Source organism: Pipistrellus kuhlii, unplaced genomic scaffold (assembly GCF_014108245.1).
Source record: "Pipistrellus kuhlii isolate mPipKuh1 unplaced genomic scaffold, mPipKuh1.p scaffold_m20_p_3, whole genome shotgun sequence".
In the NCBI taxonomy this organism is placed as follows: Eukaryota; Metazoa; Chordata; class Mammalia; order Chiroptera; family Vespertilionidae; genus Pipistrellus; species Pipistrellus kuhlii.
This window is the reverse complement of record NW_023425529.1, coordinates 7,324,040-7,468,218: the sequence shown is the minus strand read 5'-3', so window position 1 is coordinate 7,468,218 and position 144,179 is coordinate 7,324,040. Positions and strand designations below refer to the sequence as shown.

The 144,179-nt window shown below is 46.6% G+C and overlaps 1 protein-coding gene and 1 long non-coding RNA gene across 3 annotated transcripts; one reads left to right on the top strand and one right to left on the bottom strand.

The window, feature by feature from the left end:
- Positions 1–71,604: 71,604 nt before the first annotated feature.
- Positions 71,605–139,146, bottom strand: NUAK1 (NUAK family kinase 1). 2 transcript variants are annotated; one of them, XM_036456107.2, is made up of 7 exons: positions 138,376–139,142; positions 106,699–106,819; positions 92,199–92,350; positions 90,755–90,820; positions 81,764–81,883; positions 79,199–79,331; positions 71,605–76,225 (listed from the first exon to the last, which is right to left on the bottom strand). In XM_036456107.2, exons 1-7 carry the CDS (start codon positions 138,655–138,657, stop codon positions 75,072–75,074), a joined length of 2,028 nt encoding a protein of 675 aa, XP_036312000.1. In that variant the 5' UTR covers positions 138,658–139,142; the 3' UTR covers positions 71,605–75,071. The 2 variants fall into 2 exon arrangements, with proteins under 2 accessions (XP_036312000.1, XP_036312001.1); XM_036456108.2 differs by lacking the exon at positions 81,764–81,883 and having other exon boundaries at positions 138,376–139,146.
- Positions 139,147–139,524: 378 nt separating this feature from the next.
- LOC118728962 lies at positions 139,525–143,511 on the top strand. Its single transcript, XR_004991068.2, has 2 exons — positions 139,525–142,264; positions 142,300–143,511. It is a non-coding gene; the product is annotated as an uncharacterized LOC118728962 (long non-coding RNA).
- Positions 143,512–144,179: the final 668 nt, after the last annotated feature.

Here is a 144,179-nt window from a genome sequence, read left to right as displayed (position 1 = left end):
TGGAGGATGGGGCCTGAAACAGTGTGGGAAGCCCACACAAGACTGCCTCTACATGTTTCATAACTCAGAGATGCTCCATTATGAAGATACCCATTTAACTTTAGCTCAAGATTTTCCAAACTTATTCGACCAGGATATTCATTTATCATGGAGCACATAGTAATCTCCTATAGTACTAGTGTTCCATGGAACACTCTTTAGGAACCACTACTCAGCCCTTCTCAGGACTGGTTTGGGAGCTAGGGAAGCCTAGTGCCTGCAGTGGATTCAGCAGTGGATCTGACTAAAAGTGTACAATTTGCCCAGTGTGGGAGCTGCCATTGTCGGGGAGAGCTTTGGGGTGGAAGTGGACCTCAAAAAGCAGTGACATTAGTCCTGGCAGAAGGATGGGGGCAGGGAAGCATTCTCCACTTACCCCAAGAATCTTCCTGGCTTATTTCAAATGGCTCAGATGCAGAGTCAGTAAGGAGCAGGGTAAATAGGGCCATGCGAATGCATCTTTCTTGTGTGTCCTTGGCTGGGCAATCTCCAGCTGTGCCCTGATCCTAAGACAATTGACCATTCCCAGCCACCTCTAGCCAAGTGGCAGCCATTGTGTTAGGACCTGATCTCCTCCTCCACGGAGGCCAGCCTGGACAGTGCTGCCTTCACTCTCTGTCACAGGAACCCAGGTGACCCTGCATCTGACCCAGCTCCTCTGCATCTGATCCACGGACAGTAAGAATCACTGCTCCTTCTTCACTGAGCAGCCAGCACTGACCTCCAGGCTCAGGGAAGGCCCAGCCCTTTCATCCCAGTCCCAATCCTCTTCTGATCGCCTGCCCAGGGACTTTGTACTCAGATATGAGTCCAGGGAACAATGGTGAGCATGTTGCTCAAGATCCTTTGCTCTGTAGTTTTCTAATTGAAATCTGCAGTTCCAGGTGTTGTGCTCAGATTCTAATTGAAATCTGGGAGTTTATCAGGGATGCCTGGTGAAACTGACTCTTACAACACAGGGTAGCTTTTACATTTTTCATATTGGACTCATTTAAAAGAACTCATTTATATTTCTTACAAACACTTTTTTTTTAATTTTGGACCATATTCTCTAGGTCAAGATCTTCATATCACACCTGGGAAAGCGTGACCAGAAAAAGAAAGTGCTCATAACAGCAAAGCAAACTAAAGGAATCTTTGGAAGGAAACTCCAGTTCCCTTGGCTCCTAATATGTATTGTTCCCCCCATCACACCATGCACTTCCCAGCATGGGTGGCACCAGACCAGAATAGAGCATTTGATGCAAAATCCTTATGAGGCTTTATTTGAAAACGAATATCTAATAGTTACTAGAACCACTGTAGAAGAAAAGAGACTTTAAAAAATTAATATGGATGACAATAAACAGCTTACTTCTTAAAGGACATCCTTTGGGGATTCCCTTTGGTAAGTTTACTCTATCATTCATCTCTTCTGAAAGTTCCACTGGTTAAAATGGATTTGCATTTAGGGATCTCCTTCCCTTCCTCAATGTTCCCAAACCCTACCTACTCTCTCCTTTCATTAGCTTCTTGGTCATTTTTAGCAATATCGCTCTAGCCAAAGAAAGAAAAGTATTCTTAATCCTGAATAGGCTTAGAACAGCCATGTACATAAACATTGCAAAATAATTAAGCACTACCCCCACCCCAAACAGATCGCAGCTCAATTTACTTTCTCACCCAATCTCCATTCCCTCACACACACACCCCTTCCCTGCCCCTCCCACTCCTCTACCCCCCTCCCGACACACACACACACACACACACACCCACCCACCCACACCCCCCCCCCATCCCAGGCCTGGACAAATCAACAACAAAAACCCTCCTTAGTTTTCAGAAGACATGTTAAAGAGAATAAGCATCTACAGGAAGTTTTAAGCACAGAAATCCTCAACTTCCCAGTTTGAAAGAACTTGTATCGGAAAAAAACTGCCTGGCAGGACCCACCCATTGAGTTCAATGGAGTATGAGCTTTCTCCTGTTCTTTCCCTACAACCTGTCTCCCCTTGACGATTTCTATTTGGGGTAAAATTAACCACTTACTTTCAGGGAAATATCCTCTCTGACACTGGAATTAGTGTCATAATGCAAAGTGAAGAGCATTTTGACATTATGGTCACGAAAGAGCTAAAGCTCAGAATGACTAAGCAACTTGCCCAAGGTCACACAGCAAGAGCCTGTAGACCTAGGAATTAGACTTCAGCGCTCATGTTTTCTCCACCGGGGCCTTCGCTTCCGTGACAAGTAATATTAACAACATGAGCTGCATTTACTGAGGTCTTGCTATGTGCTGGGACTGCAGAAAACTGCTACCTTTGAAGAAGTACTGAAATAGATGCAAACCAGCAAGGAACAAGAGTGGCGTTTGGATTTTTAATCTACCTCCATCATCCATTTGAAACAGGAGAAAGAGAATTGTCCACCTTTGGAACTAATCATGGACTTGTGCAAGACCCATGGGCCCAGAGAACTAATTGAGTGATCATCTTTGCAATCTGACTCCTTTATTTGGAGAAGAAAAATATGATCCTCTTAACTTTTCAGATGCCTCTCAGCATTGGGATCTCCTGTGCTCCTTCCAAGGTCACAGAAATAGATGTCAATGTCACTATGATATTACCTGCATGAGTATTAGATGTAGACTGCATCCTAGATCTTATCTATGGCAGTCAGGCATGCTAGATGTTTTAGGAAGGTTCCAGACCTGGCATCTGTCCTATTATCCATATCAGGGACTTGCCAAACCATGTGGTTGCCATATATAAACCCCCCATATCTGTCCAAATAGTTAACATGAACATCGTGCCACCAAAGCCCAGAGTTTCAGTATGAGCTTGAGCTTGCCCCTGGAATAGCTTCGATTTATGACTATTTCAGAGAGGCTGGTTTCCAAGTTGCAGGGCATGATCTCAGAGATAGGCATGAGCCCTTTCACTGTTTAACAGATTGGCTTTGAGAATCCAAGATCCCAAAGATTGAAGTGTCTGTCACCTGTGTTTTTGGAAACAAATATCTGCTTCATCACTACTCCATCGCCCGAGGAGAGAATCATAAGCTATGCATGTGTTCCAAAGGAATTCGGATTCCCAGTTGGCGATAGATATCTTAAGTTTCTAAACTGGGCATGTTTAGGCACTTAACATCGTATCACTCTGCAGATCTAGGAGCAAGACAAAAGGTGGTTTTATGCCAAAGCAGAATGGTGGAGAAGCTGAGAACACCCCAAATTCTCTCATAAAAATATTCTGCCATCACTACTCCCATTACACTACCTTAATCACAAAAAATACCAGCCACCGTTACCATCCAGGCCCTTACCCAGGGTGTGCCCACTAGTGATGAGGACTCCTCAGGCTTCAGGACCCAGGGGAGCTAGCTGGAGGGCAAAGTGCTGTATAGAGAGGCTGAGGCATAGCTCATCAGAAGAAAAAGAGATAATTATAGGGGCCAGAAGAGGAGAAGCAACTTGGTTTTCTGTGTTACTCAGGCTCTAATCCTACCAGAGAAATTGCTAGAACTCTGCTCCCCTACACAGTCCTTCAAGCATGTTTGGAGTCACTAGAGGATCTCAGTGAGCTCATGAACAAGTCCTCCATTACCCTTTGACTTCTGGTCCATCAGGAGCATTTGCTGTCCCAACCTCTGCTGCTCACCAAGCCACCTCTAGATACCTTGGCATTATCACTGCTAGGCTAGGTCTCCTAGCATTTCCAGAGTTTCTTGAAATAACCCCTTCTACTTATTCTCAGCACTCATTTCCTGATGACACAGTCAAAGACACCTCAGTGATGGGTGAGACAACAAGTCATGCTGAGGCAGCATACACTCATGCTGTCCTAATACCAGCCACTGTCATGACAGTTCTGTGCCCCTACAAACCTCTGTACTTCTACTTTTCTCTTAAATTGAATTCTAATTCATAAGGTTTCTTAGTTCCCTATACAACCCATCCCTCATCCGATTACACCCATCGATTAATGTGTTCATTGTCTAATGTAATCACCATAGCAACCCCACATGATAACTTATCCTGATATTAAGCCAACCTTTACATCCCCAGTGTTTATCCAAGACATATCATCCTGGGGATAAAATGGGACCAAGTTAATAGGAATACACTATATCCCTCTGATTCTGGCCCTGTCTCTGTTGCAAGATCTCAGATGTTCTTGAGAGTTTCCTCTTCCTCTAATTTCCAGTTTTCTACTGCACTTAAACCCAACTTCAAGGACCAGCTTTATTAAATATAATATCAGGGAGGATATTAGTTATCACTTCCACCTCCAATGATATCTTTCACTCATGCTTTCTGTATCCACTTAAGCTATTAACGCTCTCAAAGTCATCAAAGTCAACAACAAGCCAACATCAGCCTTGAAGAAATCATGACCAGACTAGCCAGGATCCTTAGGGTTGCCAGTGATGGATACCTAAGTCAATGTGAATAAGCCCAGGAAGGATATTATTGGGTCACATACTTGGAAAAAATCACAGTAGCACAGTATTCAAGAATTCCAGCCTCCCTTTCTCCCCCTCTCTTTCTTTGCTCCCCTTTGTGCTAGGTAATTCCCAAACAGACTCCCTCCTTATAGTGGTCACTGATGGGCTCCAAATTTATGGCAATGCATAGCAGGATGATTGAGAATACAAGCTTATTCATTGTATAGCACAAGAGTAAAAGTTCTGGCAAGATCTCTGACTGCCCCAGCTTGAGTGACATACTTCCCCTGAACTAATACTATGACCGGACAAATATAAACTTAATTTGACCAGGCCAAGGTCATATGCCCACCCATATGTGGGAGAATATTGGCTTCAACTGAACTAAATGAAATAGTGTCCCCAGGGGAAAAAAGAATCTGTCACCAAAATAAGGAGAAGAATTCCAGGAAGGCTAAAGCAACAGAAACCCAAATAGACTGTATTCCGAGATCTTACATCTCTTAGTTATTTTTTAGGTTTGCTCAGGAACCGTGATAAGGCCAGATCTGCAAACATGGGAGTGAGGACATCAATGAACTTCATTGTGAAGATCAGGAGAAACAAAGTAAGGACAGCTGTTGATTCCAAGTCAAAGTGGTCTTAAACAAATTTCTTTCTCTGTCTGAGCTTCATAAACATATTGGCCTAAATTATTGTCCTTACCTCAGGACCCTGAGCCCACTGAAGCTTTATTATTGACCCATGATCTAATGTCAACATAAAATATTAGAACCTTGGAATCAGGCTATTCATCACTTGAGCCCTGCTTCCTGCCATGCCTGCAGCCAGCACCTTCCTGTGGACTGCTCCATTATAGAAGCCATAGAGTTCATTCCACACACACCATTAGGAGTTGGCTTTTCTGTCACAACCAAAAGAATCCTCAGCGTGCTAAACAGGGAGTGGCTCTCCCAAGCACTTATCTTGAGATATGTCACAATACAGTTGTTTAGTGACAACATTCAAATGCCTAGAAATGTCTGTCCAGCTGGGACAGGCAATGTTGGCACCTATGCTACACACTTGAGGAATTTAGTAAATGCAAATGTGTGTGACAGAAAATATCCTGTCTTTAGTGCCACATATTATTGGCCATTGATCAGACCCCAACCTCCATTCCCCAAAGAGAAAATGAACTTTGAAACATATCCAACACCCATTGCCCAGCAAGATAGAGTGGGCCAATTTTTTTCCCAGGATATCAGGGAAGCCAGTGCCCTGAGATTCCATCTGATTTGCAAAGTAGCAGGTCTTGTGAACATTAATATGCTGATCAGCTTTCAGAAAGCCAACCAAGTGCCAAGCCAAAATAAGGAGACTTATATGGGCTTCTATGAATCAGTTATCTTACTGATTAGTATTTGGTTTCTCTTTAAGGATTAATTCTCTCAGTACAAGGTGAGTACCGATAATGTGCATGAATTTGCTCACCTTATGAGGAGCTTTGTATGAAGCTAAATACCTGGGGCTTTCATGATATTGTGAAACCCTAATCCCCCAAATGAACAATTGAGATCTTACATGGAGTTTAGAAGATAAAGCACATCAAAGACTTTCTTGAAGGTATGAGGGCCTTGGACCTGTTCACCTTTAGGTTTGGGGTTTGACTCACATTTGGGGCTTGAAGGATCTGAATCCAATTTGTTTAACTATAGAACCACAGCATCTTCACCACAATTCTTTCCTGCTTAATATAGTTCCTAGAACAAACAAAAAGCCAACATAATATTTTTAGTTTATTTCCTTGCCCTATAGAAGAAACCCTAAGGTTAAAAGATCTACTCCAGACACCCAGACCAATTCTATATATTAGCATTTAGAAAACCAAATTCAAATGGATAAAAGGAATTCATTAGTTAATGTAACTGAATGACTTGGGGATGGGTGACGCTTCAGGCAAAGCTTGAAACAGCACTCATATTTTGAGATCAGGACTTGATTCTTTTGTGTCCATTTTTAAAGCTTAATATTAGTCTATTTTCTTTTATGTTGGCTCCATTCTTAAGCAGTTTCTCCCTCAGCACGTCAAGATGACTGGCAATAGCTCTCAGAGCTACAGGATTTTTAGTCACATCCCACAGAACGAGAGTCTGTGTCTCAGCATTTCCTGCAAAAGTTTTTAGGTTCTTTCTGATTGGTTCCTTCTGAACCAATCATGATGGTAAAAGAGAATGCAATTCTGATTGGTCAAGCCAGATTCCATCTTTGGATAGGAAATGTCAGTTTTACTAAGACCACAGGCTAGAAAAATTGGGGTACAAACGGTAAGGGGTTGGTGATGATGGGTGGCAATCCCCAAAAGTCCATTGCAGCTCTTATTTTATACATAAAGCAACAGAAAACCGGAGGTGTTACATTACTCATTCAGAATCACACAGTGTGCTAAGTGGGAGAAAAAATTAGACTTTAAGCCACTGCCCTACAGAGCCTTGTTCTCGCTTTACTACATTAAGCTTACTCCCAACCAAAACTGTGCAAAAGCCATCGTGTCTTTTGATACTTCTAAAGTTTCTGGGAGAAAAGGCCGAAACACTCTATAGACATGTTGGGGAAAGTAAATTACTTATAGAGGCACTCCATTCCTCAGAGTAAGCTCAATGATTTTTGAAAACCAGCAACAACATAAAAGTCCCCAGAACCCAATGCATAGACACACTCTGTCATCCCAGCCAGACTGAGGAACACAGGAAACCGGTCAGGGAAAGCAAAGGAGAAAGTCCTGCTTGGGCCCAAGGACTGAGTCACATTTTCTGCCTTTCCCTGCTCCCAGTCTTCCTGTAGGCTATTTGCATTTCACTGTGGAGCACATTGAAACCCCATGGATGTGGTCAAGACATTCACACTCCAGGGATAATGTGACAAATGTGTATGGCCAAGAGTCACTGCATTATCAAAGGGGCTCCTTGGAAACTTGGGAAAGACATGTCTCCTCCCAACCCCACTTCTGCTGTTTTATTTATTTATTTATTTATCCACTTGATGAATTGATCTCTCAACCATTTCAAGTGTTTAATGCCCTTCTAGGAACTATCATTCTTCCTGTCTTTGGGACCAGATCTCAATTCTGCAGTTCTCCTTGAGTTTTGATTGGCAGTCAGAGTTGAAAGAAAAGGGTGAAGGACACCAGGCTCTGGCCTAGCCTTTTCCCTCTGCTATCCCCTCCAAACACATTTTGTTTTTCCTCAAAGAAATCTGATTGTCTTGAAAGGCAGCTTTATTTCCAGAGGAGATAATATTGATGGGAAGTGGGGGAGGGAGGGCAGAGCTGGGAGTTGGCAATGCCTATAAGCCCAGAGGTGGGAAGAAGGTGTGGGATCTCTGGACAGGGACTGATAAGGGACAGATGGGACCTTGGCCCACTATCTGACTATGAAGCAGGCCCTGGCCCCAGGGAACTGGGTCCTTCATTGGAGAAGAGAAGTGACAGTAAGAACGCAGAAGTCTGGGCTTGTCTTTGCTGGCAGAGAAGTCAGGTTTGGACAGGTCAGAAGGGAATGGCTAGGATTATTTCTATATAGTTCTGTGATCAGAGAGAAGGTTACTAGTACCCAGGACACAAAGATTGTCATCTTACAATGGCTGGGGTCCAATAAGATAACATGTGTAGACAATGCAAGGCATAGGGTGCCTACTCGAGAAATGGTAGCTATAGTAGCATTTCGAGAGCATTATCTTTGCTTCATTTACATTGTTAGGTGCCACCAGAACTACCTCTTTTCAAGTTGGAAAAATCAGAACCCAGAAAAGATCAGAAGCCCCGCCACACTCCATTTTTTCTGGTGGCTTTTGGGGCACTGAAGCTGATAATGTTTTCTTTTCCACTGTCCCATCATCATAGAACTTGGCTTTCTGACATCATAAAAGCCCTCTTGCCAGGTCAACCAATTAGGCAGCAGTGGATGGAGGAGGTTGCAACTCAAGGCTTCATTTTTTCCATTTGTCTTCCAAGAACAGTGGTGGTTGCTTTCCAGAGCCACAGAGGCTCCATCTGTGTATGACTCTCCAACAGAATGATTTACAAACATCTCTTTAGGGGTACCTTGTTCACTTTGTGGGTTCAGTAGTGTCTAATTACCCTCTGGGTTCTTCCTTCCATTTGTAACACACCTGGATCCTTTGTGTCCTTTCTCTAAGTTGTCATCCTGTGGTTACTCAGAAATTGCCAACTGATTTTTCATATTAGCCCAAGAAAAACATCATTAGGAAGGGTGAGCCTGTGGCCAAATCCATTGCTTAATGGTCTGCAAAGCTAAACAGAAATAAGTTGGAAGTATCTGAGTTGAAGGCCTCTCTACCAACAAGGAAGGTGAAACTTGACCCTTTCAACAGGAAAAGTGGCAGGGTTGCCATTATTACATTGCAGGAAGTTTTTCCTAAATAATATCACTCAAAAAGGAAGACCATTTTCTCTGTAAGGTAGAGTGAACATATTATCAGTTTTTATTAAACTTCTTGTTCCCCTTAGAAAGGCTACTTTGGTAACTGGCTCTATTTCTTAACAGAACTGCAAAATTAAGAAGAAGGCAGTTTAATGTCACCCAATTCTTCACCTTTACCTCTAAGCACTCACCCATCTTCCCACCACCACCCCACCCTTACCTCCACCCACCTCCACACACCTAGTTTCACTGTCTTACAATCCCATGGATATACAAACAGAAAAACCAAATTACTCACAAGGGTAAAATTCATACTAGCACCAAATATCTCAACAGCATAAGACAGAGGATCATAAATTTTGAAGAAACAAATGGTGACCCAAGAATTTTACACATGAAGTTGTCCAAATAAAAAGGTATCAGCCAAGATAAAACATACCATAAAGAAATAAAAGAAAAAAATAGAGATAGCTTAGGAGCTCTTTAAAAAATAGTTTTCTATCAAATCTAGCCAACCAAAAGATGAATCAAAATAAAGAATTCAGGAAAAGAAAAATCAGATGTTTTTAAAAGAATATATGGTGAACATTAATATATCAAAATATAACAAAAGCTATTTAGCTACAATAATTTTTTAATATATTTTATTGATTTTTTTACTGAGAGAAAGGGAAAGGGATAGAAAGCTAGAAACAATGATGAGAGAAAAACATCGATCAGCTGCCCCTTGCACACCCCCTACTGGGGATGTGCCTGCAACCAATGTACATGCCCTTGACCGGAATCGAACCTGTGACCTTGCAATCCACAGACCAACGCTCTATCCACTGAGTCAAACCAATTTCGGCAAGCTACAATAATTTTTACTTAAACTGTAGCAATAATAAATAAATAAATAAATACAATAAATACAATAAAAAACAATGCAAGCCTTAGCATTCTTTGGCTTATAGAACTCTAATCTCTGCCTCCATCATCTTTTCTCTGTGTATCTCCCTGTGTCCTCTCCTTTTTTTATAAGGACACCAGTCATTGCATCTAATATGCATCCTAAATCTTAGATCTTCAACAAATTATGTTTATAAATATGTTACTTCCAAATAATATCAGATTCGGAGGCTCTGGGTAGACATGAATTGGGGGAAGGGGAGTATAAGCCTTGAATAACTCAACAGAGGACTCAAACCCATGACCTCAGGTTCATTAGCTACCACAGGGCTCGTCCCCTCTAGCTGAGCCAGTACAGTCACTACTCATATTGTTCTTGACAACCCAGACCCTTCAGCTCCTCCACACCCTGTCAATGGTCCCCGCAGGATGGTGGTCTACACTTCTTGTGCCTATAGAGATGATCCAGAAAGGAAAGCCTAGTGCTGCCAGATAATATAGGAGATTTTTCTTGGAAGAAACTGGCCTGTGACATTTTGCAGTGAACTTGGGAAGGCACTCTTCTAAGCTTTTCCTAACAGCAATTCAAAAGTTGACAGTGCCTATAAGCCCAGAGATAGGGAACTTCTTGGTGACTTTCCAAATCTTGGAATCTTTCTAAGCTTTGAAAACTGGAAGTGGAGGCCAAAATTGATAGTGTCCTGGAACTACTTCAGTTTATGTCCAGTTCATTTAAAGAACATGAAAAAGTCACTTTCTCTAAAGGGAAACCTACTGATGGTTGGAAGAATATTATTGCTAGGTGATTCAATAGGAATTCAAGAAGGCCGCAAAAGAGGCCTACACACACACACACACACACACACACACACACACACACTGCCTCTTTATCCTACCACAAGAGGAACCTAGAACTTGTGAACTTGTGGTTCTTTACCTACTTTGCAAACCTGGATAAGATTCACACACCGCTGAATACAGATGTCTAGACTTTGGAAACCTGATTTTGCCTGCAGGTCTCATCAAGCTCAATTAGTAATAAAGCAAATTAATTCATGCCTACCACTCAGTTAGTTTCAACTGAGGAGAAAAGGTTTTGGCACTTCAGAAATCTCAGGAGTATCCCCCCAACAATAACTTGCCCAAAGTCAAACAGCCAGGAAGTGTATAGATGCGAGATCTGAGCTTTAATTGCTACTCTACATTGACAACAAGGAGGAAACTGAGGCCCAAGAAGGTGAGGCAGAAGACGCATCATTTAATAGCATGCTGTTTAGTCTCCATGTGTTTGATTTCTTTGGATTATTTTTATTGTAGTTAATTTCCAGTTTTATGCCATTATGGTCTGAGAAGATGCTTGATATGATTTCTATCTTCTTGAATTTGAAGAGACTTTGCCTATGTCCCAAAATGTGGTCTATCTTTGAGAATGTCCCATGTGCATTTGAGAAGAATGTATATTCTGTGGCTTTGGGGTGGAATGTTCTGAAGATGTCAATTAATTCCATCTGGTCTAGTGAGTCATTTAGGATTGATATTTCTTTACTGATTTTTTGTTTAGATGATTTGTCGAAGGGTGACAGTGGGGTATTAAAATCTCCTACTATGATTGTATTGCTGTTAATCTCTCCCTTAATGTCTTCCAGCAGTTTTTTTTTTATGTATTTGGGTGCTCCCGTATTGGGTGCATATATATTTACAAAGGTTATTTCTTCTTGTTTGATTGCTCCCTTTAGTATTATGAAGTGGCCTTCATTGTCTCTTATTATGTCCTTCACTCTAAGATCTAATTTGTCAGATATAAGTATTGCTACCCCAGCTTTCTTTTCATTTCCATTTGCCTGGAAGCATCATAATAGGGGGATGTTTGGATTTTATCATAGGGCTGTAGGGAGCCACCTATGTGGTTCAAGCAAGAAGAGGAAACACTCCCACCTGTGATAAATATATACTAGACCCCCATGGGTAAGAGTTGGTGTTGGAATTTTCCTCCCAATGAAAAAGTGTCTGAGAAAACAATATCGTTACTGTCTTTGAAAGCTATTTGTGACATGTGAGGCTAAAGAATGGCAGTGTTCATTGTTGCTTGTTATTGTTGCTTGCTCTTAAAGGAGAAACATATCTAAGTGAGTGGGTTGTTTTGTTTTTGTTTGACTTCCCCATTCTTGAGAAGTCAGGCAGGTCAGGGCAGCAGCCCAGGAATGTGTGTGGTCCACCTTGGCCTCGCCAATGCATCCAGCCGACCCAGACTTCACCGGTACTTGCTGGTCTTCTGCCTCACTAAGCTCAGGTTCAAGCCCTAGTGCACAACTTGATTATCATCATCCACTTGTTACCGTAATAATCATTAACAATTTCCTCTGCTACCTACCTATCTACCTACCTATGTCAACCAGCCACCTGGCGTGGTCAACCTCAAATAATTTCATAACAAGCCTGTGAGGTAGGTACTGTTATGATTTCCATTTTACAGTTGAAGAAATTGAGGTGTGGAAAGTTTGAGCAATTCAGTCAAGGTTAAACAAATAGGATTTGGCAGAGCAGGAATTTGAACCTTGATCTGTTTGATGCCAGACCTCAAGGCTACACTTTCTACGTAGGAGGTGTTTATGATTGGTGTCAAGAGTACCAGAAGCATCTTTTGTACAATGTTTGGGGTGTGGTTAGAAATGGGGATAGCTTTGATAGGCATAAGGGTTAAACTCTCTGGTGCAGAGGCATGTGGAGAACCCCTCCCCTCCCAATCCACTGCACCCCTTCTACATAATGATACCTTAAAGACAGAAAATGTTCTCATGGAGCTTCAAGTCTCAGCTCATTCAGAATATTGTCAAAACACCAACTTAGTCATTTGCTATGCCAAAGAGATAAACAAAAATATTTGCATTTTTATATTTAAGCATAGTTTACACAACAGAAGGGCAAATGGCTGTTGATTCAAAGCAATTCATTGTTTATGGAATGTATATTATGCACTAGACACTGAACACAGAAATGAATCAGGCACAACTATTGCCCTAACAAGGCCTACTGAGCATGGTAAGGACAGGAATTAGAACTCACTAGACTACCACATCCAGATTTAATATATGTCATTGGAGCACAGAAGCCTGAGCAGTCACTTCTATTCAGAACTTAAAGAATGCTTCACAGAGTTGTACATATTAGAAGTTAGCCTTGAAGGATGAGAAGAGTTGGATTAAAGGGAAGGATATTCTAGAGAGGGGTACAGCTTGAAGAGCAAAAGTATGAGCAGATACACACACAAAAAAGTGTAAGGTATATATGAGACCTGTGAGAAATGTATTTCTGGGATGTAGAGGACACATGGAGACTTTGCTAGGGAAATAGGCAGGGCCTAGATCATGGAGTGCCTTGCATGCCAAAATAATGACCTTAGACATGATCCTGTGGGTTATGCTTAACCACTAGAGAGTTTTAGAAGCAATGATAATAATCATTTGATGAGTACTTTTGGAAGCACACACTGATATCAGGGTGGAGAGTATACTGGAGGGCAGAGACTAGAGATGAGGGTAAGAGAATACTTAGGAGGCTACATAATAGTTCCAAGTTACAGATAACAAAGGCCTAAATCCTAGTAATGGCAGAGGAATAGAGAAGAGGGGTGGTAGTGCACAGATGTCTCTGGGGTTGAAGTTTGATGACTAATTGGACATGGAGATATGAGAGTGGGAAGAGAAGACCCTAAGGTTTCTCATGTTGTGAAGGGTGGAGGGCTATTGATGTCATGGGTCAAGATAGGAAGCCAGAAAGAGAAGTAGGGTGGAATGAGGAAGATAAGGAGTTCTGTGAGGGATGTGCTGCATTTGAAGCATTGCAGGACAGAGAGAAATTTGGAAAGCAGTTAGAAGCCTCAGTCTCTAAAAAGAAAGAAAGAAATGTGAGTCATCAGCATTTCATGGTAGTTGAAGGTCTGGGAGAAAGGAGTTCCCAGCACATACAGAAATTGCCACAAGAGCAGAGAGGGAAGGACCCTAGGGAAAATTTGTATTTATTGTACTATTAGAGAAAAAGGAGAAAGAGATAGAGATTAAGAAGTAATGAAGAGGGAGTAAGAGGAAAAGAGGAAGAGGTAGGATGGAAGGCATAAAGGTGTTCTAAGACTTGTGTCAAATGGTGCAGAGAGATTGAGCATCAGTGTTCTGAGTCACCTGGAGATATTGTCAAAATGCTGACTGTGAATCAGTAGGCCAAAGATAAGGCCCAAGATCTGCATTTCTAACAAACTTCCAGGTGCTGCCCTTGATCCTGAGTCCATGGATCACACTTTTTGAATTAGCAGAAGAGTAGAATGAAGACTGAGAGAAGCATAAAATTTAGCAATTAGGAGATCACTGGGGACTTTTTTTGTGGTTTCTAACAAAGTGATGGAGGTTAAAGCCAAATAATAAATTTGGGTGAAGAATGATTGAGACACTGGGGAACTCAAGGCAAGAATGGAACCAAGCTCATCCAGAGGTTCATCAATGAAAAGAAAATATGAGGCAGTGACTGAAGAGCAAGGCAAAGGCAAGGGGAGATTTTAGGAGAATGGGGGGCATTTGAGCCTGTTTGTTGGGTGGTGAGGGAGGCAGTGAAGAGGAGGTGATGATCATTCTAGAGAAAGTGACTGGTCATGTTATTCTAAGTGGTTGAGCTTTGTCTTCATACCTCCTCCAAAGACACCTCTTCTCAGACAAAAGGGAAAGAGGGGAGGCGGGGCAAAGAAATAGATAGATTGTTGAGAAAGCAAGGTAATGAATTTCAAAACCAATGTCCTTTATTTTCTCAAAGAAGTGAGCATTAAAGTTATCTGCTGAGAACAAAGAAGAGCTGAATTGGTTTTGCAGGATAGGAGAGAATAGTAATGATTTATAATGCCCTAGAAAGAATGGGAAATGATAAGATGCTGCTTGAAAACATAAGATAAGATAGTGACCATAAAAATGAAGTATGAGAAAAATGGCAATTCATAATAATCCTATTTATATAATAACCCATTATATATGTAATATTCTATTACATGCAAGAATTGGTTGTAGGACTTCAATGTCCAGGAAATGTTAACATTGTTAAACTTCTTATTCTTGGAACAGAACTGCCAAATTTTGCACAAAAAATATAACATATTCACCTTTATTTCAGAGAAATCTTCAGTGGCCATTGCTCCCAGCTGTGGGTGTAGGCCTCCTAGATCCAACAGACAAGAATTTCCCTATACCTCCTCATCTTTTCAAATTTAATTCAGGTACCAGCGACACCAATTTCAGCCCATTCTCCTATTTTATAAGAAGCAAATCTTTTTTCACAAGCTTCTCTTTCTCAAAGGTGTATAAGTAACAGGGGCCTAGGAGATGAAATTTTATAAGTGATTCCATCCTCTTCTCTCAGGGTGAAAAAGCAAGTCACTTTGGAAGGGTTTCTTATGGGGTTTAGGAATATATTATTTGAGGGGCCTCCCTTTTCCCCTGTGACACCCAAAGGCTGTCTCCCTGGCCCCAGAAAAAAGAAGTGTGAGACCCAAAGGCTGTCTCCCTGGCCTCAGAAAAAAGGAGAAAAATAAGTGTTTGTGGCTATTCTTCTCTGTGGTTTTCTGAAGCTTTGCAGCACTTTTGCTTCTCTTGGCACCAGAGCTCTGGAGAAGGGGTTGATTGAATTGCACAAAGAGCCCATGAGTCTCCTGGGAAGAAAGGGCCTGAGACTGACACTTTCAACTCCTTTTCCATGAAATTCAAAATTGGGAATCTGCCAGGCATGGATCTCATGAAGGGATATCGAAAAGGAAAAGTCACCAAGAATTTGCAAAGTCTCAGAATCTCTCAGGAATCTGACCACTTCTCACCTCCAGCATGACCACCCTGGTCTGGCATCAGTCTGTCTCTTCTGGATTATTGCAGTCGCCTTTTAATTGTTCTCCCTACTCAACCCCTGGACACCAACACTCTATGTTCAAGGCTGCAGCAGAGTAATGCTTTGACAACTTGAAAACTCAAGTCACCTCTGGTCACTCTCCTGCTCACATCTCTCCAATGCTTTCCCTCTTACTTAGAAAAAAAAAAAAAGGCTTCTTCTAATAATCTACAAGGTCCTAGGTGAGTAGGATCTCATCAGTTGTTTTACTTCATCTCCAGCTACTCCCTTTGCTAAGAGTCACACTATCTCCTTGCTCAAGCAGCCCATCTCACCAGACTCAGGGCCTTAGCCCTCTCTGTTCCCTCTGCCTGGAATGTTCTTCCCTCCTATATACAAATGGTTCTTCTACTCAATTTCAGTTTTGTTTTGTTTTTCCAAATGTCATCTTCCTCCTAAAGCCTTTACTTAGAACCTGTTACACTTACAACCCCACATTGCCCTTCATTTCCAATCTACCATCCCTGCTTTTTGGCCTATTATGTGGCTTATTGGCTATGTCCCTCCACTGAATGGAAGCTCGTGGAAGTCGGGATTGTTGTCTGCTTTGCCCACTTTTGTATTCTCAGTGGAAAGTGCCTGGTGCATATTAGCCACTTGATAAATATTACTTTAATGACTATACCCAGGACCCAAGCCCAGTGTAAGAACCTAAAGCACACATTGCAAGCCCCAATGCATGTAGAGGTTAGGCAGGCGGTGACCAAGAAAATTGCAAATGATGGGAAATAGGATACACAGTGAGTCCCTGCCAGTCAGATGCTTAGCCTCAGCTGATTGTTGCTGCGTAGGCCAGATCTTCACATCTTTTTTTCCGAGAAACCAGAAATATGATTTATTATATGAAATACCAAGCTTTTGTATTGATGACTAGGAGTCTGGTCTAAGACCTAAAGGAAAATGGCCTAGCCCTATAGGGCATGTGGCTTGGGCCAGAAGTCCCTCCGGATCTGGCCATCCTGTCTAAGTGAGAGAAGGGGATTAGAGATGTCATTCAGAGTCACCCACCCTCTGGGCTTCAGTCTCCTCATCTGTAAATCAAGACATCTAAAAAGATAGTCTCACATGGTCAGCATGGCTCAGTAGATGAGTGTCAACCTATGAACTAGGAGGACATGGTTTGATTCCTTAGTTGCAAGCTCAATCCCCAGTGTGGGGTGTGCAGGAGGGAGCCAGTCAATGATTTTCTCTCATCATTAATGTTTTTATATCTCTTTCTCCCTCTCCTTTCCACTTTGAAACCAATTAAAAATATATGAATTGCATTAATAAAAAAAAAAAGAAGAGATAGCCTCTACAACCCTTTCCTATTCTTGGGGTACTGATAGGGCACTCTCCACTCACCCACATCAGAGGAACAGATTTACCCACCATGACCTACATCCTCAAGGAGCTCATAATCTGATGGGGAAAACTGGAAACACATTGTGAGATTAAGCCACAAAACAAGATATATATTCTTAGTGTAAAGTGGAGGGGGTGGAGCTTGAAAATTAGCTGTCACCTTTGAGTTCAGAGAAATCACTGTGTGATGGGATGGCCTAGAAGGATGTCTAGCAAGAAGTGGACTCAAGACTCTATTTTGATGTAAGTAGAGGACCCAGGATCAGGACAGTAGGAAATTAGGCAAATTCCAAACCATTTTCGTTAATTTAACAAATGTATGCTGAGCCTCTGCTTAGTCTCCCCTTCTTGGAAAAGTGAACAAGTCCACGTTGTCCCTCAGCCTTCTGGACAAATAACCAGTTTCTTTTCAAAGGAATCTCAATTTCAGTCCTGTTGTTTTTCATATTAGCTTCAGTAACTTAGCTTCACTTTCTTCACAAAGTCTTCCAATGTGCCCTCATGCCTACTCCTAGTATGATATTAATGTCATGTCTGTCTATTTGTTGGTCTCTCGAGCTAACTGAGCATCTCTTTGAAGGAAAAGATACTCAAGTCTTATCCCCATCCTCTAGCAATATGCTTGGAAGTCAACACGTTTGTGATGGAAAGAAAAGCAAAGAAAATGCTCACTTTCTACCTCACCCTACAAGCTCTCTTTCATCAAGAAAATTCTAACTTAGCTCATTCATTATCTTCCCCTTATTTTATAAGAGTTATTTTCAGTCTTTAAGTTACTGGACATTATTACACAGGTCAGGATAACCAGTGGGGTATGAAGATAAGAAACAGGAGCAAATAAATGTTTACACTAGAGAAAGAGCTATTAGTAAGACCAAGAAAGACCCCGAAGATGGGAAGGAGGAGGAAAGAGCCAAGACTTATCACATGGCTTGGCTTTTAGCAGAGATTTTGACAGAAAGGTCAGAACAAGTATTGAAGAGAAAAGGGGCCTGGGGCCAGCTGTGAAGTTTAGGAGACATTGAAAGTGATAGAAGTGATAAAAGAGGATTTTAAGAAATGTTGCTGAGATCTAAAAATTGGATCTCCTATAATATTATTCATGAGATTGAAACCAAGGGTCCTACGACTTGGATTAAATTTAATTTTAAACCCTGATTGTAGAAATTATTCTCTCTCTCTCTCTCTCTCTCTCTCTCTCCCTCTCTCTCTCTCTCTCTCTCTCTCTCTCTCTCTCTCTCTCTCTCTCTCTCTCTCTCTCTCTCCTCTCTCTCTTCCTCCCTCCCTCCCTCTCTCCTTTCCTCCTTCCTTCCCTCAGAGACCAGATAACCAACAATCCCCAAGGCAGCAGAAGAAAATAGCCCACATAGTCAGGAGCTCTGTCAGGCTATAGATAACATCTTGACCTAAATTAAGTTTCAGCTCCTGAGCCCTAAGGTGGAACAGATTCCCTGGCTACTTTCCCATGAAACCAGACAGAGGGGCCATAGAACAGATCTCAGAACTGTCCTTAAAATCTGAAGAAATGATGTATTACTCTTACCTCATTTCCAACCAATCAGCTCCCAGCAAGACTGAATCTCCTAACCCACAATGTCTTGTGATTTTTGCCCTATATAGTCTGTAACCTACACACCATGGGGGAGTTGGCACTTTTGAACACTAGTTTTTTGGGTGGCACCATTCATCAATGAAATAGCCAACATTTCTCCACTGCAATTCTCGGTGTCTAGTGTGTGGCTCTGCCAGTGTCAGGTGGATGAACTCTTTCTGTTTAAAACAAGATGCCCAAGGAGATTGAAATAGCTCTTAAGAAACGTTGTTTATTAAACTGTTTTTTATCAATTGTGATACCATGCAAAAACTAAGCAATGGTTGCTTCCAGCTTATCTCTGGGTAACAAACATATGTTCAGAGAATTAGTACATGAATGGGAAATTTCCAGGTTGTCTAGTATACAGCAAGATGTAGTTTATGTGAACCACTGAAGCTTATCCCACACTGTCAGGTAGTGTTAAAGAAGTTAGGCTCTGGAGACCAATTTCCTGGGTTCATGTGCTTACTAGCTGGGTAATTCATGTAAGTTGATTTACTTCATTGAGGCTCCATGCCATCATTTATTAAGGGAATAATGGTATTGACTTGTTAGGATCAACATGTATCGATAGACTATATGAGTTAATCTATGTAAAGCTCTTAGGACAGGCACTGATATATAGTAAGCATTTCATTAATATTAGTTTTTATTATTTGTGGTTGTGTAACTGGATAATCAATGGGTCCACGCTGCCTGTCACTACTTGAGCCAATTAAGCAGAGACAGAGTTGAAATATATATGTGTTTATTCTAATACTGCTGGCAGTATGGGAGAGCAGCAGGTAATTCATAAAAATCTGCTCTGCACTCCATCATAAGCCAGCTGCTTATCCTATATACCCTGTTTCCCTGAAAATAAGACAGTGTCTTATATTAATTTTTGCTCCCAAAGATGCGCTAGGTCTTATTTTCAGGGGATGTGTTATTTTTCCATGAAGAAGAATACGGTGTACATTTATTGTTAAATGAAAATAAAGGAAATTTATTACCTGTACAGTAGTACGGTAGTTGTCAACACAAACCAGACAAACTGTGAATCCTACAGTATCGAGAATTTACTCATTTATTCAATGACAATCATGTCATCATCTTCTGGAACATCATCATAACAATCCAATTCCTGAATTTCCTGGTGAATTTCTTGTGACTCCATTTCTTTCAGAATCAGTGGACCAAATCTCTCATGTTTAGCTTAGGGGGGACCTTATTTTTGGGGGGTTGCCTTATATTTCACTCAGAAGGAAACCTGTAAGTAGGTCTTATTTTCGGAGGATGTCTTATTTTCGGGGAAACACGGTAATAAAAAGCTACTATGCAAATCGACCAAACAGTGGAATGACTGGTCGCTATGATACACACTGACCACCAGGGGGCAGATGCTCGACACAGGAGCTTCCCCCTGGTGGTCAGTGCGCTCCCACAAGGGGAGCACCACCAGTCAGAAGCCAGGCTCACAGCTAGCGAGCACAGCCTCTCCCCACTCCACAGCAAGACTAAGGACCCCTTGAGGGAAGCCAGCAGGTGGCTATCCCCTGAGGGGTCCCAGACTGCGAGAGAGCAGAGGTCGGGCTGAGGGACCCCCTCAGTGCATGAATGTCGTGCACCAGGCTTCTAGTATTGGATAGAAGGACAAAGATTACATAGGAAGTGTGCAAAAGGGTATGTTAAATGGGCAGTTTACAGGTAATGCAGGTTGGAGATTTGCAAAAACCCAAGGGTATGCAAAGTCTGTGCGTCTTCTAAGGGCTGGCAAATATGCAAAGGGCTAGTTTTATGCGAAGGGCTAGAGGCTTTGGTTTCTGCAACAAGGTAGCTAATTTTTTTCATGATAATAGGCAGCTCCCAGTTGGAGAGGATGGGCCTCATGTCCAGGTGAGCTCCCAGGTCCCACATGCAATTTCCAGCCAGGTTAGAATGTGCCTTCTTAATCAGAATGAAACAATCACAGTTAATAAAGCGTGATTAATATTTCTTACAATTATAGCTGGTCCCCAATATTCCATTTCTGCCCCTTTCATTAGAAAGTAGAAAATGCGGCCGAAACCGGTTTGGCTCAGCGGTAGAGCGTCGGTCTGTGGACTGAAGGGTCCCAGGTTCGATTCTGGTCAAGGGCATGTACATTGGTTGCGGGCACATCCTCGGTAGGAGGTGTGCAAGAGGCAGCTGGTCGATGTTCCTCTCTCATCGATGTTTCTAGCTTTCTATCTCTCTCCCTTCCTCTCTGTAAGAAAATCAATAAAAATAAAAATAAATTTAAAAAGAAAGTAGAAAATGTGTCCTTGAGTCCTCCTCTACTATTTCCTAGTTGTGAAGATGGGCAGATCACGTACCATCTCTGAGTCTTACTTTTCTCAACCATCAAATGCAAATAATAAAATTCCCCCACATGGTCCTGTTGGCCAGAATAAAAGAATATAACATCTGGGAAAGTTCTTTGAAGCGGTAAGTATACCAACTTAGTTATTGTTCCTATTATCACATTTAAGAACCCACCCAAGAGAGGGTGCCTCATGGAAGAGCCAAAGGCCATTGACCTTCCAGCTTGTGTTCAGCCTCATTAACATTCACCCAGAGAGATGCTGAGAGTGACTGGCATGAAAGAGACAGGGGACGTGGGGGGTGAGGGTGGGAGAGGAACAGTTGATGATGAAGAAAGAAAAATCTAATCTTTTGCTAATACCAAAGCCCCTGGCTTAAGAACACACAGGCAAACAGTGAAGCCTGGTGACCTGGGGCCAGCTGGGAGACCTCCTGAAAAGCAGTAAACAATACTGCTTTCAGCTCTGTGACTCCCCCTGGCAGCTCGGGCCTGGGCTGCTAGAGAAAGGAGCTGGGGTCCTGCCTGGAGACCCAGCCTCCCCGTCAAATGTCATCCCTTCAATACCAAGTGAGCAGAAAGGAGCCTAATGCTTGGGGGCCTTTGTTTCTTTGTTTTTAATTAGTTCGTCTTTTGTCCACCCAGCAGTCCTAAAGAAACCTCTTCTGCAATCTTTTCAAAATCCAACTCCCCCACATGTACCCACATTAGTAAAAACAGAATAAAATCTGTGGTTTTGGCTCATTGCCTTGGCCACATGGTCAAATAGGACTTTGAAGGGCTCCTCTTTTTTGTTTTTGAACAAGTGTTTATTGAGTGACTGCTATTCACTCAACAAACACGTAAGGAGTGCCTACTACACCTGTGATTGGTGTTAGGGACACAAAGATGAATAAAAATCCGAACTCGGAACTCAACAAGCTCAGTAAGGGAGGTCAGGAGATGACACCAGTTAACACGGTGCCTGGGAGAAAGCTGGTTGTCATAAGAGACAAGCAGATGGAATGCTCCATGAGCTCGAGGAGGACAAGGACATTGTCTTAGGCAGGAGCTGGGAAGACTGTATTTCATGGTGACATCTGAGTGCTAACGGATGCAGACGTGCATTCCTCCACATGTTTACCACATTAAAATAATAGAAAACGTGTGGAACATCCACTGGGTGTGTCAGGCCCTGCTCCCAGCACTTTCCTCCTGTAACTCACACGGTGATCTTTCATGTAGGCCCTCTCATTTTATCCCAGCTTCAGAGCCCGTGCTCTTGACCTTGATGCCCTGCAAAGTCTGTCTACCAGACCCATCATCCCCGAAACCTGCCTGCCTCTCCCACCTGGGCCCTTCAAAGCTGGGGACTTTGCTTCGCGTCCTCAGCACCCATCACGATTACTGACACAACGTGAGCCTTTGAAAGAACTTCTTTAAACAGTTGAACTGAGTCCTCTGCAGCCAGATGCTAAGGTCCCAGCAGGCCTTGTGGTAGGAGTTGGCAGGTTGGAACAGCAGGGGGGGTCAGCGCAGGGGTTGGGCTGAGGTGGGGTGGGGAGAAGGGAAGACACAATGGGCTTGTTTCACAAAGCCCTGCTTGTGGCTTTTCCGAGGCCAGGAATGAGGGCAGCGCTGGAATTTGGAAAGTAGAGGCCCCAGTTCTTCGTGACCCTGTGTACATGCTGCTTCTCCGCCAGGCACAGACCTGCCCTCGGGTGCACTTTTGTGGCTCTGAGGGCAGGCTCTGGGCTTTTGATAATAATTGCATAGGTTTGCTTAGTAAACACAGGGCAACCATAGCATAATTACACGTTCTTCCAGAGATGGGGGCTCCGTAATTTCTTTCAGTGGCCCCAGAGTATTATTTAACACATATTCTGGTTTATAAGGCAGAAATAACGATGAATTTGCTTGGTAATTACACAGCACTTACCCACTACAGATCCTGCCAGTAGCTGATACTTAGCCCATCATTAAGGAGCTAGCAGTTGCTTTGGTAAATAATAAGTTCTTCTTATTATTGGTCTCTAGGTACATACAGCATTATTAAAACATCATTAGTGACATTTCTCAAAGGGTAAATACCCAGGTCTACATGAGAAGCCAGCTTTCCTTGGGCTAAACGCTTTATTTTTATCTTTTTTGACAGAAGCAATAAAAAAGGAATCAATTCTAACCTGAGTGTCTGCTCACTTCAAACGCCTCCTTCATAAAATGAAGCCGGATCCACCCTGGCTTAGGGAGCAGAAGGGAGTCGCCACTGTTTTCAATATGAAGATTATTCTTCAATGTACCCAAATGATTGTGCCCAGTTTAGGAGGAGTCCCAGGTCTGGCGCCACCACCCCTGTGGTGGGCTGGGTCAGCACATTGAGTGCCAGGGCCAACCACAGCCTTTTGATGGGTCTTGTTGGCGGCATCCTCAAGGCTCCTCCTGGGATGGGGCCTGAGAGGCTCCTGGACAGCCTGGGACTCTGGGAGACGGGGCACCCAGTTTGTTAGGCCCTGTGGAGCAGACACAGGGAAGGAACATATACACATCAGATATCAAAGAAGGGAGATGCAAGCCCAGGACCAGCCTCTTTGTCCTTGAAAGGGGCTCCTGGGAAAGCTGCCTGACATATTTCATCGGGAAGGCAGTAATTTGGGGGGGGCCATGGCACAGCTCTAACTGCCCTTGGCTCAGCCACTTGCATCAGAAGAAGAAAGCAACCCTTTGTAATCAATAAGGGGCTTAAAGAGGGTGGTCAGCCATTACGGCTGGTGGGCAGGAGAGGGAGTGGGCCCTCTGGAAAAACAGAGCCCTCATTACCATTCCATTCCAACCTATCCCATTTCTGGAGGGAACGAGTCAACATCAAATACGAACTCTGTTCCAGATCCCAACTGCCAAGGCAAGTGGCCAGTTCCAGAGGCCTGTTTCTTCTGTAATGAACTCCAGGATTCTGACTTTGGCTTTAGAAGTGACTTCGGTTACTTGGAAAGTGGAGAGTAACAGGGAAAAGCTTAAGGTTAAACCCAAAAGACCCAGGTTCAAATCCCAGCCCTGCTCCTCACTGGCTGAGCCATCTTTGGCAGTCACCTATCTGAGCTTCAGTGTCTTTGTCTGTGAAACAATCTGTAAAGACTCTAAATACCCGTGGGCTAGAAATCACATCTATTTTATTGTGCACTGAATTCCCTGCCCCCAGCCCGATTCCTGACACTTTCTAAATCTATAATCAACACAGTTAATGGAATAAGACTGGGGGAATGTCTCACACACTTAACGGACATGAATCCACCCATTTGTACTTAGTGACAAGAGAGAAATAAAAACAACAATTTAAATAGTCCAGATTCTTCTTGATAATCCACTCAGTGCACATGTGCCCCAGAATGATCCCAAAACCAGAAATATGGAATTGCTCTTCCCCCCTTCCTGGTTGTGAAAATCTTGCTGCCTTAAATGGCTGTATTTAATTATGGCTCTTTGGAATATGTACTCTCACTAAATATGTTACCATCTCCATCTCACATACTTCATAAATATTACTAACTTTTGTTGTAATCACGAAGCTTCTTTATAGATTATTTATAGGCATGTCCAGGGAAATTTTTATTATACCTAGATTTTGCCCTAAATTTAACCTTTAGAAAGAAGCTTACCCTTTCCTTTTGTTTGGTTTGGTGCTTTTTGGTTTTTGGTTTTTTTATTTGTTACATATTTTTATTGATTTCAGACAGACACAGAGAGAGAAACATCAATTATGAGAGGGAATCATTGATGGGCTGCCTCCTGTATACCCCACACCGGAGATTGAGCCCACAACCTGAGCATGTGCCCTGACCAGGAATCAAACCATAACTCCTGGTCCATAAGTTGACACCCAACCTCTGAGACACACAGGTTGGGCTACCCTTTCCTTTTGGATTATCTTTCAGAGTCACCGTAAGTCAGGTGGCAATGTAAGTACCGCAAACTAGAAGCACTAGACAGAAATAGCTGTTATCCTGCGCAGTGCTCTCTTGGTGTGTCTATTTAGCTTGCTCAAGGTCATGAGACTTGATTACAACCTAGACCTCTTGACTCTCAGATGTGAGCACTGGTCTACATCACCATTTAACCCAATTTAACCCATCACAATTTAACCCAACCAAGACCTGTTCAGTGAGTATTAGGTATTCAGGAATGTTAGCCACATATGGTAGGATAAGAGAAATATAAGGGATAGAGTCCTGACCACTAAGAGGTCAATGATTCACACAGACTCAACAAGTGCTCAGCTAGCCCCAAAGTATCGCACATCTTGCCATCCTACCTGATCTTGGAGGCAGCTCCTAGGGACCAGGCGATGGAGGAGCACTCACACACACAAGTAGAACTGGCCCCCAGTCTTTGTCAGTAAAGCCCATTTGCACCCTGTTTCAAAGTGACTGTTAACTATTGTGATTATTTTCCCTCGATTGGAAACTGCCTGTTTTCATGTTATTTCACTGGATTTCAAATGAGGAAATACAATGTTATTTCTACCCACATCTCACCCCATGTCCTGTATTTCCACTAGAGGACCAGTCCCAGTGGAAGAAACCTAGGAGGTGTGCAAAACCCCATATTCAACTGTAAAGTGTTACAGTGATGGGGGGGGGGGGGGGCATACCTGAATGAATTTGAGCTTGAGACTCAGGCTATGGATCTTATCTGTTGAGTTGCCTTGTCCTATATCCATTCAACCCTGTTCTCATTATAGAATCCTGGTGTCCTTTGGGGAAAGATCCTAACCCCTAAAGGCCTAAGGGTAAGCAAGGGACATAGGCCTGGACAAATATGGGAATCTCCTCTGCTCATTATAGTGATTAGTTCACAGGTGAACATGTGCATGTCCCAAGGTGGTCTATTCAGGCCTATCCCAGGGTTATTGGGAAAGAGGCCATCTCTAGCTATAGACCAGATAACCTGGTACAATATAAGCCTGGAGCTGCCAGAGAAGCCCAGCCAGTGCCTTCCTGAAGGTGGAGCCAATGTAGAAGGAAATCATCTAGACATGGAGAAATGGTTTAAGACCAGGTCCTAGAAAAATCATTTGTGCCGAAACTGGTTTGGCTCAGTGGTAGAGCGTCAGTCTTTGGACTGAAAGGTCCAGGGTTCGATACCGGTCAAGGTCAGGTTGCTGGCGCATCCCCTGTGGGGGGTGTGCAGGAGGCGGCTGGTCGATGTTTCTCTCTCATTGACGTTTCTGGCTCTCTATCTCTCTCCCTTCCTCTCTGTAAAAAATCAATAAAATATTTTTTTTTTAAAAGAAAGAAAAGAAAAATAATTTGTATTCCTGAATCCAGCTCTATCTGATTTTGAAGGCAAATGGTCCTGGATTTTAAGTTACATCATTCAATAAGTATAGCTTTTGTTTAAAGCAAGTTGGATTGGGTTTTCCTTAATTGCCCAATTGGAAAGAAACCTAATAAATTAGTCATTAAAAAAAAAAAAAAGGATGGCAGTATAGGCATGGATGGTATAGGGATTTAGGCTTTGGGGTACCTCAGTCATATTCATCAAGAACCATAGAAAATAAAAAGGATAGGAGGGGCATTTTATAAGAAATACCAAAGGAGCCCAGCCAGTGGTTGAGCATCTATCTATGAACTAGGAGGACACAGTTTGATTCCTGGTCAGGGTGTATGCCAGGGTTGCAGGCACGATCCCCAGTAGGAGACGTGCAGGAGGCAATCAGTCAATGATTCTCTCTCATCATCGATGTTTCTATTTCTCCCTTTGCCTTCCTCTGTGAAATGAATAAAAATATATATTTAAAAAGAAATGCCAAGTGATAGAAAGAGGCATTTGCCCTCCTGAGAACCAAATTCCAGAGCTGAAAGTAGGAAAATACAAAGACCCAAAGGCATTTCATGAACTGGCTGGTCCAGTTACAGATCTCCTCACTCAGGGAAATCCCTACCATGCCAGATGCTACACATCTGTGGCTGGTATTGTTCCTTTAAGGAATAACACAGATTTTTCCCTGGGCACGCCACACATTTTCATTAGTTGTGGTCAGGAGGGAGACCAGGCTCCTTCAGATGAGTTGCAGCTGACAGACTGCTCTGGGGCATGGCTTTCAGGGAAGCTGATTCATCTTCTCTGTAGGCTGGTGATGGGGAATGCACACCTGTGTCCTAGGAGGGTTTCAGAGAGAGGAGAGAGAAAAGACCATGCTGGGATCCAGCTGCCTCTGCAGACACTCCTACCATGGAGGGGATGCAAGTGCAGCCATGCCTGGTGGGCAGTCAGCAGTGGGAGTGTTTATGTTCAGCTCCAGAGAACCTCCACTGGAGACTCTTCCTCTGAGTCCTGCCCAGACCCATGGCTTGGATAGGGGAGACTGACTGACATCTGGGCTTGATTTTGATCCTCCACTTATCCAATACTCAGCCATGCACATGCTACATTCTCCAACTATTGCAGAATGCAAGCTGCTCAAAGTTGCCTTGAGGGTGGAGCCTCCAACAGGATGGAGGTGTAGTCACCTCATGCCCACCTTTAACTTATAAGAACTCTGCTACAGGTATACCTCAGAGGTACTGCAGGTTCCCATCCAGACCACCACAATAAAGTGAGTCATAATATTTTTGTTGATGGAGGGCCTTGCCTTCAATTTGTCCAAAATAAATAAATAAATAAATAAATAAATAAATAAATAAATAAATAAAAAATACAACATCTGTGAGGCACAATAAAGTGAAGCTCAATAAAATGAGGTCTGCCTACATATGTGCTTGGTAAGAAAGAGAGGGGAAAAAAAGAGACTTAAAGAGAACCATATAATGGGTGTGAGTGACTTGGCCTCCTATCCCACTCACAGGAAAGATGCTCTATAGTGACCAGGAGAAGATACATATAATCTTTGGTCCCCCAGTATGTCTCAATTCCTGTAGACTTCACATGCCGTAAACATCTTGCTTTGCTGAGTGTGTCTGCCTAAATAAATAGAGCTTTCTGCTGTGACAAGCAATTCCAAATCTAAGAGCATAACACAGAGGAGATAGGTTGTCTGCCCATCATCATTAGGTAAAGCATGTCTGGAGGCGCTCCAGAGTGACTGTCCTCTTGGTAGCGTTGCAGGAACTCAGCACCCTCCACTGAGACACTGAAATATTAAGCCCCCTGGAAGGGGAGAAAAGCTGATGCAAATTGGATTCCCCAAGATCAGACTCTGAGACGGAGATCAGAGTGTGGGACATTTATTAGGGAGTGTTCTGGGATTGACACAAGTGGAAGTGAGGCAAGGATGCAAGATTGGGCAGAGGAAGAAGGTGAGCTACAATACAGACCACCCCTCCACAAGGTCTCTAACAGCCCAATGGAGATTTCTGAAGCTAGGTGGCCTCTCAGAGGTGTCCTGAGTTATAACAGGTGGTCATGCTGTCAAATCTGTATTTACTGGTCATTGGATGCAGACAAGGACCATCTTCCGGCAGCATTCCAGGCAGGTAAGGAATTAAGATTTTCAATGCTAGCCGAAACTGGTTTGGCTCAGTGGTAGAGCGTCGGTCTGCGGACTGAAGGGTCCCGGGTTCAATTCCGGTCAAGGGCATGAGGAGGGTCTAGTAATGACAAGGGTCTAGTAATAATTAATGTTGTTTTTAAACATTTGTTTAAAATCTTGCTTGGCGTTGACTTGTATTGACATAACCTTCAAACACGTGGTATCTACAGAACGTGTGAAGTGCAATTAACAAGTTTTGCTTGAAAAAGTTTGTGTTTGGTTTGGTTTTTGTTGCAAAACTAGGGCTAAGAAGATGGCGAATGAAGAGCATATTCGGCACTGCATGCTTTACGAGTTCCAATTAGGAAGAAAAGCAAGTGAGGCTGCAAAAAACATCTGTAGTGCTCTTGGTCAAGATGCAGTTAGCGCCAGAAAATGCCAGCATTGGTTTGAGAAATTTGGCGAGGGAAATTTTTCGTTAGATGACAAGAGTGGTCGAGGCCGTGTGTCCAATTTTGATCAAGAAGCTCTTCAAGCTCTTTTGGTGCAAAATCCTCAAATTACCCAACAAGAGCTTGCGACAACTTTAAATTGTTCACAAAAAACAATTTCCAATCAATTGCGTGCACTTGGCAAAGTCCAAAAGTTTGGAAAATGGGTTCCTCATGAGTTGACCGACAACAACCGTAATCAAAGAGTCACGATTTGCAGTTCGCTCCTCTCTCGTCAAAACCGTTTGCCGTTTTTAGAGCAAATTGTTACCGGAGATGAAAAATGGGTGCTGTATGTTAATTTGAAAAGGCGGCCTCAATGGTTGGACAAAAATGAGGCTCCGCAGCCCACGCCAAAACCTGACTTGCATGCGGAAAAAAGTGATGTTGTGTGTTTGGTGGAATTTTAAAGGAATTCTTCATTATGAACTTTTACCATCTACCCAAACCATTACAAGTGCAGTGTATAGTGCCCAATTGGAAAGGTTAGCCCAAGCTTTAAGAGAAAAAGAACCCGCGCTGATTAATCGGAAGGGCGTAATTCTTCACCACGATAACGCACGACCGCATACTGCAAGAATCACTGCTGAAAAGCTGCGCCAGTTGGGATGGGAAGTTCTCCCTCAACCTGCATATTCTCCTGATATTGCCCCTTCCGATTACCATTTGTTTCGTTCTTTGCAAAACTTTCTTCTTGGAAAAAAATTTAATAATGAAGAATGCCTCAAAAATGCATTGACCGAATTTTTTGCATCAAAATCACAAGAATTTTACAACAGAGGGATTAAAATGCTTCCTGAGCATTGGGCACAAGTAGTAGAAAACAACGGCAACTATATTGTTGATTAAATTTTGTTGTATTGTTTAAATAAATTCGATTTAAAAAAGTATTAGAAAACGACATTAATTATTACTAGACCTAATACCTTGGTTGTGGGCACATCCCCGGTGGGGGGTGTGCAAGAGGCAGCTGGTCGATGTTACTCTCTCATCGACATTTCTAGCTCTCTATCTCTCTCCCTTCCTCTCTGTAAAAAATCAATAAAATATATTTTTTTTAAAAAAGATTTTCAATGCTAAAGGACCATCAGAAGTGGGTGGTACATCACAGCATCCCCACAAGAAGACTACACAGGGGTCAGCAAACTTTCGGTAAATATTTTAGGATTTGCAGGCCTTGGAGTCTCTCTCAGGATTACTCATCTCTGCTGTTGCAGGGTGAAAGCAGCCAGAGGCAATGTGTAAACAAATGCGTGTGGCATGTTCCAATAAAACTTTATTGACAAAAGCAGACGGTGAGCCAGAATGGCTCACAAACCATATTTCACTGAATCCTTGACTAAGTATTTCAAAGCCAACCTCAGAATTGATAAGAGACCACTCTTGTCCATATTCCATTGGCCAGGATGCATTCACATGGCCCCACTTCAACTGCAAACAGCTAGAAATGGAGTCTTTCTCTGAGTCCCAGAAGAAAATAAATGGAATTTGTGAGCATCCAGTGAAACTGCCACATTGTGATTCTTGTGTTGAAAGACATATTTTAAAACATGATACAGCCCTGAAATATACAAAACATTTCTACATGTCTATTACTGCATTTAGTCAACACATTGACTCCTACATCTCCCTGGGCTATGATTATACCTTCAACCAGATCTTCAGATGGTCCCCAATGGAGTCGCCCTTCCTATGGTCCCCTATTTTTCATGCCTGTTGTTGACCCTACAGTCCTCTCTCTTCCCTGTGTATTATCTCTGCTCTGCCTTTTTCTAGACATGCCAACCCACCCTAAAGAATGATGGGGGCAGGAAGGGAGCATCTCATAGAGTGGTCGAATTGAAGCATATGAAGGAAGGCAAAATCTTGAAGACACCACCAGGCTAATAAGACTCATGGAACAGACAAAAAAGAAATGTATCAATAATTGGTAGAACCAACAAAACAATACCAAACCACTTGTGTCGATCCCAGAACACTCCCATCCATTTCCTGATGGACCACCCAAGGCCAGCTTTGTAATTTACAGGACTCCATGTGAAACAAAAATGTGGGACTCCTGTAGGAGGAGAAGGGCCATTAAAAGTATTCAAGTGGGAAGTTTTTCCTTTCTTCCACAGTCTCTCTTGCAACTTTTCATGGTGCCTTTAATTTGCTATTTAATGCCATTCTAAGTAAAAGAAAATTAAAAATTTGAATTATTGGCATGAATTTTACCATTCATCTCTCCTATATTGTGTAATGTCCATTTTTTGTCTGTTTGTTTTTATTGACTTCAAAGAAGGGAGAGGGATATAGAAGCATCAATGATGAGAGAAAATCACTGATTGGCTGCCTCCTGCACGTCCCACACTGGGGATCAAGCCCATAACCCAAGCATGGGCCCTGACAGAGAATCGAATGATGATCTCCTAGTTCACAGGTCAACAATCAACCATTGAGCCACGCTGGCTGTGGGTGTCTATTTTTAATGCAAATACAAAAGCATTTAACTTATATCAGAATCACCAAAAACACAATTCTTGTTTCATAGGCCTTATGTGCATATGTATTTCTCTTTCTTTTCTTTCTTTCTTTTTTTTTTTTCCAGAAACACTGCACAAAACTAACTTGTTTTTCATTTCTTATACACACACATTCTACCAAGAATGATAAGGAAGAAATGAAAGAAACTACAGGCTGCCCTATCTTTTCCTTTTGTTCTATACCTTCCTTTTCAGCCTGTCCACTTTTATGATCTCTACTTCTCCTAGTGTATGCCACCGTCAACTGTAGTAGACTCTTACTTGGTCTTGTTGCTTCCATTTTTTCCCCTTACAACCCAGTCTCCACATAGTTTTCAAGTGTTCAGCCTAAAACATAAAGACTCTATTCAACCCTTGTTACTGCAATTGCTTCATTAACTGGCTCCTTCTGACTCCATCAGAACTTAAATGTTACTTCCTCAGAGAGGAAAATGGGCCTGCCCCATTCCCACCCCATTTTTCTTACTCAAAGTGCCTGTTTATTCCTTCATCACAACTTGAAACTATGTACTAGTATTTGTGGGTGTTTCTTGAGCTAAGATATAAATTCAGAGAAGACAACGATGATCTGTTTCATTTGCCACACTACACTAGTACACCCAGCAATTAGCACAGTTCTTGGTCCTTAGTGGGCTCTTGGTTTTCTTTTAAGGAATAAATGGATTCTTGAGGTCAAGGAGAAGAAAGAGTCTAACTCCCCTTAGATGACAGGGAGCTAGTGGCATCACACAAAGGAGGAGCAGTTCTAAGGGGGAAATGATTGATCTGAAAAGAGAATGAGCTAATATAGGTGAAATTGCTTCATAAGCTATAGACTATATAAATGTGCAATCGCTCATATACGCTGAGGTGACCATACTATCAAAACAAGTGCATTTTAAGAGTACTAAATGGGGCACTAGAAATAATTATGTTTGGAGAACAGACATAAACCAGGACTAGCCAGTCAACAGGACATATAGTCACCCTAGGAACAGATTATAAAGACAAAGATACAGGGCTATGTCACAGGGCCCCAGAGCAAGAGTGTAAGGGGACTTCACATCATTCTGTGGGTGTTTCTTGATAATAAGAAACTGATAATAAGAAAGCTCTCTTTCTCTTTCTCTTCCTCTTTCTCTTTCTCTTTCTCTTTCTCTTTCTCGCTTCCTCTCTCCCTCACTCCCACCCGCTTCTATCATTTTCCAGTTTCAAATTCTCAGGGAAAGGTTTTAATTGGCCCAGCTTTGGTCAACTGTCAACTCCCTAGTTCACTATATTAGGACCACTGCCTCACAAACATGGCTTCTAGGTAGTATATGAAGCTGAGCAGACTCTCTAAAAAAAAATCAACCACAAAATATATACATAGCATTAAGGTATTCTGACTCTACTGACAAGACATGATGATGTGTCAGATAAGGGGGAGGGTCTAATGTTTTTCAAGAGCTCCAAGCAGGAAAAGATAGTCAGGGAAGACTTCCTGGAAGAGATTGGAAGACTTCATGGAGGCAGAGAAACCGAAAAATGTTTCAAGAGAAGAAAAGAGTATGAATAAAGTCCAAAAAGCAGGATAAATGAAGTTAAATTGATCACTCCCATTTTTTCTACATTCCCCTACTTCTCTTCATGCTACTTCGCTTCATGGTTTCTTACTGTGAAGTCCTTTTTTTTTTTTTTTTTTTTGTAATAACTTTTTTGAGAATCTGAAACCTTACTCCCATCATCCTCCTGCTCCATGTGGGTGGGCAGCAGTGAGCACCTAGCCATAACTGGCATCATCTACAGCAGCGTTTTTCAACCGCTGTTCCGCGGCACACTAGTGTGCCGCGAGATGTTGCCTGGTGTGCCGTAGGTGCAGACAAGACAAGAATTTTATAATTTTTCACTATTTTGTTTACTTAATATTTCATAATAAAGTAATTATAAAATACTTTCTTTGTGTTTATTTGATTCCTATTCAAGAGAATTACTTTATATATAGTCAATATAGGCACAGAGTTAAATTTTTTAACATTTTCTAATGGTGGTGTGCCTCGTGATTTTTTTCATGAAACAAGTGTGCCTTTGCCCAAAAAAGGTTGAAAAACACTGATCTACAGGGTCCCCAGCTGTGGGACTGACTGCTAAGGGCAGCCATTTTATGAGAGGCTGTTGAGTCTATTTATAAAGATTTCTACAAGATTTTTTCCAATTATGCATTAATGGGTCAGCCAGAAATTTTCTTAGTGACATAAAATGCAGAGAAGAGCACATATCAGACTCCACTGTAGGGTGTAAAGGTAGAGTCCCACTTTGTGAAATCTTTGTTTCAGTCCTCTTTTCCTGATGTGTGGGCAATGGTCAAGATACTTGAGGACATTGCCTGAGTCAGACTCCCCTTTTATTAACTTTTACCCCCGGGGACATCACATTATGGAAGAGAGAGAGCTGGAGGACAGTGGTGTTAACTGGATGCTTTCCTAAGATCAGAAATGAGAGCGGAAGAGAATCCTCTAGCTTTTGGTTTTTGTGTTTTAAAGAGGTGCCAGAACTGTGTGTCATACTAAATTACAAAGTACTTCTCTTACTTTCCTTCATACCTCTTCTCCTTCCATCCATGAGTATGTCCCTCAGTACGGAAAGAACAAAACAGAAATAGCATAAGCCAGGGACAGGAATCGAGGAACGGAGAGAGATAGAGAGCTAGAAACATCGATGAGAGAGAGACATTGACCAGCTGCCTCCTACCCATCCCCTACCGGGGATGTGCCTGCAACCAATGTACATACCCTTGACTAGAATCGAACTCAGGACCCTTTAGTCCACTGAGCCAAACCGGTTTTGGCCCGTGGGCTCTTCTGATGGGCTGTTCTTGGAAATGCCTTAACAGTGACCCTTGAACTAGCTCCCTAAGATACAAAATGACCAGCCCTCCCTCCCACCAATGCATCATCAACCCATTCCTTCACCAGGTTGCTCAGGGTATAACCAGTCCCTGTTCTGCAAGCTAAGCAAACTCCCAGGTTCTAGCTACGAGGTCAAGATTCTGAGAGCCAACAGATCCTCCCCGCCCACGGAAAACTGCAGATTTGGGTCACTGCAGGGGCCACTGAACAAATGCCCAGTTGGCCCAGGCACCAGGCCTTGATCAGCTCACGGTGGGAGGTCAGTTTCTTTTTTTCCTTAAGAATCCAACCCTGAGTTCCTAAGTCCCTCTTTCCTCATTACACAGCCCAGCTGTTTCCTGCAGCCTCCGGCCGGGCTGGGAGCACTGGGCTGGGAGGCCTGGCTCTAAGACCGTGTTCAGCTCTCTCTGGCCATCGCGCAGCTGTAAGCCTCTCTCCCTGCAAAACAGGAGCACCCTTCCTCATCTTCCCACGGGGCTGTGGAGAGGACAGGTGGCATGACTGCCTCTTCTCCTTCTGGAAGCTCAAGGTGGGGGTCCTATTGTGATCTGCTCTGAGGGGTGAGGCTCAGGGAGCGGCCGGGTTGATGCTCAGACAGAATGCTGACCCAGGGATACCTTCGCTGTACTTGGCCCTTGGTCCACCCACAACTTTCCCAGCAATCCTGCTGCTGCTGCCACACCTTAAAACCACCCAGCGAGAAAGGGGGGAGACGACTTCTCTCAGTAAAGCCCTGGGGTCCTCCCTCTGAAACTGGAGCTTGGGGAGAGCAAGGAGTGAGCCGTGACTCAGTGTTTAGTCTGTGGCCTTGTGTGCACACACGGCGACTCAGGAGGTTCTAGCTAAGCTTCCAATCCTGCCTCCAGAGAGTCTGCCTGGGAATGAAGTGCATCAGAGAGCAGCCGAGCCCGGGATGCTGAGGCCCAGGTGGGATGCTGGACCCCAAGGCATGAGGATGCAAAGATGGGAAAGGTTGCCCTGAGCATGCACGTTGGGTCAGGCCTGGGCTGGGGTCAACCAGGTGGGCCATCCAGGAGGAGGCTTCTGGGCCAACGTGAGGCAGTTGGCAGTCAGAGAGCTTCTCCCCCACAAATCCCTGGCAGGGAATGCACACAGAGCGTGGTCTCCTCGGCCCCAAGCGTGACTAACGCTCAGAGGAAGAACCGCTGGCCCACCTCACACTTCTGCTCAGACCCCCCAGTTTGAGCCCTGGGAGCAGCCAGGGGTGATACCCCCACATCTCAGCCACTGCCGAAGTGGAAACCATAACAGGAGAAACATCTGCTTCTCTTCAGGGGAGTCCGGCGGCCTTGCTGTGTGCTCCTCTGTTTCCTCCTCGTGCCTCCCTTCTTCACTCTCTCGCTTCCCGGTTTTTATAAACATGACGTTGGATGCCAGGGCTCAAAGAGCAAACCCCAGAGGTACCTGGACCCATCCGATACGCGGTTCATTTGCTACCACGGAGGCCTGCCTGCCAGCAGGGAGACCTGTCCCCAAAGAGCAGAGGGAAGGAACAGGAAGTCAGGGGTGTGAAAGGAATCCAGGGAATGAGGGTCCAGCTCGGCTCACACCTCAGAGATGTCACCACCTTCTCAACCCACGTGCTGAGGAGAGCTGGGGAAGCTTGATTTGTCCCTTCCTTACAGGAAAGCCTCCCCAGCCGCAGGCCATGCCTTCCATCTGCACCTTAGTTCATCCCAAGCTCACCACCAGGACTCAGCAAGTCATAAATAACAGCTGAATGAAGAATATTTGGTAGAGGTTAAATAGTTCAATAAATCTTCCTAGCTAGACCTCTTCCCCTTTAACTGAAGGGACTGGTCACAGCAACAGGAGCTGCTCCCTGCAGGCTGCTCAAGCAGATCTGCTCAATCAGATCACTATTCAGATGTGATCTGAGCATCCCTCACTATTTTCTTCTAACGTTGTTGCAAAGTCGAGTTTTGCCTTTTCCCTCCTGGCCTCTCATTTCCCAGAGATGCCAGTACTGATGACTGGAATCTTCAGAGGAGTGTCCTGTTGATTCAGAGATTAAGATGTGAGAGGAAAGTGATGATGAACAAAGAACTCTAGAAAGCTTTGGAGGTCAGGGGGCACAGACTATGTCCAGAAATAAAAGTGTCCCAAAGATGCTCAATCCTCTCTCTTCATAACACAAAGTGTTATCACTGCCTGACATTATAATATATCTTATATGTGCCTTCTCGCTCCTCCACTAGATATTAAACTTTGCGAGGGCATAAACCTTGACTTTTAAGGTCAACTGCTCCCCACTGCTTCCACGGTGCCCAGGGAGTGCCTGGCACATAGTGGGCTGTTTATTCAATGGATGGATGGTGGAATGAATCTCTCTGATCAGTGTGGATCATGAATGACAAGTGAAATGTCTAGCCAAACACATTGGACACAGACATGCACACACACACCCACACTCAGGGGGTTTTGAGTAAATATGATGATAATATCAATGCTGAGAATAATCCCTAAAAGTCATGCCTTTCTGTGCCAAAGATTGTGCTGGTAGCTAGCTCAGTTTGGAAAATGAAATGTATTTTCATAAGCACTGCCTTTATAATGATTAAAAGTGTGTATAGCCTTTTTGAGGGGAGACATCCTGTTATCAAAGAGATTTGCAAAAGGCCCTATAAGGATATAAACTAATTCTGTTCAGAATTTTACTTTCAATACTATTGGTGAGGTTTGAGAGAGCCCAACAAGTGTGCCCTTTTTGCTGCCTCTGAACCAAATGAGAGAGAATTTAGAAAGAAGTTTCTATGAGAGAATGTGACTTTAGGTCGATGGGCAAGTCGGCTTCTTCTTACCAACCCCTAGGATCAGACCAATTGGCTAGCTGGTCAGTTGTAGGCTGAATTGGACATTGCCTGCACACAATGCACTGGGACCCAAATGGGAACTGACCATGTCAAACTCACTTTCCAAGAAGCAAAGAGCATGTGTGCATCGTGCAAAGTGGATTATATACCAGAGAAAGAGAGAAGGATACAGACGCTCATTCCCAATCCCTTATCCCAAATTCACCAGTCAAAATGCAAAAGGTCAGAGTTCTCCCACAAGAAAAGAAATGGAGAAGAATTTCCACTCTACTCCATCCTAATTTAGCATATAATGGGATGCTCTCCATTTCTATTCCCAGCACTAGACCACAAGTAGGATCAGGTCTTATTGCTCTCCACTTTATGCCCTAGCTCCCATCTCAGTACTTGACACATAGGAGGCACCTAATAAATATTTGTTGAAAAAATGGTTAAATGTTGACTTAAAAGATCACAAAAGGCTTCCAGAAAGGAAGTGATATTTGATTTAAGCCTTAAAAAATCAGTAGCCAAGAAACCACAGGCCGAAGGCACACCCAGAATGAGACCCCAGAAGTGCAAAGGGTTCCCCTGGAGAAGCAGAGGTCAACTAGCTACACAGCTCGCTTCACTTTCGGGGTTCCTGTCAGGGGACATGAATCATTTGTGAGATTTGTAAATCAGAAGAGAAGGAGACACCCCCAAGCACCCATTGGAGAAATAAAGACAGGTGGTGTCACCTCGTGGCCACCATCATTGCCATCCGGGATCATAATCTTAGGGCATCAGTGGAGGGCGGGCTGCAGGAAGCTCTGTGCTCCTTCTAAGGACAGGAAGAAGCCCACATTCCCATTCTCTGCATTCCCCAGAGAGCCCTGCCCCACCGCTCCCCCTTCCTCCCCTTCTCCCACATCCCTACCCCATCCTACACACACACACACACACACACACACACACACACACACACACACAAAACATCCCAGTCCACTCCTTCCCAACACACAAGCAGCTGTGTTCTCATGATTGGAATGCTGATATGAGGTCTGTTTATTTTGGGTTAAGAAGAAAATGTTTATACTTCATAAAGTCGATGAATGTTAGTAATTTTGTGTATATTTATTGTGAAATAATTTCTCTCTTCCCCTTCCTCCCTCTCTCTCTCTCTCTCTCTCTCTCTCTCTCTCTCTCTCTCTCTCTCTCTCTCTCTCTCTCCCCTTTCCCCCCCCCCCATGTTCTCTCCCTAACCACCAATGATCCTTTTTTCTGTTTCAAGTAACAAAATACATTGAGGATTTGATAAAAAACTAAGAATCTCTCTCCAGGAAAATATCTATAAACAAACAGGTTCACTCACAACTCAATGTATACAACTCAAGGAGTTTTTAGAGCCCTGAAACCTTCCCATGGGACCCAGTCATAACCCTGTCCTACACACAGGTAACGTACTATTAGTTTGATCTTTCTCTTATCAAGTCAAGAAAACAAATGGCCATGGGAGATTTGCTGAACTCAGCTAACTAAAAACTATCACCTCCGCCCCTCTCAACATCACACATTCTAATCCCAGAGCATCAGAACCTCTGCCCAGCAGGATGTGATCTGGCTGCCTCCCTCAGCATCCCTCTAGCTGCCAGCACTCAGGGTATGCAAACACACTCAGACAGCCTGAGAAAAATGCCATTAAGATAAGGCACCTTGAAAGCCTTCCAAAGCCCAGTGCAAATGGCATTGGTGGTCTCTCTCCTCCCCAGGCCTCTTTCCCCGGGCCCAGCCACCACTGGGCGTTGACCATCTGTGAATGACCCAGAGCCATGGCCAAGGGCAGATGCTGAGCTGTCCTCCTCTCCAGAGTCCCTAACAGGGCCCACAGCTGACTTCATTGCTGCATGAAGCCCACAGGCCTCATAAATGTTAACTGGACTCAGGGTAACCTTATGTCCCTGATCACTTCAATGTCATCAAGTTGGAACCTCTCCTCGATCCAGGCCCTTATAGAATAAGACACACAGAATAAAGGAAGATACTAACAATTGTCATGTAATGCTTACTAAGTGCCAAGGCACTAGGTCAGGTGCTTGCCCTACATGTCCTTCTATTGGCCTCATAAACAACCTTCTAAAATATCATTTCAAGGAGTCTCTTTGGTGGAGGGAATAAACAAGCAGCCCAGCCAGGATAACCTGGTTAAAGTCCCATTTCTACTATGTCTCGTCTGTGTGGCTTTGGACAAGTTATTTAACTTCTCTGAGCATGGTTTCTTCATCTATAAAAGGAGGATAATAACATTTTCAAATATGTCTGTGACAAGGTTGTCATGAGGATTAAATGAGCCACAACATGTAAGACATTTACAACTACTTCTGGCCATAGTTAGCACGCAATCAATGCAAGCTGCTATCACTCTTTCTATTGTACAGATTAGGAAACTGAAACTCAGAGGTAAAGTGACTGCCTCAAAGGACACACTCCTGACGTGTGTCTCTAGCGAGTAAGACTAAGGCCTGGGATCATAAGCCTTCTGATGCTTCCCATTGTTCTGGAACACCAAGCCCTTTGATACCATCGCCTTTTTTCAATCAGTCTTAAAGACAATATATCATTCTTGTCCTATTCCTGCCAAAAGGGCACACCTCCACCTTACTAGAAAGGAAATATCAGAAAAATACAAATTGATGGTCATTCTAAAAAAATAAAATAAAAAATCACTGGCCCATATCCTTGAAGAATGTCAAGGTCATGAAAGATAAAGCCTAAAGACTGTTTCATACAGAGGGAAATAAAGAGACTTAATTAAATTCAGCACATGATCCTGGATTGAATCCAGACCCAGAAAAATGTTTTTTCCTTTTGCTATAAAAGACATTATTGGGTCAACTGGCAAAATATGAATAAGATCTGTGGATTAGACATACAATTACATCAATGTAAATTGCCTGCTTTTGATCATGGTAGGAGAATGTCCTTATTTCTTGGGGAAATACACATTGAAGTGTTTAGAGGTAAAGGGACATTGTGTCTGCAACTTCCTCTCAAGGAGTTAAAAAAAAAAAATCATGATACTGTGTCTACAGAGAGAAAATGATCAAATAAATATGGTAGAATGTTACCTTTGGGGAAATCTATATGAAGAATGCTCAGGAATTCTTTGGACTATTTTTGCAACTTCTCTATGGATCTGGCATGACTTCAAATAAAAATGTTTTCACAAAAGAAACAGGAAGAATCAGCCTCTTCAGTTTCAATGATCACCTCTGAGTAAAAGAGGTCTAGAGCAGAACGTCTTACCATCTCGCCTAGAGGCAAAGCCTCATTCCAGCGAGGCCTTCTTCTCGAGGTTAACCCAGTAGATTTGCTTTTCCGAGAGGGAAAATGCTCCTAAACCACCCATTGGGCCCTTTAAATGAAAAGAGAGACATTTTTAAATTAGAAGACATCTTTCTTTTTTGTCCAAAAGGATATAGCAACTCCTCACCCCAGCCTCCGCTCCTAAAAATTGTCCATGGTTGCACTCATCCTTTGACACCCACTCACAAGACCCTTTTTTGTCTGCCAGATTTTCACAGGCTTCTAAAGAATGCGGGGAATATGCTGTTGCTGAATGTGGTTCATTTGCGCAAATTCCTCAACCCCCTTTTCCGTCCACACTTTCATCATCCATGCCCTTTTCTCTAATAGGCCGCTTAAAAACAGAAGCAGAGAGTGGAGGGAGGAATGGCAAGGGCTACTGGGAAGGCTACAGTTCATTCGGTCAGCCAGCATTCATTTAGTGAGCACCTACCATGTGCTGCCTACCAGGCCAGAGGCCCAGCGGGGAAGGGGGCAAGCCTGATCTGCCCTTACAGAGCTTGCTCTGGGGCAGACAAGTGGAGCTTCTGACCAAAGCTTGGAGAGTATTACAAAAAGAGAGGTTCAGGGTGCTGGGAGGCAGGGGAGAGGGGGCATGTAGAAGGGGAGCCAACTTATTCTGCCCAGATCAAGGAAAATCTTACATCTGAAGGATGATCAGATGTAATATGATAACTAATATTAGATCAGAGGGAGTTGGGTTGGGAGGAAAGAGAGAGAGAAAAAATCTTTTCAATCGTATAACTAAGCTCCCATATTTTCCTTAAAGCAAAACAAATAGCCCTGCTGGTGGGGTGGTCAAATGGAGGAACCACTACGGAAAACAGTGAAGAGGCTCCCAAACCCTCGCCAATGCCTCCTGCCTACCTGCCAGCATTGCAGCACCTGACCACACCCTAACCTGGGAGGCAAGTGGAAGGAGAGTGACTCCACTGGCTTTCAGCAATCATGATTCATCCCTGGGGTTTCCAGCACAGCACAGTCACCCAGACCCAGCACCGAACTGTCCTGGTAGCAAGTACAAAGGGGAAAGGATGTGTGCTGGGTCAGAGGCCATTGCTGTCTGCCACACCCTGGTCTGATGTCTCTAGCCCTCTCCTCTCACAACTCAGACAACCTGATTTCACACAGAGCCCAGGGCAGTGGCTCTAACTTAAACAGGTGTCCCTGTCAACTGGGCATAGAAGCTTCTGAACTTGAAACCCTTGCAGATTTTTCCGTGTACCATTTCTTCTGGCTGCTCATTTGTATCTTTTATAAGGAAACTAGGGGCCTAGTGCACAAATTCATGCACCTTGAAACGAACTGTGGGCCTTGAGGCTGCACTAGGCACAGGGGCAGGTCTTGGCCCATCCTCCACACCCTGGCCCAGCCTTCCAGCTGTGGCCCACGGTCCCATGTCTGCTGGCAGTCCTGTTCCTGCCACTGCTGCTCCCATGTGCTGGCGGTGCAGGCCCCATTCTCACCCACTGCTGGCACAGAGCAGTTGGGGCTGGTGCCAGCAGTGGGTACAAGTGCCAGCAATGGGTGCAAGTGGTGCAGACATCATCAGCAGATGCGAGTGGTGGCTGCTGCCCTGAATGCCCCTCAGGAGCAGGGGGAGGTGGAGAAGCGCTGGCACCAAGTGATCAGGACCAGTGCCAGGCACCAGCAGCGGGTGCAAGCAGCAGCTCCAGAGCCACACTGGCCGCAGGTGCAAGCATTGGGCAGGACCGCAGCACTCAGGAGCAAAATATTTTCAGTGACCACCAGAGGCTCACCCTGATGACAGTGGCCAGCACCCCACCTTGGTCTGGCGCCCCCTCTCATCTGCTCCACTATCCTGCCATGGCCAATGCCTGCCATGTTCTGCACACACCCCCTGGTGGTCAGCACATGTTCATAGCAACTGGTTGTTTGGTTGCTCCAGTTGTTCCCCCGTTTGGTCTGTTTGTATATTAGCCTTTTATTATATAGGACGGTAATGCCAGTACAGTGTTAGATCATTCTAATGAAGTACAACACATGGTGGGTAGGGGTCATGGAAACGCTGAATATAAAGCCAAGTCAGACAGAATGTGGATGGCCCAGGGACCCTCACTGGCATCTGGCATGAGAAGTGAGGGCTTGTTGGAGACTCACCTCTTAACTTGTGGGACCTGATGCTAACTCCAGGTGGTATCACAACTGACATGAATTTGTAGGACGTCCCATTGTCGGCAGAGAACTGGTGTGGGAATGCACTCAGATAATCATGACGACAGCTATGGTAGGAAGCCAGAGAGCCCCACCCGATGCTCAAACTTGTTGATCTTCAGAGCGTGAGCTCTGAATCCGGGGTGACAGCTTGGCACAGTCCAGGGGTACCATTTCCATTGTGTATGTGAAGTCACTCCTGCCTGCTCCTGCCGCTGTGCAATAGGCAGCCCTACGATCACAGCCCCAGCACTGGCCAAATTCGCCTAATCATCAGAGTCACCTGGGGCATTTATTAAAAATGGGGACTCCTGGGCCCCTCCCTTGAAGATTCTGATCTAGTAAGTTTGGGGTGGGGCCTGGGAATTTTTATTTTTAACAAGCTCTCCAGGGAATTTCGACAATCAGTCTAGTTTGGCACATAATGCACTGCACTGCCTTTACCAACATTCTTACTAGGTCTACCATCTGCCAGAGTCCCACCCAGCAACAGCCCCACTCCCGGGTTCTGCTCTTCCTCCTGCATCCTCAAGCTCGACAATGACCCACCAGCCCCCAACAGCAGAGCCTGGAATCTGGGGCATAGTCTTGCTGCCCTTTCTCCTTCACTCACCATGTCCTAGTAATTTCTACCTCCTGCCAAACACAAATCAGCCCTCCTCTCCTTTCTTACTGCCCAGATGACACCCTTGCCATGCCAGCTTACTAACAAGGCTTTCTGCCTTCATTTTTTGCCCCCACCCCATGTCTATCACCCCATAGAAGGCAGATTGCATATTCCAAAGGTGGTTACAATACTATCTCCTATCTCATATGTTCTTCTGGAATCTCACCACTATTCTACCAAGAGGTGGGGTCTAATTCCCCTTTTCTTGAATATGGGTGCATTTTGGTGACTATTTCAATCCACTACATGACTTCTAAGGCTAGTTCCTAAAAGGTGATTCATGTACCACTTTTCCCACTATGATACTCACTCTTCACACTTTTAGTCTCCCACTATGCCTCCAGGTCAACAGTCAACTGTCTGAGCCTGCCATGTTGGGAGGAAGCCCATGCAAGCCCACGCAGAGAGAGCACGTGGAATGGCCGTGAAGCAATCAGCTGAAGAGATATGTCTGACCATCTCCAGCTGCCCCACCCCTGACTATTCCGTTTATCGCCACCATCTGGATGCAACGACACGAGAGACCCCAAATCAGAATTGACCCACCTGGCCCTTCCCAAATTTCTGACCCAAAGAAATGAGGAGAGATAATAAAGTAATTGTTGCTTTCAGCAAGGAGGTTTTATGCAGCAATAGCTTGCAGGAGCCCCATTTAATGGCCAGAACTGTATGGAGCCATGCTATTCAAAGTGTGGCCCTGGCCTAGGGCTAGAGAGCAACCCGTTACTAGTCAGTGAAGATATTGAGAATAAGTGTTGAGAAGCTTTGATAGGATGTTTTTTTGTTTGTTTGTTTGTTTTTTGCTCATTGAATCTAACCATTTTTTGAAAACCGACTTGTGTTGTGTCTGTATTTGGGCAAACTCAAAGAGCGGATGGGGAAATCACTTTGAATGGGTTGGTCAGAGAGCCTGATCTCAGGAACTGCACTGCATTGAAAGAATGAAGAGAGAATCATAAGAGGGGCAAGTGGGCCAGGCAGAGGCAGTATATGAAGGGGTCTTTCTAATGCAGGAAAAAGTGTGATGTGTTCACCAGCCTGAAAGAAGGCATGGTGCTCTTAAAGAATGGCTTACTATGCCCTAACCGGTTTGGCTCAGTGGATAGAGCGTCAGCCTGCAGACTGAAGGGTCCCAGGTTCGATTCCAGTCAAGGGCACATGCCCAGGTTTCGGGCTTGATCCCTAGTAGAGGGCATGCAGGAGGCAGCCCATCAGAGATTCTCATCATTGATGTTTCTATCTCTCTCTTCCTCTCCCTTCCTCTCTGACATCAATATATATATATGTGTGTGTGTGTGTGTGTGTGTGTGTGTGTGTGTGTGTATACACACACATACATATAGAATGGCTTACTTTGGGAATCCCTTCAATTGCAAATAACAGAAAACCCTACTCCAGTGGCTTAAACAAACCTTGCTTTATTTTTCTCAATATTTCAGAATCTTGTCCATGACACTTGGCTCTGGACACTGTGTACCACTGTGAGTCTCCCAACTGTCTGAACTGGCACCTCTTGGAGGGTTTTCTCCAAAGTCACAGAAGGTCACTCTGCCCGTGACTGTGATAACTGACGTGTGTGTTCTCCACTGGCTCCACAATCCCCAGCAGGATGAAGCCCCAGATGCCCAAAAGATATCACACGTAATCACTCACCTGTTATTGCCTTCCTTCCCATTCTTATCTCATGTGCCCTCTCCCTTATCAGCGTTTCCTGGAATCCCTTACCAAATAAACAGTTTGCATTCTGTGAAGTTAAAGCAGCATACTCAAAATGGAGAATGTTAAGTGATAACACTGGAGAGGTTGGAGAGGTAGGCAGAGATGGGAGGAGGGGAGATGGGGGAGGATTTGCCTAAGAATACACAGGAGTTAGGGGCTCAGCTGGAATTGGACACTACTCCTGGGATTAGCCCTTCCCATTAGGCTGCACAGCACTCACTGAGAAGTCAAGAAACAAAGTCGCAAACCCTCAGTTGCCTCCAAACTATCTTGGTGATTCTTCTTACAAATGGCCTCACCTAAATTTTTACTTTTCCCAGCTTCCTCCCACCAAGCAGCACCTGACATCAGTCAGCTTGAAGGGGAAGAAACGGAGCTCTTAAGGTCAGACTCTGCTTAGCGTGCACCTCCTCCATTGGCTAGCTGTGTGGCTGAAGGCAACTTTCTTAACTTCTCTGGGCCTCCTCTGTAAGTACAGCTTTGCTTCTAAAGCTAACTTGCCGGATCATTGCAAAGTAAAATGGATAACATGAAAAAACATCCAGAGCATGGCTGGCACCTAGTAGGTGCTCAGTAACGGCTGGCCCCCTCTTCTGTCTTTCCACACACTCTCTATTTCACAACAGAATGAAAGACCAAGTAAAGATGCATTGGCCAAATACTCAACTCCATTTGTCTGGCATTTCTCAACCCACTTGCTTCCCGTGATTATTTCTAGGAGGCTAATACCTCATTACAATAACACTTCATTCTAATACCGGTGGGCCCATAAACAGAGGCCCAGCTAAAATAAAACCATTATAATCATGGCCCAGATTTAATCTCTGACTAGTGGGCTCCCCGGTGGTTTGATCAAGAGCCAGGCAATAGTCAAATAATCAAACTGCAGATGCTGGGATAGCAAATCGCCTTAAATTTAAACAGTGGCAAAGGCCCAGACTACAGCGGAGAGAAAAGAGGAGGGGGAGATAGAGCCTTGTACAAGGCTGGAATTTCCCTTCCCCAGCCTCCCACATTAATTGGCCCATAAAATGACCAGGCTTGTTAATGAATAATGGGCTCATTGCTGAGAGGTACCTAGGTAGGTCTGGTGATCGCTGGGGGCCTCTTAGAGCTGAAAGGGATCCCAAGGGTAACATGAAGGCAGAGGCGATGATCTCTGTCCTGCTGGCCACTCACAGGCGCGCAGCTCCTTACAAAGTGGATCCTGGGTCGCAGGCCCAGTAACGATAAGGAAGGAGAGGCAGATCAGTTTTGGGGGTCCTGATGCTTATACTATTTGGGGCCCTCTTTGAGAAAAGAAGACATAGCTGTGGGTCTAAAATATGCTCGGTCACCCAATACCACCTTGCACAAAAAAGTGGTCACCCCAATACCACCCAACCCAAGGAGAAGGGTGAGGGAGAGAAAGTGAGGTGTAAAGAGACAGCTGCTTCTGAAACCGATTTGGCTCAGTGGTAGAGCGTTGGTCTGCGGACTGAAAGGTCCCAGGTTCGATTCTGGTCAGGGACATGTACGTTGGTTGCGGGCACATCCCCGGTAGGGCGTGTGCAAGAGGCAGCTGGTCGGTGTTTCTCTCCCATTGACGTTTCTAGCTCTCTATCTCTCTCCTTTCCTCTCAGTCAAAAATCAATAAAAATATATTTTAAATAAATAAATAAATGAATAAATAAAGAGACAGCTGCTTAGCCACTGCAGTTAAACATGGTACAAAACCATGCAGCCTGGTGAACACGAAGCTGGAGATGCTCCAGGCCAGAGAGAGGCCCCAAAGCTTCCTTAGCTTCATGGTAAGCCCACCTCTAATGAGGAACTAAGATCCTGATCTTCTGGGTTTTCCACATTTTGCTTCCCTATGTCATCCCATCACACTAGAAGCCCTCATGCGACCTAACTTTGGAGCTGGGCTGCCACTGAGAGCACAGCCTACCAGGCATGGTGAGCAGAGTCCATCCAGGGGCGAAGGTCTGAGGGCACATCAGACTGTTCCCAAAACCAAAACACCCAGGACTTTCTGATTGCCCAGGTGTCAGTTGTCTCTGTGATTCATAAGAAACGGTGCATTTAAAAATGACGTGCTTTGTGAATCAGGCAGAACTTAAAATGCAAATTCTTCCAAGGAGCCTGAATATTCAAAGAGAATTGTGGTTTAGACCCTCATGGGCGCAGGCAGTCTACTGCTGAAAGCATTATAGGTGTATTGGTTTTGTGATTTTTTTAAATTATATCTTTATTGTTGGAAGTATTACATATGTCCCTTTTTTCCCAAAATGACCCCTTCTAGCCTGCCCCTGCCCCCACCCCCAGCCCAGGCCTTCACCATCCTATTGACAAGTTCTTTGGTTGATCTCTTCCCACCCACCTACCCTCCCCCACCTTCCCTCATAGAAGCATGAACAGATTCTGCAAACTGTTCCATGCTTCTATGTCTCTGGATCCATTTTGTTCATCAGTTTATTTTATTCATTAGATGCCACATATGAGTGAGATCATGCGATACTTGTTCTCTGACCGGCTTATTTTGCTAAGCATATACAAAGACCCATGCGGATCCATAACAGAGACACACATACATTCACCTGTGTGGAGTTTGGTTCCCAGAACCCTCCTTAGACAAGTTCACAATCCTGCGGTGCCTGTCTTCCTCCACTGAGCCAAGTCATCCAACCTGTAAATTCAGTCCCCACCCCTCCCTATGCCAGTGATTTCATCCAGAATTGAGATCTGAATCTACTTTCCTTACAGCCTCTCACTGATGCTCCGGGGGCTGTTTGTTGCAACAGCCGGGATAAAATCTGTCACGAGCATATGTGGAGATGCAGCCGAGAGGAGGCGGGAGCCAGTGGAGAAAGTTCACTTGTGCCAAAACAGGAGAAGCAGATTATACAGATAAAAAGCCAGAGCCGTTAGTCGCTGAGATTGAGAATAAATTCCAAATAATACTCACAGACCTGACTTAGCACTATAATAAAAGAAATAACAAAAATGATGAAGTAAGACACCTATGATTGTAATGTATTTACTTGAACTCATTCAAAAATATTTATTGTATTATTTGAACACTTACTCTTTACCAGTGTAGTATTGGTTCAAGGACAGAGCAATAGAGCAAAATAAATGGATAATCCCACCTACAAACGTATTAATGGGATAGGTTTCAGAGCTAGACCCATATATCTAGGACATACTCTAATGATAAGTGACAATATTTGGGGCCCCACTTCTAGCATCATGCTGGGGTTATACCAGAAGGGAGCATAGGAGAGTATTTTTACAACCTTGAGATGGGGTCAAGGCCTTTCTATGCAAGACACAAAACTCAGAAGTAAAAAAAAAAAAAAAAAAAAAAAAAAAAAAAAAAAAAAAAAAAAAAAAAAAAAAAAGCTGATTGATGTGAACATCAGAATTCCAAGCCCTGTCTAGTTAACACCAATATCAAGGGAAGTTCAAAGACAAAACACTCCAAACAACTCAAACCATGTTCCACAGAGAAATCATTTATAAATTCGGTAACATAATTTATCATACAGCCATTTTATGGAAACTTAAGCAGTAGTTACATAAAATGTTGCAAAGTTATATATACACGGGTGTGAAAATATTTCCAAGACATAGAGCTAAGTGTCAAAAACGAGTCATAGAACCAGCTAGATGGGTAGCTACCATTCCTGCTTAAAAAGTGTGTGTGAACATTGTAATAGAGCTTCGTAAAAAATGGACTGCACTCATCCACAATGAACTGTTAATGGTGGTTATCTCTGAGGAGGCCAATGAGGTCAAGAGGTGAATTTCACTTTTCACTGCATAAGCTTCTGCATTGTTGGGTTTTTTAAGAAAAATAATGCATTTGTGCTTTTCATTCATATGATATATGAGGCAAAGGAAGTTGTAACATTTGGAATCAGATAGGCTGTCCTCTTGGTTCCAATGTATATTACCTTGGTGACCTGTGGCCATTTGCTCAGTCAAAATGAGGCAACAACCCCTACATAGTATGAGTACCAATGTGATGAGCACTAAATAATGTTAACTTATAACTACTGTTTATTGAACATCTATATTATACCAGGCTTTTCCAATGCACTACTGCCTCTTAAATACACTCTCATACTGAGCTGTAGTAGCAGCCTCACAACATACCTAATATTGTATTTTGCTTATAAAGAAATTGAGGCCCAGAGAGGTGAAGTAACTTGCCCAAGGTCACAGAGCAAGTAAGTATCAGAGTTGAGGGAAAACCTGGGTCTTTTCACTCTAAGATCTACACTGGTCCTTCCCATGCTTGCCACCCACTCGAGGTGGTTCGCTTTTCTCCCTCAGAGGGGTGGTGCTTACAACTCGGCTATAGGCGATCCCCCCAGAATAAACCTTAGACCAGCACTAGTATTGCTCCCCAGGCCTAGACCCTGCAGTAATCAGACCAGGAATTATTGACTCATAGTCACAGCCTATTGCTCACAGACAGTGTCTGGAAGCACCGTCTCCCACTTCCTCTGAAAGAGATAAGGACAGCTATTTTAGCCTGCAATGTCATTGGTATAAACACACAGAGTAATAAATCTGAACTAGGCTGCGGGGGGGGGGGGGGGGGGGGGGGGGGGGGGGGGCGGGGCGGGGAGAACCCCTAAAGAGCAATCAGAAACTTGTGTTATAAACCCCCCACCCTGCAGCAGCCAGCTAGGATCCCCCATGTGGCGACCCCAGCCAAGGAGAAGAGAAGAGAGAGCTGGGAGCAGGTACCACATACAATAGGGGCCTCATTAGAGTCTTCAGTGGCAGAAGCTGAACAGACATTTAAGACCAGGAATGGCTCACCGGATCACTGAAGTGTTTACAGGAGGGCACACAATCTAATTTCTCTCTGTGAGCCCCAACTGTTCACTGAAGTCTAAACGCCTACAAATATTAGCTAATTGCTTTTGAGGAATTATTATATGCTAAGAACTATTCTGGTGATCTCCACTAAATTAAGTAGATTAAAGCAACCCATTTAATCCCACAACTCCAGTATTGTTCCCATTTTCCAGGTAAGAAAATTAAGGCACAGAGAAGTTATCTAAGTTGTCCAAGTTCCCAGAGCTAGTAGGGGCCAGGCCCTGGGCAGTCCGACTTCAGAGTCAATGCTCTTTTTTTTTTTATATATATATATTTTATTGATTTTTTACAGAGAATAAGGGAGAGGGATAGAGAGCTAGAAACATCAATGAGAGAGAAACATCAACCAGCTGCTTCCTGCACACCCCCTACTGGGAATGTGCCCTCAACCAAGGTACATTCCCCTGACCGGAATCAAACCTGGGACCCTTCAGTCCGTAGGCTGATGCTCTATCCACTGAGCCACACCGGTTTCGGTGAGAGTCTATGCTCTTAACCATCTCTTTACACTGCCTCTCGAACACTTGGCATGGCAGAGGTTTTGCATTGAGATTCATGAAGGAGCTGGTCAGGACTGGAGAAAGACTTCTCCCCACACCACAACACATACCCAAGGCCTCCCCACCCCAATGGCTCCTGGACTGACGCAGCCAGGAGAATGATAAGATCTAAAGTCCCTCTCCAATTACCATCATCCCTGACAACTGGCCCACAAGAATGTCCTGTGGGGCCGGCCTTTCCCCCACTGTGGAGAACTGAGCGAAATCAGCTCTCCTTGCCTTAGTCCAGTGAACCTTATTCCACCTCCCTTAACGAAGAGGATTTGTCATGTTAGCCACAATTTTCCCCTCTTCCCAGTGCCGGTAAAGAGCAGAATTCATCTGGCCCCATCTCCGCACTGTCAGGAAGCTCCAACCACCATCAGATTCCCCAGTGTGTTCTGAGGGTCCCCAGGCTTGGTTGTGGTGAAGATTAGAAATAACATCGCTAAAATGTCTGAGATTTCACAGATGCTCAAATAAAAATGGTAGTGGCCCTGCAATGGTAAACACAGAGAGAAATCCATTGCTATTTCTTCTTTTTTTTTTTTTGTATTTTTATTGATTTCAGAGAGGAAGGAAAAGGGAGAGAGAGATAGAAACATCAATGATGAGAGAGAATCATTGATTGGCTGCCTCCTGTATGTCTCACACTGGGGATCAAACCCACAACTTGGGCATGTGCCCTGACCAGGAAATGAACCATGACTTCCTGGTTCATAGGTCAATGTTCAGCCACCAAGCCACACCAGCTGGGCCATTACAATTTTAATTAACTCTTGGAGAGAGCCTACTCCATGCCACACACTGGACTAGTGGCACCTGTCATGCGTGGTCATGGTGATCATTTTATGATCAGGACAGAGGACTGTTTATTCCCACTTGGCAAATGGATAGGGTTGTCCAATTTAGCAAATAAGAACATGGGGTGCTTGGTTAAATTTGAATTTCAGACAAACATTGAGTCATTTTTCAGTATACGTGTGTCTCATGCAATATTTGAGACATACTCCTGCTTTAAAAAAAAATGAAGCACAATGAAGTAACTGTGTTTTACATTGAAATGTGTAGTGTGCATTAATAGATGCCAGGCATGGCCCAGTAAACAAAAGTAATAAAACAGAATTGCAGCCCGTGAGAACATTCTGGGTCAGGGGTCAGTCCTTCAGGAGAAAATTTGGTAATGAACATCAAAGGCCTTAGAAATATTCTAATTCTTTGACCTAGAAATTCATATGACTTTTGGCTATATTCGCTAATTTTCTAAGTCTTTAATATATTTCATAATTTTTTGCACAGCAGGTTACAATTGCAAAACATCAGCACTTCTATCAGGACAAATAAAAATGAAATTACATGAACTAATGTCTTTATGGTGATGACTAGGAATTATTATGGAATGAATTGTGCCACCCCACCCCACCCCAAAAAAATTATGTTGGAGGCCAAACATCTAGTACCTCAGAATCCTATATAATAAAAGGGCAATATGCAAATTGACCCTAATGGCAAACCAACCTACCTGGAACGACCAGTCGCTATGACACACACTGACCACCAGAGGGCAGATGCTCAATGCAGGAGCTGCCCCCTGGTGGTCAGTGCACTTCCACCAGGGAGCTCACTCTGCTAGAAGTCAGCTCATGGCTGGCCAGTGCAGCAACGGTGCCTGGAGCCTCTCCAGCGGCCTCAGCAGCACTAAGGATGTTCAACTAATGGCTTACGGAGCAGGGAGTGGGGAGCAGGCCTAACACCTTGGTCAGACACCCCATGAGGGGTCTCCGACTGTGAGAGGGTGTAAGCCAGGCTGAGAGACACCCCCCCAGTGCACAAATTTTTGTGCACCGGGCCTGTAGTGTGATGTTATTTGGAGACAGTCTTTATAGAGCTAGGTACTCACATTAAAATGAAGTTGTCAGGGTAGGCCCTAATTCAGCATGACTAGTGACTTTATAAAACAGGGATGTTTGCTGATACCGGTTTGGCTCAATGGATACAACGACAGTCTGCGGACTGAAAGGTCCCAGGTTCAATTCCAGTTAAGGGCATGTACATTGCTTGCGGGCACAGCCCCAGTAGGGGGTGTGCAAGAGACAGCTGGTTGATGTTTCTCTCTCATCGATGTTTCTAGCTCTCTATCCCTCTCTCTTCCTCTCTGTAAAAAAATCAATAAAATATATATTTAAAAAAAAACAGGGAAATTTGGATACACAGACAAATATAAAGAGAGAAGATAATGTGAGGCGACAGAGAAGATGGCCATCTACAAGCCAAGGAGAGAGGTCTGGGGAAGATCCTTTGTTCACAGCCCTCAGAAGAAACCACCCCACTCAGCCCGGTGTGGCTCAGTAGTTGAGCATCGACCTGTGAATCGGGAGGTCACAGTTCAATTTCCTGGTCAGGGCACATGCCCTGGTTGCTGGCTTGATCCCTAGTAGAGGGCGTCCTGGAGGTAGCTAATTATTGATTCTCTCTCATCATTGATGTTTCTATCTCTCTCTTTCCCTTCCTCTTTCTGAAATCAATAAAAACATATTTTAAAAGAAGTTGGAGGAAGAGGAGGAGGAGAAGGAGGAGGAGGAGGAGGGGGAGGAGGAGGGGGAGGAGGAGGAAGAGAAGGAGGAGGAGAAGGAGAAGGAGAAGGAGGAGGAAGAGAAGGAGGAGGAGGAGGAGGAGGAGCAGGAGGAGGAGGAGGAAGAGGAGGAGGAGGAGGGGGAGGAGGAGGAGGAGGAGGAGAAGGAGGAGAAGGAGAAGGAGAAGGAGAAGGAGAAGGAGAAGGAGAAGGAGGAGGAGAAGGAGGAGGAGGAGGAGGAGAAGGAGAAGGAGAAGGAGAAGGAGAAGGAGAAGGAGAAGGAGAAGGAGAAGGAGAAGGAGAAGGAGAAGGAGAAGGAGAAGGAGAAGGAGAAGGAGAAGGAGAAGGAGAAGGAGAAGGAGAAGGAGAAGGAGAAGGAGAAGGAGAAGGAGAAGGAGAAGGAGAAGGAGAAGGAGAAGGAGAAGGAGAAGGAGAAGGAGAAAGAACCAACCCTGATGACACCTCAGTTTTGGGCTTCTGGCCTCCAGATCTGTGAGGCAATAAACTCTGCATGTAGCCACTCGGTTTGTGCTGTCCTGTTAGAGCAGCCCTAGTAATCTAATCCAGGAACATTTTAGCTTGCTTTCGGAGTTTGGAATGAAACTGGCCATGAGTTTCTGTTTTTTTTCTTTCTTTTTTTAAATTTGGCACATGGTTTGAAATCTGTCTACCAGCCTGAATTGTGGTGCAATAGAAAACTTTGCAGCGAAATCTATAGAAAAATATTAGAATGGCAAGCTATTCCCATCTATTGCTAAATGAAAAATAGTTTGGAATCAAACTGCCTCGTTCAAATACTGGCTTCAGCACTCACTGCTGGACCACCTTCTGTAACCTCCATGGGACTCAGTTTTCTCATCTCTAAATTAGGCATGACCATGTTAATACCTATCTCATAGTGTTATTATGAGGCTTAAATTAGAATGTTTAAGACATTGGAATAACTCCTGCACATAGAAGTTCCTCTATAAAAATTAGCAATTAACAATTTGTAGTGTAATTTGATTCTATGTTTGTAAAAATCACTTATAGGCTTATATGTAATTTATTTCTATATCTATAAATATTTTCAAATCCTAGGTAAGTAATGGTGACTAATTCAGCTTGGTGATTTCCATTTACTTCCATTTGTTCATATTTATTAACTATTCTACAAGAAATATATATTACACACATAACACATCTTTACAGTTTCTATTATTTCAGAAATGTGTTTTTTGACATTCCTAAAATTATATTGCAGCACTGTAACATATAAGGAGCTGACTGACAGCCAGTTAACAACAGAACATCTTTATCCCTGTGACCTGGGCTGGGGGTTTTGGTGTCAGGAAGAGATCCACAAGTTTGCCTTTGGTAGATTGAGCTCTTGTTCCTGTTGATGGCCAGGCTGGCATGGGGAAGGGGGTGTGGATAAAAAGAAGAAGGACCCAAGTAGATCACAGCCCATGAACAGAAGGAAGACTCAATCTCTGTCAATAGGTGATCTGGCTTATGATGTGAGTCTACACTAGGAAGATCTCAAGTATTCACTTATTCTCATTCTATTTGCACTCAAGAAACATTGATTACGCACTTACACACAGCAGTGCCTGCAATAAGGACAAAAAGATGACTCAGAGGTAGTCTCTGACCTCAGAAAGCTCAGAGTCCAATGCTGAAGACAAATGGCAGCTGCCAGGACAAGACGTAGAGCTAACACAATGACACGCAGGAACACCAAGACCCTGAGGAAGGCCAACCGAGCCTCAGAAGCTGTGGGTAGAATTCTCTCGAGAGCTCCTCTAGAGCCTGCTGGTTGGATTCTGAGACTTCACCCTCACATCTAACCTCCAGTACCCCCAGTCCAGGGAAGAGTCGAACACTGCCCTGGAAATGTTGTTCTTTGACATTTATACAACCAGCAGAGGAGATAAACCCAGACATCTGAGAATGAAAGCATTCCAGTTCCACAGAACGTAACTGTTCCATTTTTCATACAGGTGCACCCCTGCCAGGTCCATAATAGCTAATAAAAAACAATTTGAAAAGTTCTTTGCAAATTCGATAAGAGGCATTGCAACAGATCCTGTCCAACGTTGAGGGATAACGTAAATGTGCAATAGCAAGCAGTCATACCTGGATAGCTTTCTATAAACTCACTCCAGCGCCTCAGGCCTCAGGCCAAGAAAACTGTGCTGCTTCATATCATTCTCTCCCAAGGGCCCTGCCTTCCTGAACTGTATCCATCCTCAAGCCCTGCACACCCTACTGTCCTCAAGACACAGCAAGACACAGGGAGGGGCACTGAAGCTGAGGCGGGTCCGAAAAGAAGTCCAGAAGGAGTAGATTAATGAGTCCCAATCACCAACACTGTCATTACCGTGGTCATTCTCTCTTTCAGGAGATTTTCTTGAGCACCAACTACTCTAAGTTACTCATGTTGTAGCTCAGTGCTACCGCAGCTACAACATGAGTAACTTAGACAGAAGACATATCAGCCCTCGTGGAATTTTCATCCTCTTGGAAAAGAGGCAATGAAGTTTTCTCAGAAAATTCCAGGTAATGATAAATATTATAACACAATGTGAGGTGGTAGAGAGGAGTTTGGACGAGGGAGAAAAAGGTAAGCCGATGAAAGGTAGCATCCTTGGAAGTGAGAATTTAGTGATCAGGAGAAGCCAGAGTTCTCCACACAGAGGGAAGGGCACACGCAAAGACTCTGAGCTGGGAATGAGCTTGGCATGTTTGAGGAGCCTGAAGAAGATTGGCATGTTTGCACAATAAACCACAGGAACAGGATAGGAGGCGGTGAGAAACATGAGGGCCCCAATAGTTATTGGTGGGGAGCTCTCTGTGTTCCCACCTGTTGCTGGGGGAAGTAGGCTTCTTGCGATGTCAAGAGAAAAGAAATTTTGTGAGGCCCACATGGAGGAATAAGTGGCATTTATTTGTGCGGCTTTAAATCCCTGAGTTTCCAGTCCCGCATGGGAGAAGTGTAGCTGTGTCCTTAGCAGAGCCAGGATGAAAGCCAATGCCCAGAGGTTCCATTCCATATTTGCACAGTCCAGTCCAGCATCAGGCTAGCTTAGCTTGTGTTCCAGCTCCAGTCTATCAGTCATTGTGTGTGAGATCTGAAGGGCTGTGGGTCATATGACTTCTAGGACCACATGGGTATGGAGGGAACACAGCGAATGCAAGGAAGCAGGAGCGAAGCAGAAGGAACAAGAGAGGAACCAGAGAGAGAATTCCTTTGTCTGGGGATTTTAATTTTCTAACATTCCATGGGCTTGCGGTGGCTCTACCCTCTCTGGCTAATGATCCAAGTTCCAGGTGTGACTGAAAGGCATCTTCCCTCCATCACCCGACTTTCCTGTGTGTGCACTCATCTCTCCTTTGTTGGATCTGTTCCTCCGGTAATATGCAGGGAATTGACTAGTGGTTCCCAAAATGTCTCTAGACCTTGACAAATGTCCCCTAGGTGTGGGGGAGAGGATCATCTCAATTGTAAACCACTGGTTTAGACCAACACCATAAATGTCCAACCCACTGAATAATCTCGGTGGTAAAATGTGAAACTCAAATACCCCAAAATTTTCAAGGTCACAAGCAGTATGAAGTTTGGAGAACCAAATGGACAGCTTGGAAATGCAAATTACATGACTGTGGTGAGAGCAGCAACAAAGGTAAAAATTAAAGCAGCTTCTAGAGGCATTTTCATCATCATCATCATCATCATCATCATCATCACAAGGTAGCATGTATATTGTGTGCTACCAGGCACTTTTCACTTATGATCTCTCTTAAATCTCACAACAGCCCCAGAAGAGGAACCTGCATTGGGGATAAACCCCGGGTAGATAAACAGAGGTCTAAGGAAGTTAAGTAACCTGCCCAAGGTCACAGACAGCAAGGGGCAAGGAGAATGTCTGGGAATCAAACATAGGTAGCTTGACTTCACAGCCCAGACTTTTAGCCATGATCATATGCTGCGTTTGTATGAGATTCCATCAACTGAGTGCTGAATTTATTTGATAATAAATCATAGGTGATATCAAAGGAATTCCTGAAATAGACAGATAGGTGACAGATGATAGATAGATAGATAGATAGATAGATAGATAGATAGATAGGCAGAATCAGAAATATGGAACCAGAAAAGGTCTAAGATATTATTGAGGCCTGTGGGTCCCATTCTGAAGACCAAGTCTGCCAACTCTGTTTCCCAGATGCTGATCAGAATCTGTGATAGGCCATCCATAGAATTCCTAAAGGCAATTTTATTACATAAGCAGACATATATGTCTGAATCATAAGTAGCAGGAAAAGAATATCCGTTATTATTTAAGAAATAGTTTGTTGAGAAGAAAATATCTTTCAAAACATGAGAAGAAGAGAAATAAGAAAAATGGTCCCAGCACAACCTCGTTGCTTTTGATAAAAGTAGGATAATGAAAGCCAACCTGGACAAGACTCTAAAAGAAAACACTCAGTTTTCCTAACATCACAGTCCTGAGGATGCCATCAGAGGAAGATGTGCCCGCACAAACAGTTTTTTCTATGTGTCCTGGTGGAACTTGCTAAAGACTTTCTTACTGTGGCTGACTAGTTGGCCAACCTTTCTAGATAGAGAAACATTCACATAGAGTCTCTTAAAATGAGCGTGTGACCAGCAGGGAGATTAGAGAAAGCAGAACAAAACCACCAGACTCGTTCATATGCTCAGACTTGGGCAAGAGGAAGAAGGCTGGCTCGGCCAGATCACATAGACCATCCTCATGACTCATGGGCACGGGAGATGGATGGATGTAAATTCGGACCACCGCCATGTGCTCATCTGCTGATCTCCCCTCCAAGACTATATAATCTTTTCTGTGTATCTGCTGTGCCCAGTACCTTTCTTGCCATGCAATAAGCACTCCATAAGTGGTTGTTGAATTCATTCATTTGTATGGGCTAAGGCATTAGTCAATAATGATCAATATGGATTTAAAGGACGAGAGTTCAAATCCTGACTCTTCCTGGCAAACTTTGTGACCCCATCCAGGCTTCCTTGCCTTATCTGTAAAATGAGTCAGTTCAAAAGTGAATACTCTATGCCATGTTGGTGGAAAGGTGAATGGTTACAGACATTTCAGAAAGCAACCTGTCAGCCCTGAGTGAAATTAAACGTGTGTGTGTGTGTGTGTGTGTCCTGCTAGATACATATAGCCCATGTTTATGGTAATGGGCATAGCCAGGGGAAGTAACACAGTTAACTATAATGAATGAAGCCTCTAGGATACAATGCAGCAGAAGCAACAAACTACACATCGTGGGTAAATTCCAGTGTTAACACACAAAATGAGCAAACAGCCAGAAACACATGAAAAGATCTAAAACCTAACTCATAAAAAGAAACAATGCAAAGTAAGTCTATACTGATAAGCTGTTTCACATCTATTAGATTGTTAAAAATATAAAAATTTGCCCAGTGGTTCAGTGGTTGAGTGTCGACCCATGAACCCAGGACATCGTGGTTCAATTCCCATAAGGGCATATACCCAGATTGTGGCTTGATTCCCAGTGGGGAGCATGCGGGAGAATCAATCAATAATTCTCTCTCATCATTATGTTCTCTCCCTCTCCCTCTCTCTCTCTCTCTCTCTCTCTCTCTCGCTCTCTCGCTCTCTCGCTCTCTCGCTCTCTCGCTCTCTCGCTCTCTCTCCCACTCTCTCTCCCTCTCCCTCTCCCTCATCTCTGAAATCAATAAAAACATATTGATTTTTTTTTCATGCTTGGCAGGACTGTGATTAACTGGCATCTCATATTTTACATCCCATCAATGCTCCACTCTTGGCAGAAGAAATTTGAAAATTTAGCATAAAGGAATGTAGCATTTGTCCTTTGATCCTATAAGTCTATGTCTAGGAATCCACATTGGAAATGAACCCCTTAAAAAGAGCACATGTGCAGGGTGGTTGACTGTGGCATTGTCTGTAATAATAAAAGAACAGAAGCACCCTAAATTTCCAGCGGTAGGAAGGGGGTTGAGGATATGATTGTGCACTGTCACAATGGAATACTGTGCAACTGAGGGACATTGAAGAAGAGCTCTGTATACTGATTGGAGGTAACTCCAGGATATATTATTAAATGAAAGGAAAACAAGGTGTAGTATGCTTATTTATATAGGTACTACATTTTGCATAATAAGAAAAAGAAAGAAGAATATATGTACATATATGTATATGTTTATTTTTGTACCTCCCAGAAACAACAAGTACAAAGACCAATCAGAAATAAATAATAATGGTTACTCTTATGAACAAGGGGACCAAAAATGGGTTGGAGGAATAGGGATGGAAGGGCAATATCTCTGAGTGGAGTTTTTAATTTAGTTTCATCTTTTGAACGACGTGTGTTACATACTCAAAAAATAAATTAAACCAAAAAGAGGGCAGAAAAGGCAAACCTCAAAATTGAAAACAAACTTTTGAACACAATATCCTAACTGTTTATCTTTAGTGGGATAGAGTCTGAGAACCACAATAAGAACACCAGAATTTTGCAGAGAAATCTCAAACTTCACTCAGTAGCTTTACTGTTAATAATATTTGTGTGTGTGGTGTGTGCGTGTGTGTGTGTGTGTGTGTGTGTTTAATACAACAAAACAAAACATAGTATTGAGTGAGAAAATGAGGAAAGAATAAGATTTATGGCACAATACCATTTGTGAAAATTAAAAACACACATTGTGAATATTCACAAAGCCACACCTATACTGAAGGACATCTATCTCATGTTAGGATGAGGACCTACCTATTGTAGGGAGAGAGAATGGTCACAGGTTTAGGAAACAGGGGGGAGGGGAATAAAACGGAGAGAGTCTTTGCAGGGACGAATGATGACAATGTGCAACCACACATTTAGAAGCTTAAGAAACAACACCCGCTTGTTATCTCACAGCTCTGTAGTTCAGACGTCTGGCTTGACCTGGTTGAACTCTGCTTCGGGGGCTCACGAGGCCGAAACCAAGGTGCCAACAGAGCTTCTTTCCTTTCTGGAAGCTCTGGGGAAGAACTCACCTCCGAGCTCACTCAGAGTGTTGGCGGAATTCAGTTCCTTGCAGCTGTAGGACTGAGGTTCCCATTTCCTTCACTTGTGGCCCCTCCGCCTTTAAGCCAGCAATGGCCATTATTCCAGGTGCTAAGAAGTCTCTGACGTTCCTTTCTGCCTTATGCTGCTGCTTTAAGGGCCCCTGTGATTATACTGAACCTCCCTGGTAATTTACCAGAGTAATTTCTTGCCCTTGAGGTGAACGGATTCTAACCTAAATGTCACCTGCAAAGTCCTTTTTGCCAATAGGGCTGGAATCATGTTGGGCTATAAGTGTGCCCACCCTCCTCCCCAAAGCCACCCTGCAAAGCCTCAGATTTTTCTCCCAGCTAAGATTGTTGCTCTCACCTAGAAAATGTTTTGCAGGAAGGTTTGATCTGCGTTTTAGAAAGACTCGGGTGTCACTGAGAGGAAGGAGTGAAGAATCAGGGAGATCAGCTTGTGAAAGATGATGAGGGTGAAAACCAGGGCCGTGGCTGTGAACGCAGGCCTGACAAAGAGTGGCTGAGACACCAGCTGGGGCAGAAGGAGGGCCAGGGGGAGGCGAGGCAGAAAGCAAGGCCTCTCGCCCTGGGTTTCCATCCTGCCCATCTAGTGCCCTTAAGCAACATGGGCAATGGGTTTTGCTGGGTCAGAAGAAAGTGATTTTGATTTAAAGGCCTGGCATTCGAGAGGCCTAAAGATCATCAAAGTGAAAATGCATCCCCAGCCCTGGGAGGAGGCGGAGGGAACTAGAGAAAGCTAAAGCCAAAGCAAGAAGCAATGAAAGCAAAGGAGGGAGAGGGAGGAGGAGGCCAGAGGGAGTGGGAAGTACAGGCAGGCGAGTGAGAAGCTTCGTAGACATCCTGACAGCTCTGTTAGGGGACAGCATGTGCTGGCTGCGCCCACGGCCACATGTGCTTTTACCTTCCCATCTGCTGCACAGTCAGACGTGTGGGCCTTGCTTCCAAAGCTCCAGGCTGTCATGCTTCCCAAGAGGCTCCAGCCCAGCACAGGCCTGCTCTCCTGATTTCACGGCGATAAAGCTGCTTTGGGACTTTATGGAACTCCAGATGGCACTCTGGGATCCCTGCCCACGGGCCTTATGCTTCCCAGAGGGTCCCTGCACCTGAATTCTCATCCATTCCTGCCTGCCATCGCCAAATAACCCACCCAGCAGCCTCTTCCTCATTTCCCTCACACACCCCCACCTCCTCCAATCTCGCCTTCCTCACGCCTGAGCTCCGTGATCCAGTGGAAGAAATCATGGCCCTGGAGTCCAACAGACCTGCATTAATACCTTAACCAGCTGTGTGGCCTCAAGCAAGTTACATAATCTCACCGAGCCTCAGATTATTCACACGTGGAATAGAGTAAGTCTGTTGTGAGTCAATTGCCTAGTACCGTGGTAGGCAAACTGCAGCTCACGAGCCACATGAGGCTCATTGGCCCCTTGAGCATGGCTCTCCCACAAAATACCATGGCCTGGACAAGTCTATTTTGAAGAAGTGGCGTTAGAAGAATTTAAGTTTAAAAAATGTGGCTCTCAAAAGAAATTTCAATCATTGTATTGTTGATATTTGGCTCTGTTGACTCATGAGTTTGCCGATCACTGGCCTAGTATAGTGCCTGGCATTGTAAAGTAGAAACTCCATCCTCCAGCCTGGCGCACTTCTCAGAGGCAGGAAGGTGCAGCCAAAGACCCCTAGCAATAAGGGGGAGCGTGGTGGCAGATATCCCCAATTATCACATGCCGTTCCAACCCAAAAATTACATCTGTGACCACTAGGGCTGGCCTGATTATGTCTCTGTCTGGTAAGTTCTACAGCACAATTCTGTTTCTGCACCTGTAATCTCACCGTCTGACCCTCCTAAAGGTTTGGTGCTCACCAAATAGCCTTCCATCATTTCTATTTCTGCATAGAAGAGCCAGAACTTGTATCTTGTGTTGGAAGCTAAGAACTCTAAACTGATGTAGCCATTGAAATGGCATGAACCATGTGTCTTGATCTTCACTGTAACCACTGAGTTTTGGTTGGCGTTTTATCCCTTGTTATTCTCAGAAACTGTCAGTCAAGAATCCCTCCATTGCGCCAAAACCAGTTTAGCTCAGTGGATAGAGCATCGGCCTACAGACTGAAAGGTCCCGAATTCGATTCCGGTCAAGGGTATGTACCTTGGTTGCGGGCACATCCCCAGAAGGGGTGATGCAAGAGGCAGCTGATCAATGTTTCTCTCTCATCGATGTTTCTGCCTCTCTATCCCTCTCTCTATCTCTCTGTGGAGAATCAATAAGATATATTTAAAAAAATAAAAAATAAAAAAAAAGAATCCCTCCGTTACAAGTGACAGACACCAAAATCCAACTACTTAAACCCCCACAGAAGGTACTAACTCATAAATGGCGATGTCTCGGGTTAGCATTTACTTTAGGGACAGCTGGACCCCAAGGTTCAAATGATGCCACAGTACCCATTTCATTTCCTTCCCTAGTTCTGCTTTTCTCTCTCATGGATTCCTTCTCAGGCCACCTTTCTTATCACTTGGTGCTGAAACAGGCCACCATCAGTATTTCTAGGTTTGCATCCTTCTCCTAGTAATTCCACAAAGAAGAGAAAGAGGAAGGGCACAAACCCCTTGCCACCAACATCCACAGCGGCCACCCATGTGGGACTGATGGGCCCTGTTTGGGTTTTGGAGGGACCCCGGGGCCAATCTTTGGGTCCAGAAGAAAGAGAAATGCAACTAGTTAGAGTGGGTGGAGATCTCGCCCCTGCAGTGCAGAAGGTAATTACAGCGAGGAGATGCCCACTGGGTCCCATTGCATGGGGAGGGGCAGTTCCCCAAATCAAGTGATGCAAGCAGACAAAAAGAATAGAATTCTAGGTGGCAAGGAGTATATATTTTTTTAAAAAAGCTACTAGGCTTGTCCAGTGTGGCTCAGTAGTTGAGCACTGACCTCTGAACCAGGAGGACATGGTTTGATTCCCGATCGGGGCTCATGCTGGGTTGTGGGCTTGATGCTCAGGGTGGGGTATGCAGGAGGCAGCCAATCAATGATTCTCTCTTACTCTCTGAAATCATATAGCAGTTAAAAAAAAAAAAAAAAAAAAAAAAAAAAAAAAAAAAAAAAAAGCTAATAAAATTAAAACTAAAATAAGGAATAAGCAGTTCTCCTACAAATATTAATACATTTATTTGTCTCCCTCCCTCTCTTCCTCCGTCTTCTTCCTCTCTGTCTCACATACACACACAAGAAAAAGGTTGCAAACAGTCCCTAGGGCCCTAACAGAGGAAAATGGCTATAAGGATATACCTCAAGATTACTAGGGGATGGTCTCTTATTACATTGAGTGAAAAAAGCAAAAAACGGTGAACTGAAGCATAAACTTCCTAATTGTGAGAACCATAATTGATGGGCAATAAACACCTCATTGTTCTCGAATAGACTGCAGCTTTAGGCAGCCTTCGTTAAGTCACCTATTATAAAGACATGAATAAAGTTAAGGAGGAGTGGGATGTACTGAGGCAGAACAGACTAAATGGGGATGGGGGAGAGGAGGCAGGGGAGATTGTTTCTGATGCCCCTTTGTAGCTCACTTACCCGGATACTAACAATGAACTACCACAGTGAGCCAAGTATCATATTCCCAAAAAATCTGCCAGACATTCCTGCCATTTCAGCTTTATTGAATTACTATGTAGTGCAGGCTTAGAAATATAAATCATGGAGAAGCAGGAAATGGGTTTATTTCATTAACCCGTTCTAGCCTTCATGCAAGGCCGGCTGCTGCCTCTCTTAGCGACAGCCCTGCTCCCTCACCCTGCAAATCCGCCGCCTGTTGCTTCCCAGAGCAGACTTAGCAATGAGATATCATTTTAACTCCTGCTTCTCCTGCAGAGGCATTTCTTTCTAATGCAGTTGCCCCAGATGTAGTGCAGAAGGTTCAGATGAGAACATCTGTGTGTTCATTTGTCATTTCTTGGTCTTCCAGGCGGTAGTTGGCCAGACTTGCATTTCACTTTCATTCCAATCAACCCACCACGAAGAAGAACCCGTCTCCGGGACTGGCAGCAAACATCTGGATGACATGCAAGGACCCAGATGACCTTTGGCACAAAAGCTTGGTGCTCAGGGGAGGGGCTGCACGTGCGAATGCTTAATGGACGGCATGAGGGATGAAGACAGAGATTATTCGGTCACAGCAATCCACTTCCCATGCTTAGATGACAGAGCTGAATTAGAATCGGAAGCCCTGGAGTCAGGTGGCCTGAGTTCAGATTCAGGCCACGCACTTCTCAGCTGGAGGACGGGAGCCCGTGACTTCCTCTCTCCAAGCGGCCATTTCCTCAGCAGTATTGAGCGGCAGCTTCTAGGAAAAGTGAGTTGGAGGAGGGACTGTAACCTACAGAACCTCACTCAATTTTGTTATTATTATGACATTTCACCAAAGAAGGAAAGAGACATATGTAAGTGGCTTAGCTTGAGACCAAAGTTCAGAGTCTGTCCTTTCTGCCTTTCCTGTGAGAATGATCCTGCTTTCTCATCCTGGCCCATTTTCCAAGGGGCCTATGTTGTTCTCCTTTCTTACTCTCAGCTCACACTTAATAAATCTCTTCTGGCCCTAGCCGGTTTGGCTCAGAGGATAGAGCTTTGGCCTGTGGACTGAAGGGTCCTAGGTTTGATTCTGATCAAGGTTATATGCCTGGATAGTGGGCTCAATTCCTAGTAGCAGCCATGCAGAAGGCAGCTGATCAATGACTTTCTCTCATCAATGATATTTCTATCTCTCTACCTCTCTCTCTCTCTCTCTCTCTAATCAATAAAACTATATTTTTTAAAAATAAATCTCTTCTGAAACATTAATGGCTGGCTAAGACTGACCTGATAATGGTTTAATGTGTGATTGCTCCCAGGAGTATTGGCATTTGTTTTAATAAGGAAGAGGGTCCTAACTTCTCTCCTAACCATTCAAATGCTCCACTAGGGTGAAAGGAGACATCCTGAAGATGTCACTATCTGGGCCTTTCCCATATGATCATGAACATGAAGGTTTGGAGAAAGAGCAAGAGGAGGATGAAGAAAACCTGTTGGGAGTTAGTTATTCTCCCTCCCTGACATGAAGAAAAGGCTGGAACATGCTAGGGGTTCCACAAGTAATCTTGAGTGAATGAATAAATGATAGGATTAAATGAATGAGTGAATAGATGAATGTTCCCACACATTCTCCTTGAGTCAGATGAGTACACTTTAACATGATTCTAAGAACACAATATGAAAATGCCTCCCTTTGCAGATGAGAAAAACGAAGTCCAAAATGAGAATACAACTGGATCAAGATCACAAGCACCAAGACTAAGGTCTCTGAACTCGGTATAGACGTCTATGTTAGACTAAGACCCCTGACTTTTCTTGGCTTAAAAGGATGATTCCCAATTATTTATTAGGCTCTGGGTCAGACAGCAAGGTCACCTACTGCAGGTAAAGGGTGAAGGCTGATCCAGCGGTCCATGCTAGGATGTCACAGCAGTGCTCTCACTTAAGGAATGAGTGTGAGGATAAAAACAAAGGTAAGCAAGATTCTAAGGGCAGGAGAAGGCAAACATAGTTCAGCAGGAAAGAACAAAGCACTGAGGGTCAGAACATTGGCCAGGAGCAGTGTGGTTGACATTGGCTATAGTGGCAGAATCATGAGTAGATTGGCCAGAATGGAAGATGCAAGGGCAGGAAAGACTTCAGGTATAACACCAGTCAAAGCATCAATGTGCAGCTGCACTGGAGCCTTAGAGGATGACTGGTCTCTTTTAATCTGTTCCTCCACTTTGGAATCCTTTTCTCAACAAGAGCAACATTATCTCACTATTTTGGATCCCCAATGGACCTGAGCATGCAATTAGGAGGCGTTTCTCTAAAAGGGAGACAATTTTTCCAAAGCCCCCCTCCCCTCTCGCCAATGTCTCTTTACCTCATCATGATGCCCAGATATATGTGTTCATGAGAAGCCAGTCTAAGCATCAACTGCTGCCAGGGACCATGTGTACTTCCTAGGGACTAACCCACAACCATGGCCTCTTTGGTGCTGACCAGTGGGCCTAGTTCTGAGGTCTGCATCTGGCTTTTTGCTTTGCACACTTCCTTTTTCTGGGCTCCAAAGCCTGATGCCTGAAACTTCTGGAATGCCCTAGGCACTGCTAAATCTGATGTTTTTCAGCGTCAGTGATTCAAAAATTCCAATTTGCAGAACTTTCTCAGAAGAGCTATATTTTTGGAGCCGCTTTTCTCCAGCTGCCTCCAGAATGAACTGTTCCCCAGCCTCAGTCTTTCTTGACTGTGAGATGTTCCTATGAAGTTTAGTTTGGGACCATGCCCATGCCATCACCCTGCTCTGGGCTTTGAAGACGTGGCAATACTTTCCTTTTTTTCTGTTCGAAGTTGCTGTTGCAATGCCTGTCCCCAGGCAGGTCATGCAGCCGGGCCTGGCATCCTGTATTTCCATATGGCTCCAAGCAGTGGCTTTGAGCAATTAGCCCTCTAGAAGCAGAGTCCTCTGAGACCCAACAGCACAGGAAATAGCATGTGGAGCCCTATTGGGGGATGAATGTAAATACCCAGCTTTGGACAGAAGGAACCCAGACACTCAAGGTCTACTAGCCTTCTGCAGTGGTTCTCAATCTTTCTAATCCGCAGCCCTTTAATACAGTTCCTCATGGTGTGGTGAACCCCAACCATAAAATTATTTTCGTTGCTACTTCATAACTATAATTTTGCTACTGTTATGAATCGTAATGTAAATATCTGTATTTTCCGATGGTCTTATACGATACTCTTAGGCGACCCTGCTAGTTGAGAACCACTGCTATAGAGCCTAAGGCCAAGAGAAAACACAGATATTTACATTATGGCTCATAACAGTAGCAAAATTACAGTTATGAAGTAGCATCGAAAATAATTTTATGGTTGGGGGTCACTACAACATGAGGAACTGTATTAAAGGGTCACAGCATTAGAAAGGTTGAGAACCACTGCCTGAGTTCTGAACCATAGCAGGTGCTCAGAATGAAGACTCACTTCTCCTTCCCTTTCCAGGAACTACGAACCCTGAATCAACTCCATTAATTCCATCTGCGAAGCCTGAATCTTAGAACATAAAACCACTGAGGTTCTGGGGGCCAGATGCTCTTTCCATATTTGTTTAGAGAGAGCATTGACTTGGGCCGGTGTCTTCATTCCTGATGGTGTCTGCTTAGCTCCTGCAGGAAAATGTCATTTCCATGAACAGGGATGGTAACAGGATGGAGCTTATGATCAAGGAGCCCAATTTGAAGAAGGACCATCTCAGGAGCACAACAGAGCAATTAAAAACTTAGGCTCAAAAGCCAGTCAGCCAGGCCTGTACTTGAATCAAACTCTACATTTAACAGTTGGGCAACTTGGGCAAGTTGCTGTACATTCCCAACCCTCAGTTTCCTCATCTGTAGAAAAGGGCACATGAGGAGCATGAAAAGAGATAGACACACTGCCTGCAGTTCAATAAGAACTCAGTTAAAATTAGCAATAATTATATTTAGGTATGCTGGGACCTTCCCATGGGAAGCAAACATCAGTTGTGCCAGAGACACTGTTATGTGTCCATCTTATTCTATTTTACTTTCCACTTTTTAAGTACTATAGACTTGAAGACTATCCACGAAGTTAGCTTGGGGTCAGGTGACTGAGTTCTGACTGATGGGATCTGGGCACAAGTGAGGTACATCTCCCCCAGGCCTGATTCTTCAAAGCCCTTGTGCTTTCTCTCTCTGCTGCACAACTGGAAGTGAAGGACCCTCTGATGGCAGAACCACTAGACGGAAGAAGCTCAGATCACCAAGTGTCTGCATGGAAACCACACAACAGAGCTGCCCAAACTACATTAAACTTGGTGAGAGTAAGAAATACCATTTATCATCTAGAGCCATTTCAGGGCTTATTGGTTACTTTGGCATAACATGGCTTATGTAGACAAAGTCACAAATGAAAACTAGCACGGGGAGCAGGTGAGGAACTGGTGATCAAAAAACAGTGGCTATTCCCAGCCAGGTAGAAATGGATAGTGTCAATTCTTCATCAGTAGAAAAAGATTGTCACAATTTAAAAACAAAATTGATGCCCTAACCGGTTTGGCTCAATGGATAGAGCATCGGCCTGTGGACTGAAAGGTCCCAGGTTCGATTCCAATCAAGAGCATGTACCTTGGTTGCGGGCATATCCCCAGTAGGAGGTGTGCAGGAGGCAGCTGATTGGTGTTTTCTTTCTCATCAATGTTTCTAACTCTCTATCCTCCTCCCTTCCTCTCTGTAAAAAAAATCAATGAGATATATATATATTTTAAATTGATTGCTAATTTTGCACACAGCTCCCTACCAGAACCAGACAGTTGTGACAGCATGGGGCAAGTATTATGATTTGGAAGCCTTAGTCTACACTTCCTACCGCTCCACGTCCATGTCCCAAACTTTGCAAGATTCTGTGGCTTAAAAACATCCTCGCCATAAATTTCAATAACTTGGCAGTGGATTTCGGCAGTGGAAACATATTCTCATTTAATATGCACGTCATGGCATGTCTCTCGTCTGGGGACCACCTGTCAAAGGAAGCAGCCATTGGTAATTAAGGGTACACCAAGTATTAAATGATTACAGCCAGTCCACATGAGAACATGGCCACATCTGGTTAGCAAAACAATCCCAATCCCTGGACCATGGTAGTCCTATGCCACTGGACCAGAAATTAACCCTGTAAATCTCTGTTTTGAAGACCCAAGGGCCTTTAGACATACTGTTCCTGCTGCCTGGAATGTTCATTCTTCATATAGCTGGTTCTTTATCTTCAGACCTCTGCCCAAAAGTCACCTCTCCAGAGATGCCTTCCCAGAATACTCTTTCTACAAGAGGTAACACTCCCTGGTTAATCCTTTGTCTCTGCACCCTATCCATTTCCTTCATAGCACTTATTACAATTCATAATTTGAAGGAGGAAGGGGGCTATTAACTTGATTATTATGTTTCTTCCACCAGATCCAAGTAGTCTTGAAATCCACCCTCTTGCCGGAAATCAATCATTGTCTCACTAATAGAAAGATGTAAAAGGCTGGTCAACCTTGAAGCTCTGAAAGGTCAGAGCCAACCACTCCCTATCTGAGACAATGGTAACTGAGGCAACTTCCCCATCTTATAATCATGTAAATCCTTACTGATATGATAATCTGCTTATTACCTGCCTAAAGGGCTATGGGTGTCTCCCAAACCTGCTTAAGGGTAATGGATGTATCCCATAGCCTCAATAAAAGGGATACAAGGCCAGAGTCTAGTGGTAGTCTTCCCACTATAGGTTGACTCCCGCCTGGCCCCCCATTTTCCCAAATTAACTCTTTTCCAGTCTCTCTCTTCATTTTAGTGTGCAGCCTCCTCCAGAAACCGGACCCTGAGTGGGCCCTGAACCACGCAAGTCCAGTTAAGGGATCCCACACCCTCTCTCTAGAATTCCAAATAGATGAGCTAATAAAGCCCTTATAGTGTGTAAAAAAAGTTTCAGCTGGGTTTTCTCATATTATAGCTGCTTTTACTAATATATTTCCTCTCTATAGCATTATGTTGTGTCTTCCTGATGCTAGCTGTATAAATTTTAAATCTTCTATGTGTCCGGCCCTGTATTAGGTACTTTATTACATTTAATTTCCACAACAACTCTGAAAGTTAGAGCTGATTTAATGTTATTTTGTAAATGCTGCCCAAAAGATGTAACTTTTTTGTTGTTGTTGGCTCTGATCCCTTCTACTGAGAGCTGCCCTCACTCACTGTGCAATTCTGAAGGAGCTGTCATTCAAGTATACCACAGGGGTGGGCACAGGATTCAGTCTAGCCAATCAGGGCATCTCTTCACCTGGACTCTGTGACTGGGCCAGAGGGAAATATAATACATGATCCCAGCAAAGCCAATCACAATCTTCCTTGGCACATAAATACTGGGATATTAAGATTCTCTCTCCGACTCCAGGATCACACACTAACAGGATCTTTAATCCTATTACTTCCAGGAGCTACCCTGTTTCCCCGAAAATAAGACAGTGTCTTATATTAATTTTTTCTCCAGAGCGTTGCGCTAAGTCTTATTTTCGGAGGATGTCTTATTTTCAGGGAAACACAGGTATCTTGCTGCCATGCAGAGAAAGCCTGCCTAAGAACAAAATCCACATTTAGTGAGAGTGGAAAAGAGGCCAATGATATCACTTGAACCCCTGGATCCAGCTGTGCCTGAGACATAACAAGAAGCGGTAAATTTTTCTTATTACTTCACATGGTCTGAGTTGAGTTTCTGCCACCTCCCTTGACTGATATGAGCACCATGTAGAAGCCCAATGAATATTAAATCTCAATTTCCCCCCTTAAAGTGACCACTCCCGGTAACCTCACCAACTTATCCATTCATTGATAGCAAGTCATCTGTGCTACTCCAGTCACCCCTCTATTCCTCACTACCCTTTATATGTCACATTGGGTCCAGCTCCAAGGCCATGCACATGCTAGTCTCTCTACGTGACTGCAGACCTATGTCTTTCCAAAGGGACTCATTTTTAAGCAGACTTCCTCTTAGTCCCTTGCCCTGGAAATGACTGACAGGCCCATTTGCTAAAAAGGGCATGGACCATAGCAAGAATGAAGAGCTTCCAAGCCAGGCAGATAGCCTTTAAACGTCAGTGAATATTGCCCTGTAAAGAAAGGACTATGGTTTTCCATCCATGTTGAGTTTTACATTCAAGGAAACTTGAATCTAAAGTGAAAGTTGCCATTTCTTTGGAAAGTCAAGACTTTCCTTGCATGGATCCCCGGCCTAACACGTCTCTTCCGTACAGAGCAGGACTCTCAAGGTTTGATTCCACGTCAGGGCATGATGTCATTTGGTCTTGTGACTAGGTTCCAGGAATGCCCCAATCTCCCTCATTCTTCATCCCTCTTCCCGAGCTTCCTGAAGGGTCTGTGAGCAGAAGGAACAATGAATGGCACAAAGGGACTTTTTTCCAGGCAGAGCAGTGGCCTGCACCACTGGGAAGCATGGCCCATGGATCTGGACTCTGAGCAATCAGAGTAGGAATGTATCTGCCCTTAGAATAGAAGGAGGTGCCAAGGAGGGGGGCAGGCAGAGGAAGCTGAGGCTCAGCCCAGAGCATGGCTGTTAACCTCTGATTCTGTCTCTAGTCCAGGTGGAAGGAATTGGGTCAGGAGTCTCCTTTGGAACCAGAAATGAGAACACGTCAATGTGAACGTTATCTGATAAGCCAGAATGGGTCGTAAAATCAAGGGAGGGGAAAGCCAGGCTACAAAAAGGGAAGAATGAAGCTGATATGCAAAGAGGAGCAGAAAAGAGAACCTGTCCTTAAAGACCCCACTCTCCACTGCCTACTGCTCTCCGCCTTCTGAGAACTTCGAATAAATCCCCCATTTGTGCTTAAGCTTGAATGGTTTTCTGTCGGTTGTACCCATTCTATCACTTAGTTAACTAAACGAAAAACAAGCAAATAAAGAAGCGAAGTCCCAGTTCAGTTCATTGCAATTTATTTAATTTAAAAATAAAAACAGAAACAAAAACAAAACAGAAATCAGTTTCCAATGAAAATACAAACACTTTGGGTGGTTATCCAGATTTTTTTTTTTTTTTCTGTTTTCCTTTTTTCTTTTTTCTTTCCCCCTGTAGGCTATTCTGGGCTCAAACCAATCAAATGAGTGAAAACCAATTTTGACTGGAGCCATCGAGCATGTTGCACCAATTAAATTACACCAATATATTATTATAATACCTTTGAAATGCCTTTCAGACCAATAAATAAGAAAAGACAAATTCAAATAAAAAAGTCAACTTTTTATTACCAAAGCAAAACAAAAAAATAGAAATTAAATAAAAGTCACAACTTGGATTTTTTTTTTTTTTTTTTTTTTTAATGTGCAGTCAAGTTTCTCTCTCTCTCGATTTTCTTCTAGGAATGATACCATGCCAGTTAATCCCTACAGAACATTTCCAGTTTGGCAATAAGCAGTCAGTCGATCATTCACATTTGTACTCAAGACAGCAGGCCTGGGCAAGCCTCACCTGAATCCCACCCTGAAAAGTGCTCCCTGTCATCTCAAGCAGCAGCACCTGACAACAGGGATGGAAATTCAGTGAGTTCTCAGCCTTTTCATTACCCCTGGGGTCTTGAAGCACTTCCTGAAAACTGATCATGCCTTTGAAATTTACCTGTAAAAAGAAGGATGACTCTACTCCTTTGGCAGATGTGTAAACTAAGACACTGAAAGGCCCAAGAGGCAAGGGAAGGACCGGGAGAGCTGACATTGAACCTCCTTCCTGGTCCACTGGGTCGTAAAAGTGTCTCTCGCTTGTGATTCCGTGGAAACGAATCAAGCACGACCTGCTTGGCGAGGGATTGGCAGGTAGGGGTGGTAGGACTTACTAGGAAGCAGGGAAGTGGCTTTTCTGAGCTTTTCCCTCTCTTCCAGGGTTTTCCTTAAAAAGCAGTTAACATCCCATCTAGGAGGATCTAGCAGAATGTCAGAACTAGGCAGGGCTTGAGAGACCAGCTAACCCACCCCTCGAGCTCTCACCGAAGAGGAAACTTAGTCCCAAAAACTCTGCAGGTGCCCAAGGCCACCAGCTCGTTAGCAGCACACCAGGACTCAGCCTAGATTCTCGGGGTGGAGGACTGTCTTTGTCACAATCCAGTCTGGGTTTACGGACAACAGAGAACATACACGTGTGTTTCTCTTTGAGGGGGGTGGGGGAGGAGAATAGCTTTTCTGAATAGTGTCATTTTTATTTCAAGATTAGAAGGTTGGAAAATACTAAACCGAGGTAATCACTTGGCAAAAGGAAAAAACAACAACACATCAACCAGTAGGTAGGTGATATACCTAAGTCATACTGACAGCTACCAACAAGGCCGGCTGCCATGCAAGGGGACCAGCAGTGTGGCAGACAAGGGAACTCCCAAAAGGTTGTGGAAAATGAGATAAGAAGGAGTAGGGAGCTCAGAGGCTGCAGAATGCCCTCCATGCGCCTACACACCCTCCACACACTCTTTGCCACCTACAGAGGTTTTAGTGGTGTGTTGTTTTTTTTCCCCTTTGAACCTTTATTGGAGCTCAGGAAGGAGGTGGAATTGAATGCAAGGAAACTGAGAAGCTTCCCACAATACATGACTCTGCTGGACCTGAAGGAACCCAGAGCTGGTGGCCAACAGGAGAAATGCCGCCATCTCCTTAGGGAAAGGGTGGCTTTGTCCTAATGAAATGTTCTTCATGCCTTAAGGTGAATTCTTTCTCATCTCCCCAGGAGCTATTATTGCCCGTTGGATTTCCCAAAAAGACTTCCAAAACTAGTCCTCCTTGTGTCTCTAGGTGGCTGCCTGAAGTCAACCAACTTGAAACAAGGGTTTCAATTCCCTCAGGCCAGTAGAATCTGAAGTCATCCCAAATGCAAAAATAAGACCATGAATTTCAAACCCAGAACCTGAAGATGTGGGAGTGACGTCTTGTCGCCTGCAATCTGAGTGTCTTTTCAAGGTGAGAGTCTTATCACACCTCTTCTCTGCCTCCTCCAGAACCATCTGGGCTTCCAGGGAAATGTCTCCTCTTCCACATGCTTCCTCCCAACCCACCCTGCTCTTTCAACACCTTATTCATTTGAATGGATGAAACATTCTTTTTTCTCCCAAAGCCTAGGAGTTCAAACCCATGACACAGAATACCTAGCTTTGGGGGAGAAACACTTTCTGCCTGACTTTCCTTTCTTCATCCAAATATCCCACCTACACACTAACTCCCTACAAGCAAACTCACCTACTTCTGAGGATTCCACACGTGGTGGATGGGGAAACCGCCTGTTATAGCTAGACAGGGTCAATGGGTTAGCCAGTTACTCCTTTGGAGACTACAGACAGTGTCACATCCAATTCCGAGCATTCATGCAAATGAGAATGAACCCAAGAGGCAGCATTCCAGTTAATATTGAGATGTTATAGAAATTGACAGGTTGCCCCCTTATTGATGTTGGGTCAGTTTCCAGTCATCTGTGCAAAAAAGCACAGAGGGTCCCAAGTTCTGTCATACACAGTTTTAACCTTTGACACCACCATCTTTTTTTCCCATCCACCTTTGGGAAGTTGTGCTGAAGAGCAAGACAGACATCAGAGAAGAAGCCAAAAAAATCACCATGGGCTCTAAGTCCTTGGCCGAGTTCAGAGCATCCTCTCTCTGACCAAGGCCCTATCTTCCATTCAAGATAGAGTAGCAAATGAACAAGTGCCACTCCGGTAGCATTAAGAGATAACATAGACCCCACAGGATACCTTAACCTAATTCCCAGGGCTTAACCAGGTCAATGATGGCAGGAGTGCTACGGCTCCTCTTCCCATGCTCATGGCAGCCATGACTAGTTGATCACAGCACTCCTTCCCTTGTGCCTGGGCTACTCACACCAGCACAGCCAGCAGCCACTACCAATCAACCACTGATTCAAACTCAGGTTGCTGAAATCTACTTGCCAACCCCATGCAATCAGACCACACCAAGCTTGCTAATGTGAGAGAAGGAGCAAGCTCTGAGGTCACCCAAAGCAGATGTCCCCAATCTCTCTCATGCCTCCTCCAGGAGCACTCAGATGACTTCTAGGGAAATGCTCCCTCTTCCATATGCTTCCTCCCCACCCTCTAAGTGCTGACCAATGCCACCCTCCCCCCCACTGGATAGCTGGGCCTCTAGGAGGTACCATAAAGCTGATGCCAACTAGGACCCAAATTCTGACTGGCAGTTGACAGGACTGGCAGAGAGCCCACTTCTCCCTTTTAGGTGCCAGTGCAAGGTTGGCACCCTTGGCCAAGTGAGATGGCACCAATCCTTTTTCAGTCTATCATCGTGGCCAGCAAAGAGGTAACCAGCTCGTTAGCACAAGTCATTGCTTCCCTTCCTCCCTTGTACCCACCCCCAACCCGCCCCTGCACCCCAGGCGGGGAGCTAGTTGAGTTTGTTGCAGATCTCCAGCGCTTTCTTGTAGACCTGAGTCACGTCATCCATGTCCGTGAGGAGGGAGAAGCTGCTGTCTCCCAGCCGGTTCCGGTACCGCTTCGGGTACTGAGGCCGGGGCCGGTTCTGGAGCCCCTCAAAGTCCTGGATCTGGAGGAAGTTCTCCGCCGAGACGCAGCTGCGGATGCGCTGGCGGGCGGGGCGGTTCTCCTGCAGATCCAGCAAGTCAAAGGAGTCGTTGGACAGGACACTGTCGTCGCTGATGACGCTGGAAGGCCGGCTGTAGCTCCGGGAGAGGCCCTCGGAGGAGACGCTGGGCTCCAGCAAGGATTCCAGTGTGGGCATTTCGGGGCTGGCGAGGGCCGGGTCCATGGCGCCCGCGGAGTACTTGCTGCTGTGTTTCAAGATGCCCTTCCTGCGGCAGGACAGGCTGTGGACGGTCACCCTGGCCGTGTCCGGGGGGCTGGGGGACGGGATGCCGCTGCCCATCCCGTCGTTGCTGTCCAGCAGCTCCGAGGACTCGCTGCGCTCCGGGGAGGAGTAGTAACCCGATTCCCTCTGCTGCGTCTTTTTCAAGATGCCTTTCTTGGGCATGGTGGCCGACTGTTTGGGGCCAAGCTTGCCTGGCACCTCCGCCTCGGGGGAGCTCGGGAGGGGCACGCCAGTCCGACACGGGTCCTGCTCCATCTTGAAGGCAGAGGGCAGGGCCGGACTGACCACGCCCTCGATGAAGCCGGTGCTGTGAGAGCGATGCTCGCTGTTGCTCCGCTTCTTGAGGATCCCTTTGGGCCTCTTGGAGCCCAGTTTGGACGGGCTCTCGGGCGCCGCGTCCTGGCCGGACTGGGCAAAGTCGTTCTCCTTCTTGGACTTCTTCAGCGAGCGCTGCCGCTCCAGCATGACCTCCGAGGCCCCTGGCTTCGTCAGGCTCTTCATTTTGGCCTCTGCCTCGACCTGCAGCCCCGTGGAGCGGTGGTGCCAGTCGATGATCCGGGCCAGGAGCGGGGACTCGGAGTTGGGGAGGGCATCGCAGTCGCAGACGCTGCTCTTGTAGCCCCAGTTCACCCACCAGTGGTTCGCGATGTCCTCGATGGTGGCCCGGCGGTCGGGGTTCACCATCAGCATCCACCGGATGAGTCCTCGGGCATCTGCGGGGCAAGAAGGAAGAGGCCTTAATGGGAGCCCCCGGCTTTGTGACCAGGATGACTAAGGAGACACGCTCAGTTTCCGAAAAGTCCAGTCGGAGCCCCAGTCTAGCCAAAGCCTTCCAAACTGTACCTCTAAAACACATGTGTCAAACACAAGGCCCGCCGGCCAAATCCGTCCCGCCAGGCCTTGCAATGTGGCCCGCACCGCGCTGTCATCACTGCACTCCGCTGCGTTTCCATCACAATGACAGTTTATGACTGTTCAGTAAACCATTCTGCCTGCGATTTAGGCTGGATTTTAGATTTTGGCTCCTTCTCTGATTGAGTTCGACACCCCTACTCTAAAACCTCATCAAGACTTAGAACCACATGCCGAAACTGGTTTGGCTCAGTGGGTAGAGCGTCAGCCTGCAGACTGAAGGGTCCCAGGTTCGATTCCGGTCAAGGGCATGTACCTTGGTTGCGGGCACATCTCCAGTAGTGGGTGTGCAGGAGGCAGCTGGTCGATGTTTCTCTCTCATCGATGTTTCTACCTCTCTATCCCTCTCCCTTTCTTTCGGTAAAAAAATAAATTTAAAAAAAAAGACTTAGAACCACAGGCCAGTTCACCATCACAGCCTGGCATGTGTTTGCATGTGAGGGGAGGGATGTCACAAACTACTGAGCTTTCTATCAACTCTAATCTTTATAAAATGGGCAAGGCCGGGTACCCCGAAAAGAATCCAGACCCAGTCCCAGCAGGTGAATGTCATTTCACGGAAAGGGAACACAGCTGTAGATTCCTATGGCTCTCTTTAGTCCTCCAGACATAGGCTTGCATACGCATGCAGTGCTCAGGGTCATCGGGAAAGTGTGTAGCGATGACAAGGAAATGTGGGGCCGAAATGGCGAGAAAAAGCTCCTCGTCAGAGAGGGAAAGGAGGAGGATGGAGAGGAGCTCAGCCCTGGCACAGCCGGGCAGTGAAGGGGCCAAGTGAAGGGGCCACGCCCACGGCTGGCTTCGGCCAGGTCCTGCGGCCCACACCCCAATAGCTCAGCTCCTTTCCCTCTCCGACAGAAGCCACAGCATGCGGAGCTGTCGGATCCGCGAGCTGATCTGTCTGCTGTCAGCTCGCCGCCTGTCTGACAAACTCCATTTGCAAATTTCTGCTGCCAGTGAGGTAGGGGGAAGCCCCACAGGGAACCAGTGGCCTCTCACAGCTTACACACCGACTTCAAAGATCATCTGTGCTTCCCTGATGGGAGCTGAATTACGTCCTGGGAGGCGCCCCCTCCCCCGGCCACTTATTATATGTGGGCTAGTGAGTAGCTGGCAAGGGGGCCAGGGGTGAGCCCCACCCTGAAAAGTGACAGGACGGTGTTCATTCAGTCATTCCGCAAATATTCCCTGAACTCCTGCAATGTGCCAGGAACCCCAGGTAGCTGGTTGAGGCAAATAAGACCGCCATCGAGGTCACCCTGAAATTTCTAAAAAAAAAAAAAAAAAAAATCCCTACCAGGTTGGCTTATTGAAAAAAAAATAGATATGACTCTATCCATCTACACATGTGAATGGTCAATCCTCATTATTCACAGATCCTGTACTTGTAAATTCACCTACTCATTAAAATGTATGTGTAACCTCAACATCGGAACTCAGGCTGCTTTCCTGGCCACTTGAGTCCAGCAGAGAGAGGCAAAACCCCGAGCTGCCCAACACACGTGTGTGTCCAGCTGAGGCCCACCGAGGGACGCACTCTGCTCGCTGTGTCTGCGCGCGTGGCTCGCCCAGTGTCCCTTTCAGTCTCTTCTCTATTCTCCATTTTCACGTTGTTCACATTTTTGCACCTTCTGTGGCTGTGGCTGTTTCAACGGCCCCAGGTGCAGGGCTGAGGGGCTATCTAGTGATCCCGAGGAAGAGAAGGCTGTGATGTGTGTCAGGTGAGCTTGTTCAGGCATGAGTCACGGGCCGTTGGCCCTGACTTTGATGATAAGCAATCAGCAGTATATTTTAAGCACGGTATCTTTAAACAGAAACACACAGGGTTTGTTTAAAACAAGGTTGCCTACTGCTCAGTGACAAAAGCACAGGCACTCCAGAGGCTCACAGGAATCGAGCCCTGTATCTCACTGAGAAGCAGCGCCTCGGGTCTCACTGACCAGTGCTCATAGCAACATTACATGAATAATGAGAATTGCCTATGTGTGTCCGTGTATGAACATATATGTGTATGTATACATATGAAGTGCCTGGATTGATGGTATAAACATACACACAGGGCACTCTCCCATCAAGAGGCAGAGCCCATGGCCTCGGTGGCTTTGACCAACGGGACATGGCAGAAGGGACTTTGTCTGGCTTCTAACACAGACATTAAGAAAGCCTGTCAGCTTCTTCTTCCTCCTTCTTAGAAGTGCAGGCTCCCTCCCAGACTGAGAGGCCCGGGGTGGCACCTCACAGACAGAGAGCCCACAAGGAGTGCCCCCACATCAGCCACAGCGGAGCTTTACCCAACCCGGGTGCTCACCACGGTTACGTGGTTGTGTGGGGGAGGGGACAGAGCCCGATGCGGCCACAGACCATGAATCAGTGCCCCTGGGGGCACAGTGGTGAAAAGGGGCCGCTGCCACGCTCATGACACTTACAGTCTAGGCAGGGTGGTCCGTGTGTCTACATGGACCAGGAGACGCCAAAAATACCTTTCCCAATTTTTTAATTTTCAGGGGAGAAACTGAATCGAAACAGGGTCAGGGGTTTGCCCAAGTTCACACAGCAAGTGACCGGGACTCCCCCTAGCCTTCCTGCCGTGGAGAAGGCTTGTTGTGAAATTCTCATTGGGGAACGCGGCCTCACCAGCCAGCGTTGCCAGAAAGCAAAGACCTGGCAGGAAGAAAGAGAAAAAGCAGGAGACTCCCTTCCAGACGCTAAACCAGAAGCAGGGAGCGTGAGCCAGGGCAGCTCCCGCCCCACCCCGGACCCTCCCGGGCACGCACCTGAGGGCTGCGTGGGCTCCCGGTACTCTCCGCTGCTGATCTGCCGGATGAGGTTTTTGTGATCGAAACCATCGAAGGGCATTGTCCCATAGACCAGGGTGTAAAGCAACACGCCCAGGGCCCAGCTGTCCACCTGGAGCGGAGAGACAGGACAGTGAGGAGCTGGGAAGCGGATTCCGGATGCTGCCCAGACCATTAGCATCACAGCGTGGGAGCAGCCACCCCGGCGACCCCGGAGCTGAGTTTAGCACCTGGCAGGCAGGTTGCCATGGCAGCCTGACAACCGATATGCAGCGCAGCTGGGCATTTCCACTTCAAACCAAGACCCCGCGGTCCGACCCACATCCCGCAAAAGAACTTTCTCAAACAGACTGTCTGCTTTGGTCCTCATTGTAACTTTGTGCAATCGGTAGGGTCTGGATGACTTTCACCCTCCCCACCCCCACTTGACAGATGAGACTACTGAGGCACTAAGGCCTACATGGTTTCTGGAGAGGCCTCGCCCCAGTGACGGAGGTTAAGCCTGGGTCACAGGGCTCCTGGCTTCTCACCCAGGAATCCATTCCTCCCTGTACCTTCCTTCAAATGGATCGGGCGGCAAACCCAAAGGCTTACAGGAGTCAGGCAGACAACAAACGTGAACGAAGCGAGAGAGAGAACTTTTTGGTTTTTCAAGAGAAGTCAGAAACCAGACTTATATGGGAAATCTCCCAGCTATCAAATGTTTGTTCAATATATATACATGTTTTTCTTTTTTAGAAAAAACAAACGTGGCCAAATAAAGCACGCTCGCCGGCCGGTTCACAGGCTGCCAGCTTGTAACCTCAGAAACAGATCCTCTGAGATCAAAGAGGCGTTCATTATCGATGATAAATGTACAGTGTCGAGTTTCTGCAGTTTTGTAAATGGAATCCCGTGCTCCTCCCTTGCATTTTTACTTCAGAAAGACTTTCTCGGCACTGTCATTGGCAGAGGCTGCTGGCATCCTTCTCTTCCGCCTCCAGCCCGGCCCCAAACACTCTCAAGCAGATAAATATTTGGAAGGAAACATTTCAACCCAGTGAACAGCTGCTATTTAAGGAATACTGAGTGAATAAAAATTTCTATGTAAAAAGAACCATTTTTTTTTTTAAAGAAAATAGCCACTCAAAAAAATAGCCAGCCGCTTTTAAAATAACATTTCCACCTAACACATGGCCCCCAAAAAGCCTTAGGCATGTAGAGTCATGCATTGCTCATGAGTTCAAAGATACAATTAAAACGTATTTCTTTAATTAAAAAATACAGGCTATCAAAATTATTCATGGGGGAATTGGTAAGATATGTACACATATAATACCTTAATTTGAAAAAATGAAAAAAAAATTATTTGTGAAAAGGTAGTCATTCCCAGAACTAAGGGGTTTTTGGTTTGATGTTTGTTTTTTTGTTTTGTTATAATGAGGAAAAACTGAAAGTGATCTGACTGTCTAAATCTTGAGGAGTAAATTATGCTGTTTATTCCTACAATGAAACTTCATGTTGTCATTAAAAACTATTTTAATAACAAATTTAGAATGTGTCCTAATATGTTAATAGAAGGCAAAATATATACAGTGTATATACATACATATAGTATATATATGTATGTATATACACACACATACATATGTGTATATATACAGTATATATATATTGCCTTTTGTATATATGTGTATGTATATATATGCATTTATATATACAAGGACCTCAATTACTTTTTAAGACTTTTTTATTGATTTTTAGAGAGGGAATGGAGAGGGAGACAGAGAGAAATATGTGTGTGAGAGTGGAGCATCAATCAGTTGCCTCCTGCATGCTCCCCATCAGGTATTGAACTGGAAACCCGGGCACATGCCCGGACTGGCAACTTTTAGGTGCTCAAAATAATGCCCAACCAACTGAGCCACACAAGCCAGGACTCAATTATTTCTGAAATGCAGAGATTTACACTGGAAAAAAGGTCCTTTAAAAAGCCACAAAAATATCAACTGGTTATCTTTTATGGGTAGATTGCAGGTAACTTTATTTTCTCTTTTAGGCTTTTCTGGGTTTTTCTATTTTTCTCCCAAGTTGTGTATGTTACGGCTTTTATAATCATACTAGAGGCCTGATGCACGAAATTAGTGCATGAGAGGTTGGGGATAGGGGATTGTCCCTCAGCCAGGCCTGCACCCTCTCTAATCTGGGACTTCCCTCTCAAAATCCAGGACCACTGGCTCCTAACCATTCACCTGCCTGCCTAATGCCCCCAACTGCCCTCCCCTGCCAGCCTGATCTCGCCCCTAACTGCCTCTGCCTCAGCCCCCGCCACCATGGCTTTGTCCAGAAGGAAGTCGACATCCAGAAAATGGCTGGTTGACCTGGTCTAATTAGCATATTACCCTTTTATTAGGTAGGATAAGGAAAAGTTTGCTTTGTTTATTTTGTTGGGATACTTTTTAAAGTATTTTCTGGATTAAGCTCTGTGCCCTCTGGCCTTTTCTCCCCCCAAGACCCGCCACCCACCCAAAGCCATCCACAACAGGCACATCCACAACAGCTCACCTCTGGCCCTCGGTAAGGCCTCCCATTGACAATTTCAGGAGACGCATAGAGTGGGCTCCCACAAAACGTTTGCAAGAACTTGTCCTTCTGGTACAGGTTGGAAAGCCCAAAGTCAGCAATCTACAAAGACAAGCAAGATCGGGGGGGGGGGGGGGGGGGGCTTGTTAGTGTCGCAGTCCGTGTCTGAATTGGGTCAACTCGCACCGCCCAGCACTAGAACAGCTGAGGGCACCTGGGGGGGTCTGCCGGCTGAGTCACCCTCTTCTCTGTAGCCCTGGGTCTTCAAAAAAGGACCAATCAACACGACTGGGCCCGTGGCTCCTGGTGGCGGTCATTGGCATCCAGCACACATTCTGCCCCATCTGCATACTACCTGCTCTGTTACTTAAAATGACTCCTTACCTGGACGCTCTACCTTTTTTAAAATATATATATTTTTATTAATTTCAGAGAGGAAGGAAGACGGAGAGAGAGACAGAAACATCAATGATGAGAATCATTGATTGGCTGCCTCCTGCACACCCCCTACTGGGGATCGAGCCCACAACCCAGGCATATTCCCTTGACCAGAATCGAACCCGGGACTTTCTAGTCCACAGGCCAACACTCTCTCCACTGAGCCAAACTGGACGCTCTAATCTTCACTTACATTTAGATTTGCCTGAGAAATCCACAAAACCACAGGCTTGATGTTTCTGATGAACACTGAAGTGCATAACTATTAGTTTGAGAAGTATTCACCTGTGGCCTACTTAAAGTCACACTGCACCACGGTGGTGTGCACATCACACTTGGGAAAACCCTTACCTGTGCACCTGACACCACCACCTCTTTATCCGGTCGCCCCCAACTGCCCTCCCCTGCTGGCCTGGTCGTGCCCTAACTGATCAGAACTGCAGTTTGCCTAAACAGTGACCCTAGAGGAAATGGAGTCAGGGCACTGGGTTTTGTTAAGTGAGTTCTTAATCCTATTTCAGCCATCTGTGTGACATGGAGCAGGTCCATCAGCTACTCTAAGCCTCGGTTTACTCACCAGAAAATGGGAGTCCATGATCCCTATCCTGTTCTAGCTCACAAAATTATTGTGAGAATAATTATTTAAAATCCATCCAGAGGAGACCATGAATGCAAAAGTGCTTTATAGTCCTAAGCAAACGCTTTACCTAACCTTGCTGCTCTTGGCTACTGAGCTTCAGTTGGGAAAGAGAGAAAAGCTCTGGAGATGAGGAAGTGGTGATGGTTGCACAACCATGTGAACGTACTTAATGCCACTGAACCGTACTCCTAAAAATGGTAAACTTTATGTTATATATATATTTTACCATTAAAAAAAAAAAAAAAAAGATTAGCCGAAACCGGTTTGGCTCAATGGATAGAGCGTCGGCTTGGGGACTGAAGGGTCCCGGGTTCGATTCCGGTCAAGGGCATGTACCTTGGTTGCAGACATATCCCCAGTAGGGGGTGTGCAAGAGGCAGCTGATCGATGACTCTCTCTCATCGATGTTTCTAACTCTCTATCTCTCTCCCTTCCTCTCTGTACAAAATCAATAAAATATATTTAAAAAAATAAAAAAATTTAAAAAAAGGATTAGGTGGGTGTATGGGAAGAAATCACCCAAAGAACTTGTATGCATGTATGTGTAATCCATTGGATGTAGACAATAGGGTGGTGAAGGCCTGAGATAGGGGGGGAGGCGGGCTAGAAGAGGTCAATGGGTAATACTTTCAATAATAAAGATTAAAAGGAGAAGAGGAAGCAGATTGAAAAAAAAAATTTTTTTAAAGGATTAGCCTCAGATCACAGGAATAATCGCTGTGAGCTCACTCGATGAAAAAGGGAAGTATCAGCTTGCTGGTGATTAACCGCTGGGAAAGGATGCTGATGACATTGACAGTGTAAGCAATGGTCTGACTGTCATGTGCCGTGTCTAAGAGGAAGTCAGTGCACTGAGCAGATCAGAGGTGAAAGCCAGGAGAACCTGGGGCTAACCCTGGGCTTAGCCCTACTAGGGGCTCAGTGGGACCTGCCAAGTTCCTCCATTTCCTCACCTGCAAAATGGGATGATAACAGAGCCCACCACATGAAGGTGTTGTGAGGATCAGAGAACCCGCATGGAAAGCCTTGAAATAACCCTGGTTCCAGAGACTCTATTCATTACAGCTGTTTCGATAATGCTGATGATTCCGTTTCCTTAACACTGCTAGCCAGGCAAAGACACAGGACTGAAAGCATTATGCTGCTGTCCACCCAGCAGCCAACCAAACTGTCATCCTTCATTTCGGAAATAAGCACGAGAGGCTGCGCTGCATGAGGAGAAGGGGAAGGGATGGAGAGTTTGAGTGTTTGAGTTCAAATCCCGGCCTCAGCTTTTCCCAGCTGGAATTTGAGGCACGTTGGTCAACCCCTCCCGCCTCCACAGAAGTCTGAGGACCAGCAGCATGGCCACTGGCTGGGAGCAGGTCCGTTACAGAACTGCAGGCCCCGCCCACCTCAGGCCTACTGAGTCTGGTTGCATCTTAGCAAGATCTCCAGGGGATTCGCCTAACATTAGCCACTTTGAACCTGTTTCTTCATCTCTACAATAGGGGATGATTACGATAATGTAACCAACCTATTTTGCAGGACTGATGTAATATCAAATCAGTGATAGATGAAAACCACGCCTCACATGGCCTGCAGTAAATGTTAGCAATCGCTACTTCAGCCTCTCTGAGTCTCAGTGTCCTGGGCTGGAAAATGGAATGCAAACAGCACCAACAACAGGATGCTGTGAAAACCAAAATCAGGTTCAATGAGACGATAATAACAACAATAAACAATAATAACAGCAGCACCACTACAGGTCAATCACCATTCCGTGAGCACTACATATATGCATGTATTTGAGTCATCACAACAATTATGATGAGGGTGATGAGGAAACTGAGGCCCAGGGCGGAGACATGGCTGGCCTGAGATGTGGAGGAAGAGCCGCTTTGGCTGAAAGCGCCACATAAAGAAGAGTTACTGCTCTCAGGTGGCTGAGGAGGAAATGGCTTCCTGTGGAACTCTGCGGGAAGACACACTCCGCAGCTCCTTTCCGGCCAAGAGCTCATGGCCGCGGCTTTCCTCGTGACAGCCTCCCTCCCGAGCTGTCAGGAAGTGGAGGCAAGGAGTGGAAGCGAGCAAGACAAGAACGGGGTCAGCTTTCATCTTCAAAAGATCCACGCTCACACCGCCTATCCGAAGAGCATGGACATGACTGATTCCACGGGATCTGGGGAAGCTCTTCGCCGAGGGCGCCTCCGAGAAGCAGCCTCTCGGGATGCTACTGAGCAACCCGCCCTGGCTCACCGCTCCCTCAATGCAGGCATCCCTGTGCCTGGACAGTCTCTCCCTGGGACAGCTGGACACACGCTGCTACAGACTAGGAGAGGCGACCTGAAGCAAGGGCCAGAAAGTGTCTTCGGGATCTTTACTGGATTTAGAGAAAACCTGGGTGGGAGCTTAGAATTTATCAAGTGGCTGGTCTTTAAGGTTAAAGACCCGTAGCTGTCGCCAGGCCCATCGCTGATTGGCTGGGGGAACCTCCTCATCTGTCAAATGGGAGTAATCAGACCCACCCCCGTGGAGATATTCTGCTATCCAAGGGAAAGAAGGCGCGTGGAAGGTCTGGCTCTGGGCTCTGGCTTTATTATATTATAGTAGCAAGGACTCGATAAAGGTTGCTTTTTTTGTGCCTGCATATGAGCCTAACCAGTGGTCACAGACAACAGGGGGGTGAGGGCATCCATGGGAAGGGGTTTGGGATAGGAATGGGGGGCATGAGGACAAATATGTGATACTTTAATCAATAAAGAAAAATTTTCTTTTAAAAAAAAGGTTGTTTTATTTTCTATCCTCTATTCCCTGTTCCTGTGCTTGCTGCTCCTTCACCTTAAAAGACCATCACATTCCTTTCTGTTGAACTCCTACCTATCCTTCAAAACCCAGTTGAATCAAAGGCTTTCTGGTCCCTCCAGCTAACAGGCCCGCCACTTCCTGCTCAGCATTCCCACAGCATATCACACAAGGCACCCTGAGGCCAATAGCAGGGCCACCAGGTCCTGCCAAGGGACAAGGATCAGAAAAGGCTTCCTGGAAGAAGAGGCGTTCGAGCTGAGACTCAAAGAACAGACAGGCAAAGAGCAGTGGGATGAGCATCCAAGGCAGAGGGAACCATGTGTGCGAAGGACAGAAAAACAGAGAATGCTGGGTAGATTTCAGGAGCTTGAGTCCTATGCAAGGGCCTTCTCTGACCACCCTCGCTAAAATAGCACCTGCCATTCTCTGAGTTAACCCTGAATGGATTTTATTCACTGTTGGATGTTGACATTATATATTTCTGTTAATTGCTTGTGTCCCGAACTAAAATTCTAAGTCCATCAGGGCAGGTACCTATTCTCCTCATTCACCTCCGTATCCCTCTCCTGACTCATCTTGACTGATGGTGCTAGATTCTGAGCTCCAAGAACACAGGAGCCCAACCATCGGGTTCACTGGTAAATTCCCAGAAGCCAGCACAGGACCAGGTACCCAGTAGAAACATAGTAAACATGTGTGCTTGAGTCAATATTGTCCACTGAAGAGACTAGATTTGCTGAACGAGTAAGTGCAGGAATGGATGAGTGAACGCAAGCACACATGAATACATATGTAAACACCCACCCAAATGGATAGGCGAACAAATGAACGGATTACTGAACGCATGAATGCACATTCTCACATTCATATACTCAAAGCCCAGAGGCGCAGATCCTGAGCCGCCTCCCCTTGGTCTCCTTAAGCCTCCGAGGGCTTCTATCTCGCCTGAGCCCCAGCCATTCAAAGCTTCTTTTCTTATCCCCAGCAGCTGGGTTTCCATTGTCATCAGGGGCAGCAGGCCATTTCCCCTCCGCCCCTGTATGCTGAGTGCTGGGAGCTCACCAAATTCTCAGCCTTCTTTGAGGAGGTCAGCTGACCCTGGTGCCTGGACCTCTTCTCATTGTAAGGCGGGGTTTTTTGTGTGTTTTTTTACAGGGGCCTCCCATGGGAATTGTCGGCATTCTATTCTCCCAGAGAATGGGATGTGAAATCTGGCCCGTTTTTTTATTAATTGCAAATTAATGCTATCCTGGGTGTCTATTTTGGTAGACATGCTTCTTCTCCTCGGAGTACGGAATGCAACCCAAAGAAGCACATTGCTCTCATTCTTTCTGCCGACCGACTGTGTGAATATTTTTAGAAGCCACACCCTCTCGCGCACTGGCCAGATAAGTAATTCCCAATGCCAGATGCGCTCTCTGCAAATCAACATCAGGCAGGGAAGGGACGGGGAGCAGCTGCGTGGCTCCCACTGAAATGGCAGCGACATGTGACATGTTTCAACCGGTAGCGTTTTCCTAGTCTTCCTGGACAATGGCTCTCTGCCCTCGGAATTGGGAAGATGCACCCACAGTTAGAGAGACATGGGAGGGGGCACCGAGAAGCATCTCGCTGCTTGTGTCCCATTGGTGGGTAAGAGGCCACCATGTCAATGGTCCCCTTGTCCGGATACCGATGGCATGGGCTCTCTTGAACTTGGAGCCCAGCTTGCAGCCATGTGTCTGTGCCTGCCGCCTTTATCACAAGTGCCCTTTTATAAATATGTTTTCAGCAAAATGCTGACTTGGGGAAGAGCTGAGCCTATCCAGCCGGAGACAAATCAACACCAGCTGAAACACATTTTAAAAAAAAAAAAAAAAAAAAAAAAACAAAAAAAACCTTGGAAGTGGGTGTGAGATGATGAAAAGAGAATTTGTCTGGAAGTCAAACATTTGAATTCTAATCCTGGCTGTCATCCCTTCACTCCAATCAAACAGCTAAAGAGCACCTACTGTGTGACAGGCACTGTGCCACACGCTAGGGCAACAAAGACAGGCATTTCATCTGCACTGATTCACTGCGTCTGATCCTGGGCACATCACTCAGACTTTCTGGACCACAATCATGAAAACAAAGGGTTTGGAAATGACCCTCAAGTTTCTTTCACGCTTTAGAGGTCTCAGATCCTAGCAGCTTTCCTTGAATAAGCAGAAGGAAGGATTCATAGCAGAGAATGGGAAGGTTTTGTTTCTGTTCGGGAGGTGTGCATTATTTTCTTCATTAGTAGATACCAGAAACAAAACCAAAAAAATCTTAAGGATTAAGAATCCTAGCCCAGCTGATGTGGCTCAGTGGTTGAGCATCAACCTATGAACCAGGAGATCATGGTTGGATCCTGGACAGGGTACATGCCTGAGTTACCAGTTCGATCCCTAGTAGGGGGAGGTGTGCAGGAAGCAGCCAGCCAATGATTCTCTCTCATTATTGATGTCTCTATCTCTCTCTCCCTTCTTCTCTGAAATCAATAAAAATATAGTTGTTTTGTTTTGTTTTTTAAAGAATCCTAAAGCATAAAATATGGCCCAAACCTTAATTTCTATAATGTGCTATATCTGCTATTTCCCCACTCATGGACAAGGATCCTAGATTGAAGGACTCTGTCCAGGGAACTGGGAGGCCCAACGCCATGGCACTATTGCTTATGCCAATGAGCCATTCTCCGGGGCTCCTGCCTATTGTTCCCAGCTCAGCTGCATTCAGAATTCTAACCATTCTTTTCCTCTGGGCAAGTCTATGACTCCCTAGGAAGCTATGTGCCTTATCACTGCTGGGACTACATCATGGGAGCAAGAGGTCACCCTGTACTACAGAACCCAACCCCCAAGTGAGAGGCTCACATTCCAGGCCTTGTAAGACTACATTTAGTTTGGAGAGCTCTGGGGGCAGGTGGGAGGAAGAATCTGCAGAGGAAGTTAACAGGGTGAATGACACAACCCCTCAGAATGTGTCTCTCAACCCAGAACCCAATGCTCTCGCCGTGGCCAGTCCACCAGTACCTTCAAAGCAACTAGTGTCCTGTCCGGTTTCCTCCCGGTGGCCACCCATGTAAGGAGGCACCTTGGACATGAAGCGTGAAGTGCTAAGTGCTTTGACTCTATACTGTCTAAAATCCTCATGTCTGTCATTGCCAGACTGGGAACAGGGCATGGCACACAGTCACTGCTCTGGAAACACCGAGTGAAAAAGTGAACAAATCCACAGCAATCATCAGAGGTGGCCTGGCAACCCCAGCGGACAAATAAGGAAACTGAGATTTAGGCAGGCAAGTCATTTACCCAAAACGCTGCCATCGGTAACAGGCAGGGCTGCCATTCAAAAGCCAGGCGAGCCAACTCCAAAGCCACCGCTCTCCCCTGGCCTCACTCCCCAGTGCTCAGCAGTGTATAAAGCTAAACACAAACTATCTCGTTGACTCCTCAGAACAAGCCTGTGGGCACGGCTGTTACCGCATTTTCTAGTTCACAGGGTGTGAAGCGCATTGCCCAATGTCAAGGAACCAGTAAGCCACCCGGGACGGAGTGTTCTAACTCTGCATCTAGCCTCCTGCTGGAATTCTCCAGCCACTCGGCCAGAATCGGAGATTTCACTTCCTGTTCCTAGAGGAAAGCTGCTCTGACCAACTCGTTCCTCCTCATTCTAAGGACTACACAGAACTATGTGACCACAGTCAACCCCTCGCAAACACAAGATGTCACCGGATGTGGCTTCCAGGAGCCTCTCGAAGGATGATGGTGACTAAACGATGGTCAGATGCCAAAGCAGCTCCATCCTTCCAAGCAAGGAAAGAGTCCCCCGTGATATCCCTCCTCAACTCAGAGCAACTTCAGCAACAAAAGGGGGCGATGCAAGGTCATTCCCAGGCTTGGTCCTGGGACGAGGGAGGAGGCACTCACGTCACCAGCGGCTAATTAGAGGGATCCCCTGATGCCAGGAGGACCGAGGCCATTTCATAATGAAACCCACGCAGTGAGCTCCGTTTATTTTGAAACCGTATTTGCTTATGTTGCCGATGTGATCAAAGGGACGTCCCGAGTGCTCTGCAGGAGGCACTTGAACCCTACTGGCCAGGAGCACTTTCTCCAGCTCCAGCAGCAGCCAGCAATAATACTCTCCGTGAAAGTAAACTCCATCACCGGACAGGCTGCTCCTTCCCAACAGTGAGCACCACTTCCCTTTCAATCAGCTGCCCAGTCCCAGGCAGGTCTCAGGGGTGGGAGGGAGGGGAGTGGCAGAAAGTGGCAGGGAAAGGGTCCCAGCTCTAAGGTAACTCAGGGACCTGCTGGCAAACCGAGCACCGTGGTTCGAACGAGGGCTCACGCGTCAGAAAGACATGGGTTCAAATCCCAACTCCACTACCTGCTACTGTGTGGCCTTGGGTAAGTGACTTAACGTCTCTGTGTCGCAGGGTCCCTAGCTAGGAAATGATGTGAACAAGAGGACCTATCTTCTAGGGCCATGGTCGGCAAACCACGGCTCGAGAGCCATATGCGGCTCTTTGGCCCCTTGAGAGTGTGGCTCGGCGTTAGAAACACTTCTTCAAAATAGACTCGCCCAGGCCGAAAACTGACTTCTGCGCATGGGCCACGAAGTTTCAATACGTGTGTGCATGCATGTGGTATTCTGTGGAAGAGACACACTCAAGGGGCCAAAGAGCCGCATGTGGCTCTCGAGTCTCGGTTTGCCGACCACTGTCCTAGGGTTCCTGTAAAGATCTAATTTAAATGCTATCAGACACAGATAACTTGAAATATATAACGTAAGTGTTATTGTACTAAATATTTTTATGGCAATGATTGTAATGATTGCAGACCATGAACTTGCCTAAGACAGAGACTGTATTGTAGTCACCTAGTTATCCTAGCATGAAGACGAATGTCTGGCGTGTAGTTGAACATGGGTAAACGGCTTACGGAGTTTGAACGGAGGACGCAAGCCCAGTGACGCTCCCCGCCCGCCTGCAGGGAAGGAAGTGGCCACCTTATTCCTAAACTGTAGTTCGGAGCAGCTCAAACCCCCACCGGATGCCACCCCCAGGCCCTGCATATCAATCATGGAGGCAAAAGGTTTACCTTAATATTGCAGTTGTCATCGAGCAGTATATTTTCCAGCTTCAAGTCCCGGTGGACCACACCGTTCTGAAATGAGAAGATAGGCGGGGAATTGAATGGGAGTGGATGGGATGAGAGAGAGAGAGAGAGAGAGAGAGGAGAGAGAGAGAGAGAGAGAGAGAGAGAGAGAGAGAGAGACAGACAGACAGACACGCGCAGAGGCACAGCAAAGGGGAGCATCTGACAGATGAAAGATGCACCAGCCCGGTGGTCTTCCCTCCCTCCTTCAGGGCTGCTCTCCCTGTCATGCAGCTCCCGCCAGAGCCCGGGACAGCAGAGCATGAGTCACTTGCTGTGTGGTTAAGGGAAAAATGACTGGAATCTGTTCTCCCCCAGAGCCTGTAAAACAGCAGGGGGATCCTTGGTCGGAATGTCATTCCACTGTGTGAAAGCAGCGCAGTCCCAGGCGGCGGCAAACCGTGTCTGTCTGTGATGTGATTCCCAGGGAAGAAGCAGATTTCTCTGCTGGGGACTCAGAACGCAGGGCACCCAGAACGTGTGTGTGTCTGTCTGTCTGCCTGCCTGCCTGCCTCCTTGATGCTGGAAAGAAGCCTGGTTCTATCTGTTCTGATAACAAAGTTGCTACCATGGGTGTTTCCTAAGCAGCTGGGAGGGAAGGTTTTCAAAGTCCCCTTCAACTTGGCGGGACTCAATGCAGGTGAAGGGTGAAGGTGGGGGAGGCTGGTGAGACCATAACCACTGGGTTCACCATAGCAGGTCGGCAGGTCGCTGCCACACTGGATGACCTGCCCATTCGGGTAAACTCTGGGAAGGCTGGAAGCTGAGCTGCAGTGACAAGCAGCCAGCCTACCGACAGGTGAAAAGAGTCATCAGCCAATAGGCTATTGGTCTATATCCATGATCAGCAAACTGCGGTTCTTTGGCCCCTTGAGTGTGGCTCTTCCACAAAATAGCACGGCCAGGATGAGTCTATTTTAAAGAAGGGGCATTAGGAGAAGTTTAAGTTTAAAAAATTGTGGCTCTCAAAAGAAATCTCAATCGTTGTCCTGTTGATATTTGGCTCTGTTGACGAATGAGTTTGCCGACCACTGCGGTCAGCTGAGTCAGGGGTATATGGGAACTCTCTGTACTACTGGGAAACTCTACTATAAATCTAAAATTATTATAAATAAAAAATTCAAATAAAAAAACAATTTTGAAAGTAGGAGGAAGGAGATTAGAAAGAAACAAAAATGTCAACAAGGAGTTATTGCTGGATTCTGGAATTATGTATGTATGGATGGGGGTCATTTTCTTCTTTTCATTTTGTAAATTCTCCATGAGTACTATAATGAACAGACATTACCCTTAAAATGTGAAAACATACACACACACACACACACACACACACACACAAAGTGACGCCATCGACACCATCCGTGGCCAAAGCTCTGGCCGCCGGTACCTTGTGACAATAGTGAACGGCCGAGACGATCTGCCGGAAGAAGTGTCTGGTCTCCCGCTCGCTGAGGCGTCTCCGCTCGCTGATGAAATCATACAGCTCCCCTTTGCTGGCGTATTCCATGATGATCACAATCTTATCTTTGTTCTCAAACACTGTGGGGGGGGGGGGGAGCAGCAATATACAAACACCCTGTTAATCCAACAATCTCACTCAGTCTGGGACATCAGAGATGTCGCTGAGCGAGGGGTGGGGCAGACAGCTGCCGGGAAGGACACACGTTGGGCAATTCTACATCACAAGGAGTTGGGCGAGTTTTCTAGCCAAGAAGGCTATATCATCACAGTAGCTACCAGGACCTCATAAGCTCCTCTGACCCACAGTTGGTGACCGATATTGTCATCTCTTTGCTTAAGACCTTCCAGACTTTCCATCTCACTCAAAAGAAAGCCCATAAGTTTCCAGTGTGGCTCACTAGGGTCCTGTGGACCCTTACTTAAGCTTATCACACAACAATTCTGTGTATTTGTTTATTTTGTCTCCTCCATCAGACTGCAAATGAGGGTGGTTCCAGTTCATTCTCTAATGTATCCCCAGCACCTGGGGGCTCAATTAATATTTATTAAATGAGTGAATTCAAACCTTCATAAGGGCATTCTGGACAATCACATGTAAGTAAATAATTACCTATCACTAAGTGCTTCTCTCTCCCAACCCTGATATTCTCAAACAGTGAAATGTTCAAAACTCTGTGCGTCTGAGTTCCTGGAGTTCCAGGCAGATGCCCGGGCACCGGGCTTGGGGAGGCCTCAAAGGATAGGCTCTGGTCCTCGCCATTGCCTCAACCAGCACTGCTGTTTCATATTTGGGCTTTCACATAAAATGCCCATTGAGCAAAGACAAAATAATAATTGTTTTTTAAATCCTTCACACCCAAGATATATGTTATAAAAATAAAAAATAAAATAAAAACACACCTTTGTAGGCTACCCAACACCCTCCCTGAAAGACCTCTGACTGCCTTCCTCCATCTCACCAGCTTCTACCAATCCCAGTAAGACACTGTATGTCCAATGTCCATCCATGCAGAACTCCTTGCTCGCTCTCTCTCGCACGCGCGCGCGCGCTCTCTCGCTCACACACACACACACACACACACACACACCACAAGCACACACATACATGCATACACACACGTTTTTCACCTCCATGCTCTTGTAACCCATCAGTTGAGAATGAACTCAAATATGGCTTCCACTTTGCCCTCCTTCTCATTTTTTACTGTACTTGCAATCATAGGACTTTCAAACTGCATGAATTTATTTGCTAGTTTATATATCCAGTGCCTCTGCCTGCCTGAGCTTTGAGACCAAAAAAAAAAAAAAAAAAAAAAAGTATAGTTTTGAAACCAGACACTGGCAAGTAGGATTCCTGGATCTCCCTTTTACTTGCTGTGTGACTCTGGGGAAGTTGCTTGTCCTCTCTGAGTCAACTATGAAATGTGCATAATATCAGGATGTACTTCTTAGAACTGCTGAGAGAGGTCATTGATGTGAGGTATGCTAAATGCTTAGAACAAGGCCTATCCTTACGGCATGCACTCAAGGTTAGCTATTACAATTGGTATTGGTATTATTGGAATCCAAGGGCCTACTACACAAACATACACACACACACACACACACACACACACACACACACACACACACTGAGGACTGAGTTAAACTGGAAGGTGCCCAGGCCTGGGTCCCCTGTCCTCCCACACCTTGTCACTGCTGCTAGAAACTCAGACCCCCTCCCGTTCCTTTTTGGCTCCTTCAAGTCGAGCCAAACCTCTCTGATAAAACTAAGGGGGAAGGAGGAGGGCAGAGAGGAGGAGGAGAGGAGAACGAGAACAGCCAGATAAAATTGGCTGCTCCTGCGTCTGCTGGCCTCGGTGTACCGTGCGGCTCCAGCCGCTGCCTGGGATTTCAGCCTGGTGTGCACTTTTCATTAACAATAAACTTTGGGAACGGGAAAAGCCGCCTCAGGATGCCTGGCTCGAGCTCCAACAATGAGAGAGTGATATTCCCAAAAGTGGGCAGAGGGTTTCCTCATTCTGCAAGGGATGAGGGGAGGGAGGGAGAGGGAAAGCACTTCAACAGGGAAAGAAACGAGGCGCCTCACACCCCAAAGAGTCTGATGCCAAAGACTAACGGTCAAAGCCAGCGGTCCCTGCAGTGTCTATCAGGTGTGGGTCAGTGCCCCATGCAAACCAAAGGGAGGCCTCAGCCACTGGCTTCTTCCCTTCCCAACGGGCTGACATGGTATCAAGGAGACATAATCGCAGTTCAGTTCAACACACTTCAATACGCCACGTATTTTACTAAGCAGATTGCAGCAGTAAGTCCCGCTGATCCTAAAGTGTTTCCCAATCCTGCCCACCTGTCCCAGGTCCCCATCCTCTCTGATTTCCCACAGTTCACTCTCGCCCGGCTGCTGGCTGCATTTGGAGTGGGGTGGGGAACAGTTTCAAATGCATGTTCCATGGAGCACTGCAAGCTATTCTGAGGAAAATGGGGCTCCGCAGTCAAACTGAGGCAACCTATTTGGAAACTGTTAATACCTGATGGCCCTCGGAGAGTCTGGTGTCTTTAACTCAAGAGTTTTGCAGGTGGATTTGGCCATTTCAGTATTCTTATTATAAGCCAGAGGAACTAACCAGGAGCCAGTGTGGAAAAAACTGGATGAATGAGATGGTACCCAACTGATAAAATCAGCCCCTCACTGCTGCAGGCGGGGCAGGGGGACAGCCAGGTGAAAGAAATGTCCAAGTGGCCAGGCCTGGCTGGCTCTGGAACCCTACCCTCAGCCCTCCCACAGGAAACAGCTGGAGTCTCGTGGTCATGGCCCTCCCTGTAACTCCAGATTAGCTAAAGGAAAACAACCATTCTAGACTCAAAGTATCAATGCTTCATCAAGAAGGCAATGCAGTGTCCATTCGTACAGCTCCTTGAGCCCTCAGTGAAGGACTACCATGTGCAGGCACTGGCCTAACAGCATTCTGCATGAATTATGCCCTATGGCCTTGGTCCTATGCATATCCCTCATGCAACAGATGAAAAATCCTGGATGTAGAGAGGTTAGTAACTGCCATGGCTACAGAGCTCGGACGAGGCCAAGGCAGGCCCGAGCCCATGGTCTGACTACACACTCCATGCTCTGCACTATTATTCACTCTACCGTTATTCACATGCACTAAACCCCCTGACCCTTGGTTTCCTCATCGGCCGAGCAAGGTTAACGACTTCCTCACACAGTGACGTGGGATTCTGTGAGCTGCCGGGTCCAGCATCCTCCGTGCAGTGCCTCGGCCAGGGCTCAGCAGATAGGAGTTACTCTCCTAATTACTTCATCTGCCTCTTAGGCAGCTTCTGGCAAAACAAAGCCCTATGACTGGCTTCTCGCCGCTAACAGAGCTCTTTAAAACATGCTGTGGCTGCTGCAGAAGCAGAGGTTTTCAAGCAAAAAGAACCTTAGGGATCAACTATTATTTTTTCCAGGATTTACAATGTATGAGAGCGAGGCCTTGGGAATCTGCTCTAAAGAATGACCGGCTTCCGCAGCCCACGGCCCGAGGCTCCTTGCCCGCAGCCAGGCCACTATCAGTGAGGTGACAGGACCGTTCTTGGCCATTCTTATGGCAAAAAGGGCTGCTTCCCTTGGGCACCCTTACAGCTGGTTATTTATAAGCCCAGAAATCTTGTCTGTGTTTATGTTATTAGTCACTAAGCAAGGGCTTATTTTCCACCAGTTGGGAAGGGTTTCCTTTCTGAAAAATGAAAGCCTGTGTCTCTTGGCCAGACAGTTTTACCCAGAAGCCTGGTGGCTCCAGAGTGGTAAGGAAAACTATGGCCCCTGACATGCCAGGCCCACCAGGAAAATCAAAGCCCTGAATAGAAACGTAGCTCGGCTGGAGTCAGCCCACAGCGCTGGGCCCGCGTCCATGTGCTGAAGATCTGGGTTTCAGCACAACACATTTTTATGAAGCGCCCACTATGTGGACGGCATGGGGGACACTAAAGGAAGTCTTTACGAGGTTAAGAAGGGGAGGAAAGGCTGGCTCTGGAGAAGGGAAAGTGAACGAGGGCAGAAAGGGGAGCAGAACTACCAGGGTGCCAGGGATTAAGAGAAGAGGCGGGCTCTGTGGTTGAGCAGCAACTTATGAACCAGGAGATTACTGTTTGATTCCAGGTCAGGGGTCAGGATATATGTCTGGATTGCAGGCTCTATGGGGTGTGAGGTGAGGTGGGGGTCGGAGGGTCAGGGGAATGGGCCTGCAGGAGGCAGCGGATCAATGATGCTCTCTTACCATTGATGCTTCTCTCTCTCTCTCTCCCTCTCCCTCTCCCTCTCCCTTCCTCTCTGAAATCAATAAAGGTAATTAAAAAAAAAAAAAGATAGAAGAGAAAGAAGCCAGCCTTGAATATAACACAGAGGCCTTAAGGCCCCAGGGAGCTCTGTGGAGGAGGAGTCAGACACAAGCGACCAGACATCCAGACATCATCGCAAGAACGATAAATACATGGAACAAAGGATAGGGTAGCATCCAGGATCCTGGACCTATGAAATAGTCCAGGGCTCTTCTCCCCAAAAGCCTCCCTGGAAGGCTTATTCAGAATAACAATAGCTAACATTTATTGAACCATTACCTCATGCCCTGGATTCTCACAGTTAATACTAACACTCCTATGAGATATGTATTAATATTATTCCTACTTCATACATAGGGAATCGGCATTCAGGTCAAGAAACAACATGGCCAGCACCCTGCAAACACCCCACCCCCACCCCCAGAGCCTCTTTCTGTCACTACCCATCTCATCAAGTGCGTGTGCTCGTGTGTGTGCACATATCTGCATCAATATTATGAATATCATAAATATAAGCCAAGAGCACAGATTAGTTTGGCATTTCAAGTTTTCTAAAAATGAAATCATGTGGTACCTATTCTTTTGTGTCTGGCTTCATTCCTCAGCATTCTATTTGTAAGAATAATCCATGCTGCTCCACGAAGTCAAAGACTGTTCGCACCCGTTGCTTGTAGAGTTCTCCATGTTGTGAATGCATCATGGTTTAGTTATCCATTCTACAGCTGATACAGACATTTGCATTGTTCCCAGGCGGGAGTCCATATGAGCAGTGTCGCTGCGAACATTCTTATACATGATTGCTGATGCTCATCTGTATGCATTTCTGTTGGGCAGATCCTTGCTGGATCTGATCCCAAATCTCTGTGACTCAAAAGCTTATGTTCTTGCCACGGACTCCCCACCACATTGTGTAACACTCAGTAGTGTAGCAGGATAGGATATTAATATTCAGATATTAGTTGCATTTTTATACACCAAGAGCCAATTATTGGACTCTCCTTCATCATACTCAGTAAAGATTCTTCTTCATAAAAGAGAACCAGCATCGCTGTCTCTTCTAAAAATGCTTTTATCAGCCTGACAAAGCTGTTATTTCTGAGAGTGTTGTTATGTGTTTAAAAGAATGCAAACCTAAGTACAAGGAATAGTCTTTGTCCTCCAGGGTTGCTATCCGGTTGAATAAAACTAATACTTCACCAATAAATCAAGACCTCACCTATACCATATAGGCTTTACGTACCCAGATGATCAGAATGATGAGTAAGGTCACTTGAATGGGCCTGAAAAGATTCCTAGAGACAGCAGGCGGGGAACTGACCCATGACAAAGGGTTTGGGCTTTGTTTGCAGGAGAGCATGTTACCATTGTTTCAGAGTATTCTAAACTAGTATTCTAAACTATCTCCTCGCTTTCTTCTACTGTTCCACAGAAGGGCCTTCTTCTCAGACACCAACTTTTGAATTGTTTTTTCTTGTTTTCTGTTTATTTTCCATTTCAAAGGAGAGTGGGGATTGGTCGCTATGGCAACGGAGACTTCTCCAAATTAATTCTGAATTTCATCAGATGTTCAGTTTTGACAGCCCAGTTCTGCCTCCTGATTTGTCTGGCTTTCACAACCATGCTTATTACCCAACTCCTAACCATTCCCTCCTGTTGCCCTCGGGGTTAATAACACAACTGTATAACTTGAGACTATGCGTATTATCAAAACAATGGCTCTGGCCTGGGAGAAATGCTGATGCGTGAGGAGATCTTGGGGCTTTAACCATCCACCAGCCATTTGAGAGCCAAATTCGCGAGGCCATTTAGGAAGATGAAGTTGCTTGGGAAGGGAGAGGGTGGGAATCAACTTACAGGATACTCTGTGAAGAGCAGGTTCTAAAAACCGGAGGGTATCTTTCCGCTTGACATGTAACCTCAAGAAAGGAAGATGAGTTTGTTGGTTTTTTTTAAGCAAAAAGGGCCAAGGGCCTAGAGTGGGCCAGTCTGAATTCTTTTCCTTTCTTTGCCTTCTGTCAACTTCGTATCCCAAATTAGTTCTAGGAAACTGCCGTGTCTTCCATGGTGTTGCCTCCCCACAAGGCAGCATTTTTATTACTTTCTTAAAACCTCAGACAGAAGTAATATTTCATTTCTCAGGGACGCTCTTTTCTTAAAGGTCAGTAGACTCCTCAAAGAAAATGGCTTGTTTTCCATTTCAGAAATGGAGACATCTTTCCTTGGCGAGAATTGTCTGCAACCTGATTACATCAGTTAGTCAATACAAGAGTCACGCTTCAAGAGTTTCCTCTCCAGAACTAAATTTCAAACACCTCATGGGCTCATGCCTTCACAAAATGGTCTTCTGGTCCCTTAAGTCCAAAAGCCCAAGGCAGTGAGAGCGAGAAAATTAAATTGGACTGGCAGCTCCCCATTGTCAATGCATTGGTCAGAGTTGAGTCAATGTGTTTCCTGGTTTGGACAATGAAAAGCTCTTTAGTTCACTTAAACCCAAGTTTTTTCTGGATGTTGGCTGGCATGTCCAAGGAGAGCCATAGCCAACCAGGCCACCCACTGCCAGCAGTGGACTCCATAGAAGGCAAAAGAAATGGTAAGAAAGTATCAGACTCACAGAAGACAGAGATGCAGAAGGCTTACCAAGAACCATTCACTCCTGCCAAGATTAACAGTGCTAAATGAGGGCCCAATATCAAATCCAAGGAGGACAGAGGACAGACATGGTCAGGAAAGAGAGAGGAGTTGCATGGAAGAGGAGATCAAGTGCACCATGTTGGACCAGCCATTGGACTCCCCTCTTTTCACAACCATCCCCGGTGGTGTTTCCATGAGGGAATGGGCTCTGTCAGCCATCATCACACACTCATCAGCCACGCCCACAGCCTCTCTGATCATTTTCTCCATTGCTCTGTCTCAGCCTTTTTGTCACACACACACACACACACACACACACACGCACACACACACACCACAAGCACACACATTCATTCACATGCACACACCCACTCACACAATCCTAATTCTGAGAGAGCAGAGACAACTGATCAGAACATCTCAGAATCCTCCCAGATGGAAGCTAAGGCTCTTTGATGTGATGCAATGAACTTCTGAAAAAAAGCATGCTCCCTTAATTTGGGCAATGAAGCCAGGCCTCTGGTTATCACGCCTCGGCTTCAAGCACTGCTTGACCCACCATGTACGGCTCATTTCGTCAACTCTAAATTCCAGTCTTCCTCATTGGGCAAGACAGAGCAGTAATTAAGGCCCTGACTCCCAGAGCCAGGCTACCTGGGTTCAAAACTAGGCCCTGCCATGTACCAGCTGAGTGACCCTAGCAAGTTCCTTGACCTCTCTGTGCCTCCATGTCTTCGCCTGTTGAAATGAAGACTATCCTTATTGTAAATATTATCATAGCTCACAATGAGCATAAGTGTTAGCCTGGTATTATTAAGCAGCAAGTATTAGTTGAAGAAAGAACAAATGAAGATATGCCTGGATTAAATCCAAAAGTATTAAGGATAGGTACTGGCAGAAGCTGCACCTGGCATTATACATATGGCGTTGAAGGATGGGGAAGGCAGGAGGCAGAATGGAGGAGATAGAAAATGAATAATAAAACAAAGCCTGAGGTGGAAGCAAGCCCGATCTCTTAACGAGGGCCCATTCCTCAGTCCCCAGTGGGGTGCCGAAGCGTGAATCTCAATCTCAAGCCAAACGGACCAGAGGAACCTCCTGTCAGAAATCGCTGTGGTCAGTGGGACCTCCTCCATACCCTATGAGCCCCCCTAAACGCATTGCCTGGGGCCAATGAATAGAGCCATCCCAGCTAATTCCCAAAGACCCCATGCTAAATGACAACACGGTTCCAGTTTTCTCCTTAAAAATTAGCTTCACGTCCAAGTGGCATTATTTGAGGCCCTAGAAAATACTGAATTCCAGGAAACCCAAGAGGGTGAGGCAGGACAACCAGGGAGTAGCGTTCATTTGCAGTTGTTTTATTTCTAATCTCCGGCCTTCAGGGGGAAAAAAAAAATGGCTTGGGTGTAATCAAAAGAAAACAATGAAAATAATACACTGGAAGGTCAAATAGCTAACTTAATAGGAAACTCATTAGAAACGTGGCTGGACAGACGCGCAGCTGAAGCGCCGGCTCACAGGATCAGCGGTGAAGACAGCTCTCCGGTGCTGTGTTCTGAGCGGGGGCGAGTCCTTCCTCTGCATCCAGTCTGCAGAGACTTCGTGTGGAGCTTGTGGGTCTGGCAGCAAAGGCAGCCTGTTAAGAGGCTCAGCCATTCGCCATGGGGTTCAAAAGAGTAAACACAAGCATAATACGCCACGTTGCCAAGTTCAACAAACTGTTTCATGGGGCTCCGAGTCCCTGATGAGGGCAGCAACTGAATGGCTAAGTAAGTAAACCCAAGCCCAAAGGTATCACTCACTGCTCGCTAGACACACAGCTGCCAGACACACGGTCTTCTCTGGAATTCACTGATGACAAATGATCCGGCCAAGACGGGGTCCTAGAGCAGGGCCCTCGTTTCCCCCTTAGTTGTAGGACTAAGTCCATATTTCTCAGCCTGGGCAATTAAATCTAAATCTAAATGCAGAGCATTTTTTACAAATGCCCCGTGAGATCCTAATGGGTGTCCAGCATCCAGAATCACTGATCTAGACTATCTGGTCTCAACCTTCTCTTCCAGCACCTCCCAAGAGAAGTTTCTACTCTACCAGAAAGGACCTCTCACAGCCTTAAAGATCGGTCACAATGGGAAAAATCAATATCACTTATTGGGCATGTACCCAGCACTGTGCTTAGCTATTTTACATAATATCAGCATTATTCTCTACAACCTTATCTGTATAGAATCTAGCTATTGGCCACATCTTACAGAAAGGATTACTGAGACTCAGAGAGGTTAAGTCACTGGCCTACGATCTACACAGTAAAAATTGGTAGGGCAATTGGCTCATTCCAATCTAAGCCTATTTGGACAATAAATATATTCTCACCCTAGTAGAACAGTACCTGGAACATAAGTTTTCAATGCATTTTTGTAAAAAGAAATGAATGACTGAATAGGTGAATGAGTGAATGAGAACAGACCTTGTTGGATCAGTTCAGCTGATTCCTGCCTTTGAAAGGGCCTAAATCAGGGTTTGCTTGCTGCTTGAGAAACCTAAATTAGAATGAATACTTGAGCCTAAGAGGAAAAATGTCAAACGGCTTGCTCTGTGTGTATTTCCAAATAACTGATGCTAGCAATACAGCCCTGCGTTGGTGTCTGACCTCCTGAGCAGGGGTTTCTCCAATACAGCGAGTGCTTCTCACACTTCGGAGTGTGTGGGAACACGGGGTCCCACCCCGAGGGCTTTGGATCCAGTAGAGTTGGATGGGACCAGGTGATGCTGACGCAGCTGGTCCTGGACCACCTCTGAGAACAGCAGTTTCTGACTCCGGGACCTCTGGTGGGTTCTGTGGAAACATCAGCCCCACTGCCCCTGGCCACAAGAGCAGGGGGAGGAGACAGCGGGAGGCAGGCAGGAGGCAGAATGCCCTCTACGAGCCTGCAGTAAACAGCACAGGCCAAAAGCCGTGGGCTTGTCCTCAGATCCTATCTTTTGTTTTCTCCTCTTCGTCTCTGGCTGGATGTTTGGAGCAGAGGGCAAAAACAATATCCCCTTCCAGAAAGACCCAGCAGAACCTCAGGAGGCACGGGTAACTTGAAAAAAAGGGAGGTGTAACGTGTACTTCTAGGAACAAGATGCGAGGCACGTATAACTGATAGGAAACTCGTCCAGAGTGACTTCGTGGTAAGAATTTGGAGAATTTCCTATGACCCGGACTCTTTTGCCATCTTCTTGCAGACAGCAGGTGTGAGGGTCAGAGGACAAGGGCTCATGTGAGACTCATGTGCTTATCAGAGAAGGCGTGCTTGTTTGTCTATTTTGTTTTGTTACTTTATGATTGAGAAACTCTTCTGAAGGCGACTGATGACAGCTGACCAAGGCCACACGGGCCTCCTCCTTCATCCCAGAAAGCCAGCATCACCCTTCCTAAGACAGGAGCCGTGATGAAAGCAGATCACAATGCCAGGGGCCAAAAAAGAGTCCAGCTGAAACCAGTTTGGCTCAGTGGATAGAGCGTCAGCCTGCAGACTGAAAGGTCCCGGGATCAATTCCAGTCAAGGGCATGTACATTGGTTGCAGGCACATCCCCAGTGAGAGGTGTGCAGAAGGCAGCTGGTCGATGATTCTCTCTCATCGATGTTTCTAGCTCTCTATCCCTCTCCCTTCATCTCTGTAAAAAAATCAATAAAAAAATATATATATTTTTTAAAAAGAGTCTAATCTTGCAGGGCCAGGAAGAGAGATTTCCAGGAACAGAAACCCGGGGCATAAAAGGGAAGGCAAGGCCCCAACCTCCCCGACTCCCTCGCCTTTTCCTCTTTCCCCGTGGGACTGGTACCAGATGGGGCGCTAAGGTTCCCTAACGTACAACATGTGCATACTCTTGGTTATGCAGTCGGGGTCTCCTAGGCTTTCAAAGGGGAAACGGGGGTGGGGAGGGTGGGTGGTGGGGGGGACCTCGGGCCTTTGATGTTTGAACTCGGATCCTGAAATCAGAACCTCAGGCAAAAACTGTTTTTTATCTCTCCCATCCTAGGCAACCCAGTTGAAAGCTCTGGCGGGCACTTCCTTTTCAGCTGCTCTTTCCATTTTGTCAATCACCTCCCCACTGAGAGGATGGAATTCCTTTGACTGGAAACAGGGGTCCAGCTAGCGATGGTGCCAGAGATTTCTTCCTTTTCTCCCTCGATTAGGTTACCCTTCCTATCCCACACTGGCAGGTGTATTTCCATCCTTTTATCGGCTTTAGAAGCCAGTCACGGGTCTAGTTGGCAGTTGACAGATTTGTGGGTTAATCACCTTCCCCCACGTGGATCAACAGGGGAGCAACCCCAGGGGCTGGTTTGAGAGAGAAACATTGGAAGGGATTATTTTTGAGATCTGGTGAACAGCAGCGCTGATTCAGCGGGGTCACAGATTTTATAAGCCTGCGGGTATGATGAATAATATATAAATAACTGACATTTCCATGCTGTGCAGAAATATCGTCTAAAATACTCGCAAAGCTGGGATTGAACGCTCTCTCATATGTAAGACAGAATTTCTCGGCGAGGGCCAGAAATTCCCCTCATCACAGGGTCTAGGACAAGACTCCAATGGGGGTCGCTGCAGACCACCAAAAGCCTGGTTAGTTTTATGAGCACCAGCTTCCGAATGTCCCTGAGACCGGGCTGGACTTTGAGATCCACCATCTATTAATTCAATGGTCGGCAAACTCATTAGTCAACAGAGCCAAACATCAACAGTACAACGATTGAAATTTCTTTTGAGAGCCGAAAACCGATTTCTGCGCATGGGCCACGAAGTTTCAATCGCCCTGTACTCGCGAGCCACAGTTTGCTGACCACTGTATTAGCTGATGTAAGCTTGGGAAACACTACATTTTCCTTACCATGAAGTTAGAGATGTTAACAGCTCGTATGTCATCGGTGGAAGGATTAAACTCGATAATACATGGCCCATTCCAGGGCAGGGTAAACACTTAACAACTCCTAGTTTTATTAATATTATTTTAAAGCACAAATTGAAAAAAATGCTATTTCCCTCATCAAAATCAATGGCTTGCCCTCATTTCCGGTGTAAAATCCACACTTCCTCCTTTTGCCAATGTGACCAAGATCTGGCCCTCTCCAACCTTTCTCCTGCCACCATCCTACTCACTCACCACTCAGCCTCACAGGCCCTCTGTCACTTCCACCAACACAAGCTCCTGGCTATCTGAGCATCCAAACAGGCTGCTCCCTTTGCCTGGAATGCCAAGTTCTTCCAAGGACTTAGACTTACGCCCTGCTCATCAGGTCTCAGTTCAAAAGCCACTTATCTACTCACTTGCCTACTCCCTGAATGTCAGTTCTATGGGGCCAGAGCTTATCTTGCTCACTAGAACAGGGCCTGGTACATATTAAGCACTTACTTGATATTTTTTATGAATGAATTACTTTTTCTCTGGAACTAGTATTTCAATATCACCAGATAATACAGCCAAGATGGTGCCTTCCCCTCATGAAATCCCCCAGTTCCTAAACATACAGGGAGGTACACCATTGCTTTGTCATGTTGCTATTGTTATTGCTGCCAACGCTACGTGTGTGTACATGTGCGAGTGTGTGTGTGTGTGTGTGTGTGTGTGTGTGTAATCATAAAGGTCCTTGCTGAAAAAGAAATTACAAAGTTCCTTTACAGCTTCTATTCATTTGGCTGTTGTCCAAACAGCCACTTAGATGCCTTGGCATTGGTTTTTCATTATGCAAATTAATGTGTCCCTGCACTCAGCTAAGACTCTTGACTGCCCAGTCAACCAATCAGCTTCCAGAGAGGTTTCCTTTCTCTCTGTGAAGGGATGAGAGACCAGCCCATCAACTCACAGACTCGGGTCCCACCACCATTGCTGCCACCCACTGCTCCTACCAGTCCCAGCCTTGAAAAGGATAACAAAGGCCAGGTTGAGTGGGATGCCTGAGGCAGAGAGTTCAGCCGCAGAGCCAGCAAAACAAGACATAAAGTCAAAAACACAGGGCTGAGGTCTGGCAGAGGGGGAAAACCAAATGGGGTCAGAAGGCTCCTCTGCTAAGACCATCAACTAACCATGATGCAGTGTTATGAGCTGAATCGGGCCTTCCGAAATTTACATAGTGCAGTCCTAACTCCCAGTGCCTCAGCATGTCACCCTATATGGATATGGGGTCTTAAATGAAATAACTGAGGTTAAATGAGGTCATTAGGGTGGATGTTAATCCAATGTGACCGGTGTCCTTATAAAAAATGGGAAATTTAGACACAGACACACGGAGGGAAGATGATGTGACAACACAGGGAGAAGATGGTCATCTAAAAGCCAATGATTCAATAAATGATGGCATTTCCATAAATGGTATACTATAAAGTGTGATAAAATGTCTTTGTAGGGAAATATTTATTGACATAGAAAGAGATACAAAACAGAAAAACAATCAAACTAAGCTTTATGATCCAACTTTGGGTGAAGATACATACAGATACAGAGAAGTAGATAAAAATATAACATGGATAGAGAGCTTTTTAATCAAACTGGGAGTTGAACAGAAAAGTATTTTTTAATTTTAACCTTAATATTTTGATCACTTCTGCACTAAACACATATTGCTTGGGCAATATTTTTCCAGGATATTTTAAAAATGAAGATTTGGGAAATTTATACTCTCCATTTCTTCCCATGAGGGAGCAAGGAGGTTGAAGCATGAGCAGTTTTATAAGCTCTGCCCCACCCTGCCTTCCTATGAGCACCGGCTAGCAGGCGTCTTCAAACTACGCCCCTCGGGCCACATGCGGCCCGCAGAGGAGTCTGATCCGGCCCGCCAGGTTTTTTGGGCAGTGAGCGCAGCCGAGGTGTTACAGTAGGAATTAGTAGTTCATATAGTCCGGCCCTCCAGCTCTCTGAGGGACCCTGATCTGGCCCCCACTTTAAAAAGTTTGAGGACGCCTGGGCTATAACCTTGACTCCATTTGCATCATCAGATGCAAATTCTTTCCCAAAATTAACTGGATCTGCCCAAAGGTACTTCCTAACTCAAAGAGCCTAACTTTGGGTAACTCACGCCACCACCTCCTGAGCATTGGTTTTGGGGAATGATGTTTACAATTTATCCACCTCTCCTTGGTCCCCCACCAAACTGCCATTTTTCAGAAACCAAGGCTGTCTCCCCTACTGGTGTTCCATAGGGTGGATTTCTTAGCAACCACCAAGGCCCTGGGAAGCCGGAAGAAGGCACCCGCCAGAGGTATTTTATGACCAAAATGAGTGGCGCTACATGTGTCCGGTTGCATTCAAGGTAACTAAATGAGAGATAGCACCCGGCTATTTTTGCATGGTGAGGAAAAATACTTGGCTCCTGCCCAGAAGGGCAATTACCTAAAAATCTTGGCAGGCCCCATGGTATGAGGAATGGTAACTGATACAAGGATGAAAAAAAAAAAAAAAAATCACTGACCTTCATAAATACTGATGATATGAGGATGGTTGAGGGATGACATAATCTCAATCTCCCGTCTGATGTGAACCATGTCCTGTTCATCCTTAATTTTGTCCTTACGAATGGATTTTATAGCAACCTGTAAAGTCAGGAAATGAAATGTTACTCAGAGAACTAAACAGATGCAAATCAGCCGTTTGTGGGGAGTTTGGAAAATAAATACAGATGTTACTTGCTGGCAGAACTGACAATAACAAAACAAAGCTTCGAATACCCCCTGTCATGTCTTTCATTTATAGCAGAAACACCCTTCTCGGGACAACAGAAAACATCAGGTTTTAACAGCCTGGGGTTTGGGAGAGTCGTCTTTTTTTCTTCTTCTGTTTTTTCTTTTTTTTTTCCATAAAGCGGAGGCAGCTTCACGTGTCCGGATTCATTTACTCTAGGCATCCTGATCCTTTGAAAAGAGAAAAATGGAGGGCTCCGTTTACAGGGTATTGATGAGTCCACGTGGATCCGTGAAATTAGTATCACTCAGCTCCTCCAGCAGCTGCCACGGCGCTGGCTACAAACAGCTCGACTGCATGTCCTATCTGGAGGCCACATGTGCTCCAACCTTGGGTTTTAAGACTCCAGGTTATGCTTAGTTTATGCACTTGCTGAGAAGCCAAATCCTTCCTCTGGCCTTCCTCTGGCCCAAGGCACCCCCATAAACACACATCATGTAATCAAAAGATGCGGCCTGGGGAGAAATGAGCCTAAAACCAAGGGAGTGACAGCCAGAATCCCTGCCCAGCCCCAGTTGATTCCCTGGTATCAATGTTGCCTGCAAATCCAAACTGTTGAGAAGTGCCAGGGCCAGGATGCAGAGCGACGACCCAAAGTAAATTCATCAATAAAAAGGCATTAAATGTCATGGGAATCTAATAAGGAAAAATATGTTTGCCAATGGATTCGTCTTTGCTCATGAACAAGTTGGTTGGTAATTTCGTTTGCCTCTGCTCTCCGGGGGACAAAAGCTACTTAGGTGGGGGAGGTATCCATGGTAACAAAGAAGCCTGCCAACCAATTTGCTGCGGGTTCTGGAAGCCTGCTGAGTCACCTCCATCCGGGTGCGTCTGTGCCTTAGCATCTGTGCCTCCTCCGTGAACCTGTCCCACCGTTTCCTAGTAACTCAACGAGAACTCGGGAGCTATTTTTATTATTGTTTTTGCTATTGACTGATCTCCCCAAAACCGGTTACATGGACCAGCAGCTTCTCTGTACTTCTCGTTTGCAGAACCTTCCCCAGTTGCAGTTAAATCAGTATTTGGATCATTCGTTGATTCTCCGCTAGTGGAGATCTTACTCACTGCTTTATCTCAGTGCTTAACACCATGCCTGCCACGTGGCTGGCTTGAGAAAACACTTAGTGTGGGCAGGCAGGCAGGTAGACAGATAGAATGGGAAGGAGAGAAGGAGGGAGGGGGGGAGGAGAAGGGGAGGCAAGGGTTGATGCTATTAGGTGATGAGTGCTCAGCCGAGAGAAGCGATAGTGAAATTGGAGCGAAAAAGAAGGGAGTCTCCTGCTGATGGGGAAAATAAAACATTGGGGGGGGGGGGGGGGGCCCTGCTGGCAATCTGACTCTATGCCAATAACCGAATGTACCTTCTTGATAGCCTATAATTAAGTCACTGCCCCTTTCTCCACAATCTGGTCTTGCAAGACCTGTTTACCTAAGGACTCCCATTTTACAGAGGCCATAAACCATGAACAATACACAGGCCCCCCCCCCCCCCCCCCCCCCCCCCCCCCCGGAGTTATCAGGGCTGGCGCCAGGCCAGGCCTTTAGGTGTGGTCTCACAGCCCCGCCCCCATCCCAACACCTGGGGCTTTGAGTCCTCAAGTCCCATCCATATTCAGGGGACACAGAAACCAAAGGGTATAAAGGGAGAGCTTCCTCCGTATTGGCTTGCTCAGGATTTGGAGAGCAACAGTCCCCCTGAGTCACTGAACCAGTACATGCGAAACGTCTGAAAATAAATGGGTTTTCCCCCCCGTATCTCCAAGAACTATGTGTATTTTTCGGTCGCCCGGAAAATTCTGTAACACTGCCAGACAACACCACCGCCAAGACTCGGCAGGAAGGTGACTTAGGGTTTCCTGGACATCCTACCTGCAGGGGCGATCGAGGAATGAAGGAAGCAGATAGAAAACACGAGACTTCCTGCCGGATAAAAGGCGGCCGCGCGGGCGAGATTACGCTGCCAGCTACAAGGCCCCTTTTCATCGGGGTGCCAGGCTCAGGGCTACCCCGGGTCCTCCCTACAGCCCCCCATTCAGCACCCAGCAAGAAAAGCCTCCGTGTGCTGACGTCAAACGTAAGGATATGACTGGAAAGCTTTATTACATCTGAGCCGGGCTGGCCATCCCGAGAGCTGGCTCTTAGAGGAAGCGGAATGTGGGCGGCTGTCGGACCAACCGCCACATTCCTCCGTGAACTAAGATGGGAAGAGGGGAGAAACCACCCCTTGGAGTATGCAGTAGGCTGAACTTGCCCTTGAGAAGGCCCTATTGTCCAATGACAATAGGAATACATTCTTTCACCAACCAGGGTCAGGAGAGGGGAGTGACATTGGGGGGGGGGGGGGGGGGGGGATAAGTCCACCTGTCAATCCCCCCAACAGGAGCAGGGCCCACATTTTCCAGGGGGATGCTTCCAGCCCAGTGTGAAAGGGGAGTGCCCACATGCCCACGGAGGACCGGAGAGGGCTCCGCCATGCCAATAAGCATGGTGGCTTCCCTCTTCCAACAATGAATCTTCTGTTGAAATGTAAAAGAGGGGTCATTCTATCCCCAGTTTCAAAGGGGTGGTGGGAGCCAGGCGGAGACAGATGCTAGGAGTCACTCAGAGCTGGGCGACTGCCAGGGCCAGAGGGAAGGCTTTCAGTTCAGCTCCCGAGAGCAGTGAGAGGACGACCCAAGGTCACAGCAAATAGCAAACCACAAAAACAAGGATAGTCATAATGGTAGGCATTCACATACGGCACGGACACTGTGCTAAGCGCTTAGCCCGCTCCGATGGTCACAGGCTTCTCACCACTCAAGCTTCGGCTTCACGCCACCCCCTGAGGGAGGACCCCTCTGACCCCACTGGTTGATAAGGCCATCGTTTCGCACTATCTGAAATTACCCTGCTTCATGGTTTGCTGCATATTCATCCAGCCTGTGGGCCAAATTCAGCTCGAGGCCTGTTAGAGGCCTGTTTCTGTAGGACCTCTGACAGCTGAGAGCTAAGAATGACTGTCACGTTTTTCAAACAGTTGTTTAAAAAGGAGGAGGAGGAGGAGGAGACCTATACTAGAGAACGTAGCTTCTGTCATGGAATACAGTGCCTGCTTCATGGAGTTGAAGGAGGAACCGAGCCAGGTGCACAGTGAAGCAGTTTGGCATCATGGCTAGTGACATGGCTTTGGGGTCCTAGCTAACATCCCTCGCTGGCTGTGTGACCTTGGGCAGGTTACATAACCTCTCTGTGCTTTGGTTTCCTCATCTGTAAAGTACAGAAATAACAGGACCAGCTTCATGGGTCCCTTCCTGCGAGGATTACACGTCAGGTGCTTAGAATGTCCCTGGCCCAAGCAGGGTAGGTGTTCGATAGTGTCAACCATGTTTAACCCAGAGAGAGTGTCCCAGAAACAGGACATTTTTCCTTCCATCCACGGAGCAAACTTCAATTCCACCTGATTCCTCCCGGGGCCATGAGTGAAGGCCTTGAGAAAGGAAACATGTATTCCCCAAGGACACAAAGGGCTGGAACCTCTCTCTCCTGGGTCTTTACACGGTAGCCTCGTCTGACATGTCAGGGAGCTCAGAGGGGCCGGGGCCCTCGAGGGCATCACGGCATCTGAGTCTGCGCACCAAACAGGAAATGAACAACTTGAAGCTAGGACCGTCTTCCCCGTCTCCTTCTTGGGGTTGTCCATCCAAGGGAAACAAGGCGATAAACTCTTCCTCCTTAGAATAAAAAATGTGGCCCACACTATCCAGCTCAGCTTCCCTGGGTTTGTGTATCCAGTTATTCCTTTGAGCGCCTGCCGGGTACCAAGCACAGAGCTGAGAGAACATGAGAGGCAGCCAACGCGACTCTGCGCTGACCCTCCAGGTGGATGGGGGGGAGGGGGGGGGCGGGGAGGGACAAGACGGAAAAATTGCATAGATAATTACATAATTTCCCTCATGGCCAAAAGCTACCGAAGCCATGCACAGAGAGGCCAGCTTTATAGAAAAAAAGGGGGGGGAAAGCCCTTCTCCAGTTTTCTTCCATCCTCACCCCATCTACAAAGATAAGTAGAGGGGTCCGCAGGAAGAGATTACCCAATGTCTGAACTGAAACCATACACCCTCCAAAAAAAAAGGGGGGGGGGGGAAATCCAATTTGTTCTTGCCCGCGTCAGATTTCACTCCGCCTTCGAAATGACTGGAGCCAGGAAGTCAGGTGTCTGAGCCCAACACGCCGCACAGCAGCCTTCATAAATGTCCCCTCGTCTAGACGGCACCGTGCGCCTTATAAAACGGTCTGTTCTTAAAGGAGGCCACCCCCCAGCTTAATGTTTAAACCGTATGCAGCCGCGGGTCTGGCCAGGGGCCCGCCGGTGCTGCCCTGTGGTGCCTGCCTGCTTAAGAGGCACGCTCGGCCCAGCCAATCCCCAGCCCTTGTTAAACGTAATGGGCTCAGCCTCCTCTTCTGCAGAGGCTGGTTTGCCTCGTGTGTGAATAACCGCCCAGAACCACCTGCTCTGCCGCTTGCCACCGTGGCTGCTATGCATGAAGAGAGCCCGGTGATTTCGGGCAAGGTCGTGTGGGGAAGCAGAGAAGGACGGTGGTGAAAGCGTAGGCTTGTACCGGCTGGCTGACCTTAGGCAAGCCGGAACCTCGCAGGCCTCAGTCTTCCTATCTGTAAAATGGAGTTATGAGCAAGTTGTACTTCCTGAGGCTGTGGTAAGGAATAAAAATAATTTAAGTGCCTGGGACACTGTATGCATCACTGAATCGCGGTGACTCTAAATGCAGCCTGTCAGATACAGCGTCCTGGACCAGGTGATGAGCCCACAGACCTCTCCCCTCCCCGTTTCCCCCCACACATCTTCTCCCCCCACATTCATCCTGCAGGAGAGCAGGTGGAAACTCATCTCCAGCCTGCATGCCCGCACGCAGCAGGCAGCCAGCTGTCTTCCCAGCCTGCTTCGGGGAGTGGGGACCATCCGGGAAGGTTGTGGGTATGTGAGGCTCCAGCCAAGAGAATCCCTGCCGTATGTCAGCCTACAGGGAACGCTCTAGAACAGGGCCGCTCCTCAGAGGTCATGGGCACACCGTTGATGAAAACGCAGATTCTGAATCCAAAGGTCTAAGGAGGGGCCTGGGAGTCTGCATCACTAGCAAGCTCCTGGGTGATGCCATGTGATGCAGGTGCAAGGACCCATTTTGCATAACAAGAGCTTAGTGCTCGGCCTTCGGCCTTGACAGACCGATATTTTTAAATCAGTGACAGCATTCTTAAAATCAGTGACAGCAACTGACATTATACATGACCATGTGCCAGCTGACCTTAGCTCATTTAATCCTTACCACACCCCCATTTTAGAGGAGGAGAAAGTGAGGCTTGGAGAGCATAAGTATTACCCGAAGCCACCCAGCTTGCGAACAGTTGGAGCTAAGACTCCAATCCAGGCAGACCGAGCCCAGAGGCTGCTGCCGATCCTGGAGGCTGTGGATAAAGTTGGGATGATGGACAGCCAATGCGGTAGCTGATAGAATCTCTCACAATATTCCCCGAAGCTCGTGGTGATGGGCCCCTCCGAGCATATGGGAAGTTTTACAGGATCCCATGTCAGGTGCTAAGGGCGGGCCTGGGGAGTGAGGAGCAGGAAAGACACACGCCACGAACACGGCATTAGCATCGCTCAGGGCAGTGTTTTTCAACCTTTTTTGGGCAAAGGCACACTTGTTTCATGAAAAAAATCACGAGGCACACCACCATTAGAAAATGTTAAAAAATTTAACTCTGTGCCTATATTGACTATATATAAAGTAATTCTCTTGAATAGGAATCAAATAAACACAAAGAAAGTATTTTATAATTACTTTATTATGAAATATTAAGTAAACAAAATAGTGAAAAATTATAAAATTCTTGTCTTGTCTGCACCTACGGCACACCAGGCAACATCTCGCGGCACACTAGTGTGCCGCGGAACAGCGGTTGAAAAACGCTGGCTTAGGGAAGACAAGGCTGCGGTTAGCTGGCAGCTTCCCCGCCATTCACAAGGTCTGATCTCACACTCAGCCATGTTCCACCAGGCACGTTTCACCTTCCACATTCCCTGGGGGAGCTGCAGGGCATTGATTCAGAGCCACGTTGGAGGCCAGTGCATGCTTCTGGTCCTGCCTGGTTGATGACCATCAGAGTTTGGGCAAGGCAGAGCTCCACCAGGCCACACGGGTCCCAAGCCCCACAGGATCACCCACTGGCTTTCCCTCCAAAAGCCTGGGGCCCAGCCATCACCCCGGGGAAGCCACCCAGGAGGCCATCTTGCAGCCAAAGCCCCTAATTAACTAAATGACCCCCAGCTCTTCGCGAGCAGCCTGGCCAACTCAGGAAAGCACTCCCGCACGTCGCAATGATGCAACTGGCCCCCCGCAGGGACCCGAGCCAGCTCCGCCGTGGTCCCTCAGGCCTCTTCCTCCCGGGCCTGTTGACTCATGCCGTTACATGGATGTTTTCTCAGACAGAAGCCGTTCGGAAGCCAAGAGTTGTATCAGCAGGCTCCGAGGAGAGGCACCCTGATGCCAGGGAGCACGGCGGGGGGTGAAAAGGAGCTGCTTCTTCAAAGAATGGCGTCCCGCCACTCGCCACCACCAGCCCTTTCACCTTGTAGGAGGCTCTACAACTACAACCCTCCGTAACTCAGTTCTCAATCCTCTAGTTCCCAAAACTCCCCATCCGTGATGCTGTTTCCTTGGATGAGACTGATTTTTTCTCCTGCTATGAGAAAAGAAAAAAAGAAAAAGTGTTCTATTTCCAGAATGGAAGCAGCAAATCAGATTTTCATGTGACGGTGCCAGGGCCTCCTCGGGCGGACTTCAGAAAGGCCGGGGACTTTTTTTGTCTACGCGTACAGCCAGTCCTTGATCTCCATCGCCCTCCCTTCAAAGACTCGGAGCTCAGACTGTCATCGCTGCACGTGGTGACGCCACCAGGGAAGTGGAATGAATGACGGAGCGATCTCGGGCGGATTTACACTCCCCGCGTGGCGGGCGCTGGGGTTTGCAAACACGAGATAGTGGCCATGGCTGACCGAGCAGCGAAGAGAAGGCCAAGGGGAAGTTAGCACCCGAAGGCCATGCCAAAAGCAAGCAGCAAACCAGCGCGGCGCGCGCAGTTAGATTCTCAGAGGCAGCAGTTTGCAAAAGGGCGGTGAGCAAGCCCCCGGCACGGGCTCCCCTGGTTGGGGGGCAGATGGGGGAAATGGTCAAAATGCACATCTCATGGCCCATCCAGATCTACTGAATTTTCAGGGTGGGGGCCAGCTCCTGTCAGAATTCTGCTGATTCTGCTGCATTCTGAAATTTAAGAAATGCCAACTTAAACCAAAGTAAATGTTTAAACCAGGATGGCCCTGATGCTTCTGTACCTTAAATACAGATGATTAGGTGATTAGTAAAAACCGATGAGCTGCCCACAGGTAGAGAGGGGAATTACAAATAAGCTGCTTCCCCGAGGGGACTCGGTGACCCCGATTAATTTACCCCTGGCACACGGAAGGCTGCTTCCTGTCGTCCTCACCCGAGGCGGGCCTGTGGCCGCGGTAAGGGCAGGAAGCTGGCTGCTGAGGGGTGACTTCATGCCCAGCATACACCCTGGGGCTCCCACGTCTGGTCCAAGTGGATGTGAGGGAGGAGGGGAGAGAAAGGGAACCCTGGAGCCTCACGTCCCACCTGCTAGGTGAGAGAAAGATGGTCTGGCAGCCGGAGGAACCTCCTCTTAACAGGATCCCCTGGACGTCTTTCCGGGCTCCGCTCTAATAAACACCCCCGCGGCCGCCTGTGTGAAAAGGCCTCTAGGAGCACAAGAGACGGGGTTCCAGAAGGACTGAGAAGGCAGGCTGTGTGGCTGGGACTCCAGTGACCAAGCAAGCGGCTGTTGATGGACTTCCGTGTCAGCAGAAGCCAAGTGCAACGGCAACTCGGATTCTCACGCGCCACTGCTCTGCTTTCAGGTTGCAACTCCCCTGGGGAGGCAGAGGCCCTGCTGGGCTGGAGGACTGAGGCCTTCACACGTTGGACAGCTGCAACTGGTGGCGTCCGATCACGCTGACTCTGTTTACAACACGGCTTGGGTAAGCTTAGAGTCGTGCAACTTTTACAGATCAGCCTCCAAGCCCAGCAGGGCTCCAGCCAGAAATGCTAAGAAACCAGGCATCAGCGCCCCCGCCTTGTCATCCAGCAAAGCCACTCGGCCCCTCCTACACAGAGGGGTCCTCGGGAAAGCACATCGCAGGCTCCGCTTCCTCATCTGCAGTGAGGATGACAAGGGTACCCACAAAATGGTATTTGCAGGAATCCAATCAGCTTGTGCATATGACGGAGGGCGGAGGCCAGGAGTGACTATAGTCGAGATACAGTGAGGACCATTATCATCCGCAGATGTCAGAGTTGCAAGGACCTCAGGATGCTCTATGCCGCCCCGCCTCCCCTCACTTTACAGATGAGGGAACTGAGCCCCAGAGAGGCTAACGCACAGGCCCCCACGCTAACAGCAGCCCTGGGACTGCAGCAAGAGTCCCGAGTCTCACTCCAGTCCTGCATGATTATTACTCCGGGCAAGGAGTCCTAAGTTCCCAGCCACAGCCAGAGGCAGTGCAGAAACAGCCACACAGAAAAGTTCAGCGCGGACCTGGGAGGCAGGCTCTTGCACGGCAAACCCAGAAGAGCTGCATTATTAATGCACCGAGATAAGGAGTGACAAACGCTCTTAAGGATGCTGGCAAACGATGACCCGTTTCGCAGCACGATGCATTATTTCAGCTCCACTCGAATTCAGGCACTCCAGGGACACCATCTTCAGTCCGATTCAGCCCAAACACTGTTCCAGTTCCTTAAGGCTGATTTGTTATCACACATGAATGGGCATACTTGGGAGGTTTTCATCCCATTATTTCGTAATTCACTGAAAACACTGCTTTTAAATATTAACCTCGGGCTGCTACAGAATCACTGACCTCCGGAGCAATGAACAGGGAACACAAAAGGCCCAAGAAACAAAATCAGTTTTCCAAAGGAACAGAAATCAGTCCATTGAATGTAGCTCATCCAGGTGAGCAGAACAAATAAGTTTCTAATTTCTTATGATGATAAAGGACATGAAAAAAAGGGGGGGGAGGGGGGCATGGATTTAAATTTTATTTTGTACTTTAACCCTGGGTAAGTTTACAGCCAAGGGAAAGAGAAGATTCTTTAGAAGTTATTTTTATCCCGACAGACTCCCTCTTGGTCGGAAAACTGATTTATGGCCATTAGAGTGAGCAGAGACATATCAGACAAGTATGGAACAATAGCCCGGCTGCAGCCCGTCCCCCTGGGGCCCTCATTCATCATCCCCTCACAAGGAGAAGCTCTTCGCTTTCCAAGGGAAGCTCTCATTGTCCATCCACCTAGAGCACATGTGTCAAACACAAGGCCCGCGGGCCAAATCCGTCCCGCCAGGCCTTGCAATGTGGCCCGCACCGCGCTGTCATCACTGCACTCCGCTGCGTTTCCATCACAATGACAGTTTATGACTGTTCATTAAACCATTCGGCCCGAGATTTAGGCTGGATTTTAGATTTTGGCCCCTTCTCTGATTGAGTTCGACACCCCTAACCTAGAGAGTCAGCAGGCTGGTTCCTGCTGCACAGCCCCGCGGCCAAACCCATCTGGATGCTTATCAGCCCGCTAATTATCTCTGCAAACCTGCCCAGGGTGCTCGTCAAGGCAGCACCTCCGGCTACAAAAGCACAGTCCCCCTCCCCCTCCAGGCGATGACAGCCCGACCCCCCAGGAGCATGCTCAGTTCCAGGAAGGTGTTTCAGGACCTCTGCCAGGATCCCTGTCCTCTATAACTAACTTCTTCAGCTGACCGTCTCCTCCACACCCATCCCCTGCAATGAATCCCATAAAGTTAGCATGGGTCGCTTTTCATAACCTCGCTCACCCTTACTGGTAGGTTTCAGTGGCACAGAGACCGCACAACTCCAGTGCCCAGCAGGTGCCTGGTGTATAATAAATGCCAAAAAAGCGGTTGCTGAAACAGACCTCAAGTATTTAAAAAGGACCCTTAACATCATGCTAAGTCAGACAGAAAAGGACAGATACTGTCTGATGTGGAATATAAAAGATCCAAACTCACAGACATAAGAGAGAGATGAGTGGTTGCCAGGAGCTTGTGGGGGTGGGGAGCGGAACATACTGGGGGGATGTTGGTCAAAGGGTACTAACATTCAGCTATAAGGTGAATAAGTTCTGCCAAAACCGGTGTGGCTCAGTGGATAGAGCGTCAGCCTACAGGTCCCAGGTTCCATTCTGGTCAAGGGCATGTACCTTGGTTGTGGGCACATCTGTGCAGGAGGCAGCTGATCCATGTTTCTCTCACATCGATGTTTCTAACGCCCTATCTCTCTCCCTTCCTCTCTGTAAAAAAATAAAATCAATAAAATATATATATTTTTTAAATGAATAAGTTCTGGGGATTTAATATACAGCACAGTGAGTATAGTTAACAATACCGTATTATATCCTGGAAAGTTTTAAGCAAGCAGATCTTAAATATTATCAAAAACATAGAAAATTAGAAAAATTATATGCTATGTGAGGGGACAGCCGGCATTAACTAACCTTACTATGACCATCATTTTGCCACACATATGCATATCAAATCATCACCTTGTACACCTTAAGCTCATATATGTTATATGTCACTAAAGATGGGGGGAAAGACCCTTAAAAAACCATAAAACCATAGCAGAACATCTTATCCCACCCGAATCTGTCACTGAGTCTTTTGCTTACTAATTGCTCAAGTGTTGAATCCAATCCTGAAATTTCTTGTCCTGAAATCCCTTAGCCTGAACTTGTTGGTCTTTAAAATGGAGCCGGGCTGGGAGATAATTCACAACAACAGCTAAAGTCCATCATAATAACTACCTGTCAAGCCCTTCGTACAGGCCAAGCACTGAGCTCTATCCTGTTGAATGCCTCAAGCTCTCATTCATTAAATTCTTACAGAAGCAGTATTGTTTCTGCTTTCTTTCTTTTTCGATTTTTTATTGATTAAGGTATTACATGTGTCATATCTCCCCATTGACTTCCCACCCCACTCCCATACCTGCCCTCACACCACCCCCCTCCCCCCAGAGTCTTGGGTCCATTGGTTATGCTTATATGCATGCATACAAGACATTCGGTTGATCTCTTACCTCCCCCCTTGATAAGTGTAAACTGAGTCTGGGGGAGGTTAAGTAACATGCCCTGGGGCCCACAACTAATAAATAAGTAGGAGAGCTGGGTCCTGCTACACAAACAAAAACCCAAAGACTATATTCTTAGCCTCTGAACCATTGACAAAGCACGGCGCCCTGTCCTGGCACACGGCCGGTGTGTGATGAAAATGATCTCCATCAGCGTCTCTGGAGATGAAGGCCCCACCAAAGCTACATGGCCTTATCCCCACCCTAAGTCTTTTTTCTTTTTTTTAAGCTAAAATTTAAGCCACTTCCATCTTCAAAAGCACACCCACTGGTGTTCCTTGCTGCTCTCTGCAAGGCCAGCCAAGACAGTTGGCAGAATCAGACAGCAGGGTCTGGGAGGCATGTTTCCTAAAAATGATGCAATAATGAGTCAATTCTCCAAGCAAACAATTTTGGGAAATCTCCTCTGAATGAGGCACTCACCCAGGTGCTGTAAAATATGACCCAGACTCATGCTTGACGTGGCGTACAATCCACTGGACAGGGCAGTGAGCACAGGGGCTCCTCCCTGTCCAGTAACCATTCAGCCTTCTAGTGGGAACTCCCTGGCTTGACTCAGGGGACCAGCCCTACCCCATTGGATGCAGTTTTAAAGAATCTGTCAGTCAAGATAAGTCACGCCAATGGGTGGATCCATGCTCCTCGGGTTTGACTAAGGAGATGCTCTTTCCCCTGAATTGAATTTTCAATCGTCTGCAAGCGGCTGGGCATTCATCCCAACCATCTTGGAAGAGATCATCTGCTAGTATTTTCTCTTACCGAGTCCCATGGGGCTTCCTTAGTTCTTGTCTTTCCTTCCCAATTTGGTCCTGTAGGATATGTTGACTGGAGGTTCAGTAAGGATCACTACGAACCATCTTACAGAAAGGTATAGGAAGTCTAGCCATATTTTCTCCCAAATAATGTCCACACCAATAAAATATTTACCAGTTATTATTGACTGAACTGTGCGTGTGTCCACACACACACACACACACACACACATCCATTTATTGAATCCCTAATCCCTCGCATGACTGTATTTGGAGATAGGACCTTTAAGGAGGTGATTAAGGTTAAATGAGGTCATAGAGTGGGGTCCTGCTCCAATAGGGTTAATGTCCCTAAAAGAGCAGGAAAAGTTACCAAAGCATATGCATACCAAGGAAAGGACATGGGAGGAAACAGCAAGAAGGGGGCTGTCTACAAGCCATGAAGAGAGGCCTCACAAGAAACCAATCCTTCTGGCACCTTGAGAGTGGACCTCCAGTCTCCAGAACTGTAAAAAAATAACTTTCTGTTGTTTAAGCCACTCAGTCTGCGTTATTCTGCTGGGACAGCCCAAGCCGACTAATATACCAGTCATTATCCATTCTACCTAAAACCCAGTCAACATGTAAATTAACAAAAGGGAGGGCCATCCATGGCCAATACCAGGCATAGCAAGCAGAGCATGCAGAACAGCAGCCTTAATTGCTTTGTTCACCCCTGAGTCCCCAATATCTAGGAAAGAGTCTGGCACCAGAGCAGACATCCAATAAAAGTTTATTGAGTTGAGTTGAATCAAACATGATAAATAGCAAAAGTCTTCATTTTCATAAGGATGATTCCTTTCTCACTCATCCACCCACTAATACCAACCTGGCCCAGTGTCTACAAGTTGCTGAAGTCAGACAATCTACCCAGATGATTTCCCGGATTCCGCTCTGGTCCACGCTGCTCCTGTACTTGTGGGTAAGATAAGGTGACCAGACGTCCCGCTTTTGTCGGGACAGTCCCGATTTTTAACAATTTGTCCCGCGTCCCCTGGCATTTTAAAAAAGTCCCGAAAAAGCGGGACGTGGGACAAATTGTTAAAAATCGGGACTGTCCCGCCAAAAGCAGGACATCTGGTCACCTTAGGGTAAGACCGCAAATCCCTGGGTGCACTACCACCGTGTAAATGACCGACTCCTATGTACACATGGCCGCCCACTTAATTTTACTCCCCCATCCCATGAGAGGGAAGCAGTAACTGAGGAAAAGAACTCCCCAAGGCCCCACAGGTCATCATGTCAACACCCAGGTTTCAACCCAGGTCCTTGGATTCTGTCGCCAACGCCACTTCCGCTGAACCACAGCTGTTCCCACATTTCGTCAAATCGATGGAAATGTGGGGTCCAGAAGAAATACTCTGAGTCCTGGCGTGGCGATGCTTCCTTTTTCTGGAGCTTAAGCCTGGGGGAAAACGAACTCAGATCTCGGACGGTTCAAATGCTGTGAGCGACCTGGCCAGGGAAGCTAATCAGAACAGCTTGGGGAGTGCGGCGAAACAAGGACAACCCCTTCCTGGATCCAGCATTGTCTTTATGGCAACACTTCATAAGAACCATTCTCTTACAACAAAACTGTCAAACCCAGCAACCACAGGCCAGAAAGATCCCAGCTGAAGCCCGCCAAGCTGCTTTCTGATGTACTGTACACACAGATACCAATATTCCCCAGATGTTCTCCATGTAAAACATTTGGTTTGAGACACAGCCCTTCTTTCCCAAAAAAACTCTTACATTTGTTTAATGGACTCATACAGTTCAGCTAAAATATCCTGGAGCAGACATCTGAAGCCAGCCCGGCTCTGATGCAAGCATCCCATCTGCAGAAAAGACAAACAAGTAAATAAGACAAACCTCCCCAAGATTGATGCCGCCTGCATCGTTTAAGCAGGTCCTAAAATGTAAGCTATGTACGGAGAGCAATGCATGTGGCTTTCAAGTGTGTTTCTGAATCCATTTCCTTGTTAATCTAAGACTGATGTTCGAACAGAGAGAGGGTCTGACATTGCTGAAGAGGCGGTGACATTTGCCCTCTACTGCCTCAGAAAAGGAGTTAAAACATCTGTCACTTGAGCAAAGTAGAGGATGGAGGTAAAGGTAGGTTTTTCCTGAATTTAGTTATCCAAATACAGCAACAGTTCCTTTATTCCAAAGACCCACAATTGAGAACACACACGTAAGAGGTGGCAAAAGACTTGGAAGTGCCCATCAGTAGACGAGTGGATTAAAAAAGCGGTGGTTTATTTACACAATGGGATAGCACTCAGCTGTAAAAAAAAAAAAAAAAAAAAAAAAAAAAAAAAAAAAAAAAGAAAGAAAGAAAGAAAGAAAGAAAGAAAATCTTACTTTTTGCAACAGCAAGTATGGACCTAGAGGTCTTATGCAAAGTGAAATAAGCCAGTCAGAGAAAAACAAATACCGTATGATTTCACTTATATGTGGAATCTAATGAACAAAATAAACAAACAAAATAGAAACAGATTCATAGCTACAGACTGACAGCTGTTCAAGAGGAAGGAGGCATGAGGGCTAGATGAGAAAGGTGAAGGTTTTTCTTCCCAAAAAAATTTCATACATACAGACAACAGTATGGTGGTTACCAGAGGGAAAGAGGAATGGAGGGAGGTAGAAGAGGGCAAATGAAGGTTAAATGGTGAGGAAAGAATATTAGACTTTGGATGGTGAATACACAATACAATATCAGATGACAGACTATAGAATTGTACATTTGAAACTTATGTAATTTTATTAAACAACTCAGTGCATGAAATTCGTGCATGGGGGTGTGTTTCCCTCAGCCCAGTCTGCACCCTCTCCAATCTGGGACATCCCTCTCACAATCCAGGACTGCTGGCTCCCAACTGCTTGCCTGCCTGCCTTCCTGATTGCCCTTAACCAATTTTGCCTGCCAGCCTGATCACCCCTAACCACTCCCCTGCCAGTCTGATTGATGCCTAACTGCTTCCTGCCAGCCTGTTTGCCCCTAACTGCCCTCCCCTGCTGGCCATCTTGTGTCTACATCGGAGCAGCCATCTTCGACCACATGTGGGAAGCCATCTTGTGTGTTGGAGTGATGGTCAATGCATATTATTCTTTTATTAGATAGGATTAGATAGGATAGAGGCCTGGTGCTGGCTGGTTTTCCCGGATCAGGGAGGGGGTTCCCTTGGGGCATGAGGTGGCCTAGGCAAGGGACCTGTGGTGGTTTGCAGGCCACCCACTCCCTTCAGTGACCCAAGTAGAGGCCCTGATGTCTGGGATTTATTTATCTTGAAACTTTGTAGCCTTGAGCAGAGGCCAAGGTAGGCCACGGTGTGCGGAAAGTTTGGCTTCCTCCATCACGGGGGAAACCTAAGCCTCCTGTTCACTCTGTGGCCACAGCCATTTTTGTTGGGATTTACTTATCTTCTATAATTAAAACTTTGTAGCCTTGAGTGGAGGCCTGGGCCAGCCAGGGTGTGTGGAAAGCATGGCTTCCTCCATTGCCAGGGGAAACCCAAGCTTCCTGTTTGTAGCCATCTTGATTGAGTTGATTTGCATAGTCGCTCCTGATTGGCTGCTGGGTGTGGCTTGTGGTGTGGTGGAGGTATGGTCAATTTGCATATTACTCTTTTATTAGACAGTATGTAACCCCAACAAATGCAATTAAGAAAGAAGAGATGATGAATGGGAAATGCATTGTAACTCCAGTCAAGCTTGGCCACCTACTAACTGGGTGACCCTGGCCAGCCTGACTACCCCAGAGTGGCTCAGCCTGAGAAGAAAAAACTTCACTAAACTCACTGCCAGGGAAAGTTCAGCTATACTCATAAGAGCAACAAAACCTTAATAAAAGCCAAGAAACGTCATCAAATTCATGTACTGAGTCCCCACAGTTGATCACCCATAGTTTTCCTACTAACAGTTCTGACAAGCTTTGTCACGGCCCATCTGTAGGAATGTGGGGAAATAGGAACTAGAAAGTTGCTAGAGACAACCTGACTGACAGAATCAAGACAGCACAACTAACTTCACCTTTAATCTTGTCCTATGAGTTTTCAGCATAAACCATGCATTCTTTTCACTGTAGGGAAAAAGAAATTTCACTGCTTAAAAAAAGGTCACAAAAAGGAATGAAAGTTGATGAGGGAGAAGATAGAAAAACTATAAATAGCAGACATGAGAATTCCAAAACACAGTACTGAGGACTATTTAGAAGTTCCCCAAAGACATCAAGACAAGGTACTTTGTTTTAAGGAGCAAGAAAGTGTGCATGTTCTTAGAAAGATTTTCATAATAAATGGATACAATCTTTAAAAAAAAAAAAAATAGCTCTTAAATTAGTGAGCTTCAGTTCCCTGGAAAAATGTATTCAGAGCTTTGTATTATACCGTGATCTCTCCACTTAACCAGGAGTCATATTAACCAATGTTCTCCTTTTCCTTGACCGAGGTTCATACAGGTTGAACAGTATTGGTTCCTGAGCTCCTCTCTCTCCCTTTCCCAGACACTTGGGTTCAATCAACCAACCTCCCACCGCCATCCCAGCCAAACCAACGGCTCCAATATGGCGGCCTCTACAGTCCATGGAGCATCTCATTCTCCAACAAGGCTGGCAAATTGTGGCAAGACTGTAACTTCCTCCCTTCTAAGGATAATCCCTGATTTCAGACTTGAGCTTACTCATTACTGCCAAGAAAAGGCAAAATGCAATGAGATAACATATAGAAAATGCCCAGTGGTGTGGCCAACATACAGCAGATTCTCCAAAACTGCTTTTTGAATCACTACCACCGTGTTTCCCCGAAAATAAGACATCCTCCAAAAATAAGACCTAGCGCATGTAAAGATAAGACATCCCCTGAAAATAAGACCTAGCGCAACTTTGGGAGAAAAAATTAATATAAGACACCGTCTTATTTTCGGGGAAACAGGGTACTAACAAAGAAACCTTATGCAGAGATGTGTGCAAGTATGTACATAAGAACACTCCAAGTGAGAGCCTCAAAATATGAGCCTGAGATAGGGCCATGTCAGAGGGCAACGTGGGGCAGGGGTTGGGAGGAAGGGGACAGCTGTTGCCTCTTTTAAGAAGTCATTTTAGGTCACCCCACAAAAAGAAGTCCCTCCGAATGTACTTCTGTGGCCCCTAGGGAATCAGATGGAATTATTTCCCTGAAATAAACACACACACAAAGGTCGTGACAATGGGAGCCTAAAAGGAAAACAACCCGGCTGCCGATGTACGGCTCTGATGCAAGAGCCGAAGGCCCCGGCCCAGGCCCCGTGGGATGGCTTCCGACACACCAGTCCCCACTGAGGAACACATCCTGGGGGGCAAGAGGTGGGGGAGGGGATTTGCCTTCCTATGAGCCAGGCCCCAGCATGACCAGACATGGATGGGGACACCTTCAGGAGTACAGATGCTGGGACCTCCGCAGTCAGCATGCTTCAGCCAGCGGCTCTCAACTCCGACAGTGCATTACAGCAACCTGGGGGACAGTTTAAAACTACGGATAGTGCCGAAACCGGTTTGGTTCAGTGGATAGGGCATCGGCCTGCTGACTTAAAGGCCCCAGAAGAGGAAATAAAGGCCCATTTGGCATTTGGAAGGCAGCTGCTTAAAGCCCAGTAACCGTGAGCAGCACTTCATGGGCAAGTGACTTAAATTTCTGGGCCTCAGTTTACCCACGGTAAAATTGGGATAATAATGGTACGATAATAAGACTACCTTGAGGAAGAATTTAGGTCAATGATTTAACGTGCTCAGATTCTCAACTGGCACCATTACTGCATGCCACTGTTTGTTATTTTTGTTATTGTCATTATTATTATTACTCCATGGAAGGATAATAGCAAAGAGACCTCAAGCTTCAGAGTCTTCTGGTTATCACAAGAGAAGGGGTGGGTTAAAGAAAACGGGGTGGTGTTTCCCCAGATGAATACAGCAACTAGCTTCCCGCTGCTGTGTTCCTTTAAGTACAGACTATGCACCAACTCCTCACACTCACTTGGGTTGCCTGGTGAAAGGATTTCAGAGGCTCAGGTCACCCTGAGTCCCAGCCCAGACTCGCTGAATCAGATTCTATGGGGTGGGTGCTGTGGAGGGTATATTTTAACAGGGACACCCAGAAGATTCGCACATCGCCGCAAATTTAAGAACAATTGAATTGGATAAGCTCCTTTACTAGAGAATCATGTCTGTTTGCTCATCATGGTATCTCCAGCGCCTCGTACAATGCCTGACACATATATGTGCTCATGGCCTATCAGATGACTCCATTCAATGGTTACAACTCTAGAAGAATTCGTTCAATGTTCTGAAGGCCCACTGTGTGCCAGGCACATGCCAAGCAATGCTGGATCAGACAGCTTCATTCATTTATTCTCAATGTCTTTCCTGGGCGCTCACTACCTACCAGGCACGGTCCTGGACAATGAGGTACAGAGAAGATGACAAGTGAGGTTGCTTGGAGATAATTTGCAGATGGTGACAAGGGCTACACATGGAGCTAATCAAGCACAACAAGGGGTGGAGTGTGTCACAGCGATGATTAAACTCAGCATCCGGAGCAGTTCTGTCCTTCCTCACTCTCTACAATGACAGAAAGTCTCTGCACTGTCCCATGGTAACCACTGGCCACAAAGGGTTATTACGCACTTAAGAACGTGGCTAGGATGACCAAGGCACTGACGTCTTCATTTTATTCAATTGCACTTAATTTTCACTTTAACAGCTGTGTGTGTCCACCTAAGACAGTGCGGGGCCAGAGGCAGAAACAGTTCAGTAAACTGGAAATTAGAACACAAGGCAACACGTGCCAGGGGCAGCATGCTGGTGGGAGGGGGTGCGGGAACAGAGCGCCATGTGTTATCAAATGCCTCTCACCCAATTACCAGATGCCCTAATGTTCTCAGGCTCCGGGGTCTGAAGAAACAAGGTCAGGTACAAGGTACTGTGCTTGGGCTGGAGTTTTTATAGCCCGTGATCAGTTGGAAGTGGTATGCAGCTTAGCCAAGCCCCAGAGACTGTGTGGTTCAAGAGCACCCTGCCGTCCAAAAGGCCTGCTCTGCCACAGCTGCTTGAGCTCTCCTTCTCTCTCCCTCTCCCTCTCTTTCTCTCTCTCTCTCTCTCTCTCTCTCTCTCTCTCTCTCTCTCTCTCTCTGCCCCGTCATTCCGTTGATGGTCATTTTGTCCTTGGCTAGAGCGTCCCACTGGGCCTGAGACACTGCACAGATTTTATGAGATTTCTTCACTTCCAGCTTAAGTACAAATACAAGCCTCCCAAATTCCACCGGAAAATTGGGGGCTAATCCAAACATTTCATAAAATTAGAACTCGTTGTGGGGCTGAAAGGAATTCAGACTGTGCCGCCACCAGAGAAATGCAAAATATTTGTTATAATTTTTCCCTTCATGGGCTGTATTTTAAGAAGCAAGTGCTTTTTCTGGCTTGAAGCAGAGGGGGTAGGGGAAAACGGAAGAGCTTGTGTGTGTGTGTGTGTGTGTTTTAACCTGGTTTGCAAAAGGCATCACCAGATGAAAATAACCGAAGAATTCTGCCCCACTTGCTAATCCCTCAGCTAGGATAACAACCCTTCCCAATCTCAACTGCATCTTGCCTTTAAAATAAAATAAAAAAATTTAAGTGTTTTTCCTGGAAAATGGCACTTTGGAGCCCTAATGTTCTTGCGCTTTAAGCGCAGAGTTTTTATAGCTGAGATTTTGTTAGTAAGAGAGGCACTGAAGTCATTCATTCAGGCATGCCTGCCACGTATCACCAATATGTACTTGCGAGGCACTGTGCAAGACACTTGGGATGTATCAATCAGTAGAACTGATGGACATCATCCTGCCTTGTAGAACACGCCTCCCAGCGAAGAAAAGCAAACAAGAAGGGATTCAGCTGAAACCGGTTTGGCTCAGTGGATAGAGCATCGGCCTGCAGACTGAAGGGCCCCAGGTTAGATTCCGGTCAAGGGCATGTACCTTGGTTGCTGGCACATCTCCTGTGTGGGATATGCAGGAGGCAGCTGATCGAAGTTTCTCTCTCATCGATGTTTCTAACTCTCTCTCTGTAAAAAAAAAAATCAATAAAATATATTTTTTAAAAAAAGAAAAAGAAAAAGGAAAAGAAAAAGAAAGGATTCAGCGCCTGGTGCTTTGAAGCCATTGGGGATGAGACAGGAGGCTTCACCAAATGCAGAATCTGAAAGCGGCTGGAATGCAAGCTCTGAGCGAGAGAGCAGGAATCTGTCTCCTCGTCATTGTCGCTCTCTCCGTCGCCCAGAGCAGGACAGTGTTGGACACATAGCAGGCATTCAGCAAATACTTGTTGACTGAATAATGAATCCCAAAACAAACAAAAAATCAGGCCCAGAACTCTCATCTCCCAGATACGCTGGCTGAAGTCACAGAAGGGACACATCTTGCTCAAGGTCACGCAGCTGACGTTGTGGCAATGCTGGGACCAGCTCCCAAGCCTCCTGACAACATCCCCAGACACAAAGCACTCCACAGCCATTCAACAAATGTTTACTGCATTCTTCTCGTGTGCCGGGCATTGAACGGACACTAGAGGAGGAGAAGAATGAGTAAGACACAGAAAAATCAAGATAATGGAACCAAGTTCCTCAAATTGCTACCTCGCAGCCTGGAGACAGTTTTCTCTGAGCTTTACACCTGGGTTCAACGAACCAAAGCAAGGAGCTTCAGAGGCTCGGAGGGATCCATACCCATGAGAGGCCATGGGGTCCAGAGGTTACAACCATGAACCGGAGGTTAGACAGCCCAGCCCTAAGTCCCGTGACCTCTTTAAGCCTCTCCTTCCTCGTCTGCAAAATGAATGCACTAATAATACAGGCTCAGAGGATAGAAGGCATGTGAAGTACTTAGAACAGTGCCTGGCACACACTCATCTCTCACTAAATCTTTCCTGCTATTAGGGCTGTTAGGGGAAGGAACACACGCACGCAGGTGCACACACACACTTGACCTTTCTACACATTCAAGAAGGTGGATACAAATCAGTGGAGATTTCCACTCAATTCCTCCCCTGCCCAGGATTCCTGCTACCAGCTGCTCGCACGCCCACATGCCGGGTCCCTCCCGGAGCATTCCATTGGATTCTGCCGGAGAAACGTTATCAATTAACCTTGAGGCAGATGCAAAGGGGACTTCCCCCTGGAGCGGAGCGAGCATCACTGCCCTGCCCTGCCCTGCCCTGCCTTCCCATCCGCACCCCGTGCTGGGCTCTGCCCTCAGCAGATGGCCGGACTGTCAGCTCCTTCCCTCCCACTGCTCCTGCGGCTTAGAGAAGAGTTCACTTTCCAATCTACCCAGAACCACTCCCCGTCATTATGTTATAGACTGCTAAGAGCTTCTCAAAGTTTGTTGGCATCTTTTTTAATTGGTTCTGTGAAAATCAAGGCTGTATAAGGGATGTGCTTGAAGCAAAGGAATGAATTCTAAGAGATTAAAACACACACACACACACACACACACACACACACACACAGACACACATACACACCAGGGAATCAGTTTCCTTAACCGGACCAGCAAGGAAAGGTAGGTAAGTGTGGACCACCAAGATGGGGATCTGCAAATGACCAGTAGGTACACCTTCTACAACCAAGAGGTGACTGAGCTCCTTTGGGACAGAGGTCATATCTTGTCCCTTATTGCCCCCCTAACACCCCCCCTCTCCACCTCCCGCCAGTAATCTCAAGGTTACACAGGAGGTTTGAGAGAGACTCTCAAACCCAGGTAGCCTCACTCCAGGTCACGGCCGGCACCCTTTTAAAATCCCTTCCACCACAGCTGTACAAGACCGGGATCTGAGTGTCCTCAAGGCCCGCGGGGTCAATCACAGGTGAAATAACCTTCTAACCTGCCGAGATCTGATGGGTGCCTTCGTGGCTTTTGAGTCGGCTGGAAGAGATGGGGAGGGAAGGGCCACTGGAAAATCCTCAGAGAAGCAGCCCCATTTTTTTACTGTGAAAAGAGATTCAAGCTGCACACCCCAAACCACTTGAACACCATCCTCTGGTTCCAGAGAAGGAGCGGAACCTACCGCAGAGGCCTCTTAGCACCTTCCCGCTGGAAACCTCAGGCTGCCTCTGTGTATCTCTAATGGAAGTAAACAAGTGGGATTCTTCTCTCCGGTTTAAAAAAGGGCAAATCACCACGGTGCTTCTTGCAGACATGCATTACCTCTGCACTCCAGCCAGTTTACAGTTCTTTAAGTGCTTGATTTACAACCGGGATACAATGTTTTGAAAGCCTTGCGAATGCACTTTGCATCTAAAGCCTGCCTAACTCTGGAGAGTGGATCGCCAGGGTGTCTCGGAGAGAAGGCTGGGAGGAATCTCGGGAAGTAGGAAAGCAACCCAAGAACACAGTGCTTTGGGGAGCAGCCAGCAAGGGCGAGGAGCAGGTCCGCCCTGCCTCTCTGGGCCCACAGGGCAGTCAGAGGCGCCTGGCAATGCTGGGCTGTCCCCGGATGTCCTCACAGTGATGATGAGGAGAGGGGTGACTAAGGTCCCATCGGGCCTTCCCCACTGCCTGCCACGTTCACAGAACTCCCCTGTCTCCGGATTGCTGGTGTACTCTGCATGCACTTATTCATTTGTTCATTCATTCATTCATTCATCTTTACGGAGCACCCATTACATACGCCTGGCACCAGGGTACAGACCAGGATGCAGTTTACCTAAAAATGGGCAACAAGAATCAAAATTTGGATACACACAAATCACCAAAACCACACGGTTTATGTGCTCTGAAGGGAATGGATTCAGGTCCAAGAGAGAGGAATTAAGGACGTGAGAGTTCAGCTATCCAGGAAGGAACCTCAAAGGACACGGAAAAATCAGAGTGTAGTCCCTTCATAATCATGAGAGGGTTTTCAGAAGGGGAGCCGTGATCTAAGATGAGGGGGTCATCTAAGCATCAGGTGCTCGGTGCTAGTACTTCTCATCAAAATAACGATGCTGGCTCTAGTTCTCAAGAACCTACCTCGCACCAGGCTCCAAGCCCCATTTCCCACTCGGTAGCCGCATTTTTCTAGATGAGCATGCAGAAGCTCGGAGGGAATGGGCAGCTTGCCCAGATCATCTAGCTGCCCAGTAGCGGGGAGGAACCAGAACTCGAGTCTGCCCGATTCCACAGCCGTGACTTCTTCCTCCGCCCCTCGCTGATATACTACCTTGTGTTGCTCCCAGATGATTCCAGATGTGTTCACTTCACATCCCAACAACTAACTTCTCGGTATCCTGTCGGCAAGGCTCGTCATATTCCCCGAAATACCCCACGGTCCTGGGACCTTTAGTAAGTGCTCATTAAAATGCATCAAGTTTATTGCTAGAGTGACAGGAAGAGGTGTGCCAACCCCCAAAGTATGTCGTGTCTTCATCACGGGGAATCTTTCGACATTGTCATCCATTATATATGATGATCTGATTGCCCACCTACTACGTACTTAGCACAGGGCTAAAAGCTTAGTTAGCCAAAGCATCTGAACCCTCTCAACCCTCCATAAAATCAGACCTATTAGGAACAGCTGAAAACAGGTTTTAAGGAGGTTGGGGGACGAGCCCAAGGTCACAGGACTGTCAAGGGCTGGGATGGGATGTGGACCCAAGGCATCCTCCCTTGACCGTGGCGCATAGGACAACGCTTTCCACTCAGCACAAAACGCACATACTCGCTCCCTGGACCCGCAGGTTGAAGTCTTGCAGGCCTGAGAGATAGGGGCCTCTACCCCCAATCCCACTCCCCATCCACCTCCCCGAACTACAGTTGTTCTTTGTAACAGATGTATTGGGATCTAATTCACATACCATCAATTCACCAATTGAAAAATGTCGCCCTAACCGGTGTGGCTCAGTGGATAGAGCGTCGGCCTGCAGACTGAAAGGTTCCAGGTTCGATTCAGGGCAAGAGCATGTACCTTGCTTGCAGGCACATCCCCAGTAGGAGGTGTGCAGGAGGCAGCTGATGGATGTTTCTAACTCTCTATCCTTCTCCCTTCCTCTCTGTAAAAAAATCAGTAAAAAATATATATTTTTTTAAATGTTTAAGTCGTAGCTTTTATAGAATATTCAGAGTGGTGCAGTCCTCATCACGACCAACTTTCCAACACTTGAATTCCCCCAAATAAATCCCGTGCCCATTAGCAGCCACTCCCAGCGCTAGGCAACCACTTATCCATTTTCTGTCTCCATGGATTCGCCCAGTTCAAAGAAACGGAACCATACATTATACATGATCTTTTGTAACTGGCTTCTTTCACTTAGCATAATGTTTTCAAGTTCATCTACGTATCAGTACTTCATTTTATTCCTGAATACTATTCCAGAGGTATTCCGTAAGTAAAAGAATGGAACCGATCATAAACAATATTCATAACTAAAATGAACATCCCCTATCAGGTCCATCCATCAGCCAGTGGATACTTGGGTTGCTTCTATGCATATTGGGGGCCCTTCTGAAGAATGCTGCTGGGAACATTTATGTGCAAGTTTCTGTGTGGACATGTGTTTGCACTTCTCCAGGGCAGACCTACGAGTGGAGCTGCCCAGCCCGGGTTGAACATGCAGCGGAACGTTTACTGAAGAGCTTCGCCGTGAAGGCAACATCTGGCTGCTTCTGGGCCGCTTCCAGAGAATGTTATCAATACCGCCAGACACCGCTCACGGGTGGGTCATCTGGCCGGGCCCCTCCTGTTCTGGGGCCTGGGATCTTCTCATTCCTGCACTGCACAGAGTCGTCTGGGCCGGCGTGATGATAAATGCATTCTGCTTTAAAGCAGATACTTCACAAATCATAACTTACAGATGCTCCAGGACTTTCATGTGGGAAAGACAAATGAGACTTATGCTGTCTGACTCCGAAGCCACTGAGGACAGGAAGCCGTGGCCAGAAAGCTGACAAGCCCTGGGTAGACAGATCTCTCTCTCTCTCTCTCTCTCTCTCTCTCTCTCTCTCTCTCTCTCTCTCTCTCTCTCTCTTTCTCTCTCTAACAAGTGCATGAACACATGTAACAGAAAGGGAATTTGTGCAGGGGAGGGTCTGCCTGGCTTTGCAAACTATGCTACGTATCGGCCATTCATTTCCAGCCCTCGTCTGTTCTTCCCAGCACATCAAAACGCTGCGTGAGGTCAGAGATGATGACCTCCAACCTCCACGCCTCCTGAAGTATTCCCCCGGCTCAATGTATGCCTCTCAGTCCATTCTATAAGCCTCTGTTGAGGACTTACTACGTGCTTGGCATGATGTGAGGCATTGGCAGTGAGTTCAAGACGGTTAGACGGGGCTTACCGACAAAACAGACAAGATACCTGACTCAACCCTTATCTCCCGACGCTTCCCAGGAGGAAATGACGTCACGAAGACCTGGCGCTCGGTGTGTGTGCATTTCTGCCTCCAAGCAAAGAAGTGAACGGACTGACCTCCCTCCCAAGGCCCCCTAGGGCTTCTAGAATCTAAAGCAACAAAAAACTTAGTGTGTGTTCAGGTAGAGAGCTTTTTGACCTGACTCATTAAAACATACTTGTGGCTCAAGAGCAGATAGTTCGCCAGCAGTCATATCTTTCTCTCCCAGCTCAGCCCGATTCTTATCTCCTCATACCTTAACTCTTGCGAAAACCTCCAGGCTGGCCTCCCTGCTCCGAGCCAGCCCTCCCATTCAGATGGATTCAGGGCCCCCCTGCCCTGATCAGAACCTAGCCCAGCCCCCAAGAGGAGGGGAGATGGCCAAGGTCTCTGCATTCACACGACCTGTGACTTTGGCAGACTAGTGAACCTCTCGGTGACTCAGTTTCTTCATCTGGAAAACGAGATCATTGCGGAATTATTAGGAGGATTGAATCAGTTTACATGTGCCTGGTCTGTCATAACCACTCAAGAAGTATTACCTGTTGTTGTTGTTATTATATATTATTAATTATTACCCCCTTCCCATGTTACCCGTCTTGCCTCCCCCTGGGTCCCAGCTCACCCTAGAACCTGCCCCCTAGCTGAAACACCCCATATTTCAGTTTTCTGAAACTCAAATCAAAGGTCATCTTCAACAGCATTTGTAGTCCCTGATTGTACAGTATTTCATGGCCTCTTCTCTAAATCCCCTGTTAAACATCAGCGAAAACCATCCCCCCCCCCCACACACACACACACACACACCAGGAAAATAATCACCCCATGGCTGGTCTTCTGGCATCATGGGCGGAGCAACCACGCCCAAATCCAGAAGTGACCAGCTGGACAACATAGGGAGGTTCTCCACTTCTCTAAAAGCAACAGGTTTCAAATCAGATAGACGCATTTGACACTGTCTAACTGCATAAACCCTGGGCAAGTTCCTAAGCCTTCCTGAAGCCTCGCTTTCCCTATCTATTAAATGGGTCTAACTAGAGTACACGCCTCTTAGCGCTGACGAGAGGATCAGAGAGAATGTCTGTGAAGTAGACACACGCCCGGCTCTCCAAGGTATCAGCTGGTGGTAATACAGCTGGGAAGAGGTGTTCCTCTCCAAGATCAAACTCAATGTCATGAACTAAGCTCCAATGAAATACATTCCGACTTGAAAATCACCTGAAATCATCAGGTCCTGCAGAGAAGAGGAACTCAGGGCCTATCCCCTGCTCAATCCTATCTCTCCCGCCAGACGCTAAGTTCTTTGTCTATGTCCCAGCATTTACCATGGCGAGAAGCATATGGCCAACGGCAATAAATCTGCTGCACTGAGCTGAATTAGTTCAATATTTGTAAGTACATTTCATCTTTGCTACCAGATTATAAGCTCCTTAAGAGTGAGGATCGTGTCTTGCTCTGGGAAAGATTTATTAAATGAGTGATGGAAAAAATACCAAATCAAGAATCAGGTTTCTTAGACCCAGCCGGGTCCCTTAGGAGCTGTGCAACCGCGGAAAAGTCACCTAGCGCTCTGTGCCTTATTCTTCCCATCTCCGGGATGAGAAGTCTGGGCCACGTGTTTGCCGAGGTCCCTCAATCCCTGAAACGGGAGCCGGGTCTTAGCTGCAACACAACACGTGCCTATGACAGCCACACACGCCCTGCCCTGGCTCAGCAGGCCAGCCTGCTAACGAACTCCCTCGATCTGCAAATATTCCGACACCAGGCTATGAGTAATGGGGCCAATGCTTACAACACCTGCTTTGGGGGTCAAATCAATCGCTCTGCCAAGTGAGGACGGCCTATCACTCCAGCTAGTGCTCTGGGACCTGGGGGCACAGTCTGCCCACCATCCTGTCACTCCCGGGCCAGACCCCTCCCACAGCCCTTTCCTCCTGCTTAGACAACACCAGGGACCAGAGATAACCTGGTGCCCAGGGAAAGTTGAATTTGGCTCTTGGCAGTGAGGTGATCATATGACACCTCTCTCCAAAATGTTTTGTTTCGTTTGTTTTTTTTGGTTTTGGTATTTCTTGTCAATATTTTGTACTGCCCGAAGGTCTAGGGAGCTTGGCTCAAAGGAAATGCATGCCGTGTTTCGACACGGGGACTCACTCGGCAGCGTGGCCAAAATTGTAGCAAAACAAGAATTCGGCAATAAACAAAGCCTAAATTCAAGGCTTTGGAAATAACTCCAGAGCCTACTGAAATATGGCTGCCTTGGCTTCTATGGGCACACTTCCCTAGCATTCCTTAATTAACCTAAAAAGTTGATTATTTCTTCTCTCTCTCTCTCTCTCTCTCTCTCTCTCTCTCTCTCTCTCTCTCTGAATGATATAAGGCTTTCCAGAGCATCATACCTTTCTGGCGGTCTTAAAATCTAAATGGAAGTCTAAGTAAAAATGAGGGGGAAGAGGGAGAACTTGCTAAAAGAAGCAACTGACACTGCTTTTGTCCCCATTTGAGGCTTTCTATAGATAATTTTACTCGATTCTCACAATATATAAACCCATGAACTTAATACCATTATTTGCCCATTTTACCAATGAGAAAACTGAGGTTTCAAACGGCTATATAGCTTGCACAAGGTCACAAGGCTAGCAAGGATGTGGATGCAAGCCAGGGCTCTGAGCCCTTCTCTAAGAGCACCTCATTGCTGGGCTTGTCAACTTCCGGAAGAAGCCACTTTGAGGCCCCGTCTGGTGGACAGGCTCAGGCAGTGGCCTCAAGACCACATTTGGGATCAAAAAGGGGAAGGTGCCCGGACCATTCGAAGGGCTGGACTAGCTGATCCAGTTCCCTGATTCTGCAACACTTTTTGGAAGTGCCTTCCACAGGAGATGATGCTGTGTGGTGTTCTGTTTGATTCGGAAGGCCCTCCAGACATGCAATTAAAAGCCACAACATTCTTGTTTTTAAACACTTCTCTGTCTCAGGAGTACTGATTGCACAGCATCTCCTGCCGCCTGACACCCAACACCCGACTCCAGCCACTCGCATTGGCAAAGCCGCTTAAAACCACCCCACCTCAGGAGAAGTGCTCTAAAAGGCAAGGCTACAGCCCTCACCTGCGTGACTCAGTAAATAGAGCGTTGGCCTGAGGACTGTAGGGTCCCGGGTTCGATTCCGGTCAGGGGTATGTACCTTGGTTGTGGCCACATCCCCAGCAGGAGGTGTGCAAGAGGCAGCTGATACTTCTCTCTCATCCACGTCTCTAACTCTATCCCTCTCCCTTCCTCTCTGTAAAAAATCAATAAAATATACTTTCTAAAAAAAAAAAATTTTAAAGGCAAGGCTACAAATGAAAAGAAATCACTGCAGAATTCTCCCTGAAGATTGAAAAGGCAGAATTGAGACAGTGCTTGTCAAGTCTCCTCCATGGCACCTTACAAGTAAAACGTAGCTGTTTGGTGCATGCTGGGAGCCAGAAGAAAAATGCCATTTTAAATGAAAATTTCTTGCTCCTCTTGACAGATTCTGAGTCACCAAGCGCTGTATGACAAGAGCAACTCGTTGACCAAATTGTTTTTTATGTTTGTTTTATTTTCTGTTCAGCCAAGCACTGGGAATTTTCCACCTGACAATTCCTGCTTTCTCACTGAAGTTCTTAAACCGTCTGTGAGCAGAGTGCTGGGGGGGAGGGGAGGACCTCAAGGCTAAGGAGGCCTCCCATTCATCCCACCTCACCCACTAGTTTTCCCACCTATTTAATGCCCGGTTTTCACCAGATGTTTTTGCTACCCTTGCAAGCGCATCTATCCAGTTGAAAGCAGTTTGGAGATTGCCAGTTTCTGGGTCTGGGTCTGCTACCAGATTCAAGATCTCTACATTCCTTTTTGAGTAAAACAAGAGATTGAGCTAAAATAAACAGCACAATGGGAAACTGAACTTCGGCTGGACAATAACATCAGGACTGAAGTCCTGCCGCTGAGAAATGAGCCTCTGCCGTTCTCAGGGCGCCCCCTAGTGGGCATTCAGTTAAATCCAGACGGAATGCTCAGTTTCACCCACGGAAAGACAAGGGCAGACTCCCCTCTCCTGATGCAATATCCCTTCCACTCTGACTTACTCTGTGTATCCGACAGCCAGACGAGTGCCTGACAGGAAACTCCAGTGGAACTCAGAGAGGTACCTGCCACAACACAAGGTTTCATTCATCCTTTCCGTGTGCGGCAGTTGCCCAGCATTCAGGCTTCTGTGCCACCTCACAGATCCTCCCCCCCACCCCAGACACACCCTTCCCACTCAACCCCTCACACATATCAACCTGCAGCCCCAACCGCGTCTGCTTTTCATTATCCCACTTTCCAACTCCCCAGCGCGATTCTTCAACAGCTACTAGGACAGCACGAGCAAGGAGCTAAGCTTGGTTTTTGCTTATTCAACCTCCAGCCTGGGGAATATCTACCTCCGAAGAAAAGCATGAATGAAGTGCGCGTTGCCCAGCCTCTCCTGCCGCAACTTGGAAAGGTGTTTGTTCCTCCCAGGGCACCGTTACAAACACGTCCTATTTACATGTGTCAGCCTTCAAACATGGCACCTGCCCGGAGTGACTTCTCCACGACTTTTGCTTGCTAGAGGATGTTTAAAAGTGGAGACAGGTTCAAATACATAATGGACAAAGTCTCACATTTCCAATTAACCTACAACAGACTTTTTTTTTTAAGCTATAAGATAAAGTTCTATCAACCCAAACAGTGACGCTTAGAAGGAGGGAGTTAGCCAGGAATCCAAATCTTTGAGGAATGGGGGGAGAGGGGGGAGGGACTGAACTTTCTGATTGGTGCCCCTCTTTTTATTTTCACAGAACAATCTCTGCACAGATGCAAGAGAAAAATGCCAACATCAACCTACCAATTCATTCACCGATTCATTTTGCTTCCTCCCTTCCTCTCCCCCCCCCCAACCCCCACCCTCATTTGTTAAGTTTATAACCCACCCTGGGCCACGAAACACCCCGAAATGTGCACACTCTTGTCTCAAAATTAGTCTGGCGCTACATCGATGAAAATGCATCAGCTAGGCTTCAAATCAAAGAACCCTGCCCCTTTTCTGCTGCACACCACGCACAATCTTTCTGCAACCGTCAGTCCCTTTGAACCCAATCCTCCAGCCACAAGCCGAGTGGATTCCTGGGCCTGGTCTGCAGAGAGGAAAATGACAACACACCACGCTGGCGACCCCAAGGCCCTCAAGAACCTCTTGGAGGCTTGTGTCTAGGACGCCGGGGCGCTGGCAGGGTTCCAGCTGTCACCCAGAGGGGCGGCTGGGCCAGACTCCTCAAGCAATTGAGTAGCCCTGCAGCCAGCCGGGACCCCAAGTGTAATTGCGTTGGCTGCTGCGACTCAGCATCTGTGTGGCTGTTCAAGCCCTGGGCGTCTCAGTCCTCCTCCCAGAAGCCGGGCCGAGCTGTCACAGCCCTCATGCATGCAGCAGCCTCTCCTTTTTGGCTCCCTAACCTTCTCTCTGCAAAAGAGGCAGGAGTGCGCCTTCCTCCCTTGCAGGGACAGCGGCATCAAGGTGATAGGGGGGATGAGTGGGAGGGGAGGGTCACATTCATCTGCAGGACTGTGGGAGGGGGACCAGCTCCGAGCTGAGAGCTCGGAACCGGATTGGAGATGGAGCCATAAGGCATTCTCCAGGGCATGGTCTGAGCGCGCGCCCTGAAGAGGGGAGACCCCGACCGGCGGGTCCCAACCTTTGCAAAAGTGTTTGCAAATCGTAAACACTACTTTGCTGTTGGGATCAAACCCCCCGAAATATGCGCAGGCAGGATGTAACAAGTGTTTCAGGAGAGAAACACGCCTGAGTCACGGGGAGCTGGGGCGGGGGGGAGAGGAGCTGTCTGGGGGTTCCCGGAAAGCCCCCTCTCAGACCAGACAGGCTCAGCACCCAAAGCCCCCGCCCCTGGCGCCCTCCGTCCCCGGTGCCCCCCCCCAACCCCCAGGGGGGTTCCTGCGCTCACCACTCGGCCCGAGAACCGCTCGGTGGCCCTCTTGACTTTGCCGTAGGTGCCTTTGCCCAGCGTCTCCTGCAGCTCGTAGCGGTGCTTCAAGTTGTGCTTGTGGTGATGCCGCTTCACCCCGTGCGGCTTCCTGGGCTCCGGGGCGGCCGCCGCGGGGGCTGCGGGGGCTGCGGGGGCCGCGGGGGCCGCGGTCGCCCCCGCCCCCGCCTCCGGGGGAGAACCCGGCGCCCCGGACCCCAAATCGGGGCCGTCCCGGGCCGCGGGCGCAGCGGCCCCTTCCATGTCCAAACTCCGCCGCCGGGACGAGTGGATGGATGGACACTGGGCAGGACCCGGCACGGCAGCACTCGGGGTGTCTGGGTCCCCGCCGAGGGAAGTCGGGGTGCAATCAACGCCGCCCGCGCGGCATGGACGAGGGAGGCGGCGGGATCCAGTGGGGCTGCGGCGGGGTCACGGGCGGCGGCGGGGACCGCACATCGGGCGCCCCGGTCCGCGCACCGCCCCCGGCCGCGCGCACTGAGAGCGGCGGGCGAGGCGGCGGCGGCGGCAGCGGAGGCGGCGGGGTTTGCAGGCGGGAGGGGAGGGGAGGGGAGAGAAAGGGGGTGGCTCCGGGCGCAGGAGGGGAGTGTTATGTGGGCGCCGCGCCCCCCGAGCCCTCCCCTCCCCGGGGTGGGGGGGGGGACGGGCAGACGGGCGGGGGCGGGGCGGGGCGGCGCGTCGGCGGGTCCCGAGGGGCGGGGGGTGAAGGGGGGAAGGGGAGGCGAGAGGCGGGGCGGCCGGGGCTTCCCCACCTCCCTGCTTCCCAGCCGCCCCCGGCCCGGCCACCCCGATCTGCGATCTGGAGGGGGAGGGGAGCGGGCGGCCACTCGCCCTTCTTTGTGCGGCGCGGGCGGCGCAGGCCGCGGCAGGGGCCGGGGCTTTGTCCTCGCTGGGCCGGGCTGGGGCCGGGGGACGGAGGGATCCAAGCTGGGGCGCCCCCTCCCCGGACTCGATGGCCGCAGCTACCGGGGGCCCGGGCCCGCCGCCTGCAGCTCCGGCCTCCGAGCCTCCCTCTGGGCCCGAGCCCCTGCGGCCGCCGTTCGCCGAGCCCGGGGCCCGAGCCGCCGCCGATCGCGCCCCGCGCCGGCGGCCGCCGGGACCCGCTCGCGATCCGGCCGGGGGCGCCGCGGGCCCGGGCGCCCCCTCATTCTCTTCGGTGTCGCGGCGGCCGCCCCGCCGGCCGGAGCTGGGGAGCGGCGGGGGAGGGGAGGGAAGGGGAGCGGTGGGTGTTGGGTTTCGGGCGGTGAGTCACGGCCCCCTCCCGCCGCGTGCGCACCCCCCCCTCCCGCCCCGGGGGCCCCGGGATGGCTGGCCGGCCGCCGGGGGATGGGCCTCGACCCGGAGAACCCCAAAAGGAGCGCTTGGATCCCGGGCCTTCATTCCCTCCCCGAAGATCGGAGGAAGGCAGACTCCGAGGCGGAACCTGGGGCCTCCCGTCACCATCCAGGCCCGAGAGAGGAGGAGAGCTGGGGACGTGGAAGGGACCGTGCAGAGCTGGGCGCCCACCCTGCCCGCCGAGGCCGCCCTCAGAGGTGGGCGAGCCTGGGACCTCGCATGGAGCAGGGCCCACGGCCTGCAGAGCGGGAGGCCACTGGCCGGCCTCTAGGCCCCTCCGGCCTCGGAATTTATCCTGAAACTGGAAGGACCAGATCCCGGAGGTGGGAACAGCGACCTCACACCCCAAGCTGGGAGTCTGGCAGGGAGGGAAGGCCTCCGACCACAGCCAAGCCAGCTGCAGCCTCCTCCATCCCCCTTCTTAAAGGGGCAAAGGAAAAGAAGGAAGCCGACCAGAGAGAAAGAGGCCTCAGGGAAATGTTTAAAATGGTGCAGCAGCACACCAGACTGGTGATAGGAAGGGTGAGGCAGGAGGACTGTCTGGTGCGACCTGCAGCTCGCAGGGTGGTTCTGTACTTTTTTTTTCACCCCGTGAGCCGGGCTGGACCTCCTGGGCAGCTCTCTGGTTCATCCCTCCTGCATTCCTGCTGTCTTCACACCCGTCTACCCGCTGGACTCCCGCAATAGCATGTCCTCTGCGAGAGCCCCCTCCGTGCTGCCAGAGTCACGGCCTAAAACAAGGCAGGCAGCCCATCCTCCAGGCCTGCCCCTCTGCCACGTCCAGTGCTTGGTATTATCTGTCCACGCTTCTCCTCCAGTGCGGCTCCACATGACCCCTCTGTCCCTTCCTGCCTTCCCCGGGAGCACGCTGGTTATTGCATAAGACAAACACAAAGGCCATGTTTACTTCATCTTACTTCATCCCTATTCTGTCCTCCACACTTGCAGCGCCCCCATCCTGAGACTGTGTTCTGCTTTCAGACCAAGTCTGTAGACAGCGGGCATGTATTAATAGAATAAAGTGTCAGAATGAGTAACGGGAAGGGTTGAGCCAGGATCCCAGGGACTAGGACTCGGGACCTTGGCCAAATGACTTCACCTCTCCAGGCCTCAGTTTCCTCTTCTTAAAATATGGATTACCCACCTGTTTGACAGGTACTCAGACTATTATGTCTGCTGTGGTCATTAAAACCGTTCCCCAGCTCTCTTCTGGTTCTTTCCCCTCCTGGGGATGTGGTAGGAACTCACTACCCCAATCTCTTGAAATGAGATGTGGGCCCATATGCCTTGCTTTTAGGGCAATGGAATGAGAGCACTGTTTTCGTGTAGAAACTTTTCAGATCCAGTGGGCAAGTCCTGTCTTTTGACAATTCTGAAAGTACAGTCTTGGCGATCCTATCTTGACAGCGGTGGGAGTACCGAGATGGAGCCTCCCCCAGCCAGCCTGGGTCTCTGTAAAGATGGCAAAGCAGTCCCAGGGAACCTGTGTTGGGAAAGTAGTGTGAGTGGGATTTCTGGAGCTAAGGGGGTGTTACAGGAGCATAACCCAGCTTATTCTAGCAAATAGTTTGCTCCCAAGTGCCTGGGACATCATCCGTATTTGTTGAATGACTAACTCCTACCACAGGCTGGTACCATTCACGACAGTAAGCCCTTCAGGGTGGTGGTTGTAAATCGGTATTTTCCATTGAGGAAACCACATCAGAACACTTAAGCCATTTGCCTGAGATTTCACAGGTTGTAAAAAAGCAGCACCTGGATTTCAACCCTACCTGTCCAGTCCCAAGCCTTGTGCTCTTCCTCTTCCACGGATGCTGTGCTGCCTCCCCTTAAATGGGCGGGATGGAAACCCCCAGTACAATGCCTGGCACACAGTCCTACCCGAGCACTGGGAGTTCCTCTCCAGACTGAATTCCTATAGCATTTATAATTGGAACCATACTTCAGCACAATGTTATCACGCATTGTATTCCGTGTTTTCCACAGATAAAGCTTTTCCTCCCACAAGACGCCTGGATTTAGATAGAGCTTGCATTCTGGAGTCAGACTGCCTGGGTTCAAATCCCTGTTCCCCCACCCGCGATTGACAATCTTGGGCAACTCTGTGCCCTCTCTATGCCTCGGTTCTCTCCTCTGCAAAACGGCGATGGTAATAACATAGGTGATATTGGTAGCAGTAACAATAATATGTCCCGTGGGGGTTAAAGAGTATAATATATACATTCAATAAATCATGGCTATTAATAGACTTACTTTTCATCTTCCGTGAGCTCCTACTAGAATGCAGACAATTCCAAGCAGTTTAATCCTACTGCTTGTATAGACTGATTTCTGGGATCATCCCTGATACAGGATAGTTGTTGTAACATCTATAGTTGGAAGTATTACATCCACACAGTCCTATAACTTAGATCTCATAAGACTCATTGCTTGTTTTTTATTACACTTCCTTTCCAAACCACTTAAAAGGAAGAAGGTATGTGTGCTTTCTTGACACTTCTTTGTTCAGAAAACGGTAATACCAATTATCATGTATCTAGTATCTTTCAGGACCTTTATAGTATTACTTCTAATCACCATAAAGCTGCCATACGGGTGTTATAATCCCCATTTGGCTGTTGAGGACATTGAGTCTCAAAGTGAAGTTAAATAGCTTGTGTTCGGACAGCTGGTAACTAGCTAAATCAGGGTTTGAACCCAAGTCTCTGACCAAGACTTTGCCCAGGCCCCTAATTCAAGCTGCCTGACATCCCACCTCACATCAATGAGTAGCTGTGCTTTGGTTGACACTAGTCTTTCGATTTTCTAGATGAGGTTTTGGAAAGTTACCAAAGATTGTGACATTTCCAACTTCAGTATCTTATCTGGTAGGCATCTTGCATTAAAGAGCAATCTAAGAAGCTGCTCCTTCTTCACGGAGGCAGAGATTGCTAGCTGCCCACCAAAAATTCATAGGGGAGTTGATGAACTGCTGCTCAGCTGAGGCTATATTTCCCAGCCTCCCTTGCATCCATACATGGTCACGTGACTAGTTCTCTCTAATGGAACATGAGCAAAAATAATGGCCAGGATGTTTAAAACTGGGTGTGCCTTCCCCACTTTGCCTTGCTGGAAGCAAAAGATTCCAAGGCTCCAGTAGATGGTGGACTCACTGGAGAAAAGGAGCCTGGGTCCCTGCATCACCTTGAGGAATGAAGCCACCCTCTGATCAGGACATTGGGCTGGTACATGAGTAGGAAATAAACTTGTATTCTGCTAAGCCCCAGACATTAGAGGGTGCTCTTGTTATAGCAGCAAGTACTGCCCTCACTAATACATACAGCTTATACTAAGTCATATTTACTCATAAAAGCAACATTGAAGATTATAACAACTATCTGAATAGGTGATACCAAAAACGCCATTTTTTTTAATTATTATTTCCTGTCTACTTACTTATATAAGGAGACAGCAGAGTCTGTGGAGCCAGTTTTTCCTTTAATTTTTTCTCCTCAGTTACATGTATCAGAGGAGTATAGAGTGGTCATAAGACGGTAAACAATAAATTTACTCATTTAACTATTCAATATATGTCTTATTTTCTGAGTGCATGCCAGGTATCTGGGGCTGAGGGTGTCCCGGAACAACACAAGAATGGTCTCATCTTCGTGAAGCTCCCAGTCTGTGGGTACTCAACACAATTAACAGCAGTCATCTGACCTCTGGCCACCAGACTTCTTGGGAGCACTGAGGCTATTTGAATGTGAAATAGATACCTAAAATTTACTCACAAAACAGAAAGCTATACTGCCCAGCTGGTGTGGCTCAGTGGTTGAGTGTCAACCTATGAACTAGAAGATCATGGTTCAATTCCCCATTAGGGCACATGCTGGGTTGCAAGCTTGATCCTCAGTGTGGGGCTTTCAAGAGGTGGTCAATCGATGATTCTCTCTCATCATTCCCTGTTTCGCCTCTCCCTCTCACTTCCTCTGAAATCAATTTTTAAAAATACATTTTTTTTAAAAATAGAAAGCTATGTTTCTTCCTCTGCTATGGTTAAGAGTATAGAATCCATAATCAAAACCACTGAATTCAAACTCTGATGTGACCATGTTTAAGCTGAGTAATCTTGGACAACTTCCTCTTTGTTTCCCAGTTACCTCATCTTTAAAATGGGGACATTAATAACACCTGGCTCAAAGGGGTTTTGTTGAGGCCCAATTGAGTTCATGCAAAAAAAAAAAAAAAGAAAGAAAGAAAGAAAGAAAGAAAGAAAGAACTAAAAACAGCATGAGATGTATGTTGCCATTAATATTATTTGCCACCTTCCCACGGGTATTATATTTTGTGTTTAAAAGGATACAAGAGGAGGCCTCTTCACAGGAGTGGACAGATGACATCAGGAAACAGAATTATTAATAGAACCAGCGGATGTTACAAGGACTCAACTG

Bases quoted from the DNA above. Each gene is read 5' to 3' on its own strand.
- NUAK1 (XM_036456107.2), bottom strand. From the start codon at position 138,657: ATGGAAGGGGCCGCTGCGCCCGCGGCCCGGGACGGCCCCGATTTGGGG. The intron at 92,351-106,698 runs GTCAGTGATTTT...CCCCCCCCACAG, and splicing joins TATCATCAGTATTTATGAAG to TGTTTGAGAACAAAGATAAG. The intron at 81,884-90,754 runs GTAAACCTTTTG...TTGTCTTTGTAG, and splicing joins ATGACAACTGCAATATTAAG to ATTGCTGACTTTGGGCTTTC.